The following is a 144,179-nucleotide window of genomic DNA, read 5'->3' as shown; positions in this document are numbered from 1 at the left end:
AACAGCTTTAGTAGAATAGGTATGATTTCTTCTTTAAACGTTTGATAGAATTCCCCTGAGAAGCCATCTGGCCCTCTACTCTTGTGTCTTGGGAGGTTTTTGATGACTGCTTCAATTTCCTCCCTGGTTATTGGCCTGTTCAGGTTTTCTATTTCTTCCTGTTCCAGTTTTGGTAGTTTGTGGCTTTCCAGGAATGCGTCCATTTCTTCTAGATTGCCTAATTTATTGGCGTAGAGCTGTTCATAATATGTTTTTAAAATCGTTTGTATTTCCTTGGTGTTGGTAGTGATCTCTCCTTTCTCATTCATGATTTTATTAATTTGAGTCTTCTCTCTCTTCTTTTTAATTAGGTTGGCTAATGGTTTATCTATCTTATTAATTCTTTCAAAGAACCAACTCTTGGTTCTATTGATCTGTTCCACAGTTCTGGTCTCAATTTCGTTGAGTTCTGCTCGAATTTTAATTAACTCTCTTCTTCTGCTGGGCGTCGGGTCGATTTGCTGCTTCTTCTCTAGCTCCTTTATGTGTAAGTTTAGCTTTTGTATTTGAGTTCTTTACAGGTTTTGAATGGATGCTTGTATTGCGATGTATTTCCCCCTCATGACTGCTTTTGCTGCATCCCAAAGATTTTGAACAGTTGTATCTTCATTCTCATTAGTTTCCATGAATCTTTTTAATTCTTCCTTAATTTCCTGGTTGACCCTTTAATCTTTTAGCAGGATGGTCCTTAACCTCCACGTGTTTGAGGTCCTTCCAAACTTCTTCTTGTGATTGAGTTCTAATTTCAAGGCGTTATGGTCTGAGAATATGCAGGGGACGATCCCAATCTTTTGGTATCGGTTCAGACCCGATTTGTGACCCAGTATGTGGTCTATTCTGGAGAAAGTTCCATGTGCACTTGAGAAGAATGTGTATTCAGTTGAGTTTGGATGTAAAGTTCTGTAGATATCTGTGAAATCTATCTGGTCCAGTGTATCATTCAAAGCTCTCGTTTCTTTGGAGATGTTGTGCTTAGAAGACCTATCGAGGGTAGAAAGAGCTAGATTGAAGTCACCAAGTATAAGTGTATTATTATCTAAGTATTTCTTCACTTTGGTTAATAATTCGTTTAAGTATTTGGCAGCTCCCACATTCGGGGCATATATTTTGAGGACTGTTAATTCCTCTTGCTGGATAGATCCTTTAAGTATGATATAGTGTCCCTCTTCGTCTCTCACTACAGTCTTCAGGGTAAATTTTAGTTTATCTGATATAAGGATGGCTACCCCTGCTTTCTTTTGAGAACCATTTGAATGGTAAATGGTTCTCCAACCTTTTATTTTCAGGTTGTAGGTGTCCTTCTGTCTAAAATGAGTCTCTTGTAGACAGCAAATAGATGGGTCCTGCTTTTTTATCCAGTCTGAAACCCTGCGCCTTTTGATGGGGTCATTAAGCCCGTTCACGTTCAGAGTTACTATTGACAGATATGAGTTTCGTGTCGTCATGATATCTATTTAGTCCTTGTTTTTGTGGATTGTTCCACTGAACTTCTTCTTAAAGGGGAATTTTAAGAGTCCCCCTTAAAATTTCCTGCAGAGCTGCTTTGGAGGTCACATATTCTTTCAGTTCCTGCCTGTCTTGGAAGCTCTTTATCTCTCCTTCCATTTTAAATGAGAGCCTTGCTGGATAAAGTATTCTTGGTTGCATGTTCTTCTCATTTAGGACCCTGAATATATCCTGCCATCCCTTTCTGGCCTGCCACGTCTCTGTGGAGAGGTCTGCCTTTACCCTAATATTCCTCCCCATGAAAGTCAGGGACTTCTTGTCTCTTGCTGCTTTAAGGATCTTCTCTTTATCTTTGGAATTTGCAAGCTTCACTATTAAATGTCGAGGTGTTGAACGGTTTTTATTGATTTTAGGGGGGGGATCTCTCTATTTCCTGGATCTGAATGCCTGTTTCCCTTCCCAGATTGGGAAAGTTTTCAGCTAGGATTTGTTCAAATACATATTCTGGCCCTCTGTCCCTTTCGGCGCCCTCGGGAACCCCAATTAAACGTAGGTTTTTCTTCCTTAGGCTGTCATTTATTTCCCTTAATCTGTCTTCATGGTCTTTTGTCTGTCTCTTTTTTCCTCAGTTTCCCTCTTTGCCATTAACTTGTCTTCAATGTCACTCACTCGTTCTTCCACCTCGTTGACCCTCGTCGTTAGGACTTCTAGTTTGGATTGCATCTCATTCAATTGATTTTTAATTTCTGCCTGATTGGATCTAAATTCTGCAGTCATGAAGTCTCGTGAGTCCTTAAATGCTTTTTTCTAGAGCCACCAGTAGCTGTATAATAGTGCTTCTGAATTGGCTTTCTGACATTGAATTGTAATCCAGATTTTGTAACTCTGTGGGAGAGAGGGCTGTTTCTGATTCTTTCTTTTGAGGTGAGGTTTTCCTTCTAGTCATTTTCCTCAGTGCAGAGTGGCCAAAAAGATGTTGTACTGGAAAAAGGAGAAAAAAGGGGAAAGGGGGGAACAGAAAACAAAAAGGGGGGGGAGTATCTTCAGATTCTTTTTTTTTAATTTTTTTTATTTATTTACGATAGTCACAGAGAGACAGAGAGAGAGAGAGAGAGAGGCAGAGACACAGGCAGAGGGAGAAGCAGGCTCCATGCACCAGGAGCCCGACGTGGGATTCGATCCTGGGTCTCCAGGATCGCGCCCGGGGCCAAAGGCAGGCGCTAAACCGCTGCGCCACCCAGGGATCCGTCTTCTGATTCTATATACTGGAAATCTCTCAACTTCCCCTGTAATTTTCCAGTGCTGCTTGGTCAATAACTTCTTTTTCCTTTGTCCTTCTAGCTGGTCTTCTGGGAGAGGTGCCTGCTGTGCTGATTCTCAGGTGTGTGCACCTGGGGGAGCTGCTCATCCCCCTGCCAGGTGCATGGCTCAGTGGGAGCTGTTTATCCTGCGAGGCCCCTGCTGAGTCTCAGGTACAAGGTGACACCAGGAGGAACAACAATGATGGTGGCCAGCTTTCCAACTCTGGAGTCAGCTTCCACAGTAACTACCGCAGCTCCCAGTCCACAGGGGCCTGGATGCTCCGGGGGATGGGGACGCCCATCTGCACAGCTTGGGGCTGCCAGGCGGCAGGAGCCTCCTTGCTGTCCTGTGTCCTCCCAGCCTCTGTCTGTCCTGGAGGGAGCGCCGGATGTTAGGCTTTGTCCCCCAGTGCCCTGGGCTCTGGGGCTGCACACCCCCCACCTCGTGGAGCCGCTGCCAGAGCCGCCACCTAAGGGGCTCACAGGGCTGCGCAGCCCCCCTCCCCCCCCGCCCAAGCTGCTCCCTGAGCTTCCCGAGCTGCTCTCCAGGCCCACCAAGCGAACGCTCCAGGCCTTTAGGGAGCTCTGCCCATGGTGTGTGGTGGGCTCTCCCCCGGGGCACAGTTCCTCTGTTAGTGCCCCTTGGAGCCTGAGGGCATCCCTGCCCCTCCTGGGATCCTGCCGGAGCTCCCTGCAAGCGCCTTTTTGGTCTGGGAAAATTGGTAAACCTCCTGCTTCTTGCCATGTAGCCTTAGCCCGGCTCCTCATGGGGGCTCCTTCCCCTTGGATGCTTTTTTATTTATTTTTTTTCCGTCTTCCTACCTTGATAGAAGCGCAAACTCTTCTCACTGTAGCATTCCATCTGTTCTCTCTTTAAATCTCAGACTGAATTCGTAGGTTTTCAGGATGATTTGAAAGTTATCTAGGATTTTGATGGAATCTTGCCTCACTTTTAGATCTTTCATCCATTTTGAGTTTATCTTTGTGTATAGTGAAAGGGAGTGGTCTAGTTTCATTCTTCTGCATGTGGATGTCCAATTTTCCCAGCACCATTTACTGAAGAGACTGTCTTTCTTCCAGTGGATAGTCTTTCCTCCTTTATAGAATATTAGTTGACCATAAAGTTGAGGGTCCATTTCTGGGTTCTCTGTTCTGTTCCATTGATCTATGTGTCTGTTTTTGTGCCAGTACCACACTGTCTTGATGACCACAGCTTTGTAGTACAACCTGAAATCTGGCATTGTGATGCCCCCAGCTATGGTTTTCTTTTTTTAAATTCCCCTGGCTATTCGGGGTCTTTTCTGATTCCACACAAATCTTAAAATAATTTGTTCTAAGTCTCTGAAGAAAGTCCATTGTATTTTTATAGGGATTACATTAACTCTGGGAAACTAGGGGTGGTGGAAGGGGAGGAGAGCGGGGGGTGGAGGTGATGGGTTGACGGGCACTGAGGGGGGCACTTAATGGGATGAGCACTGGGTGTTATTCTGTATTTGGCAAATTGAACACCAATAAAAAATAAATTTATTTTTAAAAAAATGAAAGTTATCTAGGTAAGTTGGTGGGGACAGGTGACTTAGGGACCCTACTCTTCCACCATTTTGCCCCGCCTCTGGCCACAGCAACTTCTTGCAAGATACATCCATGAAGGCAAGGGAAACAAAAGCAAAAATGAATCATTGAGATTTTATCAAGATAAAAAGCTTCTGCACAGCAAAAGAAACAGTCAACAAAACTAAAAGACAATCTATGGAATGGGAGAATATTTGCAAATGACCTATCAGATAAAGGGCTAGTATCCAAGAGCCGTAAAGAACTTATTTAACTCAACAGCAAAGAAACAAACAATCCAATCATGAAATGGGCAAAAGACATGAACAGAAATTTCACAGAGGAAGATATAGGCATGGCCAAGAAGCACATGAGAAAATGCTCCGCATCACTGGCCACCAGGGAAATACAAATTAAAATGACAATGAGATACCACCTCACATCAGTGAGAATGGGGAAAATTAACAAGACAGGAAACAACAAATGTTGGAGAGGATGTGGAGAAAGGGGACCCTCTTGCACTGTTGGTGGAAATGTGAACTGGTGCAGCCACTCTGGAAAACTGTGTGGAAGTTCCACAAAGAGTTAAAAATAGAACGGCCCTATGACCCAGCAATTGCACTGCTGGGGATTTACCCCAGAGATACAGATGCAGTGAAACGCTGGAACACCTGCACCCCAATGTTTATAGCAGGAATGTCCACAGCATCCAAACTGTGGAAGGAGCCCCGTGTCCATTGAAAGATGAATGGATAAAGAAGATGTGGTATATGTATACAATGGAATATTCCTCAGCCATTAGAAACAACAAATACCCACCATTTGCTTCGACGTGGATGGAACTGGAGGGTATTATGCTGAGTGAAATAAGTCAATCGGAGAAGGACAAACATTATATGGTCTCATTCATTTGGGGAATATAAAAATTAGTGAAAGGGAATAAAGGGAAAAGGAGAGAAAATGAGTGGAAATATCAGTGAGGGTGACAAAACATGAGAAACACCTAATTCTGGGAAATGAACAAGGTGTAGTGGAAAGGGAGGTAGGCAGAGGGTTGGGGTGACTGGGTGATGGGTACTGAGGGGGGGCACTTGATAGGATGAGCACTGGGTGTTATGTTATATGTTGGCATATTGAACTCCAATAAGAAAAAAGTAAGTATGCCTTGAAGCGCAGTTACAAGTATACTTTCTCCTATTGGTTTTACAGGGTAATAGCATTCTACAGTAGGAATTTCCATTGCAAAATCTGTATTGAACTCAGAGACACAAGTCTTCCAGGCCTGCAGCTTGCCGCTTGCCACTTGCCTCTCACACACCTTCTGACAAATATCTGTAAAGAGGGTGTTAGAAACAAAATCCAGAGGCCATGTGGAAGTGCGAGGGACAGCAATTCTGCTCAACCCTTAGAAGTAAGTACGTCTTGAAGCCAGCTCTCAACTATCGTCTCATTCATGGCAGTGAGTATATAGCTCCCTTCTAAGGGAGGATATTTCTAGGAAATCGCCGTATTGACTTTGGAGACACAAGACTTCTGGGCCTGCAAATTTCACTTGCCTCTCACACAACTACTCTCAGGCATCTAACATAAGGATGTTAGAAGCTAAGTCTACAGTGAGTCAGGATACAGGAGGAACAGGCCATGAGTTTAACTCTCAGAAGGAAGTATGCCTTGAAGTCAGCTTTCAAGTAGCCTCTCTCCTATAAGAATTGCAAAGAGCTCTACTCTAGGTGAGATCTTTCAATGGAAAGGGCTGTATTGAAGTAGGAAAAACAAGCCTTCCATTTCTACAACTTGCTCCTTGCCTCACACAACTTCCTACAGGCATGTAATATAAGAGAATTTGAAGCTAAGTACACATGCAGTGTAGAACCGCAATAGATAGGCACCTCTGTCAACACTCAGAAATAAGTATATCTTGAAGCCAGCTTTCAACTAGCCTCTCATTTGTGGGAGTTAGTATCTAACTCCATTCCAAGTGTGGCTATATCCAAGAAATTGATGAATTGATTTCAGAGACACAAGACTGCTTGGCCTGCAAATTTCACTTGCCTCTCACACAACTTCTCTCAGGCATCTAACATAAAGAAGTTAAAAGCTAAGTCTACAGGGAGCCTGGATACGGGAAGTACTGGCCATGAGCATAGATCTCAGAACTAAGTATGCCTTGAAGCCAGTTTTCAACTAGCCTCTCATTTAGGGGAGTTAGAATCTAGCTCCCTTCTAAGTGAGGATGTTCCTAGAAAGTCACAGTAGTCAACATGGAGACACAAGACTTCTTGGCCTGAAACTTTCACTTCCTCTCACACAACTTCTGTCAGTCATCAAATATATAGCTGTTAGAAACAAAGCATACAGGCGATCAGGATGTGGGAGGGACAGGCCATGAGCTCAACTCTCACAAGTAAGTATGCCTTGAAGCCAGCTTTCAACTAGCCTCTGATATATAGAACCCAACTCCATTCTAATTCAGGATGTTATTAGGATATCGCTGTATTGAACTCGGAGACACAAGCCTTCCAGGCCAGCAGCTTGCCACTTGCCTCTCATGAATCTTCTGACAAGCATCTAAAAGGATGTTGGAAACTAAATCTCCAGGCAGTGTGGAACTGCTAGGGCAGTAACTCTGCTAAACTCTCATTAGTAAGTACGTCTTGAAGCCGGCTTTCAACTAGAGTCTCATTTATGGGAGTTAGTATCCGTCTCTATTCTAAGTGAAGCTATTTAGAGGAAATTGCTTTAGTGATGTAAGAGACACAAGATTTCTAGGCCTGCTACCTTCACTTGTCTCTCACACAACTTCTGTCAGGCATCTAACATAAGAAGTGAAGTCTACAGTGAGACAGGATACGGGAAGGACAGGCCACGACCTTAACTCTCAGAAGTAAGTATGTCTTGAAGCCAGCATTCAAGTAGCCTCTCTCCTATAAGAATTACAAGGGATCTCTATTCTAGGTGAGAAATTTCAATGGAAAACTCTGTATTGAAGTAGAAAGAACAAGCCTTCCTTTTCTACAACTTGCCACTTGCCTCACACGCAACTACTGACAGGCATGTAACATAAGGGAATTGAAGCTAAGTACAAAAGCAGTGTGGAACTGCAAGGGATAGGCACTTTGTTCAACACTCAGAAATAAGTATGTATGTCTTGAAGCTAGCTTTCAACTAGCTTTATTCCTAATGGAGTTAGAACCTAGCATCTCTCTAGGTGAGGAGTTTCCATACAATGCATTGTACTGTACTCAGGGAAGCAAGCCTTCCAGGCCTACAGCTTGCCACTCACCTCATGCAGCTTCTGACAAGCCTCTAAAATGAGGATGTTTCAAACTAAATCCACAGGCAGTGTGGAACTGCGAGGGACAGCATCTGTGCTCAACTCTCAGAAGTACGCCTTAAAGCCAGCTTTCAACTAGTCTTATTTATGGGAGTTAGTATTTATTTCCATTTTAAGTGAGGCACTTCTAGGGAATCACTGTATTGACCCCGCAGACACAAGACTGCTGGACCTACAACTTTCCCTTGCCTCTCACACAATTTCTATCATGCATCTAATATAAGAATGTTAGAAGCTAAGTTTACCATGAGTCAGGATGCGGGAGGGATGGGCCATGAGATTAACTATTAGAAGCAAGTATGCCTTGAAGCCAGCTTTCAACTAGCCTTCATTTATGAGAGTTAGAATCTAGCTCCATTCTAAGTGAGGATGATCCTAGGGAACCACTCTATTGTACACAGACACAAGACTTCACTGCCTGAAACTTTTACTTGCCTCTGACACAACTTCTGTCAGGTATCGAACATAAAGATGATAGAATCTAAGTGTACAGGCAATTAGGATGCAGTAGGTACAAGCCATGAGCTCAGCTGTCAGAAATAAGTATGTCTTGAAGCCAGATTACAACTAGACTCATTCCTTTGGGAATTAGTATAACTCCATTCTATGCTAGGAGTTTCCAGGCAATAGCTGTATTGATCTCAGAGACCCAAGCCTTCCAGGCCTGTAGCTTGCCACTTGACTCTCACGAAAATTCTGACAAGCATAAAAATGAGAATGTTGGAAACTAAACCCCCAGGCAGTGTGTAACTGTGAGGGACAGCACCTGTGCTCAACAATCATAAGTAATTACGCCTTGAAGCCAGCTTTCAACTAGCATCTCATTTATGGGAGTTAGTATCTAGCTCCATTCTAAGTGAAGCTATTTCTAGGAAATCGATTTATTGACCTATGAATCACTTCTGGGCCTGCAACTTTCATTTGCCTCTAATACAACTTCTGCCAGGCATCTGACAAGGATGTTAGAAGTGAAGTCTACAGTGAGACAGGATATGGGAGGGACAGGCCATAAGCTTAATGCTTACAAGTAAGTATGACTTGAAGCGAGCCTTCAATTAGCCTCTCTCTTATAAGAATTACAATGTAGCTCTAATCTAGGTGAGCACTTTCAATGGAAAGGGCTATATTGAAGTAGGAAAAAACAAGCCTTCCTTTTCTACAACTTGCCACTTGCCTCTCACACAACTTCTGACAGGCATATACCATACGGGAGTTTGGAGCTAAGTACACATGCAGTGAGCAACCTCGTGGGATAGGCACTTTGCTCAACAGTCAGAAATGGGTACATCTTGAAGCCAGCTTTCAACTAGCCTCTCATTTATGGGAGTTAATATCTAGGTCCATTCTAAGTGAGACTATTTCTAGGAAATCACTGTTTTGACCTCGGAGACACAAGACTGCTGTGCCTGCAACTTTTACTTGCCTCTCGACAACTTCTCTCAGGCTCCTAAGATAAGGATGTTAAAAGCTAAGTCTACAGAAAGTCAGGATATGGGAAGGAACGGCCATGAGCTTAACTCTCAGAACTAAGTATGCCTTGAAGCCAGCATTCAACTAGCCTTTCATTTATGGGAGTTCAATTCCAACTCTATTCTAAGTGAGGATGTTCCTAGAAAGTCCCTGTAGTCAGCATGGAGACACAAGGCCTCTTGGCCTGAAAGTTTCACCTGCCTCTCACATAACTTCTATCAGTCATTGAACATAAAGTTGTTAGAAGCAAAGTATAAAGGCAATGAGGATGAAGGAGGGACAAACCATGAGCTCAACTCACAGAAGTAAGTGTGCCTTGAAGACAGCTTTCAACTAGCCTCTCATTTATGGGAGTTAGAACATAACTCCATTCTAATTGATGATGTTATTAGGAAATAGCTTTTTTGAACTTGGAGACACCAGACTTCTGCAAATTCCGCTTGTCTCCCACACCACTTCTACCAGCATCTAACATAAGGATGTTGGAAGCTAAGTCTACAGGCAAACAGAATGGGGAAGGGTCCTGCCAAAAACTCAATTCTCAGAATTAAATATGCCTTGTAGCCAGCTTTCAAATAGCCTTTCTCCTATAAGATTACAAAGTAATTCACCTACTCTAGGTGAGAACTTTCAATGGAAAGCATTGTATTGACTTTGGGAAAACAAGTTTTCCATTTCTACAACTTGCCACTTGCCTCTCACACACCTTCTGACAGACATGTAACATAAGGGAGTTTGAAGCTTAGTACACATGCAGTGTGGAACTATGAGGGATAGGTTTTTGCTCAACACTCAGAAATAAGTAGGTCTTGAAGCCAGCTTTCAGCTAGCTTCGTTCCTTTTGTAGCTAGAACCTGGCACCATTCTAGGTAAAGAAGTTCCATGCAAGGCATTCTACTGTACTCGGAGACACAAACCTTCAGGCCAGCATCTTGTACTTGTCTCTAACACAGCTTCTATCATTCATCCCACATAAGGTAGTTAAAAGCAAAGTGTACAGGCAGTAAGGATGCGGGAAGGACAGGCCATGAGCTCAACTCTCAGAAGTAACTATGCCTTAAAGCCAGGTTTCAACTAGCCTCTCATTTATGGGAGTTAGAACCTAACTTCATTCTAATTGAGGATGTTATTAGGAAATCGCTGTATTGAACTCAGAGACAAAAGACTTCTGGGCCTACAACTTCTAGTTGCACTCACACAACTTCTGCCATCATAATATAAGGATATTAGAATTAAGTCTACAGGCAAACAGGATACGGGAGGGTCCTACAAAGAGCTCAACTTTCAGAAGTAACTATGCCTTGAAGCCAAGCCAACTTTCAAGTAGTCTCTCTCCTATACCAATTACAAAGCAGCACTATTCTAGGTGACAAATTTCAATGGAAAGTGCTATATTGAAGTAGGAAAAACAAGCCTTCTTTTTCTACAACTTGCCACTTGCCTCTCACACAGCTTCTGACAGGCATGTAACATAAGGGAGTTTGAAGCTTAGTACACATGCAGTGTGGAACCGCTAGGGATAGGCATCTTGCTCAACACTCAAAATAAGTATGTCTTGAAGCCAGCTTACAACTAGACTTCCTCCTATGGGAGTTAGAGGCTATTTCCATTCTGCTCTAGGAGTTTCCATGGAAAAGCTGTATTGAACTCGGAGACACAACGTTCCAGGCCTGCAGCTTGCCACTTGCCTCTCACGAATCCTCTGTCAAGCATCTAAAATGAGGATGTTGGAAACTAAATCCCCAGGCAGTGTGGAACTGTGAGGGACAGCCCTGTGCTCAACACTCAGAAGTAAGTATCTGTTGAAGCCAGCTTACAAGTATACTTGCTCCAAATGGAGTTACAGGCTAAAAGCATTCTACAGTAGGAATTTCAATTGCAGGGCTGTATGGAACTCGGAGACTCAAGCCTTCCAAGCTTGAAGCTTGCCACTTGCTTCTCACGCAACTTCTGACAAGTATCTAAAATGATACTGTTAGGGCAGCCCCGGGTGGCTCAGTAGTTTAGCACCACCTTCGGCCCAGGGCCGGATCCTGGAGACTGAGGATTGAGTCCCACGTTGGGCTCCCTGCATAGAGCCTGCTTCTCCCTCTGCCTAGGTCTTTGCCTCTCTCTCTCTCCGAATAAATAAATAAAATGTTTTTTAAAAAATAAAATGATACTGTTAGAAACGAAATGCAGAGGCCATGTGGAGATGCGAAGGACAGCACCTGTGCTCAACTCTAAGAAGTAAGTATGACTTGAAGCCAGCTCTCAACTAGCTGCTCATTTATGGTAATTAGTATCTAGCTCCATTATAAGTGAAGCTAATTCTAGGAAATCACTGTATTGACCTTGGAGACACAAGACTTCTAAGTCTGCAACTTTCACTTGCCTCTCACACATCTTCTGACTGGCATGTAATTAAGGGAGTTTGAAGCTAAGTACACATGCAGTGTGGAACCAAGAGGGATAGGCACTTTGCTCAGCACTCAGAAATATGTATGTCTTGAAGTGAAGCTAATTCTAGGAAATTGCTGTATTGACCTCGGAGACATAAGACAGCTGGGCCTGCAAATTTCACTTGCCTCTCACACAACTTCTGTCAGGCATCTAACATAAGGATGTTAGAAGCTGAGTCTACAGTGAATCAGGATATGGGAGGGACAGGCCATGAGCTTAACTATCAGAAGTAAGTATGCCTTGAAGCCAGCTTTCCACTAGCCTGTCATTAATGGGAGTTAGACTCTAGCTTCATTCTGAGGATGATCCTCAGAAACCACTGTATTGAACTCAGAGACACAAGACTGCTGGGCCTGCAACTTTCACTTGCCTCTCACACAAGTTCTCTCAGCATCTAACATAAGTATGTTAGAAACTAAATCTATAGGGAGTCAGGATACAGGAAGGACCAGCCATGAGCTCATCTAAGAGGTAAGTATAACTTGAAACCAGCTTTCAACTAGCCTCTCATTTATGGGAGTTCAATTCCAGCTCTATTCTAAGTGAGGATGTTCTGAGAAAGTCCCTGTAGTCAACATGGAGACACAAGGCTTCTTGGCTTGAAACTTTCACTTGCCTCTCACACAAGTTCTGTCAGTCATCTAACAAGGTTGTTACAAGCAATGTGTACAGACAATCAGGATGCGGTTGGGATGGGCCATCAGCTCAACCCTTAGAATTAAGTATGACTTGAAGCCAGCTTTCAACTAGCCTCTCATTTATGGGAATTAGGATCTAGCCCCACTCCATATGAGGATGTTTCTAGACAGTCACTGGAGTCAACATGGAGACACAAGGCTTCTTGGCCTAAAACTTTCACTTGCCTCTCACACAAGTTCTGTCAGTCATTGAACATAAGGTTGTTAGATGCAAATTGTACAGGCAATCCAGATGCGGGTTTTACAGGCCATGAGCTCAACTCTCAGAAGTAAGTATGTCTTGAAGCCAGCTTTCAAATAGGCACTCATTTAGGGGAGTTAGAACCTAACTGCATTCTAATTGAGGATGTTAGTAGGAAATCACTGTATTGAACTCGGAGACTCAAGACTTCTGGGCCTGCAACTTCCACTTGCCTCTCACAAAACTTCTGCCAGCATTTAACATAAGGATGCTAGAACCTGAGTCTACATTCAGTCAGGAGGTGGAAGGATCCTGCAAAGAGCTCAACTCTCAGAAGTAAGTATGCCTGAAGCCAGCTTTCAAGTAGCCTCTTTCCTATAAGAATTACAAAGTAGCTCTACTCTAGGTGAGAACTTACAATAGAAAGTGCTGCATTGAACTAGGAAAAACAAGTTTTCCATTTCTACAACTTGCCACTTGCCTCTCACACAATTTCTGACAGGCATGTAACATAAGGGAGTTTGAAGATAAGTACACATGCACTGTTGAACTGCTTGGGATGGGCATTTTGCTCAACACTCAGAAATCAGTATGTCTTGTAGCCAGCGTTCAATGAGCTTCTTTTCTTTTGTAACTAGAACCTAGGACCATTCTAGGTGTGGAAGTTTCATGCAAAGTAATGTACTGTACTCGAAGACACAAACCTTCCAGGCCAGCAGCTTGCACTTGCCTCTCAGGCAGCTTCTGACAATCATCTAATAGAAGACGTTAGTAACTAAATCGATAGGCATTTTGGAACTGCCAAGGACAGCAACTGTGCTCAACTCTCAGAAGTATGCCTTTAAGCCACCTTATAACTATACCAGCTCCTCTGGGATTTACAGGCTAACATGATTCTACATAGGAATTTCCATTGGAAAAGCTGTATTGCAGTCGGAGACACAAGCCTTCCAGGCCTGCAGCTTGACACTTGCATCTAATACCACTTCTGGGGATCCCTGGGTGGCACAGCGGTTTAGTGCCTGCCTTTGGCCCAGGGCACGATCCTGGAGACTGGGGATCGAATCCCACGTCGGGGTCCCAGGGCTTGGAGCCTTCTTTTCCCTCTGCCTGTGTCTCTGCCTCTCTCTCTCTCTCTCTGTGACTATCATAAATAAATAAAAGTTAAAAAAATAATACTGCTTCTGAAAATCATCTGAAAGAGGATGTTAGAAACTAAATCCACAGACAGTGTTGAACTGCTCAACTCTCAGAAGTAAGTATGCTCTGAAGCCACTTTACAAGTATACTTGCTCCTATGGAAGTTACAGGCTAACACCATTCTAAGGTAGGAATTTCCATTGCAAAAACTGTGTTAAACTCAGAAACTCAAGCCTTCCATGCTGTAGCTTGCCACTTGCCTCTCACACAGTTTCTGACAAGCATCTAAAATGAGGATGTTAGAAACTAAATCCATAGGCAATGGGGAACTACAAGGGACAGCACCAGTGCTCAACTCTCAGAAGTAAGTATGCCTTGAAGCCAGCTTTTTTTGTTTTTTTTGAAGCCAGCTTTCAATTAGCCTATCATTTATGGGAGTTAGTATCTAGTCCTTTCTAAGTAAGGTTATTTCTAGGAAATCGCTGTATTGACCAGAGACAAAAGACTTATGGGCCTGAAACATTCAGTAGCCTCTCACACAACTTCTGTCAGGCATCTAACATAAGGATGTTAGAAGCTAAGACTACACGGTGTCAGGATACGAGAGAGACAGGCCATGAGCTTTACTTTCAGAATATAGTATGCCTTGAAGCCAGGTTTCGACTGGCCTCTCATTTATGGGAGTGAGAATCTAGCTCCATTCTACATGAGGATGTTCCTAAGAAATCCTTGTATTGAACATGGAGACACAAGACTTCTGGACCTGAAACTTTCACTTGCCTTTCACACAACTTCTGTCAGGCATTTAACATAAGGATGTTAGAAGCTAAGTCTACAGGCAAACAGGATGCGGGAGGGATAGGCCATGAGCTCAACTCTCAGAAGTAAATAAGGCTTGAAGCCAGCTTACAACTAGACTCGACCCTAAGTTAGAGGCTAACTCCATTCTACGGTAGAAGTTTCCATGGCAAAAGCTAAATTGAACTCAGTGAGGAACTGTGAGGGACAACACCTGTGCTCAACTCCCAGAAGTAATTATGCCTTGAAGCCAGATTTCAGCTAGCTGCTCATTTATGGGAGTTAGACCTAACTCCATTCTAATTGAGGATGTTACTAGGAAATCGCTGTATTGAACTCAGAGATGTAAAACTTCTGGGCCTGCAACTTCCACTTGCCTCTCACACAATTTCTGCCAGCATCTAACATAAGGATGTTAGAATCTATGTCTACAGTCAGGATGCGGGAAGTTCCTGCCATGAGCTCAACTCTCAGAAGTAAGATTGTCTTGAAGCCAGCTTTCAAGTAGCCTCTCTCCTATAAGAATTAAAAAGTATCTCCACTCTAGGTGAGAACTTTCAATGGAAAGTGCTGTATTGAAGTAGGAAAAACAAGCCTTCCATTTGAACAGTGGAAAACTTGCCTCTCACACAACTTCTGACAAGCAGGTAACATAAGGGAGTTTGAAACTAAGTACACATGCAGTGTGTAACTGTGAGGGATAGGCACTTTGCTCAATACTCAGAAATAAGTAGGACTTGAAGCCAGCTTTCAAATAGTTTTATTCTATTGGACTTAGAATCTAACACCATTCAAGGCGAGGAGACTCCAGCAATGCACTGTAGTGTAATCAGACACACAAGCCCTCCAGGCCTGCACCTTGCCATTTGCCTTTCACGCAGCTTCTGAAAATCAACTAAAAGAGGATATTAGTAACTAAATCTACAGGCAGTGTGGAATGTCCAGGGACAGCTCCTGTGCTCAACTCTTAGAAGTAAGTATGCCTTGAAGCCAGCTTACAACTATCCTTGCTCCTATGGTAACACCACTCTATGGTATGAATTTCTTTCTTTTTTTTTAATAAATTAATTTTTATTGGTGTTCAATTTACCAACATACAGAATAACACCCAGTGCTCATCCCGTCAAGTGTCCCCCTCAGTGCCCGTCACCCATTCACCCCCACCCCCCGCCCTCCTCCCCCTCCACCACCCCTAGTTCGTTTCCCAGAGTTAGAAGTCTTTATGTTCTGTCTCCCTTTCTGATATTTCCCACACATTTCTTCTCCCTTCCCTTATATTCCCTTTCACTATTATTCATATTCCCCAAATGAATGAGAACATACACTGTTTGTCCTTCTCCAATTGACTTACTTCACTCAGCATAATACCCTCCAGTTCCATCCACGTTGAAGCAAATGGTGGGTATTTGTCGTTTCTAATGGCTGAGTAATATTCCATTGTATACATAAACCACATCTTCTTTATCCATTCGTCTTTCGATGGACACCGAGGCTCCTTCCACAGTTTGGCTATTGTGGACATGGCTGCTAGAAACATCGGGGTGCAGGTGTCCCGGCGTTTCATTGCATCTGAATCTTTGGGGTAAATCCCTAACAGTGCAATTGCTGGGTCGTAGGGCAGGTCTATATTTAATTCTTTGAGGAACCTCCACACAGTTTTCCAGAGTGGCTGCACCAGTTCACATTCCCACCAACAGTGTAAGAGGGTTCCCTTTTCTCCACATCCTCTCCAACATTTGTTGTTTCCTGCCTCGTTAATTTTCCCCATTCTCACTGGTGTGAGGTGGTATCTCATTGTGGTTTTGATTTGTATTTCCCTGATGGCAAGTGATGCAGAGCATTTTCTCATGTGCATGTTGGCCATGTCTATGTCTTCCTCTGTGAGATTTCTCTTCATGTCCTTTGCCCATTTCATGATTGGATTGTTTGTTTCTTTGCTGTTGAGTTTAATAAGTTCTTTATAGATTTTGGAAACTAGCCCTTTATCTGACACGTCATTTGCAAATATCATCTCCCATTCTGTAGGTTGTCTTTGAGTTTTGTTGACTGTATCCTTTGCTGTGCAAAAGCTTCTTATCTTGATGAAGTCCCAATAGTTCATTTTTGCTTTTGTTTCTTTTGCTATATGGGTGTTATGCTATATGTTAGCAAATAGAACTCCAATAAAAATATACAAAAAATAAAAATTAAAAAAATTAAAATTAAATAAAATGAGGATGTTCAAAACTAAATCCACAGGCAGTGTGGAAAGCGAGGGTCAGAACCTTGGCTCAATGCTCAAAGGAAGTATGCCTTGAAGCCAGCTTTCTAGTTGAAAGCCTCTCATTTATGGGAATTAGTATCAAGATCCATTCTAAGTGGAGATGTTCCAAGGAAATTGCTATATTGAACATGAAGACACAAAATTTCTGGGCCTGCAACTTTCACATTCCTCTCACACAACTTCTGTCAGGCATCTAACATAAGGATGTTAGAAGCTAATTCTACAGGGAATCAGAATGCAGGAGAAACAGGCCATCAGCTCAACTGTCCAAAGAAAGTATGCCTTGAAGCCAGCTTTCAACCAGCCTCCAATTTTTAGGAGTTAGATCCTAGATCCATTCTAATTGAGGATGTTCCAAGGTAATTGCTGTATTGAACCCTGAGACACAAACCATCCAGGCCTGCAGCTTGCCACATGCCTCTAATGCATCTTCTGACAAGCATTTAAAATGAGGATGTTAGAAACTAAATCCCCAGGCAGTGTGGAACTGGTAGGGACTGCCCCTGTGCTCAACTCTCAGAAGTAAGTATGTTTAAAGCCAACTTACTTTTATACTTGCTTCTATGGAATTACAGACTAACACCGTTCTACGGTAGGAATTTCCATTGCAAAAGGTGTATTGAACTCGGAGACACAAGTCTTCCAGGCCTGCATCTTGCCACTTGCCTCTCATGCAGCATCTGACAAGCATCTAAAAATGAGGATGATAGAAAGGATATCCACGGGCAGTGCAGACTGCAGGGACCAAACCTGTACTTAACTCTGAGACGTAAGTGTGCCTTGAAGCCAGCTTTCAAGTAGCCTCTCTCCTATAAGAATTACAAAATGCTCTACACTAGGTGAGGTTTTTCCATGGATAGCGCTGTATTGAAGTAGGAGAAACAAGACTGTGTTCTACAACTTGCCACATACCTCTCAGACAGCTTCTGACAGGCATGTAACATAAGAGAGTTTGAAGGTGTGTACACATGCAGTGTGGAACCGCGAGGGATAGGCACTTTGCTCAACACTCAGAAATAAGTACATCTTGAATCCAGCTTTCAACTAGCTTCCTTCTTATTGGAGTTAGTACCTAGCAGGATTCTAGGTAAAGAGGTTCCATGCAAAGCTCTGTACTGTACTTGGAGACACAATCCTTCCTGTTCTGCAGGTTGCTACTTGCTTCTTACTCAACCTCTGTGAGGCATCTAAGTTAAAGGAGTTAGAAGCTATGTCTACAGGCCGTGTAGATCTGCGAGAGACAACAAGTTTGCTCAGAAGGAAGTACGCTTTGAAGCCAGCTTTCAAGTAACCTCTCTCCTACGGGAGTTAGAATCAAGCTCCATTCTAGGGGAGGAGTTTCCATGGAAACCGCAATATTGAACTCAGAGACACAAGCCTTCCATTCTGCACCTTGCCACTTGCCTCTCACACAGCTTGTGATAAGCATCTAACAGAAGAAATTTAGAAGCTAAGTCCACAGGAAGTGTGGAGCCATGACAGCGCCTGTGCTCAACTCTTAGAAGCAAGAGTGCTTGGAAGCCAGCTTTCAACTAGCCTCCCTCCTATAAGAATTACAAAGTAGCTAATCTCTAGGTGGAGTTTCCATGGAAAGCACTGTATTGAACTAGGAGAAACATGCCTTCCTTTTCTGTATCTTTCCACTTGCCTCACACAAATTCTGTCCAGCATCTAATATAACTGAGTTAGAAGCTAACTCTACAGGCAGTGTGGAATCGCAAGGTACAGACCCTTTCCTCAACTCTCAGAAATAAGTATGTCTTGAAATCAGCATTCCACTAGCTTGCTCTGATGGAAGTTAGAAACTAGCACCATTTTGGGTGAGAACGTTACATGAAAAACACTGTACAGTACTCAGAGACACAAGCCTTCCAGGGCTGCAGCTTGCCACTTGCTTCTTATGCAGCTTCTGACCAGGATCTAAAATGAAGTAGTTAGAAACTAAATCCACAGGCACTGTGGATCTGCGAGGGAAAGCACCTGTGCTCAACTCTCAGAAGTTAGTATGCTTAAAGCCAGCTTTCAACTAACATATCATATCTCCTATGAGTGTTAGATCCTAGCTCAACTCTAGGTGAGGAGTTTCCATGGAAAGCACTGTATTAAACCTGGAGACATAGGCCTTCCCCTCTGCATCTTGCAACTTGCTTCTCAATCAACTTCTGTCAGGCATCTAACTTAAAGGAGTTAGAAGCTACGTCCAGAAGCAGTGTGGAGCCGTGAGGGAAAACACCTGTGCTCATCTCTCAGAAGTATGCTATGAAGCCAGCTTGCAACTGGCCTCTCTCCAACGGGAGTTAGAACCTAGCTCCAGTCTAGTTGAGGAAGTTCCATGGAAGGTGATGTATTGAACTCAGAGACACAAGACTTCCTGTTCTGCAGTTTGCCACTTTCCTTTCACACAGCTTCTGAAAAACATCTAACATAAGGGAGCTAGAAGCTAAGTCCACAGGCCGTTGGTGCCCAAGGGATAGCACCATTGCTCAATTCTCAGAAGTAATTCTGCTTTGAAGTCAGCTTTCAACTAGCGTCTCTACTATGGGACTTAGAACTAATATCATTCTAAGTGAGGTGGTTCCATGGAAAGCGCAGTATTGAACTCAGAGACACAAGACTTCTGTTCCTGCATTTTTCCACTTACCTCTCACACAGCTTCTGAGAGGCATCTAATATAAGGGTGTTAGAAGCTAAATTCACTGGCAGTGTGGAGCCATGAGGGAAAGTGCCTGTGCTCAACTCTCAGAAGTAAGTAATGCTTTCAAGCTAGCTTTCTACTAGCTTAACTCCAATGAAAGTTAGAAACTAGTACCATTCTAGTTGAGGGGGTCCATGAAATGCCCTGTACAGTACAGAGACACAAGCCTTATGTTCTGCAGCTTGCCACTTTCCTCTCACACAGCTTCTGAAAGGCATCTAAAATGAGGTAGTTAGAAACTAAATCGACAGGCAGTGTGCAACTGCAAGGGATAACATGTTTCTAAGTGTTGAGCAAGGCACTGTCCCGAATATTTCCAAACTGCAGTGCTCATAGCTTCTAACTCCCAAATATTAGATGTCTGAAAGAAGCTGTGTGAGAGGCAAGTGACAAGCTGCAGAACAGGAAGTATTCTGACTTCGAATTCAATACATCACTCTCCATGGAACCCTCTCAACTAGAATGGAGCTACATTCTAACTCCCATAGGAGAGATGCCAGTTGAAAGCTTGCATCCGGACAGACTTATTTCTGAGAATTATGCAAAGGTGCTGTCCCTCAGGCCTCCACACTGATTGGGAACTTAGCTTCTAACTCCCTTATGTTAGATGCTTGTCAGAAGCTGTGGGAGACACAAGTGGCAAGTTGTGCGCCCAAAAGGGCTGTGTGTGTGAATTCAATACAGCGCTTTCCATGGCACCTCCACACCTAGAATGGACTTAGATTATAAATCCCATAGAAATATGGCTAGCTGAAAACTGGCTTCAAGGCATACTTACCTCTGAGAGTTGAGCAAAGTGACTGTCCCTCATGCCTCCACGCTGACTGTGGTCTTAGCTTCTAACACCCTTATGTTAGATGCTTGTCAGAAGCTGCCTGAGAGAAAAGTGGCGAACTGGAGATCCAGAAGGCTTGTGTCTCCATGCTCAATACAGCCCTTTTCATGGAACCACCGCACTTAGAATGGAGCTACATTTTAACTCCCATAGGAGACAGGGCTGGTTGAAAGCTGAGTTCAAGGCATTATTATTTCTGAGAGTTGAGCACACTTGCTGTCCCCAATGGCTTGACACTACCTGTGCTTCTAAGTCCCTTAGGTTAATTACATGTCAGAATTGTGTTAGAGGCAAGTAGCAAGCTGCAGACCAGGAAGGCTTGTGTCTCTGAGTTCAAAACAGAGTTTTCCATGGATCTTACTCATCTAGAATGGAGCTAGCTTCTAACTCCCACAGGATTAAGGCTGGTTGAAAGCTGGCTGCAAGACATACTTATATCCAAGAGTTGAGCAAATGGCCTGTCCTTTGCAGCTCCACACTGCCTATGGACTGTTTCTAACTCGCTTATGTTAGAAGACTGAGAGAAGCCGGGTGAGTGGCAAGTGGCAAGCTGCAAACCAGGAAGGATTTTGTCTCCCAGTTCAATACATCACTTTCCATGGAACCCTCACTTGTAGAGTGCAGTTAGTTTCTAATTCCCCTAGGCACGAGGCTACTTGAAAGCTCTGTTCAAGGCATACCTATTTGTAAGAGTTGAGCACAGGGGGTGTCCTTCACCGCTCCAAACTGCCTGGCTATTGGTTTCTAACTCCCTTATGTTAGGTGCCTGAGAGAAGCCACATGAGTGGCAAGTGGCAATCTGCCAACCAAGAAGAATTCTGTCTCCAAGCTCAAGACATCGCTTTCCATGGTACCTCGTCTCCTTGAATGGAGCTAGATCCTAGCTCCCATAGGAGGGACACTAATTGAAAGCTCTCATCAAGGCCTACTTATTTCTGAGAGTTGAGCAAAGGTGCTTTCTGCCATGCCTCCACACTGCCTGTGAACTTAGCTTCTATCTCCTTTATGTTAGATGTCTCTTAGAAGCTGTGTGAGGGGCAAGTGGCAGATCCAGAAGGCTTGCATGTCTGAATTCAATAGAGCGCTTTCCATGGAACCGTGACGTTACAAAGGAACTAGTTTCTAACTCCAATAGGAGCGAGGCTAGTTGAAAGCTGGGTTCAAGACATAATTATTTCTGAGAGGTGAGCTTACTTACAGTCCCTCACGGAGCCACACTGCCTGTGAAAGTAGCTTCTAACTCCCTTATATTTAGATGCTTGTGAGAAGCTGTGTGAGAGGCAAGTGGCAAGTAGCAAGCCTTGAATTATGTTCAATACAGCGCTTTCCATGGAATACTCCACTAGAATGGAGCTAGATTCTAACACCCATAGAAACATGGCTAGTGGAAAGCAGGCTTCAAGGCATACTTACATCAGAGATTTGAGCAAATGCCCTGTCCCACGTGGCTCCACACTCTCATTGTACTTAATTTTTAACACCCTTACATTTGATGTCTGATAGAAACTGTGTGAGAGGTAAGTGGCAAGCTGCAGACCAGGAAGACTTCTGTCTGCAACTTTAATACAGCACTTTCTATTGAAACTTCTAATCAAGAATGGAGCTCTGTTCTAACTCCTACAGGAGCAATGCTAGTTGGATGCTGTGTTTGAGGTCCACTTATTTCTTTTTTTTTTAAGTATTTATTTATTTATTTATTTAAGACAGAGAGAGAGTTGCAGAGACACAGGCAGAGAGAGAAGCAGGCTCCATGCAGGGAGCCTGATGTGGGACTCGATCTCGGGTCTCCAGGATCACTCCCCGGACCAAAGGCAGTGCTAAACCACTGAGCCACCCGGGCTGCCCATGGCCTACTTATTTCTGAGAGTTGACCAAAGGGCCTGACCCTGGCAGCTCCACATAGCCTGTGGGTTTAGCTTCTAACACCCTTATGTTAGATGCTTGTCATAAGCTGTTTGAGAGGCATTGTCAATGTGCAGGCACAGAAGGTTTGTGTGTCCGATTTCAATACTGCACTTTACATGGAAGCTACTCACCTAGAATGGAGCTACGTTCTAACTCCCATAGGAGTAATGCTAGTTGAATGCTGGGCTCAAGGCATACATATTTCTGAGTGTTGAGCACAGGTGCTGTCCTTCCCGGCTCCAAACTGAAGTGCTATAACTTCTAACTCCCTAATGTTACATATCTGAAAGAATCTGTGTGAGAGTCAAGTGACAAGCTGCAGAACAGGAAGTATTCCTTCTTTGAGTTCACTATATCACTCTCCATGGAAACTCCTCACCTAGAATCGAGCTACGTTCTAACTCCTGTAGGAGAGAGGCTAGTTGAAAGTTGGCATCAAGGTGGAATTATTTCTGAGAATTAGGTAAAGGTGCTGTCACTCAGGCCTCCACACTGTTTGTGGACTTAGTTTGTAACTCTGTTATGTTAGATGCATGTCAGAAGATCTTTGAGAGACAAGTGGTAACAAGACACGTAGGCCCAAAAGGCCTGTGTGTGTGAGCTCAATATAGCGCTTTCCATAGCACATCCACACCTAGAATGGACTTCAATTCTAACTCCCATAGGAGGGAGGCTAGTGGAAAGCTGGGTGCAAGATGTATTATTTCTGAGAGTTGAGCACCCTTGCTGTCCCTAACGGCTCCACACTGCCTGTGCACTTAGCTTCTAAGTCCCTTAAGTTAGATACTTGACAGAATCCGTGTGAGAGACAAGTGGCAAACTGCAGGCCTAGGAGGATTGCGTGTCTAAGATCAATACAGAGATTTCCATGGAACTCCCGCACTTAGAATGGAGCTACATTCTAACTCCGATGGGAGAGAGGGCTAGTTGAAAGCTGGACTCAGGCATAAATATTTCTGAGGGTTGAGCAAACTTGCTGTCCCTAACAGCTCCACATTGCCTGTGCTTCTAAATCCCTTATGTTACATGCATGTCAGAAGACGTAGAGGCAAGTGGCAAGCTGCAGACAAGGAAGGATTCTGTCTCCCAGCTTTGTCGTACAACCTGAAATCTGGCATTATGATGTCCCTGGCTCTGGTTTCTTTTTTAATATTCCCCTGGCAATTCGGGGTCTTTTCGACTCCACACAAATCTTAAGATGATTTGTTGCAACTCTCTGAAGAAAGTCCATGGTATTTTGAAAACGATTGCATGGAATGTGTAAACTGCCCTGGGTAGCATTGCCATTTTCACAATATTCATTCTTCCAATCCATGAGCATGGAATATTTTTCCATCTCTTTGTGTCTTCCTCAATTTCTTTCAGAAGTGTTCTGTTGTTTTTAGGGTATAGATCCTTTACCTCTTTGGTTAGGTTTACTCCTAGGTCTCTTATGCTTTTGGCTGCGATTGTAAATGGGATTGATTCCTTAATTTCTCTTTCTTCAGTCTCCTTGTTAGTGTATAGAAATGCCACTGATTTCTGGGCATTGATTTTGTATCCTGCCACATTGCCGAATTGCTGTATGAGTTCTAGCAATCTTGGGGTGGAGTCTTCTCAGGTTTCTAGGTACAGTATTATGTCATCTGGGAACAGGGAGTTTGACTTCTTCTTCACCAGTTTGAATGCCCTGTATTTCTTTTGTTGTCTGATTGCTGAGGCTAGGATTTCTAGGACTGTGTTGAATAGCGGTGGTGAGAGTGGACATCCCTGTCATGTTCTTGTTCTTAGGGTAAAGGCACTCAGTGGTTCCCCATTGGGTTAGACTTAATCTGCTTTGAGTTTTTTCCTAAAGCAAGCACTTACCTTTGATGGCATGCTTTATTTGTTCATCCATTTATTATTTTTTAAATATTTTATTTTTATGTCACATCTATACCTAATATGGAGTTCAAATTCACAATCCTGAGATCCACCGACCTAGCCAGACAGGCACCCTAGTGCCACGTTTTATATCTCTTTGCTTGCTTGCCTATCTCCTCATACCACTGGAACACTTGAGTTCATGATGGAGGAGCTTTAACTACCTCCAAATCTTAAAATGATGTTTGCCATTGAATAGCACTTTAAATAAATCGTCAGTAAAATGAATAGTGGTAAAGGAAATTGTCAACTTTTCACGTGTGTAGGCCCTGCTCCCTGGGCTCCCAGGGAAGCTATTATTTATTTAACATTGATCAAAGTCCAAATAACTCCACCAAACCTCAAAGTGTGGGCTCAGTTTCTGCCCTGACACATGCAGCATGTCTGGTTCAATTAAGACATATCAATCCATCAAAGAGAGCCTGGCCAATTCAGTGTGGTTGGTAAGAACATGGGACTCTTGATCTTGGAGTAGTGAATTCAAGCCCCATGTTGGGTGTAGAGATTACAGAAAAATAAAATCTTAAAAAAAATCACTCAATCAGTTGATCTGGGGGAGACACAGACATGGATCCTACAGGGGCAGGACCCAGCTTACAAGTCTATGCACAGTATTATAAGCAGCAGAGCACAAAATCAGAACTTTCAGAAGTCTGCTAGAGTGCAGGACACACCAGCCTTAACGGTGCTTAGGTGGAAATGTAAGGGGCAGCCCCTGGAGTGACAGGGTGGCCCTAGGATCCCCAGGGTCACCAGGATGGTGTCGCCAACTGTTCCCAGCACAGGAGCGGGAAACGCGCTGAAAGCAGCGAGTCTAGGGGCCAGCTGTCTGCCCTATGTGGCCATAAACTGCAAAGCCCTGTGCAGTCATGGGATCGCTTTCCTGGGACGGGCCAGCAAAGGCCAGAAGTGGAAGGAGACCCTTCCGGGCAGGAAGAGCACAGGTCTCTACCAGGGGAGTGTGGGACCCAGGAAATTTAACAAAAATCCCCTACCCTGGACAAGCAGATCAGGACTAATTCCATTTTGTGCTACACCCGCCACCTCCTGTATCACACCCACATGACCTGCTTATGGCTTAAGGTGCTGCCCCACCCTAGTCAAGCCGCTGGGCACACCCTAATCGGAAATCGGCTCATAACCATGTAACCCTGCCTTGTGCCCGCCAAAACTGCGCGCCGATTCTGACTGCAGTACTAGGCCAGCTCAAGTGGATACTAGAGGCTAAGGTGTAATTCAATCGGCCACCTGCGTGTGGACCGACATGACTGTGCAACTTTCTGCGTATCCCATGGGCCACTGGCCCCTATAAAGCTGCTACGCCTCGTAGTCTCGGGGTCCAAGTCCCTGCTCCACTGTGTCGGGTGCACTTGGACCCAAGCCCGAGCTTGTAAAGAAACCCTCGTGTGTTTGCATCGGGGTCGGCTCCTCGGCGGTTTCTCGGATTCGCAATCCTGGGCACAACAGGGAGTCCCTAAAATTTGGGGTTTTGGAACCGAGTCACTTGTCTGAGATAAAAACAAAACAAAACAAAACAAAACAAAACAAATAAAACTCAGACGCAGGCAGGGTGAACGCAGGGTTCTGACAGAAACTGTGGAGACAAGAGGGCTTGATAGCTCTTCTCTGAAGGCTCACTGCAGACTGGGGGGCTGAATGTTCGGCTCCAGGGCCAGACAACCCGGCGCCCCCACTCTCATCCAGCCCATCAGCACTGCTTTCAGGGAGCAGCACAGCGCCACCTGGTGAAGACCAGGGGCACTTACACCGAGCCCCGTGTCTGAGCCCTACAGGTGCATCTCCACTAAGGCAGGGGTGCACCTGATAATCAGGGCAACGGGCCCCTCCCCCAGAAGCCCTGCACAGACAAGTACACTCGCTCTCACCAAGTGTACTGATCACAGAGGGCTGCAAAGCTTCAGCTCTATGGGGAAAGTAGGATCTAGCTTCCTTTGTACTTTGTTCTTTATTATTTTTTCATTTTTCTTCAATTCTTTTTTATTAATTGCTGAATTTTTATGTATATACATATTTTTTGTTTACTTTCATTGTACTTCACTTTTTTTCTTTCTTATTTTGGTATTTAAATTCCTTTAACAACCAGGCCAAAACACACACACAGGATCTAGTTTTGGGGGGCAGAGGGTGATGTTGTTATTGTTTTTTTTCTTATATTTCTCTTTCTTTCTTTTGTATTTTCTGGAAAAAATGAGATGAAGAAATTCATCCCCCAAAAAGAACATGAGGTAGTACTAACAGCTAGGAAGTTAATCAATACAGATGTAAGTTAGATGTCACAACTAGAATTTATTTATTTTTTAATATTTTATTTATTTATTCATGAAAGTCACAGAGAGGCAGAGACAAAGGCAGAGGGAGAAGCAGGCTCCCCATGGGGACCCTGATGTGGGACTCAATCCCAGGACTCCAGGATCGCAACCTGAACCAAAGGCAGATGCTCAACCACTGAGCCACCCAGGTGTCCCCTGAACCAGAATTTAAAACAATGATTATAAGGATGGTAGCTGGACTATAAAAAGAGCACAGAAGAAAACTAGAGAATCCCTTGCTGTAAGGATAAAACAACTAAAATCTAGTCAGGCCAACATTAAAAATGCTATAACTGAGATGCAGTCCCACGTGGAAACCATAAAAACAAGAAAGGTAATGGATCACAGAGGCAGACTTAGGGAACTTAGCCATGTATTAAACAATAACACTCATATCATAGGAGACTCAGAGGATGAAGAGAGAGAAAAAGGGGCTGAAGTTTTATTTGAACAAATTATGTAAATTTCTCTAATCTGAGAAAGGGCACAGACACTGAAATCAAGAGTGCAGAGAACTCCCATTAAATTCAACAAAAGCTGACCATCGCCAAGGCACATCAGACTCAAATTCACAAAATACAGAGAAGGGAAGAATCCTGAAAGTGGCTGGTGGGGGTTGGGAGTCCTTATCCTACAAGGGAAGATGAACCAAGTTTGCAACAGATCTGTCCACACAAGCTTGGCAGGCCAGAAAGAAGTGGAAGGAAATATTCAATATACTGAACGGGAAAAGTATGCAGCCAAGAATTCTTTATCCAACTAGGCTGTCATTCAGGGTAGAAGGAGAGATAAAGAGTTTCCCAGACAGACAAAAAATAAAGGAGTTCATGACGACTAAACCAGTCTGGCAAGGAATTTTAAGGGGAACTCTTCTAGTGGGGGAAAATAAAGAGACCAAAAGCAACAAAGACTAAAAAGGACAAGAGAATATCACCAGAAACACCAGCTCTACTAGTAACACCAATGCACTAAATTCATATCTTTCAATAATCACTCTGAATTCAGATAGACTACTAAATGCTCCAATCAAAAGCTATAGGGTATCAGAATGGATTAAAAAACAAGATCCGGGATGCCTGGGTGGCTCAATGATTGTCTGCCTTCAGCTCGGGGCATGATCCTGGAGTCTGGCATCAAGTCCTACATTGGGCTCCTTGTGAGGAGCCTGCTTCTCCCTCTGCCTGTGTCTCTGCCTTTCTCTCTCTCTCTCTCATAAATAAATAAATAAATAAATCTTTAAAAAAAAGCCATCAAGATCCATCTATATGCTGCCTACAAGGTCCTGACTTTAGACATACAGACACCTACAGATTGGAAGTTAGAGGATGGAAAATCATCTATTACAATAATGGACATCAAAAGAATGCTGGAGAAGCCATACTTAGACAAACTAGATTTGAAACCAAAGACTGTAACAAGAGATGAAAAAGGACATTATTTAATAATTAAGGAGACTCTCCATCAAGAAGATGAAACAATTATAAATATTTATACCTCCAGATGGGAGTACCTAAATATATAAACCAATTAACAGCAAATATACAGGAACTCACTGATGATAATACAATGACAAGGGATTTTAACACCCACTTATGGCAATGGACCGATCATCTAAGCAGAAAATCAACAGGGGAACAATGGCTTTGACACACAGGACCAGAGGGACTCAACAGATATATTTAGAACATTTCATCCTAAAGAGCAGATTACACATTCCTTTCAAGTGCACATGGTACATTCTCCAGAACAGATCACATCGTGGGCCACAAATCAGCCCTCAACAGGTACAAGAAGATTGAGATCATACCATGTACATTTTCAGACCACAACACTAAGTCAACTGCAAGACAAAATTGTGAAAAGACCACGAATACATGGAGATTAAAGAACATCCTACCAGAGAATAAATGGGGCAACCAGGAAATTAAAGAAGAAATATTAAAAATATATGGGAACAAATGCAAATGAAAACATATTTGTCCAAACCTCTGGGATGCAGCAAAGGCAGTCCTAAGAGACAAGTACATAGCCATACAGGCCTACCCAAAGAAATAATAAAAGTCTCCAATACATAACCTAACCCTACACCTAAAGGAGCTAGAAAAGGAACATCAGGGATCCCTGGGTGGCGCAGCTGTTTGGCGCCTGCCTTTGGCCCAGGGCGCGATCCTGGAGACCCGGGATCGAATCCCACATCGGGCTCCCGGTGCATGGAGCCTGCTTCTCCCTCTGCCTATGTCTCTGCCTCTCTCTCACTCTCTCTCTCTCTCTCTCTCTCTCTCTCTCTCTCTCTGTGACTATCATAAAAAAAAAGTTTAGAAAAGGAACATCAAATAAAGCCTAAAGTCTGTAGAAGGGAAATAATAAAGATTAGAGCAGAAATAAATGATACAGAAACAACAACAAAACAGTAGAATGGAATAATTAAACTAAGAGTTGGTTCTTCAAAATAATTGATAAAACCCTAGCCAGACTTGTCAAAAAGAGAAAGGACCCAAATAAATAAAATCACAAATGAAAGAAGAGAGATCACATACAACACCACAGAAATAAAACAACTATAAGAGCACACTATGAAAAATTATATGCCAACAACCTGGGAGACCTGGAAGGAATGGACAAACCTCAAAAAAAAAAAAGTACAAACTACCAAAACTTAAACAGGAAGAAATAGAAAATGTGAACAGATCCATAACTAGCAAAGAAATTGAATCAGCAAGGCACCTGGGTGGCTCAGTGGTTGAGCATCTGCCTTCAGTTCAGGTCATGATCCTGGGGTCCTGGAATCGAGTCCTGCATCAGGCTTCCAGCAGAGAGTCTGCTTCTCCCTCTGCCTCTGCCTCTCCGTCTGTCTCTGCCTCTGTCTCTCATGAATAAATAAACAAAATCTAAAAAAATTTTTTTAAACTCTCCCAACAAATGGAAGTCCAGGGCTGGATGGCTTCCCGGGGCAATTCTGCCAGACATTTAAAGAAGAGTTAATACCTATTCTTCCCAAATGTTTCCAAAAAATAGAAATGGAAGGAAAACTTCCAAACTCGTTCTATGAGGCCAGCATTATCTTGATCCTTAAAACAGACAAAGACCCCATTAAAAAGAATTACAGACCAATAGCCCTAATGAACATGAATGCAAAAATTCTCAGTAAAATATCAGCAAATCAAAATCAGCAGTACATCAAAAGAATTATTCATCACAATCTAGTGGGATTTATTCCTGGGTTGCAAGGGTGGTTCAACATTCACAAATCAATCAACGTGATACACCACATTAATAAAAGAAAGGATAAGAACCATATGATCTGTCAATAGATGCAGAAAAAGCATTTGACAAAATACAGCATTATCCTTTTTTTTAAATTTTTATTTATTTATGATAGTCACACACACAGAGAGAGAGAGAGAGGCAGAGAGAAAAGCAGGCTCCATGCACCAGGAGCCTGACGTGGGATTCGATCCCTGGTCTCCAGGATTGCGCCCTGGGCCAAAGGCAGGCGCCAAACCTCTGTGCCACCCAGGGATCCCCTACAGCATTATTCTTGAAAAAAAAAAGCACAGCAAGGTAGGGATAGAAGGAACACACCTCAGCATGATAAAGACCATATACCAAAGATCCACAGCTAATATTATGCTCAGTGGGGAAAAACTGAGAGTCTTTCCCCTACACTCAGAAACAAGACAAAGATGTCCACTCTCACCATTCCTATTTAACATAGTCCTAGGAAGTCTTGGCCTCAGTAATCAGACAACAAAAAGAAATAAAAGGGATCCAAATTGGCAAGGAGGAAGTCAAACTTTCAATACTTTCAGAAAACATCATACTCTATGTAGAAAACCCAAAAGACTCCACCAAAAAAAATTGCTAGAAGTCAAACATGAATTTGTAAAAGTTGCAGGATATAAAATTAATGTGCAGAAATCTGTTGCATTTCTATGCACAATAATGAGGCAGAGAGAGAGAAATTGAGGGCTCAATCTCATTTATACTAGCACCAAAAACAATAAGATACGTAGGATTAAACCTAACCAAAGAGGTGAATGACCTGTACTGTAAATACTATAAAAACACTGATGAGAGTTGCCTGGGTGGCTCAGCGGTTGAGCATCTGCCTTCAGCTCAGGGGGTGATCCCAGGCTCTGGGATCGAGTCCCACATTGGGCTCCTTGCAGGAAGCCTGCTTCTCCCTCTCCCTGTGTCTCTGCCTCTCTCTGTGCCTCTCATAAATAAATAAATAAGTAAATAAATAAATAAGTCTTTTAAAAAATACACTGATGAAAGAAACTGAAGATAACACAAACAAAATAGAAAGGCGTTTCATGCTCAAGGATTGGAATAACAAATATTGTTAAGAAGGCTATACTACTCAAAGCAATCTACACATTTAATGCGATCCCTATCAGCATAGCAATAGCATTTTTCACATAGCTGGAACAAACGATACTAAAATTTGTATGGATTTACAAAGATTGAAAATAACCAAAGTGGTGTTGAAAAAGAAAACCAAAACTGGAGCATCACAATTTCAGACTTCAAGTTATTTTACAGAGCTCTAGTGATCAGAAGAGTATGGTGCGGGCACAAGAAGGAGACACATAAATCAATAGAACAGAATGGAAAACAGAAACAAGATACAAACCTGTAACTCTATGATCAATTAATTTTCAACAATCAGGAAAGAATATCCAATGGCAAAACTGCAGTCTCTTCAACAAACGGTGTTGGGAAAACTAGACAGACACATGCAGAAGAATGAAATTTGACCACTTTCTTACACCATACGTGAAAAATATTTATTTATTTATTTATTTATTTATTTATTTATTTATTTATTTATTTATGATAGACACAGAGAGAGAGAGGCAGAGACACAGGCAGAAGGAGAAGCAGGCTCCATGCTGGGAGCCCAATGCGGGACTCGATCCCGGGACTCCAGGATCACGCCTTGGGCCAAAGGCAGGCGCCAAACCACTGAGCCACCCAGGGATCCCCCTAAAAATAAATTCAAAATGGATTGAAGACCTAAATGTGAGACCTGAAACCATAAAAAGAAGAAAAGATAGGCAGCGATTTCTTTGACATTGGCCATTGGATCTTCTTTCTAAATATGCCTCTGAGGTAAGGGAAACAAAAGCAAAAATAACCCATTTGGACTTCATCAAGATAAAAAGGTTTCGCACAGTGAAGGAAACAGCCAAAGCTTAAAGGCAACATATGGGCAGCCCGGGTGGCTCAGCAGTTTAGTGCTGCCTTCAGTCCAGGGCCTGATCCTGGAGACCCGGGATGGAGTCCCACATCAGGCTCCCTACATATACCTGCTTCTCCCTCTGCCTGTATCTCTGCCTCTCTCTCTCTGTGTCTCATGAATAGGCAAATAAAATGTTAAAAAAAAAATAAAAGGCAACATACAAAATGAGAGATGATCTTTCTTAATGACAAATCCAATAAAGAGTATCCAAAATAGAAATCTCAACATCCAAACACAAATTATCCAATTGAAAATGGACAGAAGACATGAATGGACAATGTCTCTAACAAGATATCCAGATGGCCAACAGACACATGGAAAGACACTCAGCATCACCCATCATCAGGGAAATGCAAATTAAAACCACAATGAGATATCACCTGACACGGGTCATAATGGCTAAAATTAACAACACAAGAAACAACAGGCATTGGTGAGGATGGGGAGAAAGGGGAACCCTCTTATTCTGCTGGTGGGAATGCAAACAGGTGCAGCCACTGTGGAAAACAGTATGGAAGTTCCTCAAGAAGTTAAAAATAGAGCTACCCTACAATTCAGAAATGCACAACTAGGCATTTACCTAAAGGATACAAAAATACGAAAGGGTACATGCACCTTGATGTTTATAGCAGCATTATCTACAATAGTTAGTCAAACTATGGACAGAGCCCAAATGTCCATTGACAGATGAATGGGCAGAGAAGATGTGGCAAATATACACACTGGAATATCACTCAGTCATCAGAAAAGATGAAATGATGCCATTTACAACATGAAAGGAATTATGCTAACTGAAATAAGCCAGTCAGAGAAAGACTAATACCATACAATTGTATTCATATGTGGACTTTAAGAAACCAAACAAACTGGCAAAGGCGGGGAGGGGGCAGTTGCGGGGTGATGAGAAAAGCAAACCAAGAAGCACATTCTTAACTATAGATAATAAATTAATAAATTAATAAATACCAGAGGAAAGTGAGGGGGGGGATGGGGAAACGGGATGGGGATGACAGTGCCCTCTGCCTGTGATGAGAACCAAGCATTGTATCCAAGTGTTAAATCACTATGTTGTACACCTGAAACTAATATACTGTGCTAACAAACAGGAATTTAAATAAACTTTTAAAAATAACAATTGTTAGTATTCATGAAACAGGTGTGCACAGAGACAAAAAAGAGAAAATAAATTGAATATCCATACAAAGAGTATTTAGAGCCACAAATCCCCTCCTTATCTCAGCTTAAGAGGTGGCTGCCATAGCTATTCTCATCCCAGCAGATGCCTGAAGTTTCATTCTCTGGAGAGGCCTTGGACTTGGTGGAGCCAGGCCATCCTCGAACACAAAACCTAAATATAGTGCTTAAAACTAACCCACCAAAGATACTGGGAGCCCTAGATGCCAGGCACATGCCGAAACCCAAACTCTAACTGTACCCAGATAATAACAATAACTCTAAACTTAATCCTAACCTAAACCCAACCCAAACCCTAGACCTATCACTAACCGAAAACCAAACACAAATCCCAAGCCCCTAACACATACAACTGAACCCTAATGCCAACCCTAAGCCTAACCCTTAACCCCTAATCCTAACCCTAACCTTAACCCTAACTGGAACCCGAATCCAAACCCTAACCCGAACCAGAACCCCAACCCTAACCCAAACCGGAACCCAAACCCTAACCGAACCCTAACCCTAACCCGAACCTGAACCCTAACCCTATCCTAACCTTAACCTGAACCCAAACACTAACCCTACTCTAACCCTAATCCAAACCCAAACCTGAACCCTAACACAAATCTGAACCCTTACCCTACCCTAACCCAAACCCGAACCTGAACCTTCATCTTATCCCTGCTACCCTAGCTGTGGTCATTCATCTTGTCTCAGGACCAGCCATGTCTGCTTTGGACCTCTCTAGTCACTGACCTTCATCTGCCATGTTAGATCAGGGCAATCTGTGTCCTCATGTCTCTTCCTACCTCCCTTCTCACCCATCTCCAGACCTGTTGGACCCAGAGCACCAAAGACACCGACCATGCTTGCATTCAGGGGACCCAACGCTATCAGCTGCTCCCAACGTCTAGCCCTCTGTGTTCCCCCTATGCACAATTGGTGGTGATGGAGATGCAGCTGGATTCTGAGCTATACTGTTTGCTCATTTCACCTTCAAGAGAAGGAAAGAACTCTATTCATGAAACATATTTTGCATTTATGCTTCCTTAAAAAAATTTTCTTAGGGACTTTTATCCCAAAGTGTCTTCTATAATGCAAACGTTCAGTAATGAGATGTCTTTCAGCACATTTTCCTTTTACATGAGTCCTTATATGGGTCCTTAAAACAGATTGTGTATAAAATGAGGTGAATAGTTTGCCATTTCTCTGAGGCTCAAAGAGCAGAACACACCTGATATTTATTATTGCTGATTTTTCTCACCTTTGTATCTGGACCCAAGGACTGTGAACAAAAGCAAGATGAATGTGCACACTTTGAAATGTCTACGGAAATCTGTAAAACCAAGTTCCCACAGAAGGGAGCTGAGGTTTAGCACAGTTCAGGGATCTGGGTGACAAAAATGGGGGACATATAGCAAGTAATCAAAAGTAGGTGTCATAGTGTCTAAAATCTTCTCTACCTGCTGAGAATGAGCCCTGGCTGACAGAAGGGAGCCACACCTGAACCTGGTTCCTCTGTTTGTGCTGCCCTCAGGCTTAGCAGAAAGCTGAGCACATGGATGTGCTGGCCATGGATGTGCTGGTCATGGATGTGCTGGCCATGGATGTCCTGGCCATGGATGTGCTGGGCCCTGATGTGCTGGCCATGGATGTACTGGCTATGGACATGTTGGCTGTGATGTGTTGGCCATGGATGTCCTGGCCATGATGTACTGGCCATGGATGTACTGGCCATGATGTGCTGGCCATGGATGTACTGGCCATGATGTGCTGGCCATGGATGTGCTTGCCATGGATGTGCTGGTCATGGATGTGCTGGTCATGGATGTCCTGGCCACGGATGTGCTGGCCATGAATGTGCTGGTCATGGATGTCCTGGCCATGGATGTCCTGGCCACGGATGTGCTGGCCATGAATGTGCTGGTCATGGATGTCCTGGCCATGGATGCCCCCTATCCAGTACCAAGGGGACCAACTCCCAGCCCTTAACTGAGGTTTAACAATAATTATAATTACTTCTGTATTTATTATGACCTGTAACATGCTCAGTGCTTTGACTATATTCTCTATTTTAGTTTTTAAACCTCTTTATGGAGGTATGACTGACATAAAAAGCAGTATGTAGTTGATGTATGCAATTTGATCAGTTTGGAGATGGATTTATACCTGGGAAACCATCACCAAAATCTATACCATAAACATATCCATCACTTCTAAAAGCTTCTTCCTGCCCCATTTATTCACCATTATCATCACTGCCATCATCTCCATCATTTACATATGTGGTAAGAACACTTAACATGAAAACCATCCCCTTAGAAAATTTTAACTTTGCAACACAGCATCATTAACTATAGACAGCATGTGGTACCGATCTCTTGCATACCATGCATACTTGGCGACTTTGACTGGCCCCTCTCTGTTTCTGTGGGACTGGCGACAGAGGAGGGAATATTGCTTCACGTCCTTGCATCCAGGATGTAGCACACAGTGGGTGTCTTCCTGTGCAGACCTCCAGCCTGGCTGGTAGCCACTCTGCTCCTGGCCAAGTCCCCTTGATCACACACACTACATCTCAGCCTGTCTCCCAGGCCCACCGATGGGTTGCAGAAACCTTTATCCCGTGGACCTCCCTCTGTCTCCATTTGCTTAGTACCTTTCTTTCCCTTCTTCCAAAGCTGCTCCCTGCTTTCCACTGAAGAAAGAGCTGGTGGAGTCAGACTCTGGTGATAAGGACACAGACAGAGGTGCCTCCTGCTGCAAGGGGGGCTGCTTACTGCTCCACACTTCCAATCTTCATAACAACCACAGGTGGGCAAGTACCACTATTACCTTCATTCCACAGATGAGGACACTGAGGCAGAGCAGGGGAGTTAAGTATCCAGCCTCATACATGATGAGTGATCAGAGCTGGAAACAATCCAAATGTCCTTAACCTATGAGGAAGATTCTGGCTCCAGCCCCCCATGAAATGTAGCCACATCCCAACCCAGTTTCTAGGAGACCCTGCTGGATCCTTATTATAAATCCCCTCAAGACTCTTAAATAATCTGTGCTGCCAAGTTACTGCAACCTCAGGCTGCAAGTCTGGGAAACACTGAAGACAGATTGGGAGAGCCTAGGAAACAGAAGAGGAAGAAGGTGCTACCTAGTGTAAGAGCAAAAGGGCTTGGGGAGGGATGGGACACATGCGGCTGGGAAGGAAAAGTGTGTGGACCCTCTCACGGCCCCTTCCTCCACACAAGCTCAGACTCTTATCAACTCAAAAGCAGTATCAGGACTCTGCTCAACGAATGTCTGCAAAAGAAAACAAACAAAATGGCTAGTTGTTTTGAGTCACTGAGCCTGCGCCGTGAGAGGCAGACACCAGCATCACCTGCTCTTTCTGTAGCACATGTCTGTGCCCAGAGGCAGGTTCCCCAAGAAGTGTTCTGGACATTTGTCGACATTTTCTGCCCTTTTTTCTCCACAGAGGAGGAGGCTAAGAATCACAGAACTCAAATTCCTCAACCGGGATCACACCCAGTCTACAGAAGGAAGTCAGAGGACATCAGTGTTGCAGAAGGTCACCATTGCTGATGGGGCCATGGCTGAAGGGACTGGCCAAGAGCAAGACAGGACCCTTTTGCAAAGCTGCGGACCTGCACTGAGCTACCAGCTTGTTAGTCACTCATTACAGCAATGTGCGCTGATGGCAGGCTTTTCAAAATGCAAGTCACTGGAAATAATACACATTTCTTAGGACTCCACCCTAAGAAGTACCCACCACCAACCTACTGACAGGTCTCCTTCAGCCTCAGGCTGAGCTGCTCTGACCTAAAGCTTCCTCTGGAGTGGACATCATGCTACACATTGTCCCTGGACCTCCTGGTACATAGCTGGGCAACATGCTGAGAGCCTAAGGGAAGGTGTCTGTTGCTGGGAGAGCCTTCCGGGGATGTGGACTGGGAAAGGTTCTGGGCTTGGGGTGGGAGTGTGAGAATGTGTCTTCATCAGACCTCTGCTACTCAAGCAGTGCACAGAGCAGCCACAGCCTCACTGCCTATTGTCTCTTTCTAACCTAATACCACAGCCTATGTCACCAGTGAGTCTGGCACCAAACCTGCTAGCACTAAAGCCAGAAGCCACTAGATCGAGCTTTTTAGACTCCACCGCAGAGGAGGGAGGAATGAGGTGGGGGTGCTGGGGTGGTCACTCTGAGCCCATGACAGGCAGATAACTCTATTCCTGACTTCTAAGGATGGAGCATTGGATGACCCATCATCAGTGAACAACAGAAGATCCTTAAACTTCGCCAAGGTAGAGCAGAGGACCACCTATGGGGGAATGGAAGAGGTAGGTGCTGGGATCCTGAGCATCTTCTGGAGACTGGTATTACCACACTCCCATGTTTCTCACCTTTGGCACCACTGACATTCTGGGCAAGATTGTACCTTGCAATGGGGGCTGTCCTGTGCATTGCAGGGTGGTCAGCAGCACACTCTCCAGACATTGCCAAGTGGGAGAGAGGACAGGAGAGAGAGGACAGGAGTTCTGTTGAGGAACACCTGAACTTACCCTGCTGCACAGACTTGGGCTCTGGCCCACCCTGAGGCTGACCGTGCACGCAGGACCCCCTCCTAGCCAGGCACTCCAGGAGGTGGGAGAAGGTGCGGGGGTGAGGGGCAGGGTGTGGGGGTGGGGAGCAGCTGAGTCTGCTCCTTCACAGACTCTGCTCCATCCCACTTGGAATCAACAAGATGTGTTGACAGCTGATTCAGTGACACACATGAGGTTAACATTTCTCTTCCCTATGATCAGGATCCTAAAAACAATTTAACACTGTGTGTTTCATTATTAAATCCCTCTTCTTTCTGATGAAGAAACCTTAAGTCCTCATGTATTTATCAGTTCAAGATTTTTAACTCTACTGCTCCTTCCACTGTGGATACTGACAATGGTGAGGTCAAACCTAGGGCTTTGGGGGAACATAGTTTTCTGGACCTACAATATTTGAGGGGGACTTTTGAGGGCAGCTCGGTCACCAGTTTTGGATGGATTATTTGTGGAGGATTAGGCCCCTCTCTATTTTCTTTCTCAGCCCCTGTCTAAAACCAGATGCTCACCCTGTAACAGATGGTAAGGATGTATCTCTGTGACCAGGCCTCTGGCTCCTCCATGTCCACTCTCAGGGGAAGTGCACCCCAGGCTAGGCACTCCTCTGACCACTTGTTCTGGTAGAGTGTCTTGAGATTCCACCGTGGGGCCACATCCACTGTGTTTTTTCATTCCTGAATACTGCCAGCAAACAGGTGAGGGGAGGACCGAGGCACCCACTTCACAAATAAAGAAACATGAGGCTCACATAAGTAACACGCCAAAATTCACCTGATGCAGGTCCTTTGTGGGATGCTTGCAGAACACACAGTGCAAAGACAAAGCCAACCAAAATTTCCAACACCTTTGCTGTGAGTCTCCTCATTTAACCTCATCCCAATCTCTGAACATGTTGCTGAGGCAGCTAGCTCAGCAATAATGAACAGCATGGAAATTAGGATTGTGTGTCTGGCCTGTATGTGTGACTGGGGCATGGCACAAGCTGTTCAGAGCCTACCTGCCTACCAGAGAAAGCCAACAACAGAGCCTCCAAGGCTGTGTGCTCCTGTGGTTGTGTGTCAGGCCAGGACCTGAGGGAGTTCTTCAATCATGCTGCCAGACTATAAAGAAGCTTCTCCATCTGAAGACTCTGCCTGGTCACTTGGTTTTGTCTACACTCAACCCACACACAAGCTCGAAGCCCAGCTGAAGACTAGGGGCCCCCCCACATGCATTCCCTCCTGCCTACCATGCCAGTTAAGAACTGACAAAGCAATAGAAAAGTACAAAAAAAGTACATGCGGACCACCAGGGGATCTTGTTCAGGTGTTGATTCAGTGGGTCTGAGAGGGGTATTGATAATGGGTGCTAGGTAGGGCAAGCACTGATGGGCCTTGGACCCCATGGGGGCCACAGGCATGACAGGAGTTATCTCACTTCCATCAAGGACAGAATTTTGCAGCTTCCAGCCCTCCTTCCTCATCTCCAAGCCCTGACCAGTGGTGCCCAGCACCTGCCCCCATCACCTGGAATGCTGTCCATCTTCCTTCAGCCCCTAGTTCCAGCTTCTACAGAAATCTAGGTGGGAGCTCTCCCCTCAGCATGACCACTGTTGGCTGTCAGTGAGGCCCATTCTCTACAATCAGCAACCACAGACCTACATGCAGTTTAGGGGATTTCTCTTTGAAAGAAAGCACCTCCATGCATATTTTGCTCTCTCTGCCTAGAATTTATTAAAATTTGTATTAATAATAAACCATTATGTCAGGTCTTGTGTAGCTTCAAGACCAGTGCACATCCAAAACCTTTTGTCTGGAATGTTTTTTTACTGACTTTCTGTGGGAATTTCTTGGCATTTTTGCCTTAGTTTGAAATTTTTTTTTTAAGATTTTATTTATTCATGAGAGACACACACAGAGAAAGGCAGAGACACAGGCAGAGGGAGAAGCAGACTCCATGTGGGGAGCCTGTTGTAGGACTCGATCCTGGCACTCCGGGACCATGCCCTGAGCCAAAGGCACTCAACCACTGAGCCACGCAGGTGTCCCTAGTTTGGAATTCTGTCTATATGTCTGGACCCCTAACCAGACAGGTGTTTCTTTTACAGGCAGGACTCTTACTCTGTATCTCTGTGGTTGTAGCTGCTGGCACGTATATAAGAGGGTATTTAGTGAAATGAAGTAAAAATTAAATTCTGAGTGATACAGTTTGGCAATCTGTGTTAAAGGATATTGTACTCCATGGCATAGTAATTCTATTTTTTAGGAGTCAATTCTAATGACATAACCAGAAATAAGTGAGTTCAAGAAACACAGTATTTTGTAAAAGCTAAACATTGGAAACATCTTGAATATCCAATAATGGAATGATTAAAAGTGATGCGTATATTCATATATGCAGGTCTTAAAAACTGTATTTCTTAAGAACAGTGAATGAATATGTTCCTTAAATAACAGGTGAAAAAAGTAGGTTGCAAAACTGGTTTCACAGCATGATCACAATTTTGTAAAATATATGAATATATACACAGGAAAAAGAACAAGATAATATATACCAAAAAGTTAACAGAACTGGTTGGTGACTAGTATAATTTTGGATGACTGCAACTTTTGTCTTTTGATTCTTTGTATTCTCCAGATCTCTTTTACAATGAATGTATTGTAATTTTACAATTACATAATTATAAATTATTATTATTTATAGTATACTTTATAATAATCTTTAAACACCTATTTAGGAGAGCCCCAGTGGCTCAGCGGTTTAGCGCCGCCTTCAGCCCCGGGGCGTTTTCCTGGAGACCCGGGATTGAGTGAGTCCCATGCAGGTCCGACTCCCTGCATGGAGCCTGCTTTTCCCTCTGCTTGTGTCTCTGCCTCTCTCTCCTTCTGTGTCTCTCATGAATAAATAAATAAATAAAAATGAAAATAAAACACCTATTTATCCTGTCTTCTTAGCTTCTTCACAAATTCCTGAAGGGTGGGGATTTTATTTCAGCAGCTCCTCTTCCAGAGCCCTCTAGAAAAGAAGTGCTCAGTGAGGTTGCTAACTCCCTATTCCATCCACTTCCTTTTTTTTTTTTTGAGTTTTCCAAGATAAGTTTGGTTTTTTAAAAAAATTTTTATTGGAGTTCAGTTTGCCAACATATGGCATAACACCCAGTGCTCATCCCGCCAAGTGCCCCCCTCAATACCCATCACACAGTCACCCCAAACCCCTGCCCACCTCCCTTTCCACTACCCCTTGTCCCAGAGTTAGGAGTCTCTCATGTTCTGTCTCCCTTTCTGATATTTCCCACTCATTTTTTCTCCTTTCCCCTTTATTCCCTTTCACTATTTTTTATATTCCCCAAATGAATGAGACCATATAATGTTTGTCCGTCTCCGATTGACTTATTTCACTCAGCATCATACCCTCCAGTTCCATCCACGTCGAAGCAAATGGTGGGTATTTGTCGTTTCTAATGGCTGAGGAATATTCCATTGTATACATAAACCACATCTTCTTTATCCATTCATCTTTCGATGGGCACCGAGGCTCCTTCCACAGTTTGACTATTGTGGACATGGCTGCTAGAAACATCGGGGTGCAGGTGTCCCGGCGTTTCACTGCATCTGTATCTTTGGGGTAAATCCCCAACAGTGCAATTGCTGGGTCGTAGGGCAGATCTATTTTTAACTCTTTGAGGAACCTCCACACAGTTTTCCAGAGCAGCGACAGCAGTTCACATTCCCACCAACAGTGCAAGAGGGTTCCCCTTTCTCCGCATCCTCTCCAACATTTGTTGTTTCCTGTCTTGTTACTTTTCCCCATTCTCACTGGTGTGAGGTGGTATCTCGTTGTGGTTTTGATTTGTATTTCCCTGATGGCAAGTGATGTGGAGCATTTTCTCATGTGCTTCTTGGCCATGCCTATGTCTTCCTCTGTGCAATTTCTGTTCATGTCTTCTGCCCATTTCATGATTGGATTGTTCGTTTCTTTGCTGTTTAGTTTAATAGGTTCTTTATAGATCTTGGATACTAGCCCTTTATCTGATAGGTCATTTGCAAATATCTTCTCCCATTCTGTAGGTTGTCTTTTAGTTTTGTTGACTGTTTCTTTTGCTGTGCAGAGGCTTTTTATCTTGATGAAGCCCCAATGATTCATTTTTGCTTTTGTTTCTCTTGCTTTCATGGATGTATGTTGCAAGAAATTGCTATGGCCAAGTTCAAAAAGGGTGTTGCCTGTGTTCTCCTCTAGGATTTTGATGGAATCTTGTCTCACATTTAGATCTTTCATCCATTTTGAGTTTATCTTTGTGTCTGGTGCAAGAGAGTGGTCTAGTTTCATTCTTCTGCATGTGGATGACCAATTTTCCCAGCACCTTTTATTGAAGAGACTGTCTTTTTTTTTCCAGGGGAGAGTCTTTCCTGCTTTGTCAAATATTAGTTGACCATAGTGCTGAGGGTCCACTTCTGGATTCTCTATCCTGTTGCATTGATCTATGTGTCTGTTTTTGTGCCAGTACCACACTGTCTTGATGACCACAGCTTTGTAGTACAACCTGAAATCTGGCATTGTGATGCCCCCAGCTATGGTTTTCTTTTTCAATATTCCCCTGGCTACTCGAGGTCTTTTCTGATTCCACACAAATCTTAAAATGATTTGTTCCAACTCTCTGAAGAAAGTCCATGGTATTTTGATAGGGATTGTATTAAACGTGTAAATTGCCCTGGGTAACATTGACATTTTCACAATATTAATTCTGCCAATCCATGAGCATGGAATAGTTTTCCAATTTCTTTGTGTCTTTCTCAATTTCTTTCAGAAGTGTTCTGTAGTTTTTAGGGTATAGATCCTTTACCTCTTTGGTTAGGTTTATTCCATCCACCTCCTAAGATATTCCTTATTCCACCGTCCTTGCAGAAGACTTTCTTTTCCAGGTAGGCCTAGAGGTGCTGCCGACCCTCTACTTCTACCTGTGTTAAAGTACGCCTTAGGAGTTGGCCTCCCTGCAGAACCTGGCAGCTAGTACGGACAGCTGGAGCCAAGCCACTATTGGTTCCCGTATCGCCCAAGATAATGGCAAAAATCGGCCCAAATTAGAACCCTCCCCTGGTCATGTAGTGGAGGTAAACAGAATCACGGTGGGAGCGCGCATGACACAGAAGTTGCAGGTGCCCAGGTGGGAACGCTGCGCCCGGGGTCGCTGCAAGCTTCTCCCCGCTGCTCAGTATTGCGCGGACAGAGACGCACACCTCCCGGGGAGGCGGCGGCCTCGGGGCGGGGGCGGGGCCTGGGACGCGGGGCGGATCCTGGACTCGCGGGGCGCGTCCTCGGGGAATGGGGCGGGGATGGATGGGCGGGCGGATCCTCGGGGCGCGGGGCGGGGACTGTGGCCCGGGTCTTCAGGCGCGGGCGGGACGAGGGCGCTTGGAGCTTTGGAGGCGGGTCCTGGGGGGCGTGGGGTGGGGGTTGGCCGCGGGTCCCGGGGGCGCGGGGCGGGACGTGGGTCCTTGGGGCTCGTGGGGCAGGACTGGGGGCGGGTCCTCGGGGCGGCGCGCGCCGGCGTCCCCCCCACCCCGACCCGGCTCCTCCCGCGCGCGGCCCCTGGGTCCCGAGGCGCGCGGCCAGCCCAGCTCCGGCCGCCGCACTCCGAGCGGCTGGGGCGGCCGAGCGAGCGCGGGCCGGGCTGGGCCGGAGTCGGGGCCGGGGCGGGGGGCGGCGCCCCCACCGTCCTCCTGCGGCCCCTGGAGCGAGGAGCCAGGGCGAGGACGAGGCTGAGCGCGGCCGGAACCATGAATCGGAGTTTCCACAAGTCTCAGATTCTGCGCTTCTACGACTGCAGCGCGGTGGAAGTCAAGAGCAAGGTGAGCCGGGGCCGCGGTCTGCGCCCCCCTGCGAATGAATGAGCGGCCGGCGGGGGCGCGGGGCGCTGCGGGAGGGACCGCGGCTGGCGACAACTTGGGAGCGCGGCGCCTCGGCGGGGTCCACGGGGTCCCGCCGCCCTCCCCGCCCCCGCGCCGACACAAAGCCCGGCAGCCCGGGGGTGCAGCTGGAGCCCGGCGCCGAGAGGGCCGCGCGGGCTCGGGGTCCCCGCGGGCGCCGCTCTTTTGTTCCAGGAGCGGGAGGCGACCCGGCGCGCCGCACGGTGGAGGGGCGGCGTTTCCGGGGCGACCCGGGGACTTCTCAGAGTGGGGCGGTCGGGAGCCTGGGGGGCCCGGGCCGGGGGAGAGCCGGGCCGCGCCTCCTCCGTGGCTGCGGAGAAGCCTTAGAGCCGGCAGGGCGAGAGCGGCGGCCGGCCGGACCCCCAGCCCCGCGGGCGCGCCCCAGGCCCAGGCTGTCCCCGCGCGCCCGCCGGTGGCCCCTCCCGCTGCCCGCGCCCCGGCCCGAGCGAGCCCCAACTTGCGGGCTGCTGAGAGCGTTCGGGTAATTGGCTGATAGGATCTGGCGCTTCTGCCCTTTGCAGAGGCGGCTGCGAGGCTGACGCTTTTGTCTGCGAGGGTCTTGGTTGCAGTTTGTCCAGGGTCCCGGAGGAGGGGGCTCCCCGGGCTCTTCGCCGCCGCCGCCGCTGCTGCTGCTCGGGGGTCGGCCCTCTCGCCCTTTCTCTGTGCCTCCCGCCTCGGGTAAAGGGAGGCGGAGCGGCCTGAGGGGCTGGGCGGGAGCGGGGCTGCGACCCCCAGCCCCGCGCGGGGCGATTGTGCCTGAGGAGCCGAGTTCAGCCGGCTCCTGCCCAGGCCACCCCTGCCGGCCAAGGGCCGAGGGAGTCCTTGGGCAAAAGATTTACAGGGCATCTGCCGAGGATGGGGGGCGGCTTCTCTGCGATGAACCCTGAGTTGCAGGATTTCATTCTCATCTTGGGGAGACAGTTTCTTCGTGAACTCCTCACTTCTGTTAAGGTCGCAGCCTTCCCCCAACGCTAATTCCGTGATCTGTGCCCGGAACTCATCCCCTTTGGCCCAGGAGTGCCCCCACCCTCCCAGATCAAGTGTGCCCGCTGTGAGTTACTGAGGGAAGAAGCCGCAAGCCTGAGTGGGAGCTCCAGACGACTGCTGGTTTCTTCAACAGGCTTGGGAATGTGGCCGAGGAGAGCTTTGACCACTACCATAGGCACTGAGCACATGTGGTGGGTCTTTTTAAGTTTTTTTTTTTTTTTTTCTTTCTTTCTTTCTGAGATCATCATGGATTCACAGGCAGTTGTAGGAAGAATACAGAGACTCCCCTGACCTGCACGGTGGTCCTGTTACCAGCAAGCTCAGTGGAGATACAGAACCCTTCCATCAAGGGTACCTCCTGCTGCCCTCCCACTGGCTATTTGATTCTAAGTGTAAATTGACTAACAAAGAACACTTTTCCTGAGTCACACAAGCCACATTCCTGGTGCACCATAGCCACATGCACTTTGCGGTGGCTCTGAAGGATCAATCTAGAAGAACCCATCTGGAGGCAGTGCCCTTAATCCACAGTTCTGGACGGCTGGGATCATGCAGGCTGCTGGGAGGTAGAGAGGAAGCTCCTGTCTCTGTCTTCCCTCCAGAAGGGGAGTGGGGGCAGTGGATGCCCTGGCTGCCCAGCAGGCTGCCTCAGACTACCCCCTCTGGCTCCCTAGTCAAAAAAGGGGGCTTGGGTTCAGGTTCAGATGCAGTAAATGTTCCCCTGGAGGTGAGTGGCAGAGCTGGGGTTTTTGTTGAATTTGGGAGCATCCCTGGAAGGGCCAGACCAACATGCGTGGGCCCTGCTGGACAGGCTAGTTCAGCACACCCACCATTTTGGATGTTGGGGCTTGCCTTGCCGTTTGTCCAAAGTCTACCTGGCTCTTCCCTCTGTGTACACCCTCCCACTGACCCCCCTAAAAAATTAGTATTTGCTACCATGGAATCCATCTCTGCCGGGAGCATTTACTGCAGCTGCTGTTGTCAAAATACTGGACGCAAAACTTTGTGATGATGATGTCTTTATTCATGTTAAATGTAGTGCCCGAACACCTGGGTTTGCCTGTGGCAAAAGTGAGGCTGGGGGCTGAGTCCAGCCAGGTCTGTTGCTCTTGGGAGTTTTCAGGAAAGTCATTTGACCCTTCAGAGCCTCCATTATTTCATCTGTAAAATGGGCATTGTTCCCATTCTGCTTACCTCCCAAGACAAAATGAGTTGATGTGAAAGCACTTTGGAGGGCAGCCCAGGTGGCTCAGTGGTTTAGCGCTGCCCTCAGCCCAGGGCCTGATCCTGGAGACCCGGGATCGAGTCCCACGTCAGGCTCCTGTATGGAGCCTGCTTCTTCTCCCTCTGCCTGTGTCTCTGCCTCTCTCTCTCTGTGTCTCTCTCATGAATAAATAAATAACATCTTAAAAGAAAAGAAAGCACTTTGGAAGCTGCAGAGTGACTGCTATTCAGGATTCTATGACATTTCAGGACATTGGGTCTGAATTCACCTCTCGTCCTCTCAGAACTTTTGGCCATGTGCCACAGGTCATCAGCTTCCAAAGCCTTGGGGACACCATCTTTCCCTGGTGGCTCTCCCCCATCACATAGGCCCTTCCATTTCCCGACACCTCTGCTTTAGTACTTGTGACTCCTCTGCTCTTCCCCAAACCAGCAGGATGCACCTCAGACCCTCGGTCTGGTTTGAGACCCCCGCGTCCCACCTGTGGTTAGACCTGCTGTGTGAGGGGAGAGGCTGTGCGCAGGTGTGACCATGGGTGTCAGGGCCTGGGGAGCAGGAGGAGCAGTACGAGGGCTGCGTCTGCAAGGGGCAAAGCGATCACAGAGGACTCTAGCTGTGAGAAGGAGTACGGGACCCTCTGTCAGCCATGTGCCCCCTTGCAGCCCCTGCCTTCTAGTCGAGCCTCACTCCGCTCTCTTAGCCTGGTGGTCTGTTTGCCCTGGTGATGTGGCCCTCCCCCGCCTGAGAGCCACATCAGATTCTGAGAATCTGCCCTGTGCGCCTGCCCTCTCCTGCAGATCCGTCGAGATGTCACCTCCAGGCCGGACAGGCTCTCTCCGTCCTCTGATCCCTTCTGGTCTCCTCTTTAAGGGCCTGCCGTGAGCCCTGTGTGGGGGGAGATGTGATGTGAGGGCTTTCACTCCAGCATGTGCTCTTTGTTTAAATCATGTTGGGGGCTTTCCTGGATTCTAAATAAATACATTGTCGTTGCTGAATGTTTAGAACCCATATCAGGCACAAAATGGGCTCATTCTCCCATCCCAAACTGGCCACCCCTCAGTGCTGCTGCTTTCCTTGTGTTTTCTGTGCACATATGCGTGCCTACAACTCTTACAGAATCGGGATCACATTTTACAGGCATCTTATTCTATAGCTTGCTTCCCCCACTTCAGCTTAACACTGCAAGTGTTTTCTCATGGCATTAGTATTTTATAAAAAAAACATATTTTTAAAATTACGACCTAGTATTCTATCTTATGTGTAAACCATAATTAATTTAACCAGGATCCTATTTGGGTCATTTCCAGTTTTTTCTACAATAAGCAATGCTGTGAAAAACATCTTTGTGCTCAAACTTCTACGTAAACATTATATACAGAGTAAGTAGAGATATGTTACATGAAGGATATAAAGAGCTACTGGTTCTATTAAGTTGGTGCAGAACTCATTATTTCCTCAGGACAAACTCCTGGAAGTATAGTTACTATGTTAAAAGGATGCACATTTTGAAGACTTTAAATATATATTGCTAAATTTTCTTGCAGAAAAGCTCTTCTGCAGATTTATATACTGTTTGGTGCCTGTCCATTGCTCTCTCTCCTCTCCTTCCAGTATTGCATATTTTCTTACTCTTTCCTGTTAGATAAGTGGAACCTCCTCCCATTGTTTTAATCTGATCCTGAATTATTAGTGAATTGAACATTTTTATATTTGTGGCCTATTTATCTATTTTTAGGTATCTCTTTCTTTCCCACCTGTTTTTTTTTTTCTGTTAGTGTTATTATTTTTTGTTGAGTTATAGGAACTGCTTGACGATAGATTTTCCAGTCGGTGCTGAGGTTACAGGGTTTCAGCCACACATTTCCCCTGGTCCTCAGACCTTATCTCTGGCTTATGTGGCAGGTAAATGTCTGTCCATCTAAGGGGCTGGGGGCTGGGCCAGGCCCTCCCCATAGGCAACTGAGCACTTACCACCCATGGGCCAGCTGAGAACTGCCTAACACTGTTTGACTCACCCATGTATGTCAGCTACACCCTTTTAAGATTGCAGTTTTGTATGTGTGCATGTCTGTGCTCAGACAGGTTCGGTGACTTGATGTGGGAAGCTGCATCTGGAGGAGACTCTCACTAGGGACCCAGGTGGGCACCAGTGATGTTGATGTGGGTCTCTAGTAGGTAGTGAGCCCTATGACCTCTCCCAAGGGGACACCCCAGCTAGCCAGGGACTCAGAGCCTTTCCTAGGAACCATGGAATTTCAGATAGTTCTCCCAGTTTCAGGGAAGGGGTGTCAAGGATTAGAAGATGTAACCATTCAAGGTATCAGAAGCTCTAATGTTTGTGAATCGTGTCTAGAATCATCCTGACCCTTCCCATGAATGGGCCTCCAAATGGTCAGAGACAAGCAACCAGGGAGGTTGGAATGGCGGTTGCAGAAGCATCCATTACCACAGTGGTTAAAGGGAGCATCAGGGTTAGTGTCAGACTCGTTCAGCTGCCTGTGTACATGTTTACTGGCTGAGCACTTCCTCTTGGCAAATTACACTCTTCTGTGAACCTGGGGAGCCATGGGAGTGTTAGCCTCCCACTGGGGATATACAGAAGGTCCAGGCTGGACACTGCCGTCTGTGTGTTGGTTGTACTTAGAAGTGTTTAAGATGATAACCATCTGCCCCAATATATATGTGTGTATACATACCTGAATGTCTGAATACATTGCAACTGCAAATAATATTTCATTAGCCTCCATCACAACCCTGCCAGATGGGTTCTCTTATCACCACCATAATACAAGAGAGAACACTAAGGTCCAGGGAGTTACATGAAGCTGCCAAGGTCAGAGAGCAGTCTGGCTCCAGGGTGGATGTTGTTTGCCATGAATGTCTGTGGCCACTGGGGAAGGAGGCCTTCCTTTGACAGGCCCTGAATCCAGGTCCAGGTATTGATGAAGGGGTCCCTAGCTGGCCTTGTGTAGAATGAGACAGACCCCCAGGATGTCTGGATCTAGAGCTTATAGGGTAAGCTCTTGTGCTTTGGGGCAAGAGGTTCTGTGTTTCTTACTTAACTGCAGCAGGTTCTGTGGCTTGGTCTCAAGGGAAGTCCTCTGTATTCAGTACTGTCCTTAAAGGTCTGATTCTCCCATGTGTCAGTCCATTCATTTATTCGTTTATTCATTTACTGAGCAGCCACTGTGTGTCAGGCATGGGGCTTGTCCTGGGAACAAAGATAGTCAAGATAGACAGTATCTCCTCCGTAGGAACCTACCATCCAGTGAAAGTTTGGTCTGGCAAGTGAGAAGTGGGGGGCAGGGTCTTTCATTCTAATGTCCAAAGTGTCACCACTTCACATCTCCCTGAGCTCAGAGGTTTCCTCTGCCCGCCCAGCAAGACCTGTTGTGGTACTCAGGCTCCAGAACCAGTCCTGCCCATGTTCTACATTAGCGATGTCGAAGTCGGCTATGGTTGCTTTGAGATTAGTCAGAGCACCTTCTGCCCTCGTGCTTCCAGAAGCAGCTGGGCTCTGGCCTCCACTTTACCCCATCTGGGGGAGGCCAGTTCAGAAAGTTAGCTGCATTTCTGAGAAGGATGCTCCAAAGAAAAACTCAGCACCTAAAGTGTGGAGAACAGTGTTTTGCATAGAGGAGGGACCCCATAAATATTGGCTGGGTTGAATTCAGATAAGGAATAACACGATTTTCCCAATAGCTATCAGTTCAGAAGTTGTTAGGATACCTCAGAAAAGAACTACGTTTTGAGGTTGGCCAGCAAATCTTGACTCACCACTGGGATTATTCCTAGGGACCTCAGAGAGGGGTCAGCGGCCTGGTCCCTTCCTGCTCCCTGCCGTGGAGGAAAGAACAGACAAAAGCAGGGAGAAAATGAATTGCATAAAAAAAGAGAGAAACTTTGAAAGTAAAAAGGAAATTGATTTAAAAGTCCATGTTGCTATTCTGCACTGTTGGTGTCTGCTGACTTATTTGGTGTTTGATTACAGGCGAAGAGCTCTAGGGGCACAGTCTTCAGCCCCTCCTCAAAGCATCTCCAGGATCAGGGTTCATACCCCTTCCTTGTCGGACCATCAGCTCTATGTGCTTCCCCCTGCAGAGCCCCCTGGGCAACCCAGTGCTACCTATGGATAGGGCAGGAAGCACAGGATACTCACCGTCCTGGCTGTGACATCAGCAACCATCCATTCCTTTTGTGGTCTGTCCCCTAATTTCAGTTCTCGGGGTCCAGGGGTGTGTCTCCCACACCCCACTATCCATCTTTCTCTCTCTCTTCCCAATGCTGTGTTCCTTGCTGGGACTCTGAGCAGGTGCTTGCTGGACGGCTCCCCTCTGTATCCCCCACCGGAGCATCCGCTCTGTATTTTAGGATGTGTGTGTTGCATTTCACTTGGGGGGAGAAAAAAGCTTTTGCTGCTTACAGAGTTTGAAAACCGCCCTGGGCCTTGTGCATGGCTCAGCCCAGTTAAATCCTTGCTGTGTCTCCTGCCCATGCTCCACAGGCTGACCTTCTTACAACCCACCCCTGTCCTAGTCTTGCTCCACCTCAGGGCTGAAACAGCCTTTGCAGAGGCTGTTCCAGACCTCCTTAATGTGGTGGGACACACCCAGTGACCACTATGCCGATCAAAGTATGGAACATTCCAGTATCCAGGAAGATTCCACCCCCATTGTAAACACCATCAGGGTTTCTGTCACCAAAGATAAATGTGCTGGTTGATGGGCATGACGTAAGGTACATCCATGTTGTGTGCAACCGCCTGTGTAGATGGTGCTTACGCTGCACCCATGTCCTCTGGTGGTTGTGTACACAAGTGCCTCTTGGTCCTCGCACCCATGATTTTCACTAGCCTTTTGTGATGCTGCTATACTCCCATGCCAGGAGACATCGAGCAGGCCTGGGTGGCCTTGGTTAGTCTAACCCACATTCTGGGGTGGCTGTTTTCTACTCCAGCCCTGGAGTAGACTGTTTTTAGGTGGAGTGGCTGCTGTAGGAGGTCTGGCCATTTGGGAATCCCAAAGGCCTTGAACCATAATGTATTAAGTGTTTATTGATTAATAAAACAAATCAGGAAGAGATTCCTTGTCTTGCAGAATTTAAGGTTCCCACATGACTCCGTGGTTCCAGTTGCTGTTGTCATGCCTTTCCTGGCTTTCCTTTGGTCCACACCAAAGGCCCATGGGCCCATCTGGTGAGCCTGGTATTGTGGGAGAAGCTGAGACTCCAGATGAACAGTGATGGGCCTGGGTCCTCTTGATGGGTCCTCAGGCATCTCATGCTCAGGCTCTTCAATGAGGATGGGAAGTGTCCCTTTTAGAAAGTGTCTGAGCTTCACATGTAGAACAAAGACCCATGAGCAGCAGCTGGGTGGGCCGGGGATACCGGTGGACGTAAGAACTTTAAGCCTTCCCCCTGAGTGGTTGGCTATTGCCCCACAGCTCTGTACCCTCACACACCTGCAGATGTTGACAGTCATGGCGAAGCCACCAGTAGGGCTTTGTCTACTCCACCTAAAAGTTCTACCTAGACAGCAAGTATATTCTCCATTTTCTCACAGCGGCATACTTGCCAAAAGGCGGGTTAGGCACTGGTCAGTCAGTGGACCTCTCTCAGAGCCTCTGCTTCTGAGACAGGCTTGGGACAGACAAGGAGCCTCTGTTGGGGGATGTGTGCTTTGTGGAAGGACCCTGAGGTCCCCAGTAAGGGCTGTGGAAGAGAATTGTGAGGGCCATCAGGGCTGCCGTGCTGGAGGGCTTTGTAGACTAGAGTAATGTCAGTATCCTGTTTTCCATGGCGTGGGGTCTGAGCCACTGGCTCCCTACCCACAAGTCCTGACCTCACTTCCCTCACTGGTTTGGAACAACAACGAGGTGTTACTATGGAACAAAACAAACTTCTGTGCCTCTAGGATGGTCCCTCCTGTGGATGAGGTGGGGGCACCCAACCTCTGGTCCCCTCAGGCCCATTAGTGGCTGTGCAGGTGCAGGCATAAGGGGCACAGACTCCAACCTCACTGGGCCATGCCCCTGTTGACTGGAAGGTGGTATAGGGGCTCTGCATATCTGCACAGTGGCAGCAGACATGGGTGTTAGGAACCCCCCTCCATTCCTCAGGAGATGAGCTGCCCTGGAGTCTCTTCTCACCATGAGCTTGGAGTGGCCTGTACTATCTCCCCACCACCCAAGCTGGGAGCAACCTCCCAGGGCTGTGGTCCCGCTGCCTATTGAGCACTGGTGCCTCCTCTCTGCCCAACGGGCTGAGGACTGGTCACAGCACTGCTGAGGATCAGCATCTGGCCCTCTTGGAATGGCCAAGTGTTGTGCTGTGGGTGCTGCCCCTTGACTGTGTTTCTGGAAGGCACACAGTCTCTGGGCTCCCTCTCTGCACCGGGAGCCTCGGTGATTCTGGTGGGAGCAGCTGCCACCAGGGTCACATCACCTGGAGGAGAGTCTAGGTGGGTGGGACCTTCTGTGTTCCAGTGATATCTCATGGTTACAACTCCCTTTCCTGGAGCATCAGCTGTGCTCGGCCTTCTGCCAGCACTCCCGCCAGGTCTTTAGCACAGATGTTTTCCTTGAAGCTCATGACACCGTGTGCAAGGGTGGTGGAGAGGGGGACCCTGAGGTCTTGACCAGCCTGTTAGGTCACCTAACCAAGGTCCCAGCTAGAAGTGGCAAAAACAGGTCTTAAATCCTCAATTTCACATTATTCCCTGATTCTTCCTCCTGGAAAATAGACAACACCTACCTGCCTGAATGTGCTCTGAAGTCACATCCTCTATCCCTCCACCCCCTCCTGCACCACCTGGACACTGGCTCCAGGCTGTGCTACTTCCTCAGGATCCCTCATGCATCCTGTGAAAGCTCCTGTCCTAGGCAGTGCCCTGAGCTCCGGCCATCGTGCACCATGTATTTGCTGGGAGATGGTGGGTACAAGGAGAACCTGACCACCTCTCCCACTTCCTCCTCTTTGCAGCTGCAGCTGTGCACAGAGTAGTACTGGCAACGCCCTAGGCCCTGGCACAGCTGGATATGTCACTGAGCAGATGCCCTTTGAATTGCACGGCTGGGGGTGCACAGCTGGGTTCTGAGCCTCCACCTGGAGCTGCGGCATTTGGGTCGTGCCCATGAGCACAGCTTTTCTCTTACAGAATCATACAAAAGTTGTTTCATTTGGAAAAATGGACCTGAGACATAGCTGCCTGCCAGTGATGAAAGGGGCAGGGCTGAAAGAAGCGGTGGCTTCTCAGAGACTGCGAAGGTAGCTCCACTGAGGAAGGACCTGCTGCTATCTGTGGTCCTCAGTGTGCTTATGACATCCATGTGTGTGAAAGGACTTGCTTTACTGTGTTTGCAAGTTTCAGGCTTTTTTTTTTTAAAGATTTTATTTATTTATTTATTTATTTATTTATTTATTTATTTATTCATGAGAGAGAATGGCAGAGACACAGGCAGAGGGAGAAGCAGGCTCCCTGTGGGGAGCCTGATGTGGGACTTGATCCCAGGACCCCGGTCACACCCTGGGCTGAAGGCAGATGCTCAACTGCTGAGCCCCCTGGGCACCCCACAAGTTTCAGGCTTTGAGGATGACTCAGCCTGCGGCCCTGTGAGCACCTGTGCACCATGCAGGTTCTCCAGGCACTCTGCTGAACAGCGGCCCTTTGCTGGGGCCACACACTCTCAGGATGGCACATGTGTGTGAGTCTCACAAAAACCCTATGAAAAATATATTTTTATCCCTTTGCTTTTACAAAGGAGGAAATAAGCTCAGAGAAGTCTGAATTATCCAAAGTCACACAGCCAGTAAGATGAGTCAGGAACTTGCCATCTCACAGCCTTGTGTCCAATGACTCTGCCTTCCCATCAGTGTTGAGGAGACACCACTGGTCCAGACCCCTCCTGCCTCAGCCCAGCCCCATCCCTGGAAACTTCCTCCTTTTCATGCACGGTGAGTTCATCCTGGGATGTGACCTTGCTTCTCTAGAGGGCCAGGGTCCCAAGCTTCTCCTGGAGTGGATTTCTGCTTCTGATAAGTCCCATGAAGGCAGGGACAGACAAGAAACCTGGCCTGAGCAGTCACTCCAGTCCACCAGCTCCACCTCTCCTAGCAACCGGGTGTCCTGCCCCTGGACCTCTACTCCTAGAGCAGTCTACCTGCTGCACCTGCTGACAGCCCATCTTTGTCCACGCTGTCAGGGGTCCAGGCGCCCCTTCCTCCCTGGGGAGTCTACTCCCAATGGGGCATCCTGATGTTACATCCACAGGGTGTACTCACTCCACCACTGGAGCTCTTGCACTCTTTTCTGGTACTAGCGTCGGTTCCTCCATTTACTACCCTCGTGGTTGTGATCAGGGATCAGGTCCTTCCAGGTCTCAGTAGCCTGGCCGTTACAATGGGACCAGTGACACTTCCCAGTGGCTCTTACTATTAAAGAGGAGAGCTTTTGCACAAAGCGTGGCACTGACCCTATCTCCTCTGCCATGCTGGAAATCCCTGCCACACAGAAGCCACAGATTTGTCCCTAAGGCTCTACGTCCTCCACTCTCAGTGCTGCCCCAGCCCTGCATTAACCCGAGTCGGCGCCCCAGACACAGATCACACATACGGACTGGGGTGCGTGTCTGTGAGCAGAGGAACACACATGGGACCTATAGCATGCACACACTCACCAAGGTGATCCAGGTGTATTGGGTTCTCTGTCCTCAGCAGCCTCACAAAGGATGTGGTGCCCGTCTGAGCAGTTCTGTGGCTACTAGTGTCTGAGCCGTCATCACTCCAGATCAGGGTGGGTGGATGGGGCACAGGAAGGGGCTGGGCTCTGTGCTTGGCTCCACCCCATCTGACTCACAGGTCTGTGGCCTGATTTTAAACTGTCCCAACATGTCAGCCCAGGAAGTCGTCCCCTGGCGGGGTCCCACGCTCCAACAGATGCCACACGAGCATAACAGCCTGTGGTTCCCGATCATTCCCTAAGTGGGAGTCTTCCCACGGTTGTCTCTGGGCCTGCATGTGCACTCTTGCTCCCTGGCCCTGTCCCCAAACAGTCTGAGGTGCTTTCGTTACCACGCGGAAGTGTGCACCTGAGATCTTTCCTGTCTGCGGCTGTCTGGGCTCCTTTAGATTGTGCTGTGGGTGAGCTGCTCCTGTTCTCTCTACCTGGATAATTCTTTTCCTCATATACACAGTTTGAATTCGAGCCTGTGCTGCAGTTTCTATGTGTGCATTTCTTGGTTTGTAATTACACATTTGCATGTGTGATTACTGCCAGGCCTGGGCTCTCAGACACACTTCAGCCCCATGAAGATGCTCAGTACTGGCACCGGGTGCCACATGTGTCTGAAGTAAAATTTTGTTCGGTGAACAAATACTAAAACACACGCCCAAGCAGGGCCCAACAAGGGGCTCACTGGGATGTTTTCAGACTGATGTGCACATGACTCACTGGCAATGTAGTTGGGACAGAATTCTGACTCCCTAAGCCTGGGGTCTGAGGTCACTGTCTCCAGCAGGTCCCAGATGCCCATGATACTGCTGGTTCAGTGGACACACTTTGGGGAGGTTTTGAACCTGAGGTGCCTATGTGCAGCCCGAGAGTCCGGCTCCACTGGCTGCAGGTGGGGCAGGTATGCGCGGCTCCCTGGGCTCTTGGCCTCAAGGATCTCACTGTGTCTGGCTCTGCCTGTTTTCTCTCACTTCCCGTGTAGTAAGGGCCTCTGGGAGTCATTAAACCCTTTCCAATGAGGCATTTCTGATGGTGTAATTATACTCCATCCTAGGAATGGAGTTAACATTTTTTACTACTGTAAGTATTTTGGTGAAGGTTTTCCTTGAAAATCTGTCTCTGATGATTTCCCCTGATTTCCCCCACTCCCACCTGAGTGGCCTGGAGGCGGGGCCAGGCGGGCTCCGGGTCAGGTGCCCAGGTGAGGCAGCCCTGATGGGGGTGGGGCCTGAGCCGGAGGCCGGGCCTCACCCCAGCGCTTCAAGTGCCTTCTTTTGGGGGGGGAACCTGGATGCAGGGCCCCTAGGAGGGGTGGTGCCCTGCAGGGAGAGCTTGGAAAGCTGGATAATGGGGTAGATAACTAGGTGATGTGAGTGCATCATTTTAAGTCTGTGTTTGTTATGCGTTAAGGGACATAGTAACTCCCTTGATGCCCTTCAGGATATCTTTTATCCAAGATAACATTTTACACCAGAAAAGACCCTAGGAATCTGCATGCATCAGCCTCAGGCCTTAGTGGATGTCAGAATGAGGTTAGTGTCTAGGGTCCTCCCTTTCAGGATCACTGAGGAGTCTGGCCCTGAAGGATTTTTTTTTTTTTAAAGTAAAATAGTGTTCTGATAAGACTTGCATTGATACAATGATGAGTAGAGTGGCTGTGGCAGCTGGCCTCCTGCCCTGGTACTGGTCCTGGGGCTCCCAGCACCGCGTCCTGTGGCGGGCCAGGCTGAACACCAAAGCCCTCTAAACTCTGGGCTGCTTCCTGGGCTCCCAGCAGGATGGGGTGCCCATTGGCTCCTCAGTATATTCTGTCCTTTGTCCTGTGGCACTTACCAGCTTCTGACACACTGTATGGTTTACAGCGGTTCCTTGTTTGTACTGTTTGCCCCCTGTCTTCCCCTCTAGGATATAAGCTTCATGAGGACAGGCCTTTTCTGTTTTACTCACCTACCCAGTGTATAGGAGAGTACCTATTGTTTGGAGCCACTGCATACATATTTATTGGATGATAAGAGCAGGGGCCATGTACTGCACTAATTCAGTAAATGTATTTTTGTGCCTGCTACATACCAGGATCGGGAAAAGAGGGTGTGGATAAAATGGAGACCATATTTTTCTTTTACAACTGCAAGGCCAAATGCAAGAAAATATTTGTTTGATGAATAAATTCCCACTTGATAGTTTAGAGGAATGAGTTCACATACATGTTGCTTAATATGACACCTTCACAAGTGTCCTGCTGGTGTGCTAGTTCTGGGGGTTGCTGTCTGGTGAAAGGAAGCAGCAGCAAAAGCGAGTAATGCTTCTCAGACATTCTTCTCTTTAGAGTCAGTTCTACTCAGGGAAAGAATGTGAGCTAGGATGCAGGTAGGACATGGCCTCAGAGCCTCTTGGTGGATCCATCTGCCTGCAGCACATATATGGTGCCTACTGTGTGGTGCCTAGTGGAGGGCACAGCCTGGTGACACTGACCCAAGGGCTCCTGCCCGAGTTTATCCAAGCAGAAGGCATGTGGTCAGAGTAACTGACTGCCCTTCCTTCCTGGGGGACTAATTTGGAAAGAAGGCCTTTCTTCAAGAAACACCTTTAGACAGCCCCTGGGTGTGGTTGAGACTCCATGAGCCTTCGTATCTTTAAAACTGGCACTTAATGTTGAGCTGTCTGAAGTGTAGTCACAAACTGGTTACCAAAGAAATTGTTTTACGTGGTTAAAGACCCCTCCATGTCACCTGTATACTCACCTGTTTGCAAATAGTCATTGGAACATTGCCTCCTTGGTTTTGATGGTGAAAACATCATCTTTGTACTGACATCCAGGGTGGGGGGTGGTGCTGATGGCTTCAAATCTAATACATGGGACAGAGCTGGTGTGTGGCATGGGACCTGGTGTAGGACTTCATGCCCATATCTCCTCCCATGTTCCTGTTTTGAGACTGTCAGTCAATATCCATTTAATTAAAATTCTAGAATTTTATTTTAAAATAATAGAAGTTTAATTCATTAACTCAATGACAATTTGTGTGTAGGAACTATACTAGTCTAGAACAAGCAGACCCTGCTCTCATGGGCTTGTATTCCAGTGGTGAGCTGTGGCATTTTGCTGCCGTCACTCATACAGTAATTATCAATTTGTGGCTGCGTGGGGTTTGGGAGGTGTCTTAGAAGTGACTCAGTTACTAAGCAAATTCTAACTGGACTCTGCCTTAATGCCTGACTCCTGTGGCCTTGCCTGGTGAATCTGTCAATACCTTGTCATATCCCTGTGAGGACCTTACAAACCAGGGCCTAGTGACTTAACCTTTCTCACTTCAGGGCCATCTGAGAGTTAGAGATACCTCCTCCACTAGACCACAAACATCCAGAAAAAGAATGTTTTCAAAATATAGCAGATAAGCGAAAAAAAAGCACGGAGTTGACCAGTGTGGATAGTACACTATCATAAGTTTAGAAAAGAGGGAACATAGATAGAGTTCACACTGATTGCCATCACACACCTTTTGAAGGGCACATACAGCTACAGTCACTAGTTCCTGTAGAGAGGGGACTAGGGGGCTGGGAGACTTCTTACTGAGTACCTATGTGGTTCTATCCCTATTCAAACCATAAAGAAAAACATACCAAACAGCATGTGCTTTTAATTTTTTTTAACAGCATGTTAGAGAAGCCTCCAAGAGCATGTTCTCACACGGCACAGATGTCCCTATATAGGACCCTTGTGAACGAACCCAGGTATTGGACCAACCCCAGAACAGATGCACCCTCGTTCCAGATGGCACCTCAAAGCATCATTCCAGATGCTAGACCTTGATTTTCCTCCTCCTTTTTTCTTTTTCTTTTTTTTTAAATCTTGCATGGATCTTGCTGGTTTCCTCATAGTAGCTGTGTTCACAGGCATGTGTGGCCAGCTTTTCTGACTGTGTCATAGGCAAAGACTACCTTGGTTTATATGCATAAGACGAAAGAAGCCCTTTTTAAAAATAGAGTTTTTTAAGGGGAAGATGAAGGAGGATAGAAATTCAGAATTAGACACCTTTGCCCTTCGATTTCCGTTTTTATGAAAACCACCCTGAGAGGAGAGGTAAGCTGGGGTGGGGGCAGTTGCATCAGATACTGTAGCAGCAGAGACCATGAGCCAGTTATTTCACCCCCTGCGTTGGAGCTGCCCACCTTGTGAAGGGGATGAAGGGGTTCATGCATATCTCTCAAGTGGCTTGAGATGAAAAATGGTGTGCGTGTATTCCTGCCCCCATGAAATTGTTAGAAATACAAATATATGTGAGCCCTAATCCTCAAGTGATGGAAAAGTGAATAATTGGCCCTCCCTCTGCTCTTTGGGACATGCAGACACATCACATGGGGTTCAAGCCCGGATCACCCTCCCTGGCTGGAAAGACAGCAGCAGAAGGGGACTCAGTGAGAAGAAAGTGCTCCGTTAGATTGTCCTCTTCCCTTTGACTTTAGCCCTAACGGGAGGGATGACATTGGGCCAGAGCTGCTTGTTAGTCATCAGAAAACTGAGCCATTTTAGAGTTGTTTAAGAAAATAGCACCTGAGTAAGTTTAAGAGGAAATCTAGGGACCGTGTTTTCCATTGTAGGAAGAATGACTTTAAGGTTTGCTTGAAGTGGCAGCAGCTTAGTGCTGCAGACTTCGAATAGCATCAGAGGCAGGAAATAGGGTCTTATTTCCAGCCTGGAATCGAGGTGTTCTGTGGCTGTGGGCAGATATCTCACCCTCTCTGAGACCATCAGTATGGATGCTTGGGGGTGGGGGGGGGGCACTTCCAGGGGGAAGCTTAAAATTTAGTCATGGACAGAACACAGCTAACCCAAACAAGCCTTATGTGCTCTGCAGTGTTCTGCATGTAACAGATTTTTAAAAAATATACAGGAAAGTAGAGAGATCTCATTATGTATCAAGAAAATAAAAATTTTACATTTTTAATATTTTTAACCTGGAAAATAAGAATCATGATAGCAGTAATGGATAATCCTTGGAGTCACATGACATTGAGTAATGAAAATAGATTTGTATTGCCAGAGCCATGCAACTCTAGAAATATCATTCATATAAAGTTTGAGTTTCTGAATTGGAGAAGAGGGACTGAGGGCATTTTACAGTTTGGGGCCAGGGTGGAGATGGGTGTGAGAGAAGGCAAGTCCTACCCTGCTCTAAGAGCCTGCCCTCTGTCCTTAACCAGCTCAAACTGGAAGAGCTTGCCCTACCAGCTTGGACTAAGTCTGGCATCCTGTTTCTGCCCTGAAGACCCAGGAGTAATGGGGGGGCTTCCCTACCTTCTTAAGTCTTTATCTTCTAAATCCATTTGTGCTCACAAGATACACTTGGACACCTGGTCCCTTAGGGTTTCCTGTATGCCGGGAGCAAAAGCAGAGCCTGCATTGAACCTGTTCAGTGTCACTGTCTGGGGTTTCCATCAGCCTTCAATTGGCTACTTAAAAGAATTATTCTTTGAGGTGAAACTTTAAAAAAGCAGCAGCTCTATAAGCTATAATTCATGTGAAATGAAATTCAAAAGTTTAAAGTATAAATTCAGTAGTTTTTTAGTATATTTACAGAGTTGCAGAGTCATTACCACTATCTAATTTTAGAACATTTTAATATTCTAACCCCCAAATGTTAATGTTAAGCCCAAAAATAAACCTTCTCCCCATTGGCAGCCATTCTCAAACCCTTTCATACTGGTCCCTGGCAACCACTAGTCTGCTTTCTCTATGAATCTGCATGTTCTGTATATTTCATGTAAATAGACTCACACGGTTGCTGTGTTTTGTGTCTGGCACCTTTCACTTAGCATAATGTTTTCAAGGTTCATCTTTGTTGTAGGATCTATCAGTACTTCATTTTTTGGGGCAGAGTAGACCAGGATCCCCTCATGAGAGCCTGGCAGGATCCAGGGAAAGCCAGCGGCCCCACACCCAGTCTTGCTGTGGGGTCAGCGTGCCTCACCAAGTAGAGGCTCCCAGCAGCTACAAATGTCGGAGGTAGGAAAACAAGCTGCCTCTGGAGTTGTTTTTTAATCAGAATAAACAAGTTACAAGCAAGCCAGGTATACTTTTTAAAAATATTTTTATTTATTTATTCATGAGAGACAGAGAGAGGGAGAAAGCCAGGTACAGTTTGACTTTCACTTCTACATATATCTTTAGTTACATTTAATAATGCTCTTTATTTTACCATGGATTCAAGTTAATGTAGTGTCCTTTTATTTCAGCCTGAAAGATAGCTTTAATACTTCTTGTAAGGGAGGTCTGCTGGTGGCAGATTCTTCCAGTTTTTGTATGTTTCAGACTATCTCATTTCTTCTTTGTTTTTGAAGGATAGTTTTGCTGGATATAAAATTCACAGTTGACATTCTCCACCCACGACATTTTAGCCTCTGTGATTTCAGACAGGAAATCATTCATATTATTGAACGATCCTTTGAACATAACGAATTGTTTTCCTGCTTTTAAGATTCTCTCTTTGGCTTTGGGTCTTGACAGTTCGACTATGATACAGCTAGGTGTGGAACTCATTGAATTTATCTTAATTATAGTTGGACTTTTGGATATGTAGATTAAATTAATCAGATTTGTGAAGTTATGGACATCGTTTCTTCAAATATTCTTTCTGCCTTTTTCTCTCTAGTTAACCATCCAAAGTAAACATTTAAAAAACCTTTCACCGAGGAAGAAATGTTTAATGCTACAGGAGGCAAGTATAGCATCAGCTCCTTTGCTACTTCTTGCTGTGAATGTCAGCCCCGAGAAGCCATCTCACATCAGCAGGTAGATGGGACTGAGCACTCTGAAGGCATGCCACACCCCAGCTGCCTGACTCTCAACAGGTAATATGTTCCTGGGGATGTCTGGTAGCGTGCCACAGAGCTCTGAGGCTCTGTTCATTTCTCTTCATTCTTTTTTCTTTCTGCTTCTTAGATTGTACAGTCTCAATTTACCTGTCCTCATGTTGGCTGATTCTTTCTTCAGCCAGCCACCTCTGATTGACGTCCCCACTGTCTCCAGAATTCTTCCATCTTGTGAAACCAAAACTCTTATCAATTAAGCAGTAATTTTCCAGCTCCTTGCAACCACCGCCTGCTTTCCAATTCCATGATCAGATGGCTGTAGGAACATCCTACAAGTGGAATCACAGCACATTGATCCTTTCATGTCTGGCTTGCCTCACTTAGCATAGTATCCTCCAGTATCACCTCTGTCATTGCAGGTGCCACAGTGTCCCTCCTTCTTATGGCTGAATAATGTTCCACTGTATGAATAGATACCATGTTATACTTAGGAGTTCTCTATATATTCTGAATATTATCCCTTTTATAGGCTTTTATACTCTGTAAATAGTCTCTTCTTTTTTAAAAAGATTTTATTTATTTCTAATCCAATGATCTTGAGATCATGACCTGAGCCAAAACCAAAATTCAGATGCTTAACCAACTGAGCCACCCAGACGCCCCTCTGTGGCTAGTGTCATCTGATGCACAAAAGGTAGATTTCACTAAGACCAATGTCTGTTTCTTCTTCCTGTGCCTTTGGTGTTGTAGCCAAGAAATCATTGCCAGACCAGGTGTCCTGAAGCTTTTTCCTTAAGTTTTCATCTAAGAATTTTATAGTTCCATTTTGAGTGACTTTTGGTAATGGTGTTACATAAGAATCCAATTTCATTGTGATAAAAGCATTTTATTTACAAATATATGTTGGCATGGGCCACTAATCTTATATTTTTATCTCCCCATTACATTAGGTTACACAAGTTTTCTCTAAATGCAATAATTAGCAGGCAAAATTCATGGTCATATAATTCTTGGTGTACTTATCAGAAATTGAGAAAGTGAATTGTTCCAAGGATTGGGCAGGAAATCTTCCAAGTCCACTGGTTTCCAGTACTTTGCTTCCAACAGCATTGAAAGTTGCCCTAATCAAATTGTCAGCTAATAGATTATTAAAAATAATTTTAATGATAGACCACTTTATGATTATTTATTTTGGCATATTACCTGTTGAGAGTCAGGCAGCTGGCGTGTGTCATGCCTTCAGAGTGCTCAGTCCTATCTACCTGCTGACGTGAGACAGCTTCTCAGGGCTGACATTCGAGGCAAGAAGTAGCAAAAAAGACGATGCTGTGCTTGCGTCTTCTGGCATTAAACGCTTTTCATTCAGTGAAAGATGTTTTAAATGTTTATTTTGGATGTTTAATGATTATTTATGAAATCTTGTAACTGTTCTAATCATGATAAAATCATTGTTATGACTCAGGCTAGAATCTTTTTTACTGTAAGAAAATCTATGTTGTTTTTTTTTTGTTTGTTTGTTTGTTTTTACTTTATAGTTTTGGTAAAATACACATACGTTAGATTTACCATCTTAGCCAGTTTTTGAGCAGTTCAGCAGTTTTAATTTTTTTATTTTATTTTTTTAAGATTTATTTATTTATGATAGACATAGAGAGAGAGATAGAGGCAGAGACACAGGAGGAGGGAGAAGCAGGCTCCATGCCGGGAGCCCGATGTGGGACTCGATCTCGGGACTCCAGGATCGTGCCCTGGGCCAAAGGCAGGTGCTAAACCGCTGAGCCACCCAGGGATCCCAATTCAGCGGTTTTAGTTACATTCATATTGTTGTGTGTGTGATCCAGGACTCTTTCCATCTTGCAAAATTAAAACTTCATACCCACTGACAATGATGTAGAAATATTCTTCACAATGGCTATGTGAAAAAAAAAATGTTTAATTCAATTTATCTGTTTTTCTTGAATAGAAGAGTGATAGGGTACTCAAGCATAAATTATCATGATAAAATATTAGGATTAAAACCTCTTGGGGCAATATAATAGAAATAATAGACCAGGCAGAACTCTAAAGGAACCCTGTAGAATTTCTGATGGTTATAAAAGAGCTTGTTTTTCCTGTTTTAAAATGCATGATGGCAACATCAAATCACTCTGGTATTTAGATTTCATTGACCGTATTAAAAGATCATCTGATAAAATATTTATTTTTAAAAGAAATGTTTACAGTATGCTAGAAATTGTACCCTTTAAAAAACAAGATTTTATTAATTTATTCATGAGAGACACACAGAGAGAGGCAGAGACACAGGCAGAGAAGCAGGCTCCCTATGGGAAGCACGATGTGGGACCCGATCCCCAGACCCTGGGATCACAACCTGAGCCGAAGGCAGATGTTCAACCACTGAGCCACCAGGCATCTCTAGAAATTATATCCTATTTACTTTGAAATATTTTTTTTACTTTGAAATATTTTATTATATTTTATTATGAAAAATGTAGATGCTAGCTTAAAAATATCCTTTTTATAGTGGTAGTTTTCAAAATTCTTTAGGAGGCATGTGGCATTTGAAGACGAGTGCGTTTGTGTAGAGGGATGCCTAGGACAATGCCTGAGCCAGGATCAGAGTTGGCTGGAGACCAGCCTGAAAGGTCGGAGACCCCCGCAGGCGTTTGGTCCCCAGGGAAGGTGGCAAGTGATGAGCGCATGTCACTTGCAGGCTGTCCCACGTTTGTCCCTGTCAAACCAGCAGGATTCCACAGTGGGGGCTACTCTGGGGAGACCCAACCCCTCACTCCAAACCAGTTACCACTTCAAAGCTCAGTACTCACTGAGGAGAGTTTTGAGAAAAGCTCTAGGTCAGCGGGCAAGTGAGAGACCATCCACTTCCTTCTCCTTGCACCCCAACCACAGCCATCACATTTCCCTCAGAAGGACTAAGATCCAAAGAGTAGAGCAACCAGCAGGCCAGACACAGTGTTTCAAATCATATGTCTGATGAGGGAAACAAGCCCGTCACAAAAAGACAAAACTATAGGATTGCAGTTGTTTGAAGGAGTTGGAGGTGTCATGGTCCTAGAGCCATGGCAGGAGACGGGGCTGGGGATGGTGCTGAGGACAGGGCTAGGGACAGGGCCCGGCATCCATTTCTGACGGGACAGACTCAGCTTCACAGGAGGAAACGGCACGTGGACGGTGCGCATGTTCGCACAACGCTGTGAATGTGTTGCTGCCACTGAACTGTACACTTAAGAATGGTTAATACAGTAAATGTTATGTTTTGTGTATTTTGCCACAATAAAAAATAGGGAAAATGCAACATCCCCTTTCCTATCTCTTTTTGCTAACTTTGGGTTCCATTCAGCATAGGAACCGTGTTTGCCGTCCTTCTGATTAACAAGGTCAGCCTCATCAGCACCACTCAGACTTGCCTCCTGTCAGGAAGAAGTCTGGGTTCATTTTCACTTCAGATCAACACATTAAGACATATTTTGAAGAAAACAACTAGAAGCAGTGAGAAGAAAGGAGAGGTTGTTAGACCAAAGACAGGGCAGAAGCTGTGCAGAACAGGCTGGCTTATGCAACACTTACTCGCCACTTGCCAGGATGTGGCCTGAGTCCTGCAGGGATGGGGGCAGCCGGCATCCCTTCATGGGGGCGCACTAGGGGGCTGTCAGCTGGAATCACTTCCCACCAATGACCTGGGAAAAGAGAGACACTGTCTTGTTTCACTGAACACAGTCCAACTTCCAACTCTCTTTATGTATTTAATGAAAAGAACATGGACACGAGTAAAAACTAATTGCTCCGGAAGTTAGTTTGCATTAGATAGAGATGGCAGAGATGATGGCTTTTGTTCAAATAGATATTCATGATGTGATGACATAACCAAATCTGAACAAAACCACTTTAAATCTTGTAGGTGTGAACTCTTGAATCTTGAAAGGTTTGCTCACCCTGGGCCAGGAGGTGATGGTGCTCGGGATAAACACTAAGAAGATAATGCAGGAGGGATTTTGGGGTTGCTGTGCCGTGTTCACAGGCCCCGGCTTAGAGGGCGCCTCCTGCTGCGGCAGGATGAGCAGAGCCTTGGTGAGCTCAGGGCCTTCCTCCCCTTACCCAGTGTGTGGGAGGCCCTGGGGCTTCTGCTTACTCATCCAAGGTGGCTTTTCTCAAACCAGTATTTTGGAACGTTTCACTGTTGTGCGCCTTTAAGTATTTTATCCCTGGGGCAATGCAGGATGGCTGAGGACTTGGTTTTCTTCTGCTTTTTGAAAAGGGAAACGGATCGGGAAACTGGTTCTCAGGGATCTGCAGACTTGGAGATTTGGAGATTGCCTTAAAATCAGAGGTTTCATGTGTTTGGTTCTCAGCCCAGCAGCACCAGCTTCTTCTGGGAACTTGTTGAAAATGCAGATTCTCGGGCTGGTCTCCAGGTCAGCCAAGTCCAGACCTCTGGGGCCTCCAGGTAGCTCTTATGCCCACCCAATTGGTGAGCCACACAGACCCATATGGTCTGAGTTGATTTGCCCTTGACTAATTGACATAACATCTAGATGATGTAATGACTCTTTTAGTATAAACATCAGACGTTTCATTTTTGTGTATTTTGGAACCCCTGTAATTAGTTTTCAGATATATTGAAGAGCACTGCATTTGTCCTGCCTGAGGAATAAAGGTCTCTTTTGCCAAGTGAGGAACAGCAAAAATCCAGAAAGCCTTAGGCCAGGCAGGCCGTGTGCCAGGGTCCCAGGATACTTCGGCCTGTGGGAGGTGACCCAGGGTCCTGTCCCAGCAGATAACTCTCGGCCCCGAGCCAGGGACTGTCAGGAAAGATGGGCCTGGGCATTCCCCAGAGCAGACAGAGCGAATACCAGCTTTTTAGGGAGAGAGACCTGCTCTGTGTTTTTGGCCAGCACCCAGGTGTCCCGAGATTTCTGAGGCCTCCTTCTCACCACTTTCCTTACTTCCTTCACTTCTGCTTCCACTTCCCATCCTTTGGAAGGACAGCCCTTTGGTCTTTTTGAAATGCAAATCATATCAAATCAGTTAATCTCATCCACCATCCTTGTAATTAATTTCTTTTTTTTTAAAGATTTTATTTATTTATTCATGATAGAGAGAGAGAGAGGCAGAGACACAGGCAGAAGGAGAAGCAGGCTCCATGCCGGGAGCCCGACACGGGACTCGATCCCGGGACTCCAGGATCGCGCCCTGGGCCAAAGGCAGGCACCAAACCGCCGAGCCACTCAGGGATCCCCATTATAATTAATTTCAACAAGGCTTTTCTTCGACAGCCTGAGCTCCAGCACCCGTCCTGTCCTCAGGATGTGGGTCAGAGGTGATAGAAACAATCTTGCACACTTTGACTTTGCACAAGCTCCCCCCGCTGGTCCCTGGCCCTCACGGAGGATGGCACACACCTGTCATTAAGTGAACAACCTACTCATTTACACCTTGTCTCTTGTGTTTTAGTTTGGGGCTGAGTTCCGAAGGTTCTCCTTGGACCGGCACAAGCCTGGGAAGTTTGAAGACTTCTACAAGCTGGTCGTGCACACGCACCACATCGCCAACACAGACGTGACCATCGGCTATGCAGATGTGCACGGGGACCTGCTGCCCATCAACAACGATGACAACTTTTGCAAGGCGGTCTCAAGCGCAAACCCTCTGCTCCGGGTCTTCATCCAGAAGCGAGGTACCGGGGCGTGGGGAGCTGCTTGTCAGTGCCATCACACACAGGCCACATCCAGGGATGTCGGGCAGCACAGCACCATATGGTTCTTTTTTGTAGCCTGTGCTGGTAGATTAAAGAAAGTCATGTTGGTTTGGTCAACATTAATTTATTAGAAGGGCTTAAAAATTTTAATGCATTTTCCATCTTAAATAGTGTTGACTTCTGATTTTTAAATACTGAGGAAAAAATAATATTGATACTTTCATATTTTAACTGGAAGCAAGGGGGTCACTGACAGAAGGGCATTAGCCAGTAACCCAAGAATGAAACTTGTGGTTTCCTGTGTGTGCTTCCCACTGTCTTTTTAGGATTGGAAAATGATGCTGGCTTTAAATTATAACTTTGGTTAACTTTTCGCTCTGAGGACCTAGCTTTGCTGTAACAGTATCACTTTATGGGAAACAAGCTGTAAGTTAATGGTTGAGAGGGACGGTTGGGTCAAGGGGTCCTTGTGCTGCTCGCTTCTCAGCTGTGTTTTACATATGCTTTCTCATCTCTAAACTTGGAAGAATCTTCACATTTCAAAATAACACACTGAAGGAAGGTACTGCCTGCAGGAGAGGGTTGATGTTGGGCAAATGGTATTTCCTGGTTGACTTGGTCATGCCTGGACCTTCTGTGCCGTAGTGAGCACACTGGCTACCCATGGGGGCAGAGCACCCTGGGGGCCCTTGCAGGGTGACTCTGGGGCTCACTGTGTTTGCTGTGGGGGACTCACTGACCAGTCAGGGAGCTGCATGGACACAGTGAGTAGCAGCTGCAACATTTGGGGGACAAGGAGGCCTGGCTCGGGGCCGTGGTGTAGGGCCCGGCGCCTGGTCCTAAAGGCAGGCAGGTGCCACAGTCCCCACTGGGCGTGAGGCCTGATTGAGCACACGGTCCCCACGCCATCCTGAGGAAGTAGGCAGGCCGTGCTGTGAGTGCCCGCTGTTGTGGTGATAGAAGGGGACACGTGGAAAGTAAACTGCAGGAGATCCCTTTCTGACCCGTCCTCTGGCACGAGATCACACAGCTCAGCATCTGCAGGCTGTGCTGAGCCGGGACGTCCTGCTGACGGTACCGAGAAGCCAGCACAGCTGTCACTTCCTCACGGGGACTTCGCCTCCCTGCTGGCCCCGGGGCGTGGCCCTGCCTGTCGACCAGTGGTTGCTCCACACCACTCTTCTCCATGAGGCCTGATCTCAGGCCACTGCACCTCGTGACCTCGCGTCCCCTCCACCCAGCTTGTATCCTGTCATTCCACGTCTCTGTGCCATGTGTGTCACCATCCTCAGGGCTGTCCTGGCGTCTGGCCACACTCCACCATCCATTGCTCTGCCCCAGCCATCTGAGGCTGTGCTGTTCACTCACCTTTCACAGAAAGGCCTCACGGTGGATGTGTGAGCCTCCACTCCTGTCCCCAGGAAGTGAGGGCTGCCTGAGGCTCGGAGCTGGGGTGGAGGCACTGCCGAGGGCACTGTTCCCTGAAGCGCCAGTGATCGTGACGCCCCGTGCTGCTGACTCCCCGAAGCTGCGGTGGTGCCGGGAGCTCCAGGGTTCGTGTGCCTGCAAGGAGGACCCGCTGACTTCTCCAGGGCGGCTCACACGCCACTGGCTGGGCCCTGCCTCCTGTTTCGTTATTTACTATGCTCGGTTTTCCTGGCTGGCCAGGGTCAAGGTGTCCGCTGACCCCGCCCTTCTGTAATGTGACTGAGGAGCTGGGGGACCTCCATTCCGTCACTGCCTCCACGCCTTCTCGCTGGCTCTGTGGCCAGCAGGTCTGTCATGACCTGCTCTATATGACAACAGAGCCTCTGCCTCGGGCCCCCATCGCTGGGGAAACTAAGGCTGTAGTCTCACTATCCCCAAGGGACCCTCACTGTACTCACTGTGTGTGGTTAGAGGCAGGACAGCTGTGTCTCTGTGGGTGGGGCAAAGCAGGAGCCCCTTGACGGGCTCCATGTTCAGGACAGACCACTCGCTGTGAGGAAGACAGTGTCCCCGTGGGCAGGCTGCTGCTGGGGCCTCCCTGGGAGGCAACACTGAAGTCCCATGTCCTTTCCCACAGCAAGGGTTCTGAGACATCAGTCACGTAATGCTGTATTCATGGATTCACTATGGCTGCAGCCACTTGTCCTTCACTTAATAACTTCATGAGCCTTGCTGTGGACTTTCAGAGAAAGCTGCCCTCTCCCCCAAAGCCACACAAATGTCACAAGTAAACTTCAAACCAACATCCCTGATGGATAGGGACGTGGAAACTCTTCCCCAAAGCACCAGGATGTGGAGTCCCGTTCTCACAGCGGACCTTGTGTGGAAGGCCACAGACCAGGGGTGGGTGCCCTAGATGTGCCGTGGGACAGCTGAAGGGACAGACGCACACACGGGCACCTTGGGGAGGGCGTGAGGTGGGAACCACCGGGAGTGCAGACTGCCGGAGGGCCCCCCTTCACAGAATGTCCTCTGACATGCAGAGTCTGTGTCTGTGAAGTGGCTCAAATGTGTTTGTTGCCCAGAATTGATACTCAGGACCCTTGGTGGCCATTCACAGACATGCTGGCGGCAGAGATACCAGTGAGATTGGAAAGGGCACCGCTCCACCTTCCCGCCTCTGCTCTTATGCCGGAAACTTGTGTCCTATCCACAGGCTGTGTAGTGTCATATTTGTCATTTTCTTGCGTGCATTCTTTTTTTAAATTGAGGTAAAATCCATATAACATAAAATTTGCCATTGTGCAGTTCAGTAGCATGAACACAATCTCAAGGATGGACGACCGTTCCTCTGTAACACTGAGCACTCTGTCCCATAGACACTAACACCTCACGCTGCCCTCCCTGCAGCCCTGCCACCCGCCACCCTGCTCTGTATCTGTATGGTTGTGACCCTTCTAAGAAGCTCACATAAGTGGAATCCCACAGTATTTGTCTTTTTGTGACTGGCTTGTTTCACTGAACACAGCGTTCTCAAGGTTCATCCACATTGTATCATATTGCACAATTTCCTTCCTTTTTAAGATTGAATAATACTCTTTTGTGTGGACAGAGCACATTTTGTTCATCATCCATTCATTAGTTAACTTAGGGGTTTCTTCCACATTGTAGCTATTGTGAATGATGCTGCTGTGAGCGTGAGACAGATATCTCTTTGAGACCTTCCTTTCAATTCTTTTGGGTATAGACCCTGTGGTATATATATTTTTGCTTCACGTGGTAGTTCAATTTTTAATTTTTTGAGGAACTATCATACTGCCTTCCACAGTGGCTGCATGGGGGTCCAGTTTCTCCACCTCCTCACCAATACCTATTGTTTTCTGAATTTTTTAATCTTTTTTTTTTTCTTCAACACAGGGCTTGAACTCACAACTCTGAGATCAAGACCTGAGCTGAGATCAAGAGTTGGACACCTAAGTGACTGAACCACCCAGGTGCCCCTCTGATTTTCAATAGTAGCCATCACAGTGGGTATGAGGTGGGATCTCGTACTTTTGATTCCTAAGTCCCTAATATTTAGCGATGTTGAGTGTATTTTTAGCGCCTAATGGCCACTTGTACAACTTATACATCTTCTCTGGAGAGACATGTGTTCAAGTCCTTTGCCCATTTTTGCACCAGATTCTCTTTGGTTGGTGAGCTTCAGGAGTTCTTTATATTCTGGGTGTTAATCCCTTGTCAGATATATGACTTGCAAGTATTTTCTCTCATTCAGTGGGTTGCTTTTTTTCTTCTGTAGGTTATGTCTTTTGATGTATTTGTAATTTTGTACAAAGTTAAATTTATAAATTTTGTTGTTGTTAACTGTGCCTTTGCTGTCATATCCAAGAACTCACTGCCAAATCCAGTGTCCTGAGGCCTTTGTCTTAAATATTCTTCCAAGGGTTTTATACTTTTAGGTCTTACATTTAGGTTTTTAGCTTTTATAATTGGCTGTGTTAGTCTTCACTGAGATTTTATTTCTCCCACAGCTTGAAGTTACTGTCTCCTGTCCTCTCCTTACACCTGTTGGACTCCTGGGAGCAGCTCTTGCAGGAAAGGTCCAGTGATCACCAACTTCCACAGCTTTTGTTTGTCTGGGAATGTCTTGCTTTCTCCCTCACCTTGCAGCACAGTTTAACTGGATGTAGGATTCTCGGTTGGCAGGTTTTTCTTCTTACAGCACTTTGATCGTATTGGTGTGCTTTGTCTCAGATCCAAAGTTTTTAATGAGAAACCCACAGATAACCTTACTGAAGATCCTTTGGATGTTCTCGTGCTGCTTTCATGCTTCTCTCTTTGTTTTTTGAAAGTCTGGTTATAACACATCTCCAAGTGGATCTCTGACTTTATCTGACTTGGAATTTGCCGAGCATCTTGAATTTTATATTCATGTCTTTCTAACAGTTAGGAAAGTTTTCAAAACATTCTTCAAATATTCTCTCTGAACCCTACTCCTTCTCATGTGTATGCTGGTTCTCTTGATGGTGTCCCACAGATCCCTTAGGCCTGTTTGTTCTTCTCATGTACTTTCTTTTCCATAGTGTTGATCATTTCCAGTATCCTGTCTTCAAGTTCTTTGGTATTTCTTCTCTCTACTCAAATCTGTTTTGAATCCCTCTAGTGAATTTTTCATATCAGTCACTGTACTTTCAGCTCTAGAACGTCTTTTGGATTTCTTTTCTGGTTTTCTACTTTTTTATTGATATTTCCATTTTGTTCATACTTTTTTCATGATTTTACCCACATTTTCTAATTCTTTGAGCATCTTTTATTTAAGATTTTACTTTATTTATTTATTTGGAAGGGAGAGAGAGAGAGAGAGAGAGAGAGAGAGAGAGAGAGAATGAGAATGAGTGGTGGAGAGGGGGAGAGGCAGAGAAAGAAGCAGACCCCCCTGGAGCAGAGAGCCTCACCTGGGATTCGATCCCAGGACCCTGAGATCATGACCTGAGCTGAAGGCAGACGCTTCACTGACAGAGCCCCCCAGGTGCCCTTCTTAGAGCATCTCTAAGACCGTGGGTTTAATGTCTGACCAGTAGATTTGACATCAGGTCTTTTTTAGGGACAGATTCTGTAGAATTCCCTTTTTCCTTTCAACGGGCCAAACTCTCCTGTGCCTTGTGATTTTTTGGCTGAACACAGCACATTCGAATCTCCTGATGCGGTGACTCTGGAAATCAGACTCCCCCACTTCCCCAGACTTTGCTGTTTTGTTGTCATCATTCTTTGGATGGTGGCAGGCTGTCTCTGTCCCGAGGATCAGCCCAAGGTGAAAACTCAGTGTCTTCTGGGGTCTTCTCTGAGCCTTCTCTTGGGTAGGCACCATCCTTCCTAATTTCCCACATGTGCAGCTGTTTCTGAATGTCCTAATATGTGGCTCCCAAAGGGGAAAAGTGAGAAACCACAGGGGCATCAGGGGGCACCCGCCCTCTCAGTACCATTGCAGTCACGTGAGCTGAAGCCGGAGGGGCGATAGCAGTGGCTGCAGCCTCTGTATCTGCACCTGTGTGGTCAGAGCAGAGACTCTGCTCTTGGAAGGACAGGGTCCTTTCTGCCAACCTGGCATCAGCAGGCAGCTCCTGAAACACATGCACAGCTGCCTGCTGCAGGGCTAGGTAGCTGCCCCTGTGCTCCAAGCTAGAATAGACCAGAACTGGCTCCTTCTGCTGGACAGTTGCAAGCCTTCAGCAGACTCCACTATCCCAAAATAGTCCTGTCAGCCAGATTCTGCCCCTGCAGTGGTCGCTGGGGTGGGGAGAAAGTCCTGGTGCTCCCTGCACTGCCCTCGTCCCAAAATCCCCCTGTGCTTTTCTTATGATGTGACTGTTGGAAATGACCCCAAGCATAGTGCAGGAGTGCTGTTGAGTTTTCATGAGTGCCAGAAGGATGTGATGTTCTTTATGTAGAAAATGCTCAGGATGCCTGGGTGGCTCAGCGGTTTAGCACCTGCCTTTGGCCCAGGGCGTGATCCTGGAGACCCAGGATCGAGTCCCGCATTGGGCTCCCTGCATGAAGCCTGCTTCTCCCACTGCCTGTGTCTCTGCCTTTCTCTCTCTCTCTCTCTGTGTCTCTCATGAATGAATAAATAAAATCTTTGAAAAAAAGAAAAAGAAAATGCTCTTTGGTGGTGAGTTCAAAATTATGAATTGGTAATATATACTAAACACATGTCTTTAAATAGAAACACATAGAGCACAAGGGTTCATATTTGCTCAGTGGATGAAAACATGATTGAAAGGCTTACAGGAACCTAACCCTATACTCTCCCTGGAGCCATGGCTCAGTGTTCAAGGAGACTTTATAGATCATAACCACCAAGAATAATGATAATCAACTCTGTATGAGAAGTCCAGAATGGGCAAATCCATAGAGACAGAACAGATCGTGGTTGCTAGAGGGAGAGGGTATTGGTAGGTTGGAGCTTCTTTACTGGACAATGGAAATATTCTGGAATTCAATAGTGGTGTTTATTACAGGGCTTTGTAAATATACTCATAACCATTGAATTATACTCTTTTTTTTATTTTTTTTTATTTATTTATGATAGTCACAGAGAGAGAGAGAGAGGCAGAGGCACAGGCAGAGGGAGAAGCAGGCTCCATGCACCGGGAGCCCGATGTGGGATTCGATCCCTGGTCTCCAGGATCGCGCCCTGGGCCAAAGGCAGGCGCCAAACCACTGCGCCACCCAGGGATCCCGAATTATACTCTTTAAGTGAAAGGATGTTATGGTATTTAAATTATTTTTAATGAATAAATTATATCTTAATACCTCTGATAAATTTTAAAATAGGAGATTTAAATCAGACTCTCCTGTTTCTGAACCTCGATCCTAGATGATATGTAGGGCTCATCTTTGGCCTTTATTTCCAAAATTCAGCCATTTTCAATAGGTGTGAATACTTACATTTTTTAATTAATTTCTTTGGCATCACAACTGAAGACAGTGCTAAGGACCCCCCAATTGGCTCCTGAGGAGTTCTGTTTTGAGTCCATTGATGTGGACTCTGAGGCCTCCTTGTGTGTATATAACACATCACTAGCCTTTTACTTTAACGTTTTGCCCATCAAATAAGTTACAGAATCAAGAATTCACAGTGGGAGACTCTGGACTTGGACCTGGGTCGCACACACTGCCCGTGTTGAGGAACTACTTTCTCTGTCCCCTGTGTGCTCCTGTAGTCCTCCCTAAAGACTCAGGAATGTTTGGAAAGTTGGCCCAAACCAGCAGAGACACTCAGAGTATGTCTATTTTTAGCAGAATAAACAGGAAGTGCAAACACTAACTTTTCACCACTTATCCATCAAATAAACCCCTCAAACACCAGCACTCCCACCCAGCCCTCTTGTTATTTAAGAGATGGGCCTTTCTGCCCCACACCCACCCCCCGCCGGCCCCAGCCCAGATCTCAAAATGGAATGCTAGCTGACTTTTAGTGGCTGTTTTGTGGCTCGGATGATTAGCATCTCAGGATGTCACAGGAGGCTTGTGAGGACTTAATTGTGCCACAGGATTTTCAGCACAATTAAAATGTTCTGAAATATTTACCTTTACAGTAAACATAAATACTGCTTATTTCCGTGTGTCTGCTAACTGTGTGATTAATCAGAGGTTGCATGATCGGGGATGGCAGGGAGGTATTTGCTTATGATTTCACTTAAGGATGTTGCTAGAAAAAGTAATTGCAGAATGTTCTTCAAGGTAAACTGTATGTAATCATTGAGAATTTGGTTATACACACTGGTAGAATCTTAAAATATTAGGTATATAAATTCTGCTTATAATCGCTTTTCTCAGATTCTTCATTAAGTACCAAGAGGTGCATTTGTTTTAGGTTGGGGACTCACTGTGCAGCAGGAGACACTCAGTGTCTCTGTCTTTCTCCAGACTTTGCCCAGGGTTTGAGGCTGTATGTGTTGAGGCAGCGGAATGTATAGTTTTGCTGAATTAACCTTGTCTATGTCCTTGTGCTTGTAGGAGCAGAAGTAACACACACACACACACACACACACACACATACCCGGCTCTTCTGACACATTTGCCTCTTTAATTGCCACTGATTCCTGAAAGTTTGCATGTTTGGAGAATTCCTTTTTTTTTTTTTTAATAATTGAAAGAAAGGGCAAACAGTCTCCCACTGCTCCATCGTGGGAACATGCAGAAAACAAAATGCCTGAAGCTCACATTCACCCCTGGAGTGGGAGTGGATGGGGGGAGAGAATGTGCTGATGTAGTTCATTAAAAAGAAAACAAAGCCAGAACCACCCACCATCCAGAAGAATCCAGGGGCTGGTCCTGGAAAGGCTGGCCATCTGTGCAGATGGTCGGAAGCCACGAGGTCATCGGCGTCTTCCGGCCAGCATGGCACACCTGTGCACCCGCTCTGCCCCTGCCCTCAGCTGACCTGTGTGAGGGAGGGAGGAACCCCCATCCCAGCAAACACCTTGTACAGGAATGGTGAGATGGAATTGGATTCTACTCTTTTCTTGTTTTCTAGTGTTATTTACTTTTACATATTCAAGCCCATGGTATGTTTATGATTTGGACTCATGCTTTTTAAAACCCCAATATATCATAAGCATATCCTGTCATTAAACTCTTTGTAAGACTTTATTTAAAAAGTCGTTTCTGCCTGTAACATATTTGTAAAAGAAAATTCAAACAATGTGGAAATAAACAACTCCATCACCCCAAGGTAACCACATTAGCATTTTGGTGAGCCCTTTCCAGACGGCTTGGTATAGGTAAATTAGTTGGACATAGTTTTATAGTAATAGGGTCATAATACACATACTTTTAAATTAATTTTTAGACATTGTTTTAAGCTAGCATTGTATTTTTTACTTTTTGTAGATGTATGTAGATACACACCATCCTTTTAACAGGAGATATCAGTTATAAATATAAAAAATGTAACCAACCTCTTATTTTCTATTTCAACTGTTCCAACTTTTTATTCGTAGAAACTGTGTGGTACATTTTTACATATGTGTCAGGTTATCTTTGGGGTAAGTTAGCAGAGATGTCTTGTTAGGTGTGTACTTTGAACTAAGATACATACTTCCAGTGGTCTTCTTTTTAGCAGGGCATTTGAATGATATTTGGATGGAATCATTCTGAACACATCGTTGAAGATTGTCCTTGTGTGGCATGAACACTCATCTACCCTCTTGAAGGCCAGTGAGGGTCTGGCCAGAAGTGTAGGCTGTGGGCTGCCCACCTGTTAAGACAGCACCCAGCTTGGGACTCTGCAAGTCTGGGCCCTCAGCTAGGACCCTCTGGGGCTGTTATCCTACTATACCTGGTATCAGATGTCCTGCAATTTAGGGAGCTCCTCTTAGCCTGGCCTTCCTGGTGGGAGCTGCAAACCGTGGCTGGTACGCAGGCCCACTGTTCCTGCTGAAGCCTCTGTGGAGACCAGAGTGGTTTGTCTGGAGGTGACCATCCCACTTGTTTCCTTTCCATCATGTCATAGTGGCTGGTCATTGGATAATTAAGATGTTTATTTAAGCCAGTTGTCAGAGAGGAGGAGCTCAAGGATGACCCGTTTGAAGGGGAAAGGCCAAGCATGGAGGCACAGCGTGGGGCTTTCTTTTCATGTTCAAGCTGACGATCCTGAGCCAACTGACTGGTTATCAAGCTGTCTGTGTTAGCAGGATTTCTCTTTGAAAAAAGTCTTTTTAAACAAAAAGAGCATACTCCTCAGATACTGTAACAGGGCTGTGTTTCTGCTACCAGGGTGTGTTAGGGTTCTGTGCCTTCACTTATTTTTAGAAGAAAGGTATTCTTTGGCCCTTCCGATGGCCTGCCTGGTAAGCTCTATGCCCTGCACTCACAGCCTCCTCCGTGTGCCTGTCTGGAAGCTGCCAGAGCTGGGCACTCAGGCACCTCCCATGGGAGGTGGAGGCCTGGAGCCCAGCCAATCACACAAGCCTGCACACTGGTCATCCCTCCCTGGGTTTACTAGATCTCGCACTTTCCTCAAGCAGCGTGGGAGCAAACTGGATACTCTTCCCACCATCTGAGTGCAGGTGTCTACTACGGGCGCAAGGGTTGTTTGGTATTGGAGAGCCATGGGAAAGGTCAGCAGGGCCTCCGTGGGACCCGACAGACATGTTGCTGCAGGTGGCAGGTTATGGGAAGCCTGCCGAGCTGCCTTCTCTGAAACCTGGTGATAAGTACACACGCCTGAATGTCCTGGACCACATGCTCTGTGAAGCAGAAGTGTCTTTGGAAGTATCTCTCATGGACAGGACACTGGGTTCAGTTAGGACCTAGTTGTCTGGGTTGAATGGAGTTGAAACCTGATGTACTATTGAATTAAACTCTGCAAGAACGAGGAATGCAAGCCCCTTGGGCCTTTGTAAGCAAGGGGTTAACTTTGAACAATTCTGGCCATTTCTGGGGATGGGCAGCCACAGGTGTGAGCACAGAAATTTTGGAGGGATGATATGGCCTTGCGTACCTTCTGAAAGTCAGGTCCTTGCCATTCCCCTTTGACCTGGGTGATGGTCCGAGGGCGGTCAACCACCACTGACTGCACCATACATTGTAGGGCCCTCCACTGCAGATTCAGCTTCTCCGATGTCACTCGTGATGGTGACAGAATTACCAGCTCTTGGCTAATTTCTTCGTTTAGCTCAAATGCTATACTAATAGGCTCATCCCAGTTTGTGAGGCTGTGCCACTGCTCCTCCAGTTAGCAGTCCTGTAAGCACCCAGCACTTAGACAGTCACAGGTCACTTAGGAGCTTCTGCCCTCAGGGCTCTGCAACCCACATCCTGCCCAGGAGCACAGTGACCACCCCAGTGAGTGTGCTGTGGGAGCCCCAGGATGGGGAATGGAAAGCCTGGCTTCTTCAGGATGTGGAGCCAGGCCAACTGAAGAGTGTGTGAAGTCACGGGAGATCACGAGGTTTTGGGGGGCTCAGTCCAGGAGAGCCAGGCTGAAGCAAGCACTGGGGAGATGGTGAGATGGCACCAACGAGCTCCGCAGAGCGGAACTCCCTGGTGCCTGTGTCCCTGCCTGCACACAGTAGATGTGCACTGCGGAGCTGGGGACCAGATGCTGGCAGACGACACCGCTGGCCAAGAGATCACACAGGACGGGCGGACAGGAAGACAGGACACGTAGGAGAAGCAACCAAAGGATCGTACGGGCTCTGTGGCCACTTGAATGTCTCATGGGTGTCTGTATGCAGATTACCCTGAGTTGAGATGTTTCTTGGCCTGTTTATGAAGCAGCTGGCTGAAACATCTGTGTAAGTGAGAACTAGTCGGTGGGTATTAACGTCACGGTGTTTTCTCTGAAGCATTCTGCATTTGAAGCATCTTTGCTAGACAGAGGCACCAGCATGCTGGACCTGGTGAGGCTCTTCCCTAAGCCCGAGGCCCCCAAATCTACATCTGAGTCGTGCTCTTAGGGTAATTAGGCTGAGTATGCTACTTACGGTATGATTACTGGTCATTTTGAACCTGATCAGATGCCATTCTATTTGGAGAAACATCTTTTTAGGAAGGAATGAGGTTGCTGGAGAGAACGTGCAGTTACCGACGGCCCTGGAGGGCCCATGAGGAAGAGGGTGGACCCTGGGTGCAGCTCCCATGGAGCACACCAGCTGGACAGGCTCCACCCACTCTGGGAACCTTTCTAAAAGGTGTTCTCACTCCAGAGGGCAGCTGTGCAGGCCAGCAGGCAGTGTCGGGGGCCCCCACTCCAGCCAAGACCTGGCCTTGGCAGGATTCACCAGGAAGACTGCCAGCAGCCAGGCAGGACAGGGGATGCTCTGCTGTAGAAATGATCTTCAGAGCCCTGAACAAAGTCGTGGTGGTGCCCCCACCATCCTAGGCCCCTGGACTCACAGGCCTGGAGAGGGTCACTTGCTCGTCTGTCGCTTCCTTCCTTCCTAAGCACAGGCCTGTTGCCCACCGGCAGCACTGTTGTGCCAGCGCTGCCCACTTCCACGTGTCTCTGTGACTCCCCTGGACAGGCTATACTGGGCGGGACACACACACACACACACACACACGAATGATTTACCTGCGCTTATGTGGAGTCCAGAGATATAAAAATTTCCACTGTGAACTTTTCTCTCCCAGAAGCATAAGCAAGACTTGGATTTCCTCCTGCACAGTGGTTTGTCTTCCTGTTTTTGCCCGGTATCTCTACTTTCCACCCTGTCCTGTGGGAAAATGATTTAGCACAGAGGCCAGCAGCCACACCACGTCCCTGGCACCCCAGGTCTCCAAGCCCTGGGCCATTCTGAGGCATTCAACACGTGCAGACAGATCAGGGACGAGGCAGATGGTGGGCCGAGGAGCAGGTACAGGATGGGCCCCCTTGGGCTGCCCAGCCCGCGCCTGCCTCCTGCCTCCCGCCAGCTGGGGAGTGCTGTGCATTGGAAAGGGCGGTGTTACCACAGTGTGTACTGAACAACAATAAAGGCTAATCTAATTTTTTTTATTGTGGAAAAACATCCATAACACAAAATTCATCATTTTAACCACATTTGAGTGTACAGCTCGGTGAAGTGAAGGACGTTCAAGGTATTGTGCGGTCAGCACCCATCTCCCGAACTTTCCATCCTCCCGAGGGAAACACTACCTGTTGAACCTTGTGTTTGTGTGTCGGGTGAGTCCAGACGGAGCTCTGCTTGCACATGTTCCTGTTGCACATCGTGTGTGTCTCACATACATCTATCATCTTGTTAAATATTTCAGATCCGAGGGTGAGGAAGCGTACTTGTGCAGAAGCTGATGGGGTCCCCACATCCCCGCAGAGGACTGGGCCTTCCCAGGGGGCAGTGACCATGGCTGGCCCTGCTCCCTCTGGTTCCTCACGCCTGGGGCCCCACACTGACCACAGCAGCACCCAGGGCTGGCATCCCAGACCTTAGATTGCAGGTCGTGAGTCTCCAGCTGAGTCACCCCAGGAAAGAGCGCCTCCCAGACCCTCTGGACATATCAGGGCATCAGCGATGACTCAGAACAGTGGGTCACCACACCCTTGTCCTCTACCTGCCTGGGGCCTTATGTGCTGTAAAGAGCCTGGGTTGGGAAGTGAGTTGTGTTGTGATGGCAGCCTCTGTGCTACCTTTCTATGCTGGGGCAGGAGGCCCCGAGGGCTCCAGGGCTCCACCAACAGTGCGGCAGATGTGCTTCCCTCTGGACATTTCTCCTTCCACCTCCCAGATGCGAGTAGGCATCGTGACAGCCCTGCTCCTCAGCTCCCTCCCTGTGGCTGTGCTGACTGAGGTTCAGGGCCAGTAGCCATCCTTGCCTGCATCCTGCCTGCATCCCTGGACATCACTGAGCTGCTGCACGGGGCCCATGGCACAGCACACCTTTCAGTGTGTCAGAAGGGTCTGCCCTGCCCTCAGCCTTGACCCACCCTGCACTTCCCTGTGTGACCCCAGCAGAGAGGTCATGCTGCTGGCCTGTGCTCCCTGCCCTGGTGTGTTACATGCGGAGTGCCCTCTCGCCGTTGACCCGAGCACCTCCCAGGACGTTCCAGCTTCCCCCAGTGATGGGTCAGGGGTTCCTTGTCCTGAAGCGGGCATTTCGCTGGCAGGGCAGAGTCAGAGAGCTTTGACCAACGTTAGGAATCGGGGTTCATTAGCTTGAAGAGGCAGATGGCTCCTGCAGGTCCCCCCACCATTGCCACGTGTGCAGACACGGGGATTCAGCCGACACCGATAGAGCCACCTGCCCCTCAGAGTTACAGGAGTGAACTTGCTGCAAATGTAGGGTTGTGAGCTCCTGCCCCAAGGTGAGGACACAGACCTCACGTGCAGAGCCAATTCCGCAAAAAGAACTTATGAGGCAGGGAGCATGGTTCCTGGGGATTGCCACACACTTCTGGGTAGAATGTGCATCCTCCTTACCGTTTGCTGCTTTCAACTTTTGTGCACCTGGTGCTGGAGAGCCAGGTAGCACTCAGGTACCACTGTGCTGCGCACGCTCCACCAGGCCATGGGGTGACTGCTAGGCACTCCCAGGACCATAAGTGGGGCTACAGAACTGCTGGGCAGGTTGCAGGCCTCAGACGGTTGCTGGGTGAGGCTTACAGCCACGCACACACGAGCCCTGTTTCCTGCCCGTTGTGTGGGTGGCAGGGGCCAGTGAAGGTGTGCAGCTATCATGGGCAAGTTGGGGTGTCCTGGCCCGCAGACCCCACAGCACCCCTGCCCCACCCCTGCACCAGCCTGTGGGGGTCAGGGTGGACTGTCCGTTTCACAGAGGATAAACCTGAGCCAAGAGAGCCAAGGGGTCCAGCCTGTGCCTGGGACGGCCTCCACAGTCCTTGCTCTCATGTTTCTTCCCGCGGCTTAAGTTGTGAAGGAGGCAGAGCCCTCGGCTTGTGAACTGAATGGCACACAGGTTGGGAAGGGGAAACGTCAGGAAGTGGCCCAGGACAGCAGATTCCTGTGGACACTGACATCTGTATGGCAGGCGGACACACATTGTGTTTCCTAGCCTGCAGCACGCTGCCCACTGTGATGCCCAGATGCCCAGATGGCTGCTACTGTGCTGGGTAGCCTCTTAGAGATGCTGGAAGGTGACATGTTTAGTTCTTAAAATCCAGGGTCTCCAGGACGTATTAAGTGGAAAACACAGGAACAGAACGAGAGGGCGTGATCTGTGTTCACATTGCTTGTATTTGCATAAATGATCTATAGGTTAATACACTAAATGAACTTGCAGAAATCACAGCCTTCGAAATGTTCTGGAATCAGGCAGGAGTGGGTGCTGGTCACGCAGCTCTGGGAATGCACAACAAGCATAGGTTTGCGCGGGGCACACAGTGCGTTGCGGTAGATAAATCACACACCGTGTCACGTCTCCATCCAGCCACTTCAGTCTTCTTGAGGCGGCATTGCATTTGGCTCGGGGCCTCTGTACAGTCATTTGACACTGTTGAATTCTTGGCGCTTTGCCCCTTCCCTCCAGGAGGAAATGGGGTGAGGGGGACCCCGGGACGGAGGGCCCCCCGTGAAGCCGTGTTTGTCCAGGAAAGGGTGAGCACAGGGGTCGTGCCCTGAGCAGGGCGGGGAAGGAGTGCTATGTGGCTGCAGTGTAGCTCTCGCCGGTGCTTGTGCAGGGCTGGAAGACAGCAGAAACTGGGGGTCTCCAGTGGGCTCGTGGGAGCAGAGCCGTTTGCCCAGTGGCCCTGTGCTCTGCAAGGGCTGCTCCCTGTGGCTGGGCCCTGGCAGAGTCAGCAGGGGCTTCACCACAGGCCTCTCTGGAGCCTCTGCCGTCCTCCTGGAAAGGAAGAGGGGTCTGGCGCCGCAGCCAGGCCTGGGCCACGGAATGCGGCCATGAGAACCAGGAGGAGGTCTGCTCTAAGTATGGGCTTCCCTGCCAGCAGTTATTTTCGGCGTTTTGATTACAGTTGTCTTCTCTGGTGACTGCCACGGTGTCCTGCAAACACAGGCCGAGGCACAGCTGGGGCTGGGAGGGCAGACACGTGGACGGTGATCCCAAGAGCTCGAAGCAACATCTCAAAAGGCAGGGCTGGTGGCCATGGCCTATGGTCTGTGACTTGGCACCGCCTGCCCAGTGCCCCAGCCCCTGTGGCTGCAGGTGTGTGGCGGCAGTGCCTGCCCATGGCCCTGACCCTCGGGGTGGCCCCCAGGCCTGCACGTGTGTTGGACAAGCTGCTTTCTGGCCTGGCGATCCCGGCACCAAGTGACTGGCATAGACACCCTGTTGCTGAGACACTGTGGGAAGTCAGTCGGTCCTGCCATTTGGGGGGGAATCAGGGTTCTCTCTCCTTCCTGTTTTCCCACTTCTTTTTTTTTTTTAAGATTTTATTTATTCATGAGTGACACAGAGAGGCAGAGACATAGGCAGAGGGAGAAGCAGGCTCCTCACAGGAATCCCGATGTGGGACTCGATCCCGGGACCCCAGGATCACGACCTGAGCCAAAGGCAGACACTCAACCACTGGACCACCCAGGCATCCCCTGTTTTCCCACCTCTTACACCACAAACGAGATTTCAATGTGAGGGGGGAGCACAGGGCATTCGTTCCGATGGGGCGCGCGATGTGGGCCACTCGGCCACCAGCACAGCGAGGTGGGCCCGCTGAAGCCAGACCCTGTTCTTGGTTGTTGTTCACCGCAGGGAGCGCCACAGGCAGAGCACAGGCGCTGCATGGTGGGAACGGAGCTCGGGAGGGCGGCAGAGCAGGTGCACGGACCAGCCAGGCCGGGGGGTGCCAGGTCCCTGTCCCTGTGCCCCCCTGTCCTCCCGGCCCCTATGCCCCCCTGGGTCCCCGACCCTGTGCTCCCTCCCCCACGGTCTGGGCTGGTGATCACTAGGCCCTTGGTGCTGTGGAAGCAGCACCCCACCCACTTCTCAGTGGCTCCTGAATGTGGGTCAGGACCCAGGATGAAATGGCACAGACCTGGGACTGCAGGAGCCCCCTGGACCAGGAGGGACCAACTGTGCCCGCAACATCCAGCCAGTGCTGGATCTGAGTACATCCTTTGAAGTCTGCTGCATGAGATCAGCTCCCGGAACTGGAGGTTTTCTGAGTCTCACTCCTTGGGAATCACCGCTGTCCTCCACTTCCTAGGTCAGCCATGGTCCTCGGAGGGGCCACCTGGAATGTGGGGCCCTGCCCCTGGCTCAGCAGCCACATGGGCCCAAGTGGGTCTCTTCGCCCATCTTGGACTTGGCGTCCTCACCCATCAGACCTGTCAGAACGGCACCTGGCACATCAGGTGCATTGAGCATAGCTGCGGCAATCCTGCCTCCCTGTCCTACCCCTGGAGGCATTGGAAGGGGCTGTGGTACAGGAGGCAGGCACACAGGACGTCCCCAAGCGCGCCACACACCTGCTGCTCCTGGTCCGGGCCCCTCACGTGGCCCATCACGTGTGTCCTGCTTGTGGAACGAGGTTCCTTCCACGCTGAGCCCTCACCAGGAGGCGTGTGGTGTGCAAAGCCTGGGGCTGTCCCATGTGTGTGCACAGCGCCATAAGAACCACTCTTGACGATTCCTCCTCCATGTCTGACGTTGATTCTGAAGACCAAAAAAGAAGAGAGGACATTGATCATGAAGCAGATTTTAGGGATTGGGGGTGAAACTTTATGCTACTTTTTCTTTAAGATTTCTTAATTTATTTTAGAGAGAGAGAGCATGCACCCAAGTGGGTAGAGGGGAAGAGGGTTCAGGTTAGCCTGGAGCCTGACACAGGGCTCAACCCCACAACTCTGAGATGGTGACCTGAGCTGAAACTGAGAGTGGGACACTTTACAGGCTGAGCCACCAGGTACCCCACTTTATTTTACTTTTAAAACCATGGAAGAAGCAGCAGCTGCAGTGAAATCACTGTTAGCGCCCCTCACAGATGTGGCCACACCACTGCCCGGGGTCAGGGTGCGTGACACATGTTGTGGCCAGGTCTTTACACGTGTCGGGCCTGATTCTGCTTCAGGTCACATTCGGGTCGCTAGTCCGACTGTAGTGAAGTTTAGAAAGGACAAAGTCAATCTACTTTCTCTAATATTAGTTTCTAAGTCACTGCTTTCTAGTATGTTAGTAGTTAAAGCCCCTTCTGAAGATGTAATTCAAGATGGATCTGTAAGTAGAGATGCTGGCTTTGCCACCTGTGGGCTAGAGGGAATTGATCACTCGTGCCAGGAATGCAAAGCAGCCCTCTGAGGATGTGTACCCATGAGGGTACATTACTGGAACCATGAGGCCGCGCACCTGCCGCCTGCAGGACCTGCCAGGTCATTGCAGACGGAATGATCTAGTAACTTATCAGAAAGCATAGTGTCCCCTGAGCCCAGAGCAGAGCCTGGGAGGGTAATAAGGTGGCCTGGTGGAGACACCTCAGCCTTATGTCAGACTCTGGGTGTCTGCAGTGCCCTCGAGGCCCTGGAGGCCGTGACCCCAGAGCGTGGCGCAGATGACAGGAAGTCGGCCAGCCCAAGCCCAGCCATGCTGTCTGGGTTCATCTTCCCTGCCCCATTGGATGGCCCATCTGTGAGATCTTGGCCGAATGTTTGCCCAGTCAGAGGGCTGGACCTTGTTCCAAACTAGGGGAGCGAGGATGCTGCTGCTGCTGGGTGTGGTGAGGGGCACCGGGTATCACTCAAGCCTCAGCTTCAGAGCTAATGAGGCAACTCGTCCCCTGTCTTCTAATCGTAGTTCTGGACTCGCATTGACGTTCACCCTGGCACCATCGTCTCTGTCTCATACACAGTGGAGATCGTGTTGCGTCTCGCTTGTCTGGAAACTGTGCTACCAGAGTTAATGAAACAATGTCAGCGAGGTCTGGTGTGTGCGACATGCCCCTGAGGCCACTCCCACCTCCCCATGGGGATCACCCTGGAAAGACAACGCCCAGTCTGCACACACTGCCACCCTCCCTGTGGCACCTCTGAGACTGGCACAGAGGCAGGGATGGAACGGCCTGGAACAAGCGCCAAGCTCCTATGGATGAAGTAGGAGGAAAGGAGCCTTGGTCACTGCGTTCAGAGACGCACTGGAGAGCACATCAGCCAGAGCTTCATGGCTGCAGCCCCATCCCTGCTCATCCCGGGGACAGGAAGCATGTGAGGAAATGAGACACTAACACATGCACCCAGGACACGGCAAGGCATGCACTGCGTGGTGTGGACTGATCCAGTGCCCGTGGCTTTGGTGCACTTGGGAAGGAGCAAAGACAGAGAGTCAGGGTAGCGCTGGGGTCACCGGCCCATGTCTCATCCTGCAGAAGGTCCTGAGGTGCAGCCATGGGAAAGCACACTGTGTTAGGCTGCTGGGACCTATTCCTTCCCCCAAAGCTGGAAAGGACCAGTTTATTTTTCAATAAAGTGTTTTGAGTAAAGACTTTTTTTGAGATGTAGTTTACATCTACACGTAATTACACGTAATTCACCCATTTCTTTTTTTTAAGATTTTATTTATTCATGAGACACACAGAGAGAGGCAAAGACATAGGCTTTTTCTTTTTTCTTTTTTTTATGATTCACCCATTTCAAATGTGCGATTCAGCAGCCTTTAGGTGGTTCACAGAATTGTGCACCACGAACAAAGCTTCGGTGTTTCTTGTCACCCCAGAAAGGAGCTGTGTACCCGCTAAGTCGTCCCCAGTGCCCACAAATCTGCCGCGTGTGTCTGTGAACACGTCATGGAGCTAGAGTTGGACAATGCGTGGGCTTGGATGGCCACATGGGTCACTGAGCCTGCGCTCCTCGCAGGTAGCCGCACTGCAGTGTCAGTGCTGTGTCCCTTTCTGGGCCCGGTACTGCTCCGCATCCGGATGGCCATAGTCCATCCAGTTCCTGTGAGGACACGTGGCTGCCTTCATTTCGGCGGTTCCTCAAGAGGGTGAACATACTTCCCACGCGGCCCCGCAGTTCCACTCGGGGGTCATGTTTACATCTCGTGTTCCCACCTGGATGCATCTTCTGTCTGTTTCTTGGCTCGCTGTTTTGCTGGAACATCCAAGGCAGTGTCCTTGTCCTGCTCCAACCTGGAGCATCCACAGTTAAGTGTGAGGTGTGCTGTGGGTTCGTAGGGTTAAAGACCTCCCTGTTGCTTTCTTACTCAGGGGTCAAATGCATCTGGGGACAGGTTCTTAAATTCATCTTGTTTGAATATAAAAAGGACCCAGGAAGACAGACCTATAAGCACCAAAATATTTAGCAATTTTTTTAAATCCTATTTTTTAATTTTATTTATTTATTCATGACAGAGAGAGAGGCAAAGACACAGGCAGAGGGAGAAGCAGGCTCCATGCAGGGAACCCAACGTGGGACTCGATCCCGGGTCTCCAGGATCACACCCCGGACTAAAGGCAGCACCAAACCGCTGGGCCACGGGGGCTGCCCCAACATATTTAGCAATTAAAGCTGTTTCTGCAGCAGTGACATTCGAGGACACACGTCCCTAGAGTCTGTCCTAGTCTGTGTGTGCTTTCCTCATCTGTGGGCTCAGCTCACACGACAACATGTCAGTTCATTTCCTGATTTGGAGAATTTTAACTTTATTCCACAGCTTGATTTACAGATTTTTGTCTCTTTTTTGTATTTTCCATTCTTTTTTACTTACAAGTTGTGTAAGAAGTCATCGAAGCTGGTTTTGATCTAGAAAAAGCACTGTGACTGGTTTACTAAATTCAGCTTTTGCGGCGTGGGAACTGGCAGGGAGCTGAAGCCAGAAGGATGCGGGTTCCTCCATGCTGTTCGTTGGGCAGGGATGGAGACGAAGGATCCAGGGTCGCCCTCAGCCTGGTCCTCGGGGCCATGGAGGATTGTCTAACAGATGCTGCCGCTCGTGTTCTTGGGTCACTTTAGTCGTAGTTTCTACAGGAGCCATGGGCAGGCCAGCAAATCTTTCTGCACCAGGCTCCTTTGTGGCCAGCTTCCCGCAGACACCGAGGCTCTGAGTCCTACCTGCCCCCGGCCCCACCATGGCTCTCCCGTCTGCCTCATTTTCCTGTAGATGCCACCTTCTAACAGTGACCATGCAGGAGGGCACAGGGGACAGGCCCATCCCTCTGGAGGACTTGGTGCATCCCCTCCATGCTCCCCCTGCACAGGCGGTAGCCCTGTGCACCCACACGCTGGGGAGGGGTTTCTGCAGCCGTCATGTTGCTTCACTTCTGGCTAATGCGGATAGAGCAAGGCTGCCTACACCTCTGGGTGACGTCCAGGTGATGCAGAGTCAGAGGGTACCCACCTTGCCCGGTGGAAGCTGTCCTTGCCCAGTTTGTACGTGTCATCAGAACATATTGGCCAAAAACATTATTACCTTAAAGTGTGAATTAACTTTAATGCATATTTTCAGATATTGACAGAAATAAGTTTAAAGCTAAGGTGCGTACATGTGTCCAGGTCCTTCTCAGCCATTAACAAATATGGGGATGCTGGGTGGCCAGGCTGCGAAGTGTCGGCTCAGGTCCTGACCCCGTGGTCCTGGGTCGAGCCCTGTGTGGGGCTCCTGCGTGGCAGGGCGTCTGCCTCTCCCTCTGCCCCTCCCTCTGCTTGTGCTCACTCACTCTCTTTCTCAAATAAATACATAAAGTCTTTTAAAGAAGACAAATAAATGTGTCTGTGATCAGCGGAAGCTAACAGTTCCCTAAGCGCAGCCAAGAGCCAAGAGTCAGACACAGCCCCATCACCACTTACTTGGTGTGAGTGCAAAAGCAGGGCTGCCATTTCTGAGCCCCTGGCAGAGGCTTCCCTAGTGGCCCAGCCATGTTGGGACAGGGACACCACGGTGCAGGGTCATATGCTGGATGCAGAGGGGCCCGGAGTGCATTGGGTGATCAGCCCAGCAGCTGCAGACCCTGGCCTCGGTTTCCGTGGCGGGGAGGACAGGGGAGGTGGGCACAGGTGTGAAGGCTCTGGCCTCCACGAAGCTGCCCACCCCCCTGCCATGTGCATGCCCAGGGTCTTGTGGGAGCACGGGTCCATTGGCTGGCCCAGCTCGCTTCCCCGGGGCCTGCTTTCCACATTTGCTCTGCAGATGGCAGGGTGAGACCAGACCCTGGCAGAAGGGCCAGCAGCAGAAGGGGCCCCACTAGGACCGGGGGAATGGCCTAGCTTCCTGCCCCAGCCCCCTGGGCCAGGACCCTGGTCAGACCCCCAAGGAGGATGCAGGATGAGAGGGGAGGAACCTCCACAGGAGGCTCAGCATGCACCCCAGGTCCCCCAGCAGAGCCCAGCCGCTGGGGCTGCATCCTCACAGGGGCCCAGGCCAAAGGGTGTCCCAATGCCCATGCATGCTGCCCTGTGCAGCAGGTTCCCCGAGTCCCGGCCAGAGCGGAGGACAGCCACACGCATCATCTGCCAGAGCCAGTTCATCCTCTGCAGACCGCGTCCAGGTCCACCAGAACCCGGCTCTACCCACAGGTCAGCCGTGTGATGGTGGCCCCAGCCCAGGCTCCCCCATCCAGGGACATCCTGCCTGGGATGAGGACAGTCAAGTGGAACAGGCCACCAGCCAGCCCCAGGCACCTGCCCCCCCCCCCCCGGCTCCCAGCCTGTGACCTGGGCCTGTTCCCTGTATGGCCCACAGCCCCTTCCAAGCCTGACAAGGCCCCCAAACACCAGCCTCTATGTTGTGGGGCACCCATTGTCACCGCATGTCCCTGGGGTTGGGAACCTCTGAGGTGCGTTACAGTGGCTCCCTGCGGGTTTTCTGTGCTGTGACGAGAAAGGAGTGGGCTTGCAGGCTGAGGGTCCTGCTTCCCCAGGAAAGGCCAGAGCTAGACCAGTCTTGCTTCTCGTGGAGATCAAGAGTCCCCATTGTGCAGCGTGATAGAGACAAGTTGGTTTGAGAATGAAGTGGTCCTTCTGGAAACTTCCAGGGGCAGATGTGGGCCCCAGCCCCTGGGGTGCTTCTCAGCTTCACTGTAGGTCGACGTCCCAGGGAGTGTGAGGGGAGTCAGGGCCTGAGTGCTGGCCCTCCAGAGCCTGGCCCCAGCAGGGCCTGACGTCCATGTTTCCATGTGCACAGCCCCACCAGGGCGGCCGGGGCACAGCCTGAGGTGCGGGGTCCCTGCCTCTGTGCCCTCCCAGGGAACCCAGGGCAGCAAGGACCCCACCCCTGCAGGCAGAGTGCTGAGCATGGCACTGTCACCTGCTGCCGTGTCCACTGCCTGCCAGGAGCTGCCTGCCCGGAGCCATAAGCCCGTGGGTCTCCTGGTGCTGAGCAACTTCAGAGCCCAGAGGCGGGGCCACCAGGCGGGGCCTTCGTGTCCCTCACGCTGGACACGTGACTCTCCCTTCTCTCGGCACTTCTGTCCCTGGCGGAGTTGGGGCAGGCACCCTGCTCGATCTCTGCTCTGTCCATGGGCAGAGGGCCAGCCAGGCCCCACCCGTCACTGCTGCTGTTCCTGTCCCAGGTTGTGAGCCCGGGGCAGGGCATCCACTGCAGCCTCTCGGTGTCGGACCAGGACACCTGCGTTCCTGACCCCAAGTGACCGAGCATCTGCAGGAGTGCTGTGGAACCACACTCTGATGGGAAGCGTCTGGGCCAGGCAGACTCCTCCCCGGGGACTTCTCGTGGTGGCCACACCGGGCTTTGGGGGCAGCCGTTCAATGCTTGAACTGACCCCTGGCTTTGCTCTTTTCCCTGAGCTCGCTGATCCAGGGGCCAGTGCAGCCTTAGGGGCCAAGGGGCTGGGGCAGTGGCTGAACCCGAAGCTCCTGGGGTGTCTGCACTCATCTGCCGCCATCCCACCGCCCATGCCACCTCCACTCGCGCCACCAGCAGGCTCTTCCCCCTCGGCCGTAGGCGCTGCTGGGAGGACTCAGGCACAGAGGCCGGGTACACTGCAGAGCGAGCGCGGCCTCTGCGGGTGGTGGGGACGGGCTGGGGGGCACGTAGCAGCATTGGGGGCCCTGGGGGCTCTGACCTGCTGATGGTAGGACCCGGCCCTGGCAAGGAACAGCATCTTGCCCTGCGCTGGGTGGGCGGGCAGGGGCATGTGGCTGCAGCTCGGGGCTTGTGCAGGTGAGGTCATCCTGCCCGCCAGCTGCTCCGCCGACACACACCTGAGTGATGTCAGCTCCCAGGCTCGGCCTGGTGCAGTTACGGCGCGTCTGCTATCATCTTTCCAGGCCCTCCCTTGTGGAGGCTCGGGCCGGGTGCCTCGAGGTTCGGTGAGAAAGTCTCCTACATGCGCTTGAGGCAGGAATGGCACCTTCCAGTTGGGGCTTTGTGACCAGACCCCCCTGTGGCTTCTGCAAGAACGTAGGAAAGCAGGCGGTTGTTTCCCTCGACTCTGCACGTTCTTAAGGCACAGTCGGGCAGTGTGGGTTCTTCCTTCTCCTCCTGGCTCTTCACTGCTTCCCAGCAGGAGGGGCCGCTGCTACAAATCCCAAAGGCCACTGAGGACTCAGGAGTGGAGGGGACCAAGGACAGGAGAGCCAACGCTGCCCAGAGTCAGTGGTTATAGGCTCGGCTCTGGGGAGGTGTCGAAGGCCCAGGAAACAGGCCCCTCCCCTTGTGTCCCTGTTGAGCCGTGTGGGACGCCGGCCACCGTGTCTCCCCACAGACCCCTCTGCAGGAGTGACTGCTCTCTGCCGCCGGTGTCCTGTGGACAAAGACCTCTGGTCTTCCAGAAGGGCGTGACCAGATGGTGGTGCGGAAGCCACGGGTGCCCACCATCCCAGAGTGGAGCTGATGCGGAGCCGGGAGGAGAGCTGGGCCACAGGCTAATGGGGGGGGGGGGCAGACAAAGAGTCAGCAGGCAGGCTCAGGGGCTCCCCAGGGAAAGGAGGCCCAGAGATGTCTTCCCACCTGAGTATAGCCCGAAGTGCCACAGAAACCCCAGAGCCCCGAGGGAGGGGCACCAGCACCCTGACCGGGCGGCCCCTGAGCTCGGGGCTGGGCTTTGCCCGCAGGGACAGCAGCTGTCAGAGCACACAGAGCCCCAGAAGCCTGGCTGTCGCCTCCTCACTCACACCTGCCCCATGTCGCTCACACACTGTTCTGGGTGCTTGTGCAGTTTTTAATGGCAAATTTCAGCATTTTCTGGGAAAACCAGACACAAAGTCACCATTGAGCATCTGTGGCGAGACACGCCATTTCCCTGGGCCGGGATCTACCCTAAGCCTGTTTCCTGCGAAAGTTTCCAGGGCTGGGGCGGCCTGCTGACAGAATGTCCCGCCCGCAGCCTGCATCTGACACCTGTCAACACTCGTTCCCGCCGCGTGGAGCTGCTCTGGGCCTCGCTGCCAGAGGCAGCGGCAGGAGAAGGTGGATGCTGGCCTGTGCTCTTACTTCTTCCCGTGTTTCCTGCCGCCCCAGCCACGGATCTGGCCCTTGTCCCCAGCCGAGTTACAGGCAGTGAAAGCTGCTTCTGTGGTTCAGGACTTTGGGGCATGTTTGGTTTAGGTTTTGATGGGAGTAGGAAATAGGCTTCATAAGGAGGACAACTGGTTCTGGGAGCTTCTCCCATTTTCTGTATTCAGACAGCACACCGGGTGTGCGGCTTCGGGAGTGTTGGATTTTCCAGCCACAGACGTTAGGGAGAACGTGGAGTATTCATGCAGACTGCTTGTCTGCTGGGTGCTTGCCCTGCATCCTGCTCCTCCTGTGTCTGCAGCCACTCCTCCCTCCTGGTGCCCATACTTCTCTCGGCTATGACTTTTTCCAGGTTAGACGTGACTCCATCAGTGTTAAGAAGGGACCCCTAGGCCCCACATCCCTCCTGACCTCCCCCAACCTCTTGTCTTCATCATGGCTATGGCTCCTCATGTCCTCTCCACATCCTTGGCTGTTCCTCCCCATAGACCATCAGTGTAGATCCCAAACCAACCCTTCCAAAGCACCTCCTCCAGGAAGCCTGTTGGGATTACCTGTCCTCTGACCAGAACAACAACACAGCAGGTCATTAGTGCTGGCGGGCAGTGGGGTCACGGGAGTCAGCTGGACAGTGGCTAACAGCTGTGCTGGCTGTGATGCTTAGCATCCCCTTCCAGGTACACACTGGGGTTTTGGTGTCAAACGGTGAAATGGAGGCACGTCCCTTCCCTCAGGGTGCCTCAGGGTGCCCTCGAAGCCTTAGTTAGGAGGGGTCTGTCCTGGGCAGACTGGGAGGGCAGGTCCACGGACCCTGGGGGGAGGACAGAACCACAGACTGTGGGGAGGCAAGATGACAGGGCATTTTCCTTCTTCTTAACCCCATATCCGTCCTGCTCCCAACACTGGGGTTGCCCTTCTTTCTGCCTGCTGTTTAAATGAATGACCATATGGGGACAAGCACAGGGTTTGCAGGGCCGTCTTGACCTTAGCAGAGGAGCAGTGCCGTGAGGTCTTCCTCCGCGTGCTGTCCGGGGTGCTGCTGGCTCTGGGTCAGTGTCGTCCCCACCCACCCCACCTCACCCCCATGGAGGAGGCCCTCAAGGTGGGCAGGACCCAGGAGGAAAAGGCTGGGAAGCTCATCCGGGCCCAGCTCCAGCAAGCAGCATTCTCATCCCGCGTGGCCTGGTGTGGCCTCAGGAAGGTCCCCGGAAGTGCCTGGCTGGCCCGCAAGCCTGCTTCTCATGTGCCAGGCTCAAGGGCTGGGCCCTGGCACCAAGCAAGCAGCCACAGGGGGTCTGAGGACAGTTGAGGCAGCAAATGTCATCAGACATGTGTTTGCAGCCCCTTGGTTCATGCTCAGGACCCCTGATGACGTGAGCAGTGGCTTTGGAAGGGCAGAAGGCCACCCTCAGCTGGCAGGGCTGTACCGCAGCCTGGCTTCTCCCTCCGTCTTCAAGCCACATGACAGAGAACAGTAGGCTCAGTGTTGCATGTGTCACCAACCTCAGTGGTTGCATCAGTAAGCGGAACCCTGAAACTGGCAGAGAGAGTCAAGGGCTGCCCAGGACAGGAGCCCCCGCTCCCCTCCCTACAGGCTGTGAACATCCAAGAGCCCCCAAAACTTAGACATGGTAAAGCACATTAGAGCTGACTTTGAGATGGTTTCCAGAAAGATCTGTTATTTGAGGAAACTTTTAGCAGGAAAAAAAACATTGGTTTTTACTTTATTTTTAAAGAATTTATTTATTTGCTTGCTTGTTTGTTTATTTATTTATTTATTTATTTATTTGAGAGAGAGAGAGAGAGCAAGAGCAGGGAGAGGGGCAGAGGGAGAAGCAGGCTCCCTGCTGAGCAGGGAGACCCATGTGGGACTCGATCCCCAGACCCCAGGATCACGACCTGAGCCGAAGGCAGACACTCTATTGACCGAGCCACCAGGCACCCCGCTGTCTCTCCCTTTGCTGGGGGCTGTCTGCCAGGGTGGGGTCACTTTCCAGGCAGGGACCATTGCCGTTGTCTGGTCTGTGTCCTGAATTCTCCTCCATGGTCGACTTTTCCAGCATTCCAGAGCAGTGCATTTCCTGGCATATATCACACCCACGTGAGTCTGGAAACTGATAGCCGACCTCAGTGGTTCTTAATTCCTTCAATTAGGACTTTACACAGGGCACAGTTGGTTTGTTCATTCTCACATGATGTTGGTTCTAGACAACTTCTGTAAACGCCTGGGATCTGGGGTTGGACTTCGTCTCTGGGACAAGCAGAAAGAGCTCAGAAGGCCAGACCCCAAGCAAGGGGTGTTATTCGCGGTCCTGTTCATTTTGAACCGGGGCCATAGCTGCTTTGCTTAGAAATGACCTGGGACATGACCTTGGATTAGGTAGGTGATGGTTTCCTAAATATGACACCATCAATGACAAAAGAAAATATAGGTAAAATAGGATTTCATCAGAATTTAAAACTTTGTGTCAAAAGATACTATCAACAAAATGAAAACAACCTGCAGAATAGAGGAAGCTATCTCCAGTTTATACGTAAGAGACTTATATCTAGAGTATGTAAAGAACACTCACGTCAGTAGGAAGGCAGCCCAAGTGACAACGGGCAAAGGATCTGGATAGGCATTTCTCCAAAGAGGACATACAAATGGCCTGTGAGCACAGAGAAGGGTGAAAGACCAGTGAGCAAACGTGGAGAAATCCTCAATCAATGCTGCAGCATTGTGGGCTTGTGTGACCAGTGACCTCACTCCTAGGGAACACGCACGCACACAGAACCAGGTGTACTGGTGTCCAAGCGGCGTTGCCCACAGCAGCCAAATGGTGAGAACAACCCAACCCGCCAGCGACACATGGATGGAACAGGGTGGCCATCCACACAGCAGGAGGGATCATTCAGCCAGTAGAGCAGTGACCCCACTACAGTGTGGCTGAACATTGGGGGCATCATGCCAAGTGAAAGAAGTCAGACACAAACGGCCACATACTGGATGAGTCCACGTATACAGAGTATTCAGAGTTGGCAGATCTATGGAGACATGGAGTGAGACCCGGAGTAGATCAGTATTTGCCCAAGGATGGAGGGAGGAGGACATCGTAACGTGAGCTGCTTTTGGGGATGATAGAAGTATTTTGGAATGAGATCATTGTGATGATCCCACAACATTGTTAACATACTAAAAACCACATGGTGCCTGGGTGGGCCAGTCAGTGGAACGTCTGACTCTTGATTTGGGCTCAGGTAGTGATTTTCCTGGGGTCGAGCCCTGTGTCGGGCTCTGAACTCAGCGGGCTCTGCTTGCAGTTCTCTCTCTGCCCCTCCCAGCTCCATGCATGTGTGTTCTCTTTCTCTCTCTCTCTCTCTCCAAAAATGACTTAAATATATATAGGGAGAGTAAAAACCACTGAATTGTACACCTAGGATAGTGTAAATGGTGAAGTTATGTTACATGAACTTATCTCATACGCACACAGGCTGCGTGATGTGAGGGGCCGGCAGGTGCCTGTGTCCCTGATGCTCGCTCCCCTGTGCTGACCTCCCACCACCCAGCTGTGGTGAGGATGGGCCATGTGTCCTGCCACAGAGGTCATCCTGGGGAGGGTGGACACACATGTTGACCGGCAGGGGGGCTAGGACAGGGGACCGAGAAGCACACAGGGCAGGGGTATTGCATGATCTTCCCCAGGGGCTCCCAGTTATGAGCAGAGGTACTGAAAGGCTAATGGGTTGCAGCCTTTGGGTTCCTTTATTTTTGCTGCCACAATTTCCATAGTAAATATGGATCTCTTGAGTTGATTTTTTTATTAAAGGGAAATGATAGAGAATCAGAACCAAACAAGATGCTTCTTACATGCCCCCAGCAAATGTTTAAACTCTATTATGCTGCTTCCTTCCCTGCATCTCCTTGCTCTGGGCCTGGGAGCGGGAGAACATTCCAGAAATGGGCCCCTAAGTCAGTCAAGAACTTCAAGTCCTGGGCTTCCCTTCTTGTCATAGTAGAAATAAAATGCTCTTTTAGAAGAAACTTTTTTTTTTAATTATTTATTTATTTATTTATGATAGTCACACAGAATGAGAGAGGGAGGCAGAGACATAGGCAGAGGGAGAAGCAGGCTCCATGCACTGGGAGCCCGACGTGGGATTCGATCCCGGGTCTCCAGGATCGCGCCCTGGGCCAAAGGCAGGCGCCAAACCGCTGCGCCACCCAGGGATCCCTAAAATGTTCTTTAAAGTCACATAAAACACTACTGAGGTAAAAACTGGTATTTCCGTGGGTGTTGTGTTTTGTCAAAAAGGAAGCTTGTTAGCTCCCAGCCACTCTGAAATCTCACATGAAGAGAGTTGATTTTGAAAGAATATGTTTCAGAGTGAGTGGGAAGGAGGGCTCCAGGACTGGTGGTCTCCACAGTGGGTGTGGACTTGGGGACATGGGGTCAGCTCTGCGTCCCCTTCTGAGGGCCCAAGGAGCACAGGCCCAGGTGCCTTCGGCTGCCTGGGCAGACAGGTGCATCTCAGCCCACCTGCTAACCGCCCCAACCTGAGTACCACCTGGCATCCCACGGCGCCCCCGCCACACTAGACAGGGCCCAGTGCCTTAGTACCGCTCATAATGAAGAACTTGAGACTGTCGTGATGCGGTTCACACAGAGGGAGGATCCACAGACATGATCAGAAGCTGTTACCTGCTCTCAGCTGCCTTCTGGGAGGGGGTCCCAGCTGCCCTGAAGACACTGGCCGTCGCTGCCCGGACCGGGGGCACAGATGCTGCTGCGCTGACGTAGTCCCTGGCCCAGCCCCTGTAGTGCTGCTCCCTCCCAGGCTGCCTGCCGAGTGGGCCCTCGCAGAATGAGGGGATAGCTCAGGACCTGGCCCTGCATTCTCAGCTGCCGGCATTTCCTACATCCTTTGGGCTGCTGGGTGCCAGAGTCCACATGGATCCACCTTCCTCTAACTGCACAGCCACTTCTAGTCCTTCTGTAAAAACGCTTATTAAACTTACTTGGAACCTGGGACCCGCCCTGATGAAGCAACCACGACACCAGGTCAGATGTTGAGCAGAGGAGGCATGTCGGGGAGCGCGTGTACCCAGCACCTCGGCAGCATGGGGTGGGGTGTGCCACAGGGAAGAAGACCCCGCGGGGCAGGGGCGCTGCCCAAGGCCCCCGAGTGCAGCGCCTGCTGGGGGACACGAAGGCGGAGGGGGCCCGGAGCCTCAGGACAGCGCCTGGGGGAGGACGCTGCTGGAGTCGTGTTTTTCCTCGGTCAAGTGTGGCGCATCTTGTTTTGCAGCTTAGGTGTCAGACTTAGAATGGTAACATTTCCAGCATCTCTCAGAATAAAATCTTGTGCTGACTTGTGTTTGATCGGGTGCATGGTTCTTCCAGGGTATTTTCTATGGCGTCTGCATGTTTGTCTAATTATGGAAAGAGGAGGGTTTGGTCTTCGCTGCCCTGGACAAGCTGAGACGCGAAAGGCATTTTCACCCCTGCCGGTGCTTACAGTCACCTCTGCGTGCTGTGTCCTGTCCCCACCCAGAGTGAAAACATGCTGCCCTCACCCTCTTGCCCTCCAACCTCTCCTTCCCTCCCCTCCACCCTCCCATCATCCTCCCCCTCCCTCCCCTTCTCCCTCTCCCTCCCTCTCCTCCTCCCTCCCTCCTTTTATTCTTTATTTCTAGAATTCCTTTCCCCTGAAGCCAGCAGCCCCTGGCCAGCACCCCTTCCCGAAAGGCTTTGCCCCCAGGTGACCCCCCTGGATGAGCAAGGTGGGGAGAACTTGACAGGGGCTCATCTTGTCATCCTTGGACCACATTGGGCTGATGGGTGAGCTCTTGTCTTCACGAGGCCTTCAAGTCGAGGGAGGGAGAGCCTCCGCTGGTTTATGAGAAGTGAGGCCTGGGGGGCCGGCAGTTTCCACCTCTGTCGGAGCATGTGGCAGGAGCAACGCGTGGATCCAACCCCAGCCCTGGCCCCAGTCAGCCTGTGTGTGTGCCCGCGGCTTCTATCATTCCTCTGCATGAGGCCTGCATGGCAGTATGACGACTGCTGCTTGGCAGAGCAGGACAAGCATGTGCACAAGGCCACCCCCAAACGGCAGGTTATGGCCACCACAGACGGCGTCTCCTCATGTGTCTGTGTCCGTGTTGTCACCATGACACCCAGTGGGGGGGTGTGCGACCACAGGCACGTCTGCAGGCCAGAGGAGCAGCCCGGGCCCTCTGCCCACACCTGGCAGCATGACCCCCGGGACGTGCTCACCATCCGACCTGGGGTGGAGGTGTGCACAGCCCCCTCGCTGCCGACTGCCAGCTGTCCGACAGTCCGACTGCGACGGCTGGGTTGGACAAACGCAGGCGAGTCCATGTGTCGGAATCTTGTTCATCCCTCAGAGTCTCTCAAAGCAACACATATACTGAGCGAGTGTTTCTGTGCCATGGCACGGATGAGAGGAGCATTGCCACCCACACTGCGACCCTCTCCCCGCATACACGCGGGCAACGGCAGGTCAGAGAAGTCCCCTCAAGCGGTAGAGCTGGGTATTGTGTTGTTAGGTCTGCACGCAGCTTAGAATCCCCTGAGCGTGTCCTGTTCCAGGAACCAGGAGGAGGCAGCGTTCCTGAATGCGTATCCACCACCAGAGAAGAGCAGCAGCGGGCAAGTAGCCCTTTGTGACCAGGAAGGCCTCATGTGTGCGGGTGCGGGGCCTCCCGGGCCTCGGGCCATGGGGGCAGAGCCTGGACGGGCGTATGAGCCCCATGCCAGCTCTCTGGCATCAGGGCCAGCCCTGCCATCCTCACTGTTGACACCCTGGCCCCACTTTGGCCACCATGTCATCCTGACAGGTGGGTTCTCTGGGCTGTGCGTCCCTCCTCGGTGAGCAGGGATGGCAGAGGTGCCTCCCACCACCGCGTCATGGGCACGAAGCTCCTCCTCCTCAAGCTCAGCCCAAGGCCACTGAACAAAATCCCCCTTCCCCGTTTCCTGGGTAGAGGCTGTGGATGTTCCCGCATCCTGGACATGCACAAAGTCGCCAAGGCCGAGAGGGACACGTGTGCTGCTTATGTGGAGCTTTGCTTTATGTTGGCCAGGTGACCAGCGAGACTGGGAACACTCCCCTCCACTCCTTCCCACTGCCTGGTCCCGATGACTCCTGCCCCTGACACCTGAGGGCCAATTGTGTCTCCAGGGCGGATGAACACGGTTTATGGACCTGCCACCTGCTGGGGGCACCTGTGGTTGCTGCCGGGTTTTGATGATGAGGAACGAAGCCACTGTGAACATCCCAGTGCAGCTTCTGTGTGGACCTGAGTTTATTTGGGTGAAACCAGGGACTCGTTTGCTGGATCGTGTGATGAAAGTAGGTCCAGTTTCATCAGAAACCGGCCGGCCATCCTCCACTGTGATTCCCTGCACTGCTCTGGGTCCTTCGACCTTCCTCCTCTGGTCTCGTGGCTCCAGGGACCCTGCCCCACGTGTCCCTCCCCCTCCATCCCTGCCCCATGTCTGTAGATGAGCCCGAGCCCCACCTGTACCCTCCCTGCTGTGTTACAGGGGTCCATGGGGTGGAGGAGCCACAGCACACGGTGTACCTCAGCCGTTGATGCAGCTGAGCAGGCAGGGCTGCTACCTCTGGTTACTTTTGTCATGATCTTTTTGTCATGCTTGCAGTTACAGCAAGAACATTCCTAAGGTTGTCACCAAAATTCTCAGACAGGTCCATGAACCTGGAGGCAGACACTGCACATGTCCCGGAGGTCAGCCCCGAGGTCAGCCATTAGGCCAGTGGCTCCCACCCAGGTCCCAGGTGCAGCGTCAGGGTCCTGGTGGGCTTGGGTTTCTGTGACCCCGCTGGGCTCAGCTGCTCAGTGTGTGTGCCCAGAAAGGGTCCCTGGTGGAGAGGCCCTATGAGCACAGCACATCCATGCCCATCAGCCGCCTGCACTCAAGCCAGGCCCTGCAACACTGTTATGTCACACATTTCCAATTAAAGATGACTCTCAGAAGCTCCTGTCACAAAGGTGTCCCCGTGTCTCCCATATGTGTGTCGCGGGTTCAAATAGTTCCTTCTGTGCTGTGAGCAGGGGAGCTGGGCAGCTGGTGAAGACCTGCCTCCTCCAAGGGGTTGGTGCTGTCCCCCCCCATCAGAACCCTTCTGGCTGAACCCGGGCACAGGGAGAGCCAGCACCTGTGCCCACCTGCGCACTCGGGCTTGCTTGGGGGAAAGTGGGACCAGTGTCTCTCTCTCTTCCTGTCAAAGACATCTGGAAATAGAAGTAGAGAAAAAAATATGATTGGAGTGAAAATGTGACACGGCGGGGGAGGGGCGAGTGGGCATTTGGCTGCATCTGCAAATCTCCCTCAACTGTTCGCTTCATAGAAAACATGAGATTTAACATATCACTTGGCATAAAGAGGCTGACGGTTTTGCTCTTATAAAAACTATTTTAATGTTGGAATGTTAAGAATGGGCTATTCTTTGTAATGAATTTTGTTTTTAAGCAGCTGGGCATTCTTGACTAAGGAAGTTCATATGTGACGGTTTCTGTGTAAACGCGTGGGGAAGCTACACGTGCTGGACGCAGCAGAAGCCGTGTGCCTTCACGCCTTGGCCATGGTTCACTGGACGGAGGAAGGACAGGCTTCTTGGGTGCGAGGAGATGCCAGGCCGGCCCACCACCTGGGGACCCCACGCCCACACTCCCTCTTCCTGAGAGGCCGTCTGCACGGTTCTGCCTCCCACCGATGCCCGGAGACCGTCCTAACAGCTGCCACGTGTGCTGAGGTTGTCTTCCCTCCTCAGTTCCTTGATGTCAGAGTCAGACAAAGAACCAAGGGCATCACTCAGGCTGAAGTCAGACTCGCGCAACCCAGGGTCTGTGGAAAACACCGCATGGCCCTGTTTACAAGGCAGGCCCTGCACACACTCATCCTAGGCCGCCTTCTGGAACTCGGCAGCAGCAGCTCCAAGGCCCAGAGCAGCAGGCAGGAGCCCTGGAGCCTAGGGAGCTGCGGGATAGGCAACCAGCCTCACATAATATATTTCTGGGTGTGTCCCCCGAGTGTTTCTGGAAGCAAGCAAAGCAGACCACCCCCTCCAGTGTGGAGGGGGCACATCCAGTCCCCAATCCACTGGACCTGAATGGAGCAGGAGGATGGAGGAGGGGCGAATTCTCTGTTGGCTTGAGCTGGGACAGGCCCCAGGTCATTGTCGATGCCCTGGGTAATCGTTGGTGCCCCGGGTGGTTGTCAGTGCCCTGGGTCATTGTCGGTGCCCTGGGATGTCATCATCAGGGCCCCAGGTCATCGTCAAGGCCCCGGGTCGTCATCAGAGCCCTGGGTCATGGTCAGTGCCCCGGGTCATCGTCGGTGCCCCAGGTTGTCATCGGTGCCCCAGGTTGTCAGTGCCCTGGGTTGTCGTCGGTGCCCTGGGACGTCATCAGTACCCTTGGCCATTGTCAGTGCCCTGGGTCGTCTTCAGTACCCTGCGTTGTTGTCAGTGCCCCAGGATGTCATCGTCAGTGCCCCAGGTCATCGTCAGGGCCCTGGGACATCAGTGCCCTGGTTCTTGGGCTGTGGGGCTTGGTGCACCGTGGGCTCTCCGGGGTCCCCAGCTTACAGATGCAGATTGTGGGACCTCTGTGAGTGCCACTGTGTGATAAACCTGTGTGTCCACACACCCCCACCCTGTGCGCACGTGTCCCATCAGTCTGTTCCCCTGGAGGGCTCTGACCAACACAAACATGTTTCAGGGGCCTGAGATGCCTCCCTCCTGGAGAGGGGTGCAAGGTGGGCAACGATGGCAAGGCTGCATCGCAGGACCCTCTGTGGTGTCCCCACCCTGTCCAGTGTGTCTACAGCCACAGCCCATTGTGGAGGCCCTTCTTGGGACCCCATCCACCCCTCTGAGGAGCCCCGCTCAGGTCTCTGCACCTGTGCTTGCTGCCCACCTTATGCTTACATGTGTTTTCCAGTGGGATGAGGCGCTCCCAGGATAGAAACTGTAGCAGAGAACCTGCTACTGCAGTGTTCATTTCTTTCTTTTTTTTTTTTTTGCAGTGTTCATTTCTAATGACCTGTTTGTACCAAAAAGTAATAAGCATCCAATGTGTTGACATTTTGGGTCACCTTTACATTTGCTCAAACTTTCCTGGAGGTGCTGATGAATAAACCAGGGCAGCTAGACATGCAGGGTTAAGGGTCAGGGCTGGATGCTGAGTCCTGCCAGCATGATAAAGGTCAGATGTTACAGGTGTTGTAGGGTCCTTAAATAAAGGAGGCTGCTGTGGCATCAGGAAAGGACCCACATCACCCAGGGCATGCTCAGGGCCCTCTGGCTGTGGGTTTTCAAGCCCTGAACCCCCTGCTGGGCCTGCACTTGTGCATGGCACTGCTCCCCCAAAGGTCACTGAGAACAGATGCACATGCTGGGTGGCTATAAGAAGCAGGGATGGGTTGAAATGAGCCACAGTCTTCCCCACTCCTGTGATAATCTCTGCTGAGGACATTTAACTAAAATTGAAAACATTAGTTTGTTTTTAAATACTAAGCTGGCATTGAGCAGTTGTGTGCTTTCTTATCTAGCAACTAATTACACCTCACAATAGAAGGGGCAGGCCCAAGGTCACCTCCTCGACACAGAGGTTGTAATTAACTGCCTACCATATGAACTTGTTGGTCTTTAGATTCAAATGGAGGGGGAAGTATGTGTAAGTGCATATGTGTAATTGGATAATTAATACCAACATTCAGTTTAAGTATTTATCTGGTAGGGCTAGCGTGTTTCATCAATGAGAACAGGTTAACAATCTTAGTGTTGAAACCCTGGTGTACATGTTGTTCAAGGAAGCGTCAAAACCAAAATTGTGCATGAGAAAGGATTAAGGAACTCCGAGACTGCCAACTTCATGCTGATATGCTTTTTGCATGGAATTAATAGTGTCTTGAACAAAAAATTTGTAGTGTATTATTGGAAGTACAAGCCGGCTTTTGTTACAGTAATTTTCTCATAGTCAGGTAAAAAAGGAAAGTAGTTGGTATTTCTGTACATGAATTGCTAGAAAGAACAGCCTTTGACTAAGAACATCAGCACAGCTCAAAACCCTGAAAACACTAATAATTCATCTATGCTGAGATGACACAGCTCCCTGGCCTTCCTGCCTACCGTCTGCCCATCTCAAAAAAACCTAATTCCAGAACTTCCCACCAGGATGAGGAGTCCTCCTGGTGCCCTCGGGCTGTGGACATGGGTGGGTCAGCAGCACCTGCCAGACACAGATGCCCCCAGACGGTCCTGCCTCGCTGGCAGAGTGAGGTGGGCTTTCCCAGACATGGGGCTGGGACTGCCGGGCGTATGTCATTTGAGGTAGATGCAGCTGAGAGCAGGAACACAGTAGTTAATGACTGGTGCCAACCTGACATATGGCCTCAGTCAGCACTGTTAGCAGGCCTGCCTTCATTTCAGAGGAGAAACACACCAGAAGATTCAGCATTTGTTTACAAGTCCAGATGGTGACAAAGTGGTAGCTTTGTCACTCAGGAAATAAGTGGAAATGATAAATGATAGCATTTTCTGGCAGCTTCCTAGAGGTTAGTGATTCAACACCATTTTTAAAAAAGCACTTATTAAAATGTGAAGTTGGATGGGATTATACTTTATATTGTTGTCAGGTGGGTCCTTCACACCCAGTCCTCTGTTAGTGTCCAAGAAGGCCCAGGACCTAGCACTCACAGTGTTAATGAACAACAATATGGACCCTACAAAAAATACTCAAATATGAAAGTCTTAGAAGCTCTTTAGACAAGAAGAGAAAATATCCTGGAGGGGATGCCCCTTTAAGTTCAACGGATTCCAACTCTAAGGTGGAAAGAACACGTTAGCAGTCGTGCTAACATGCCTTGGCATGGCAAGGAGTTTGGATGGCCTCATGAGCTCATACGGCAGATGGGGAGGAGAGGCCGTGGTGGAGCTGGAAGACACGCTTAGCAGGCTAAGTACTGGAGGAACAGAAGTGATGAATGAGCCCTAGAGGACCTGGAGCACAGATGGGGGCACCAGTGGCCCAGGACCCAGGGGAAGAGCCAAGGACCTGACAGAGGAGGACGGGGAGCCAACGGAGAAGAACAGGGGAGCTGACGAAGGAGGATGGGAGACCCAGGGAGAAGGACCAAGGACTCAGGGGGAAGGGCCACAGGATGACTCTGCCCCCATGACACTGTGACAGGATGACCCGGCTCTTAATGTCATTGATTTTTCTCTGTTGTTTCACCTTCATGGAATCCCTTCCTGTCTGTAATTTTCTTCCCTTGCCTCTCCTAGGCTCATTTTGTGTGCTCTCTCTGGGCTTAGGAGGTGTGGGGCCCCAGTGCCGGCACCTGCTGCATCACGCCCCCCTGAGCAGTGTCCTGCACACTCTCCTGTGCTGTTTCATTTTCACCCTGGTCACTGTTGGTTTTTTCCCTTGGAGATCATGCAGAAGGGTGTTATTTTCTGAGTGTTCAGAGATTTTCCTGTGGTCTCTCTTACTTATATCTGGGGTGAGCTCATGAATCAGAAACATGGTCAGCAAACACATGGCGGTTTCCACCTTTCAGCATGTGTTGAAGCATGAAGTGGCTGGGAGTCGGTCTGTCCTCATGGCTGTCCCCTAGGCGGGTGAAAGCAGTGTGTGCTCCGCCTTGGTTGGCTGCTCTGGAAACGCCTGCCGGGCCGGTGGTTGATGGCATGTTGTGGACGTGTGACGTCAGCCACAGACAGAAGGTTCTGGACTCCCCTTTCAGCTCCTGCAGGGTTTGCCAGCTTGTTGGTTCTCCTCTGTGTGCTGCACGCAGCCAGGCAGTTGCAGGATAGCAGCCCCTCCTGCTTGCAGGTGACTAACGTGCATGTGGTCTCACCTTTTATTTGGATTCTGCCTGTGCCATTATATCCATGCCCAGGTGGGGCTGAAGACACCCAGCCAGAAGGGGGAGCCCGGCTGATCCCTGGGACTGTCTACTGCGCCCCCTGCCCCGGGCACGGGGTAGACACCCAGGCCCCCTCGTGGCCTCCACTGACCCGACTGGGCTCCTCTCTCGGCGTCTGCTGTCTCCTGTGGTGGTGGATGGGGTAGGGCACCAGGGTCTGAATGTGTCTTTCCACGCTGCCCCCTCTGGCCTCTGGAGAGCAGGGTCTTGGCTTTCATCTGTGGCAGTTGCGGTATAAACAGAGCAGCCGGGGCTCGGGCCCCATGTGCGCCTTGCCCCACGGCGTGTCCTCACGTGGTGTCACATGTAGAGATACACACCCACTTCTGGGAGCAGAGGGCCACACGTGTCTTTTGCTGTTTGGAGGCCTTGTCTGCCTAGGTGGGGAGCCCCGTTTTACCATGTCCTCCGTGCCCCAACTTGCAGGCTGGTGCTGGGTGCACAGGTGAGGTGTCCCCGGAGCCCCAGTTGAGTCAGCTGTGCATCACATGCAGAGTGCCCACTGCCGGTGGGCCCAACCCTGGTGCCACAGGGACTGAGCAAGCCACACCCAGGCTTGCCGGAGGGAACGTGCCCGAGGGAGTCAGGTGAACTGGGGCTTGGATGAGCCAGCTTTAGGAGGGGACGGGTGCTGGTGCAGCCCCAGATTGGATCTGGGAGACAGGGGTGTGGACAGGGCCTCAGGCAGCACCTCGGTCATCTTGGCTCAGCCCCTGCCGCCCCCCACTATCCCTGAGTTCGTGCTTGAATCCTTCGCACACGGAGGTGCCTGGCGGTTGTCTTTCCTGGTCCAGGGCTAGCCTCGTCTCCCACCAACCTCAGGCCACCCAGCGTCTGCTCTAGGGCTTGGCCTCTGGAGCTCTGAGCTCCTGAGCAGTGCGTGGCCTGCTGCAGCTCCCGGAACACGAGCCTCAGGCACGGCCCCACCCGCAGGAAGGGCTGTGGGTGGGCTGGTGGCCACATGCGGTGCTCAGCTGCTGGAGGAGCTTGTGAGGACTGCTGTCCTTTAGGGAGCTGTTCCCATGTTATCCATGGACACATCTCCAAGTTCCCTGGCCACAGGAGCTGCCATTTCTGATGTGGGTTCCACCCAGGGTCAGCCTGCTTGGGAGGGCGAGCTGGTCATGGAGGCAAGTGCCTCTGCTGAGGCTCAGTTTTTAGTCTGGGGGAGCCCACTCTGTCCCAGGCCCTGAGCCACATCCCGGCAACAGCTTCGGACCACCGTCCTCCCAGCTGCGTGCTCACCTCTCCACCTGCCTCCCTGGAGGATGTGCCAGCCTTTGCTGGTCCTGTGAGGTCCAGTGTGGGGTCCTGTTGAGGCTCCTCCCGGACAGCGTTATCTGGAGTCACGTCTCGCTGTCTGCTTTCCTGGTTTCTTCAGGTCAGGGACTCCCGACACTGGGGGTCAATGAGCAAGGGCTGAGCACATAAGGTTCCCAGAGGCCAGTGTGGGCCATCAGCAGCAGCCAAAACCCTTCCACAGATGAAGGGGCACAAGCAGCTGCTGGGCGGAGTGCAGAGCAAGATCCATTCCTGTAAAATGACAGAGGCGCAGATAGCGCACGTGTGCGTGTGTGACAGGTACCCCAGCCATCAGGGATCACAGCTGTGGACAAGAGCAGGACACACTCATATATTACAAATGCAATTTTAAAATCATGTTTTCTAAAAAAAGCGAGGCCCTTGCTACGTTGATGTGGATAAGAAATGACAGTAACTCAGTGGTGCAATCGACCAACCGATGGACTTGGCCATTACATTGCAGGCTGGCGCCCAGCCCTGGTCCTGGCCCTGAGGACCCGGTCCTCTCCCTTCGTGGTTCTGTGCCTGCAGCCCATCCTAGAGACTGAGCTACACATTTCCGGGGGATGAAACGGGGAGAAATTGTTTGATAGGCACTGATGGGTGCTCTGTGGTGGCTCCCACAGGTGCTGTGGACCCCTCTGCTCCTCCCTCTTTCTCCCACCCAGCTGTTCTGCTCAGGCTTCTTGGCTGATTTCCTTCCAATCGGTCCATCTTTTGTTTCGCATCCAGGTAAACGAGGAAAGGCCGGGGTTGACATGCAGATGGTTTCGTGGGTGCCCGTGAGGGTTCTGCCCACTGCGTGGGGAGGGGTGAGGGGATGTCAGGGGAGCAGCAGACTTGGGCCCAGGCAGACAGGGCAGGCTGTCAGGTGCAGCAGATGCCCTGGGTCGGGGGCCAAACATGGACACAGCTGTGGGACCCCCCCCCCCAGCTGTGCCGGGAGCCACGTCCATTGGGTCCCAGAGTATTTTTCCTGTGCAGCCACAAGGCAGAAATGACATGAAACAAGATGTGTTTCCGACATGAGGAAATGCTTTCTTCAGGGCATCCCAGTGTCACCTGCCTGGTTCCTTCCTGTTCTTTTGATTTTTAAAAATTTTGCTTTACAGTCGCCCTGGTTGGTTCATGAGTTCACTTGGTGTTTGTTCCATCCTGCACAAGCAGGTGGGTGCTCCAGGTGGCTCCTGGGGTCTCATGACACCTGCAGCCCCCGATGCCCAGGAGGGTCTGAGCTGGGCATGTGGGCAGGACGCTTCCTTGGCCACCACCAACATCTGAGTGACTATCAGGAGGAGCAACTGTTTTCTGCTCCACCCCTTTGTTGCCCTGTCACTTACTAACCAAAACTAAGTAAGAGTGATTCACTTTCCCTCCCGAGTCTTCAGTTAGGTTGCACTGCTAGCTCGCACTTTGGTTCTTGGGTGCTTATGTCTGCTAACCTAGAAAAAGAATGAGTGACCTGTGGGTGAGAGACAGGACCTACAGAGAACAGAGGCAGTGGGGTAAGTGGAGGGACCCTGGAGGCCAGTGTCCTGTCCCCGTGCAAGCTCCTGGGGCCTGGAGCCCTCTTCTGCAGGAGTGGTGGGGACACACAGGCATGAATGTGGCCCCGTCAGAGAGCACCCCGCCCTGGACTTCCTGTAAGTACTCCAGGAAGCTGCAGTGCACCCCGCTCTCAGTGGCCCCAGGGCTTCCCGTTCCCCGCACAGATTGTTTGCTCACATGTACACAATATACATATTTCCCTGGTCAGGTGGCATAAGTTCTGAAAATCCATACTGCTGAAGACAAAGGAGGTGGTGGTCACGGGCTGCCCCCTCCCTGAGCCCACCCACATGACGCAAGGTGACCAGGCTGGAATACTTCCTCAGAAGGGGACATGGAATGCTGTCACCCAGGAGAATGTTTTGGATTGTTAAGGTTTTTGTATTGAGATAAAATGCCCATAACATTGATCATCTTAGTGACTTTTTAGTATAGGATTCAGTAGAATTAAACATACTCGTGCCACCCTCACTGCCACCCCATCAGTTCTTTCCATCTTGCAAAACTCTGTCCCCTTGAAACATGAACCCCTGCCCTGGTGTCACCCCCCCCCCCCCCGCCTTCCATCCATGGGACTGTGACTCCTCTGAGTACTTCGTATTCATGGGACCTGCGGTGCTTGTCTTTCTGGCTCATCTCACTGAGCACAGTGTCCTTCAGGGTCACTCACGTCATAGCAGGCATCAGGAGCACCCTCCTTTTAGAGGCAGAATAACATTCCATTGTGTGGTTACAACCACATTTGGGGTTGCTTCTAGTTTTTGGCGATTAGGAATAAGGATGCTGTGGACATTTCCCTAATTACCAGTGATGATGTTGAGCATCTTTGAATGTTTCGTGGTGATTTGTGTATCTTGTTTGGACAAGATGTTTCTAAATCTTTTGCCTTTTTTTAAAGATTTTTTATTATTTATTTATTCATGAGAGACACAGACTGACAGAGAGAGGCAGAGACACGGGCAGAGGGAGAAGCAGGCTCCTCGCAGGGAGCCCAGTGTGGGACTAGATCCCAGATCCCGTGATCACAACCTGAACGGAAGGCAGGTGCCCAACCACTTAGCCACCCAGGCATCCCTCTTTTGCCTTTTTATGTTATTGTTTTGCCATAACCATAACTGTGTTTTCAATTGAGAAATGGTGGACATACATTATATTAGTTCAGGTATACAGTTAGTGTATAATATGTGTATACCGGGTTTACAGGAGTTATTTGATATTTGCATATATTGCAAACTGCCCATTTCTGAATTGGGATCCTGTTATTGAGTTTGGGGCATTTTCTGTATTCTGGATATAGATCCTGATCAAATATGCGAATTGCAAACGTTGTCTCCCATTCAGCCCATTACCTTTTCACTCTTGATCACATTTGTGATGCACATTTTTAAAATTTTCAGAGTTCAGTTTGTCTTTTTATTCTTGTCGCCTCTGCCTTTGGTGTCACATCCAAGAAATCATTGCTAAATCCAGTGTCCTGAGGCTTTTCTCCTGTATCTTCTCCTAAGTTTTATAGTTTTAGGTCCTACATTTAAGTTTCTGATCCATTTAGAGTTAATTGTCGTGTGTGGCATTAAGTCGGCGTCCAACTTCATTCTTCTTCTGTGGATGTCCAGTTTTCCTAGCACCATTTGTTGAAAAGACGCTTTTTACCCCACACACCACATCCATGGGGGCTTGCCCACGGGCTCTCCATCTGCCCCAGGGGTGGCTCTGCCTTTATCCCGGTGCTGTACTGTGTTTGACTAATAGAGCTTTGGGGTTAGTTTTAAAATCAGGAAGTGTAAGTCCTCCAGCTTTGTTCCTTGTTTTCAGGATTATTTTGGCTGTTGGGATTTTTTTAAGACTCAGTATGAATTTCAGGATGAGTAGTACTATTTCTACAAAAAAAGCCATCGGATTTTGATAAGGATTCCACTGAATCTGGAGAGCATTTAGGGTAGTACTGACATTTAACAACATTAAGTCTTCCAGTCCATGGTCATGGGGTATGTTTCCATTTGTTTATGTCTTCATTTCTTTTGGCAGCATTTTGTAGTTTTCATTGTACAAGTCTTCACCTCCTTGGTCAAGTTAATTCCTAAATCTTTTATTCTTTTTGATGATATTTTAAGTGGAATTATTTTTGTAATACTCTTTTTAGATCATTCATTGCTTGTGTAGGAAAACTGCTTTTTGTGTACTGTATTTGTGCCCTGCCTCTTTGCAGAATTCATTTATTGGCTCTAATAGCTTTTTTATGGAGTCTTCAGCATTTTCTACATGTAAAATCATATCATCTGCAAACAGACTTAATTTTATTTTTTTCGTTTCCAATTTGGATTCATCTTGTAGCTTTTTCTTGCCATTTGCTCTGGCTAGAAATTCTAGTGCTATTTTGAATAGAAGTCGGAGAAGGAGTCAATATTGTCTTCCTGCTCTTAGAGGAAAAGCTTTTTTCCCCACCATTGAGTATTCTATTTGCTATGAATTTTTCATATGTAAATTTTTATGCAGAGATAGTTTCCTTCTATTCCAGTTTTGTTGAATATTTTTCTAATGAAAGGGTGTTGTATTTTGTCATAAGCTTTTTTGCATTTTTTATAAATTTATTTTAAATAAAAAAGCTTTCGCATCAGTTGAGATGGTCATGTGTTTTTCCCTTCATTATGTTGATGTGGTAAATCATGTTGACTTTTGCGTGTTGAACTGTCCTCACAGTTCAGTTGAACTGTCCTCACAGTTTCCAGGGGGAAATCCACTTGGTCATGGTGTATAATCTTCTTAAAATACCTCCTAAATTCTGTTTGCAAATATTTTGTTGAGTACTTTTGCATCAGTGATCATAAGGAATATTGGTCTGTGTCTTTGTCGGGCTTTGGTATCAGGGTGATGCTGGCCTTAGAATTAATTAGGAGATATTCTCTCTTTTCTGAATTTTTTGAGAAGTTTGAGAAGGATTGGTATTATTTCTTTTTTAGATGTTTGGCAGAATTAACCAGCGAATAAGTCAATGACCATCTCAACTGATGCAAAAGCTTTTTTATTTAAAATAAATTTATAAAAAAATTTTAAAAAATTAACCAGCGAAACGGTCAGGTCCAGGACTGTACTTTTTCCCCCCCAAGGAAATACAAAAGATTTTATTTATTTTAATTTGTTTTTTATTGGTGTTCAATTTGCCATATAGAATAACACCCAGTGCTCATCCCATCAAGTGCCCCCCTCAGTGCCCGTCACCCGGTCACCCCCACCCCCCGCCCACCTCCCTACCACCCCTTGTTTGTTTCCCAAAGTTAGGAGTTTCTCATGTTCTGTCTCCCTTTCTGATATTTCCCACTCATTTTTTCTCCTTTTCCCTTTATTCCCTTTCACTATTTTTTATATTCCCCAAATAAATGAGAACATATGTTTGTCCTTCTCCGACTGACTTACTTCACTCAGCATAATACCCTCCAGTTCCATCCACGTCGAAGCAAATGGTGGGTATTTGTCATTTCTAGTGGCTGAGGAATATTCCATTGTATACATAAACCACATCTTCTTTATCCATTCATCTTTCGATGGGCACCGAGGCTCCTTCCACAGTTTGGCTATTGTGGACATTGCTGCTAGAAACATCGGGGTGCAGGTGTCTCGGCGTGTCACTGCATCTGTATCTTTGGGGTAAATCCCCAGCAGTGCAATTGCTGGGTCGTAGGGCAGGTCTATTTTTAACTCTTTGAGGAACCTCCACACAGTTTTCCAGAGTGGCTGCACCAGTTCACATTCCCACCACCAGTGCAAGAGGGTTCCCCTTTCTCCACATCCTCTCCAACATTTGTTGTTTCCTGCCTTGTTAATTTTCCCCATTCTCACTGGTGTGAGGTGGTATCTCATGGTGGTTTTGATTTGTATTTCCCTGATGGCAAGTGATGCGGAGCATTTTCTCATGTGCTTGTTGGCCATGTCTATGTCTTCCTCTGTGAGATTTCTCTTCATGTCTTTTGCCCATTTCATGATTGGATTGTTTGTTTCCTGGGTGTTGACTTTGATAAGTTCTTTATAGATCTTGGAAACTAGCCCTTTATCTGATAGGTTATTTGCAAATATCATCTCCCATTCTGTAGGTTGTCTTTGAGTTTTGTTGACTGTATCCTTTGCTTTGCAAAAGCTTCTTATCTTGAAGTCCCAATAGTTCATTTTTGCTTTTGTTTCTCTTGCCTTCATGGATGTATCTTGCAAGAAGTTGCTGTGGCCAAGTTCAAAAAGGGTGTTGCCTGTGTTCTCCTCTAGGATTTTGATGGAATCTTGTCTCACATTTAGATCTTTCATCCATTTTGAGTTTATCTTTGTTGAGAGATTATTGATCACTGATTCAATCACCTTACTAGTTATAGATCTATTCAGGTTTTTTTATTTCTTCATGATTTGGTCTTGGTAGGTTTTGTGTTTCTAGAAATTTGTCCATTTCACGTAGACTATCCAATTTATTGGCATGCAATTACACATAGTACTTTCTTAAAATCCATTTTATTTCTATAGAAATGGTAGTAATGTCCCCACTTTTATTTCTGATTTTAGTAATTTGAGTCTTTTTCCTTAGTCCATTTAGTTAAAGGTTTATCAATATTGTTGATCTTTTTGAAGAACCAATTTTTTTGTTTCACTGATTTCCTCTATTGTTTTTCTGTTCTGTACTTTGTATATCTCTGCTCTAATCTCTATTATTCTCTTTCTTCTGGTAGCTTTGAACTTAGTTTGTTCTTATTCTTCTAGCTCCTTAAGTTGTAAAGTTGGGTTGCTAATGTGAGATGTTTCTTGGTTTTCATGCAAGCATTTATAGCTATAAATTTCCTTCTTAGCACTGCTCTTGCTGCATCCCATAAGTTTTGGTATGTTGTGTTTTGTTTTCATTCATATCTAAGTTTTTATCTAACTTCCCTGTGATTTCTTCTTTGATCCATTCGTTGTTATAAAGTGGTGTTTAGTTTTCACATTTCTGTGAATTTTCCAGTTCTCTGTTACTGATTTTTACTTTGTCATGTTGTGGTCAGAGAAGACACCATGCATACAAGATATCTTTTAACATCTATTGAGGCTTAATCTGTAGCCTGACATTTGGTCTGTTTTGGAAAGTGTCACATGTGCACTTGAGAAAATCGAGTATGCTCTTCTTGCTGGGTGGAGGGTTCTACATGTATGTATTAAATCCACTTGGCTTATTGCATTAAGTCCTCTATTTGCCTACTTCTCTCATCTGGTTTTTGTATCCATTATTATGAGAGGAGCACTGAAGTCTCCAGTTGTTACTCTGTAACTGTTTCTGCCTTCAGTTCTGTTGGGATTTGCCTCATATATTTTGATGGTCTGTCGCTAGGTGTGTAAATGTTTGTAATTATTATTATCTTGCTCCACTGAGCCCTTTATTAGTATATAATGTCCTTTGTCTTGAGTAACTTTTTTATTTGGAGTCTTTTTGTCTGACATTAGTAGAGCCATTCCAAAGGTTACTATTTTCATGGAACCTCTTTTTCCATTTGTTCACTTTCTGTTTGTGTCATTGGGTCAAAAGTGAGTCTCTTGTTGACAGCATATTGTTGGATCATGTGTTTTTATTATTATCCCAATCCGTTCTTTGATTTAAGAGCTTAATTCATTTACATATAAAGTGCTGGTAAGAAGGGACTTACTTCTGTCCTTGTGCTGTTTGTTTTCTATACACCCGATAGCTCTTTCCTCCCTCATTGCCTGTATTCCTCTCTTTTCAGTTAAATTTTTTGTAGTGAAATACTTAAATCACTTCTTAAGTTCCTTTGTGTCTATTCTGTAGCTGTTTTCTTGGTGGTTACCATGGAGATTACATCGAACTTCTTATGGATATAACATTCTAAACTTAACTTATAGCAACAGAATTTAAGTAACAAAGCATAACAGTTCTACAACCCCCATCTCTTGTAGTTGTTGTCAGTTACATTTTTATACATTGCGTGACCAGAAACATAAACTGATAATTCTTGTAAATGTATTAGTCTTTTATGTTATGTAAAAAACAAGATTTGAAATTACAAACCAAAGTTACAATAATACCAGCTTTTAGACAAATAATGTTTATCCTTTAAATATATTAGTCTAAACCATGTGGTAACAGCAGCTACAGGCTGTTGTTACAATAATAGCTTTTGTAATAGCCCATGGACTTACCTTGATTTTCTCACATGGCTTCAAGTTACTGTCTAGTTGCCTTTCATTTCACCTGCAGGACTCCCTTGAGCATTTCTTGCCCAACAGGTCTAGTGATACAGACTCTCTCAGCTTTCATTTATCTGGGAATGTGTGAATTTCTCCTTCACTTTGCAAAAACAGTGTGCTGGATACATGATTCTTGGTTGACAGGTTTTCCCTTTTAGTTCTTTGAGTATATTAGCCCACTGCCTCCAGGCCACCAGTTTCTGATGAGAAATGTTAATGAGAGATTAATGATCATCTGATGAGGCTCCTCATATATGGTGACTCCCCTCTCGCTGCTTTCAAGAGTCTTTGTAAAGTTTGATTGTAATTGTCTAGGTGTGGATCTGAGTTCATCTTAGAGTTGGCTGAGTTTGTTGGATGTTTATATTCATGCATTTCATCAAATTTGGGAAGTTTTCAGGCATTATTTCTTTATTTTATTTTATTTTTTTATTTATTTATGATAGTCACACACACACACAGAGAGAGAGAGAGAGAGAGAGAGAGAGAGAGAGGCAGAGACACAGGCAGAGGAAGAAGCAGGCTCCATGCAGGGGGCCCGATGTGGGACTCGATCCTGGAACTCGAGGATCATGCCCTGGGTCGAAGGCAGGCGCTAAACCGCTGAGGCACCCAGGGACCCCCTCATTGATCTTTTCTATTATCTTTTTGGTCTCTACTTCATTTATTTTCACCCTGATCTTTTATTACTTCCTTTGCTAACTTTGGGCTTTAGGTTTTTTAATAGTCTTTTTTAGGTGTAAGGTTAGATTGTCTGAGACTTTTCTTGTTTCTTGAGGTAGGCGTATCTATAAACTTCCCTCTTAGAACTGCTTGTGCTGTATCCTAAAGAATTTCAATTACTGTGTTTCCATTTTCATTTGTCTCCAGGAACTTTTCTTTCGTTTGATTTCTTTGTTGATCCTTTGTAGCATGTTACTTAGCCTTGACATGTGTGTGGCTTCTTCCATTTTCTTGCATTTGATTTCTAGTAATACCATTGTGGTCACAAAAGGTGCTTGATATGATTTCAATTTTCTTAAATTTACTGAGACTTGTTTTGTGACCAAATATGATCTGTCCTGGAGCATGCACCACATGTGGTTGATAAGAATGTATATTCTTTTGCTTTGGGATGGAATGTTCTACATATATCTGTTAGGTCCATCTGGTCTAATGTGTCATTTACAGCCACTGTTTCTTTATTGATTTTCTGTCTGGAATATCTATCCATTGATGCAAGTGAAGTGCTAAAGTCTCCTACTATTATTAGTTTATCCCTTTAGAATGTTGGTAGTTGCTTTATGTATTTAGTTGCTTCAGGTTGCATGCATGTTTGTGATTGTTATATCCTCTTGTTGGACTGGTCCTTTTATCATTATGCGATGCCCTTCTTTGTCTCGTTATAGTCTTTTTTTTTTTTATGATAGTCACAGAGAGAGACAGAGAGAGGCAGAGACACAGGCAGAGGGAGAAGCAGGCTCCATGCACCGGGAGCCCGACGTGGGATTCGATCCCGGATCTCCAGGATCGCGCCCTGGGCCAAAGGCAGGCGCCAAACCGCTGCGCCACCCAGGGATCCCTCGTTATAGTCTTTATTTCAAAGTCTAGTCTGTTCAATATAAGTATTGCTATCCCAGTTGCTTTTTTTTTTTTTGCTTCATTAGCATGGAATATCTTTTTCCATCCCTTCTCTTTTTATCTGTGTGTGTCTTTAGATCTAAGGTGAGTCTCTTACAGACAATATATAGATGGATCTTGTTTATTAATCCATTTACCCCATGTCTTTTGATTGGAGCATTAAATTATCAATAGGTTATGTAATTATTGCCATTTTGTTCACTGTTTTCTGATATAATTCTGTTCCTCTCTTCTTCTCTTGTTCTCTTCCCTTGTGATTTGATGACTTTCTTCAGTGTTATACTTGGATTCCTCTCTATTTTTTGTGTATCTATTTATTGGTTTTTGGCTTGTGGTTATGATGAGATTCATGATATATGTATAGCATATATACAGCAATCTATATTAAGTCAAAAGCACTCTAAAAAATAATTTATGGATATGATGTATTTCACTTTATTTTGTGTATCCCTAAGTTTTATAGATATAATTTATTTTACCACCTTTGCTTGTTAATATTCATACTAGTTTTGTAACTCATTAATATACTATATTTACTATGTTTTTGCTTTTTATCTGTGAAATTTTTCCCTTTCATAATTTTTGTACTTCTAGTTATGGCCTTCTTTTTTTTTTCTTTTTTTTTCTTTTTTTTTTAATATATTAATTTTTATTGGTGTTCAATTTACCAACATACAGAATAACACCCAGTGCTCATCCCATCAAGTGTCCCCCTCCGTGCCCGTCACCCATTCACCCCCACCCCCCGCCCTCCTCCCCTTCCACCACCCCTAGTTCATTTCCCAGAGTTAGAAGTCTTTATGTTCTGTCTCCCTTTCTGATATTTCCCACACATTTCTTCTCCCTTCCCTTATATTCCCCTTCACTATTATTCATATTCCCCAAATGAATGAGAACATACACTGTTTGTCCTTCTCCGATTGACTTACTTCACTCAGCATAATACCCTCCAGTTCCATCCACGTTGAAGCAAATGGTGGGTATTTGTCATTTCTAGTGGCTGAGTAATATTCCATTGTATACATAAACCACATCTTCTTTATCCATTCATCTTTCGATGGGCACCAAGGCTCCTTCCACAGTTTGGCTATTGTGGACATGGCTGCTAGAAACATCGGGGTGCAGGTGTCCCGGCGTTTCATTACATCTGAATCTTTGGGGTAAATCCCTAACAGTGCAATTGCTGGGTCGTAGGGCAGGTCTATTTTTAATTCTTTGAGGAACCTCCACACAGTTTTCCAGAGTGGCTGCACCAGTTCACATTCCCACCAACAGTGTAAGAGGGTTCCCTTTTCTCCGTATCCTCTCCAACATTTGTTGTTTCCTGCCTTGTTAATTTTCCCCATTCTCACTGGTGTGAGGTGGGATCTCATTGTGGTTTTGATTTGTATTTCCCTGATGGCAAGTGATGCAGAGCATTTTCTCATGTGCTTGTTGGCCATGTTTATGTCTTCCTCTGTGAGATTTCTCTTCGTGTCTTTTGCCCATTTCATGATTGGATTGTTTGTTTCTTTGCTGTTGAGTTTAATAAGTTCTTTATAGATTTTGGAAACTAGCCCTTTATCTGATATGTTATTTGCAAATATCTTCTCCCATTCTGTAGGCTGCCTTTTAGTTTTGTTGACTGTATCCTTTGCTGTGCAAAAGCTTCTTATCTTGATGAAGTCCCAATAGTTCATTTTTGCTTTTGTTTCTCTTGCTTTCATGGATGTATCTTGCAAGAAGTTACTGTGGCCGAGTTCAAAAAGGGTGTTGCCTGTGTTCTCCTCTAGGATTTTGATGGAATCTTGTCTCACATTTAGATCTTTCATCCATTTTGAGTTTATCTTTGTGTATGGTGCAAGAGAGTGGTCTAGTTTCATTCTCCTGCATGTGGATGTCCAATTTTCCCAGCACCATTTATTGAAGAGACTGTCTTTCTTCCAGTGGCTCATCTTTCCTCCTTTATCGAATATTAGTTGACCATAAAGTTCAGGGTCCACTTCTGGGTTCTCTATTCTGTTCCATTGATCTATGTGTCTGTTTTTGTGCCAGTACCACACTGTCTTGATGACCACAGCTTTGTAGTACAACCTGAAAGCTGGCATTGTGATGCCCCCAGCTATGGTTTTCTTTTTTAAAATTCCCTTGGCTATTCGGGGTCTTTTCTGATTCCACACAGATCTTAAAATAATTTGTTCTAACTCTCTGAAGAAAGTCCATGGTATTTTGATAGGGATTGTATTAAACGTGTAAATTGCCATGGGTAACATTGACATCTTCACAATATTAATTCTTCCAATCCATGAGCATGGAATATTTTTCCATCTCTTTGTGTCTTCCTCAATTTCTTTCAGAAGTGTTCTATAGTTTTTAAGGTATAGATCCTTTACCTCTTTGGTTAGGTTTATTCCTAGGTATCTTATGCTTTTGGGCGCAATTGTAAATGGGATTGACTCCTTAATTTCTCTTTCTTCAGTCTCATTGTTAGTGTATAGGAATGCCATTGATTTCTGGGCATTGATTTTGTATCCTGCCACGCTACCAAATTGCTGTATGAGTTCTAGCAATCTTGGGGTGGAGGCTTTTGGGTTTTCTATGTAGAGTATCATGTCATCGGCGAAGAGGGAGAGTTTGACTTCTTTGCCAATTTGAATGCCTTTAATGTCTTTTTGTTGTCTGATTAGTTATGGCCTTCTCTTTTCCACTTATAGAAGTCCCTTTAATGTTTCTTATAAGGCCAGCTTAGTAGTTAGGAATTCTTAATTTTTGTTTGTCAGGGAAACTCCATCTCTCCTTCAGTACTGAATGATAGCCGTGCTGGATAGTGTTCTTCTTGTAGGGTTTTTTCCTTTTAGCACTTTGACTATAGCCTATTACTCCTCCCTGCAAAGTTTCTGCTGAAATAGCAACTGACAGTCTAATAGGCTTTCCTTTTTACGTAGCTAGTAGCTTTTCTCTTGCTTGCTTTTAAAATTCTCTGTTTAACATTGACATTCTAATTATCATATGTCTTGGTATGTAACTCCTTGGGTTCATCTTTTTGGGGATCTCTCTGCTTCCTGGACCTAGATGCCTTTCCTTCTTCAGGTTAGGGAAGTTTTCAGTTATTATTTCTTCAAATAGGTTTTCTATCCCTTTCTCTATCTCCTCTCCCTCTAAGACCCCTGTCCCATGAATTTTAAACACTTAGCCCTTAACCTGTCTCATCATTTAATTTTTTCCTTTTGTTGTTGTTCAGCATGGGTGCTTTCCATGACTGTCTTCCAGATCATTGATTGATCCATTCTGCATCCTCAAATCTGCTATTTGTTTTATCTGATATAATTTTCATTATACTTATTGGATTCAACTTTTTTAATACTCACATTACTAAAGTTCTCAGAGTTCATCTACTCTTTTTTTCAAGTCCGGTGGGTATCTTTATGACCATTACTTTGAATTCTTTATCAAGTAGGAAGGTGGTTTATCTTCATTTCCTTAGGTCCTTTTCGGAGGTTTTGTCTGATTCTGTGTTTATTTCTATGTATTAGATCCATCAGCTATGTCTCCTGGTCTTGAAGTGATAGACTCACACAAAAGATGTCTTTTGGGGCCATAGTCCCCTCTGGTCACCAGAAGCATGTGCTTCAGGGTTGTCCCCTGGGTGGGCTGCTGGGAGTATGTTGGTAGGGGGAGCTGTCCCCCATCCTGGGGCCAGGAGTCCCTGTGCAGCAGTGTCCGTCCCAGCTGGGGCTACCCCCTGGGTGTGGCAGGTGGAGGAGTGCCTGCCAAGGCCAGGCAAGCAGGACCAGCAGGTTAGATGGAGAGTGCCAGTAGTGGTGCCTGGCCAGCTAGGCTGAAAGAGGGCAAGAACAGTAGTGTCCATCAGCACTTCCATTCCCAAAGAAAGCACCTGCAGATTCCTGCCCCTGCAACACATGCCCTAAAATCTGTCAGTAAGTCTCCCTTACATACACTCCAGGCACTTCTCAGACTGCTGCCTCTGTACTGGCTCTGAAGCCAAGTGATACAGTACACTAGCCTTCCAAAAGCAGCCCTGCTCTCCTGGAGTTAGGCTCCACTGGTTTTCAAAGCTCCCGGGGTTGAGCCTTGCTGATTTTCAAAGCTAGACATCAGGAGGGCTCGTCTTCCTCCTACAGGGTCACCCTGGGGGCTTGATGCCATCAGTCCTCAGGGAGGACCTCTGCAACTGTGATAGCCGTCCCACATGTGGGTCATGTGCCAGGAATTTGTTTCCTGACTCAGTCTTTGCCCCTCCTGCCCTTCTTGGTGTGGCTTTTTCTTTCTGTCCTTGGCTGTGGAAGAGTTGTCCTGCTAGCCTCAGGTTCTTGGGCTGAGTTGCCTTCTGTGTGGTGGATGCCTTGTGTGTCCGTGGGAGGAGGTGAGCTCAGACTCCTCTACTCTCAGCCCCACGGTCTCAGGGCATTCATGTTAACATCTGACCAGTAGATCTGACATCAGGTCTTTTTTAGGGACAGATTCTGTAGAATTCCCTTTTTCCTCTCAATGGGCCAAACTCCCTGTGCCTTGTGATTTTTTGGCTGAACACGGCACATTTGAATCTCCTGATGTGGTGACTCTGGAAATCATACTCCCCTTCCCCACCCCCCTTTCCCAGGCTTTGCTATTTTGTTGTCATCATTCTTTGGATGGTGGCAGGCTGTCTCTGTCCCGAGGATCAGCCCAAGGTGCAAACCCAGTGTCTTCTGGGGTCTTCTCTGAGCCTTCCCTTGGGCAGGCACCATCCGTCCTAATTTCCCACGTGTGCAGCTGTTTCTGAATGTCCTAATGTATGGCTCCCAAAGGGGAAAAGTGAGAAACCACAGGGGCATCAGGGGGCACCCGCCCTCTCAGTGCCATTGCAGTCACGCGAGCTGGAGCCAGAGGGGCGACAGCAGTGGCCGCAGCCTCTGTATCTGCACCTGTGTGGTCAGAGCAGAGACTCTGCTCTTGGAAGAGCATCAGCAGGCGTCAGCAGGCGGCTCCTGAAACACATGCACAGCTGCCTGCCGCAGGGCTGAGTAGCTGCCCCTGTGCTCCAAGCTAGAATAGACCAGAACTGGCTCCTTCTGCTGGACAGTTGCAAGCCTTCAGCAGACTCCACTATCCCAAAATAGTCCTGTCAGCCAGATTCTGCCCCTGCAGTGGTCGCTGGGGTGGGGGAGAGTCCTGGTGCTCCCTGAGCTGCCCTCGTCCCAAAGTCCAATCAGGCATTTAAACTTTCCATCTATTGCAGTTTCTTGTTTCTTCCTCTCCACCTTTCATTCATTTTGTCGACTGCCTGTGGGTGGTTCTGGAGAGTTGCAGAGAGCTAACTTTAGGGATCGGACTTGAACTCTTGGGCCAGCTCAAGTGATGCAGGATCACTGCGGACTCAGTGAAACAACTCAGGAAGTCTCTCCATAGCATCCTGGAGGCTGAGACCTGCTAGGCATGTGGGTGAGAGTCCTGGGAGTCCACGGAAGCCAGAGGTAACTGTGGTGCTCAGTGCCTGGGAGTTTGGCAGCCCGGGGCCCAGCCAACAGGTGGGCAGCAGAGTGGCGGGCCCAGGGCCCCCACCCTCCACTACTGTGCCCCACCCTGATCGTCCCCTCTGCTGTTTCAGAGGAGGCCGAGCATGGCAGCTTCGGGGCCGGCTCGCTGTCCCGCCGGAGGAAGGCACTGGCCCTGCGTGAGGACGGCCCCCGCCGGCGGCCGCACCTGCACATCGGCCTGCCGCACGACTTCCGCCCGGTGTCCTCCATCATCGACGTAGACATCTTGCCCGAGACGCACCGCCGCGTGAGGCTGTACAGGCACGGTTGCCAGAAGCCGCTGGGTTTCTACATCCGCGATGGCACGAGCGTGCGCGTGGCCCCGCAGGGCCTGGAGAAGGTGCCTGGCATCTTCATCTCGCGCATGGTGCCCGGTGGCCTGGCCGAGAGCACCGGGCTGCTGGCCGTGGATGACGAGGTCCTGGAGGTGAATGGCATCGAGGTGGCGGGGAAGACGCTGGACCAGGTCACGGACATGATGATCGCCAACAGCCACAACCTCATCGTCACGGTCAAGCCGGCCAACCAGAGGAACAACGTGGTGCGCGGCGGCCGCGTGGCAGGCGGCTCGGGCCGCTCCTCGGACAGCGGGGCCAGCCGCCACAGCCTGCCCGCAGCCCCCGCGCTGCTGCGCCTGCAGCCCGACGACGTGGACAGCGACGACGAGCCCGACGTGGTGCTGGAGGGCGTGCTGGGGCCGCGGCCGGTGCCCAGGCTGCCCCCGCCGCCCCCGCCGCCCCCGCCGGGCAGCCAGGCGCGGGTCAACGGCGCAGGCCCCGGGCTGGGCAGGGAGGGCCCGGCGCACCGGCTGCTCAGCTCACTGCGCGCAGACCCGCGCCACAGCCTGGCCCTGCCGCTGCCCCCAGGGGCGGTGGAGGAGCACGGCCCCGCGGTCACGCTGTAGGCCCGGGGCCGCCCGGCAGACAGCCCCCGGGCTCTTCGTCCATCCCGCCTCCTGGCCCACACCCCAGGCTTGCTTTATTCAAACCTGCCGATGGAAGATACAAATGCTATTTTTACAGAATTTTTGCGTAGAACATCACACGCACTCATTTGCAGTCTGCGTCCTGCCGAGGTAGGTGCCAGCACTTTCCCGAAATGGCAGAAAGGATCTGACTGCGTGCAGAAAAGATTTCATTTAGAAATTTTTAAAAATACTTTTATAAATGAAGCTTTAAAATTACTTTTTAAATATAGTCAAATTTGTGTTTTTAACGTGACTTGTGCAAAAACAACCTGTCGGGTCAGCACTGTTTTTTTACTGCGCACCGGCTGACTTGCAGAGACTGGTTTCTAACAATACATACCAAACCTTTAACAGGTAGGACTATAAACAATGAATCTCAAATTTTCACATTATTTACAGCTCTATTTCAGATAGCCCAGTGGGTGTTGAACCCTCAGACATCCCTGGAAAAAAGACCTGGTGTGAAACAGTCCGGCAGTGCCTGCAGGTGGTCAGAGGCGGCTCGTCTGCAGCCTCTGAGGGCAAACGCCACCTCTGCTGGATGGCACTGTATGCTCAGCAATACTTCTCTGACCAAAAGCCAATATAGATAAAAACTAGTCTTGTAGACTGATTGAGGGCAATTTTTGAAATATTGTCAGCAGAAAGGATGGATCCACCTACCACAAACCCCAGATATGCCTTTGAAAGCTCAGTCATTTGGTTGTATAGTTTCTATTATCTCTGTTTTTAAATTACAAGTCACATGAAAATTAATTATTTTTAACACATTAAATTCACTGTCACTTCCTTTTGATCTTCCAGAAATATTTTATATATTCAGTAATTTTAAAGATTTATTCATGTTTGACCCAGTTTTACATGAAGTGTATTTTGTTTGAGTCCACTGTCGAGGAGAAAATATTACACTTATACTTCGAGAACTTTGACCAAACAAAGCTTTCATATAAATACAGGTAAAAATATTTTTCTAGGATGCCTTTCTGGGAGATTAGGCAGTGCTTCTTCTGTGGCACAGCAACCCCTGCTGGTCGGTGGCAGAACTGTCCTGCTGCTAACAAACGGAAAACCCTATGTCAACATCTCCATTTTTCCTGAATTCGTTAAGTGTAAAAGCAAATTATTTTTCTTTTGGAAACTATTTATTGGGTAGAAATAGCTTTTACTGAGTAGTTGTGGTCTCCTGCACCTATGTTTGATGTTATTATTTGTATACCGGGATCACTGTTGGTTTTATTCCTAAGCAAAGGGAGGACCAGAGATGCTCTCCCTTTGAGGTCTAGGCAGAGAGTCCAAATGCACCCAAACTTACGGGCTCCAGTGAACTGTATGAGCATCTTTTTTTGGCATCTAAGCAGTCAGAAGTGGGTTTTTTCTTACTACAATAAGTATAGAATCAAAACTCTAGTGCTACTTACTATCAGAAATGAAATGTTCTTTTACTAAGTTATTGCTGGTTATTGAATATCTTGTTGAGTAACTGGATCTGTTACCAAGAAGGAACATTATATTTCTTACCATGTTTTAAATTAAGTAAATGTGAATAATTTTTTAAAGAAAAAAAAAAAGAAGCCTCCTCAGACTTGTATGCTGTTGTTCATAATTTTAGGAATTCTGAATTTCTTGGAACAGCTGCTTCAGTGTATTTTTGTACCATATCTTCTGCCATTTTCTTTTTAAAATAAAACAAAACAAAAAAACTATGTTGTATTACACATTAAAGTTTTCTTGGTTTTATATATCAAAGAATAAAAACTTTTCTTTGCATTTAATATTTTTCACTTGTGTTCTAAATGTTGGAGAGGTTAGCGGTGTTGATGATGAGCAGAAACTCAGCCCTCAGAATGGAATGCTATTTAGCAAGAGCCTATCCTGTGCCATATGTTTCCACTTAATCATCACACGTAGCCAATAGCATTATCCCCATTTTGCAGAGAGAAAATGGACTCAAACCCAAGCATGTGTAGGTCATTTCAAATAATGAAATTATAGTTGTATTAGATGGGAGATGGATGCATCTTAGATCTAGAAACTTCTTTTTAAGTCCTTTTGAAAAAGGTTTTCCAAATACTTCCTACACATCTCTCCCTAAATATGCCCAGGTTTGCAAATTTGCCATTCATCCTTTCTCACCCTGACATTACTAAACATACGTACGATGCATAGCAGCATGAGTTCCCCATTCAGTCATTACAGACATTCTGGTGACATCAGCAACCACCAATAACTCCTGGAAGAAATGTGCTTTGTACAGGCATTCATCAACTTAACCCTGTCAGTGACTTTACAGTTTACAGCTGGGGACACTCAAACAACTGGAGTGTCCCTCCACAGTCTGAAGAGATGGCACTGAGCTGGTGATGGCAGAGATATAGATCTCCCTGACCTGGTAATCCACATTGTCAACCCCAGGGCCTATGCTGCCCTTCAGAGGAGCCAGCCTGTCAGCTAGGCAATGAGGCTAGCCATGAATCACAAGTTACATAGCATCTTGCAGTATTAGACAAAGTGATCATATGTGGGCAGTGGGTCTCATGGCAAGTTGCAAAGATACCTTAAAAATGCTGATTGTTATTCTACCAAACATTTAAAGAAGAAATAATACTTATTCCACTATGGCTATTTCAAAAGATATAAATGGAAGGAATACTTCCAAATTCATTCTATGAGGCCAGCATTACCTTGATCCCCAAGCCAGACAAAGACCCCACCAAAAAGGAGAATTACAGATTAATATACCTGATGAACATGGATGTTAAAATTCTAAAATTCCAGCCAATAGGATCCAACAGTACATAAAGAGCATTATTCACCACGACCAAGTGGGATTTATTCCTGGGCTGCAAGGGTGGTTGAACACTCGTAGAACTATTGACATGCGAGATCACATCAGTAAAAGAAAAGACACGAACCACATGATCCTCTCAATAGATACAAAGCATGTGACAAAATACAGCATCCATTCCTGATCAAAACTATTCAAAGTGTAGGAATAAAGGAAACATTTCTCAATATCATAAAAGCCCTTTATGAAAAGTCCACAGAGAATATCATTCTCAATGGGGAAAAACTGAGAGCCTTTCCCCTAAGACCAGGAACACGACAGGTATGCCCACTCTCACCACTGTTGGTCAACATAGTTCTAGACGTCCCAGTCTCACCAATCAGACAAATAGAAATAAAAGGCATTCAAACTGGCCAAGAAGAAGTCAAACTCTCCCTCTTTGCAGATGACATGATACTGTACATAGAAAACCCAAACAACTCTGCCCCAAGATTGCTAGAACTCATACAGCAATTCAGCAGTGTGGCAGGATACAAAATCAATGCACAGAAATCAATGGCATTTCTAAACACTAACAATGAGACTGAAGAAAGAGAAATTAAGGAGTCAATCCCATTTACCCAAAAACATAAGATACCTAGAATAAACCTAACCAAAGAGGTAAAGGATCTATACCCTAAAAACTACAGAACTCTTCTGAAAGAAACTGAGGAAAAATATTGATGCTCATGGATTGGAAGAATAAATATTGTGAAAATGTCTATGCTACCCAGGGCAATGTACACATTCAATGCAATCCCTATCAAAATACCATGGACTTTCTTCACAGAGTTGGAACAAATAATCTTAAGATTTGTGTGGAACCAGGGATGCCTGGGTGGCTCAGTGGTTGAGCGAGCATCTGCCTTCAGCTCAGGGCGTGATCCTGGGGTCCTGGGATCGAGTCCCACATCAGGCTCCCTGTGCAGAGCCCGCTTCTTCTTCTGCCTGTATCTCTGCCTCTTTCTCTGTCTCTCTCATGAATAAATAAATAAAATCTTAAAAAAAAAAAAAAGATTTCTGTGGAACCAGAAAAGACCTTGAGTAACCAGGGGCATCACAATGCCAAATTTCAAGTTGTACTACAACTTCTGATCATCAAGACAGTGTGGTACTGGCACAAAAATAGACACATAGATCAATGAAACAGAATAGAGAACCCAGAAATGAGCCCTGAACTCTATGGTCAACTAATATTTGGGAAAAGAGGAAAGAATGTCCACTGGAAAGACAGTCTCTTCAATAAATGGTGCTGAGAAAATTGGACAGCCATGTCCAGAAGAATGAAACTAGACCACTCTCTTACACCATACACAAAGATAAACTCAAAAATGGATGAAAGATCTAAATGTGAGACAAGATTCCATCAAAATCCTAGAGGAGAGCACAGGCAACACCCTTTTTGAACTTGGCCACAGCAACTTCTTGCAAGATACATCCATGAAGGCAAGAGAAACAAAATAAAAAATGAACTCTTGGGACTTCATCAAGATAAAAAGCTTCTGCACAGCAAAAGAAACAATCAACAAATCTAAAAGACAACCTACAGAATGGGAGAAGATATTTGGAAATGACATATCACATAAAGGGCTAGTATCCAAGATCTATAAAGAACTTATCAAAGTCAACACCCAAGAAACAAACAATCCAATCATGAAATGGGCAAAAGACATGAACAGAAATTTCATCAAAGAAGACATAGACATGGCCAACAAGCACATGAGAAAATGCTCCGCATCACTGGCCATCAGGGAAATACAAATCAAAACCACCATGAGATACCACCTCATACCAGTGAGAATGGGGAAAATTAACAAGGCAGGAAACAACAAATGTTGGAGAGGATGTGGAGAAAGGGGAGCCCTCTTGCACTGTTGGTGGGAATGTGAACTGGTGCAGCCACTCTGGAAAACTGTGTGGAGGTTCCTCAAAGAGTTAAAAATAGACCTGCCCTACGACCCAGCAATTGCACTGCTGGGGATTTACCCCAAAGATACAGATGCAGTGAAAAGCCAAGACACCTGCACCTCAATGTTTATAGGAGCAATGTCCACAGTAGTCAAACTGTGGAAGGAGCCTCGATGTTCTTTGACAGATGAATGGATAAAGAAGATGTGGTATATATAGATACAATGGAATATTCCTCAGCCATCAGAGAGGATGAATACTCACCATTTGCTTCAATGTGGATGAAACTGGAGGGTATTATGCTGAGTGAAGTAAGTCAATCGGAGAAGGACAACCATTATATGGTCTCACTCATATGGGGAATATAAAAAATAGTGAAAGGGATTATAAGGGAAAGAGGGAAACTAAGTGGGAAAAATAGAGAGGGAGACAAACCATGAGAGACTCCTGACTCTGGGAAACACACAAAGGGTTGTGGAAGGGGAAGTGGGGGGGTGATGGGGTAAGTGGGTGATGGGCACTGAGGAGGGCATGTGATGGGATGAGCACTAGGGGTTATACTATGTTAGCAAATTGAATTTAAATATTTTTTAAATGCTGATTGTTTAAAAATCCAGTTTAGCAAAAATCTGAGACAAGTGTTCCCAAAGAAGGCCATAAAGTTATTTTCACATCTCCATCAAATGTTTCTTAAGAACTCTGATGCACTTCTGGGGTCCTTGATTCCAAGATGACCAGGAAAAAAAGGAAGAGTGATCATGCCCGGGAGGGCCAGGGCTGTGCAAGCCTATCCGCCACACCAGCTGCGCCCAGTGGGCCCAGAGACACAGCCATTACTGAGCTGGTTATTCAACACACAGTGGAGGCTACCACCATCATGACATTTCCGAAGCCAGTGTCTTGGACGCCTATGTTCCCGAGCTCTATGTGAACCTACATTACTGTGTGAGCCAGGCCATTCGCAGCAAGGTGGTCAGGCTCCGCTCCATGGAAGCACAGGACTGAGCACCCCACCCCGAATTAGACCCATGGCTGCTGCCCCACGACCTCCCCCAATGCCCAGGTAAGGAGCAAAGTCCTTAAGGACTAAAGAACACCTGTTCTCTAGAAACAAGTGAAATGGGGATTATACTTTATAATGAAGGAATGAAAGCTCTGATGCAAGAATGAGCCAAATATGGGGGAAAGGCCCCCTTTTAGTCCTTGTGTGAAAAAAAATAGCTGCTAGACTAGGTGGTAGCAGGTTGTCCTGTTGGAGAAAACTTATTCATAGCAGGAATTAGTGTGCTGTGGTTTTTGTAGCAGCTCTAAACATCAGTCACAGTGGTCTGAAAGTTCAACTTAAAATTTACAGAAAAAGGCTGAACTAGTGGCCAGTCCCTAAAGGCACAAAAATATTTCATATGAATCACTAAATTCTACACCTGAATCTAATGGAACACTATTTGTGAACTGGAATAAAAACTTGGAAAAATATTCAATATACATTGTTTCTATTGAAAGTATAAACCTGCTTAGCTGATTCCTAATTTCTAGGAAGAAAAGATACTCAGTAGATACTTCAAGACTTCCCACTAAAACAGCCTGGAGGGTGCTCCCACACCCTGAGCCCAGAGTGTGGCATCCATGTCAGAATCAACCAAAGTACTTGGCTTACCTGCCCCCAGAGGCTCAAACGCAGATCTGTGGGTAGGGCTTGAAAGTTTTCATTTGTAACAAGTTCCTAGATGATGTGGAACCTGCCAGTCCAAGAATTACACCTTGAGAACCACTGGCTAATCCCCAAAACAATTGTTGCCTAGAGAGTTACAGGATTTGCCTTGGAGCAAATGACCATAATGACCAAGAGCCCATCCAACAAGCATCTGGGATTTTCCTCTCATCTGTTACACACTGGCATTGAGACTGTAACGTGACCCCCAGTGACCTGAACACAGACTTCCCAGCATGCAGGAACACTCTCTGCCCTACCTGTATACCCACCTTCCCTCCAGGACTTCAGTATTTCTCCGCCGGGAAGACTCCCCAGGTCAATATACAAACTCTTTTTCCCTTTTATCTTTCCTCATTTTGCTTTTCTTCTCTTTTATCTTCATAAAAAGAGAACTTTCAGGAATTGAGAACTTTTCATTACTGAACCATGTTTCCCAAGGAATGGAATAACCCCTATTATGTTAATAAAAAGCAAACAAAATGATTCAACATTGGTCTCTCCAGCCCAGGAAACAAGTGCCATCTTCCCAATTCCCTTCCCCAGGGAGCTATAAAAATGAACACCTGATTTTTTTCTTGACCTGAACCATCTTGGCCTCAAGCTAATCATCCAGAGGAGGGAGGGTTACATGGAGCCAGCACTGCTGGAGGGAGAAAACGACTTTCGTCCCAGGACAGAGACCTTTGGTTTCAAGCTGCAGTTGCTTTTTCCTCTACAGATGCTTACTTTTTATTCATAATGATGTGCACTGCCAAAAGCCCTTAGGTCACAACGTGACCCCACCCGGACGCCCTAACACCCCCAAAGAAGGTGGGAACATGGCCTCACGGCCATGCTGAACCAGTCACTCAGTCATATGTGGGTGAGACAAAGGCAAGCTTTACTGACTCAGAGTTCACATTCCTGCACTGCCCAGACCTGGTGCAGACTTGGTCTCCCCTGCACCTGAGCTCCCTCAGGCCTCTAGGTGTTCAGGCAGGAACCTGGGAATGCCATGAGAAATGTGAGGCTTGTACAGAAGTTCACACCAGGTGTCTTCACATACCAAACCACAATTTTGACTCTCAGAGCCTTTTCCTGCCCCCTTGTCTCCAAATGCACCAACCCAAACTACCCACAAAGTGCTGCAGAAAGTGTGAATCTCAGGCACACAACCCCTGAGGAAAGAGCAGCACAGACATCCACACAGGTCAACACCAAAACAGAATGTAAGGCATGAACATGAAAACCAGTTATCTGGGAATGAGGTTTTCAGAAAAATGCAAGTAATCCATTCTGAAGTCAGAAAAAATACAGAATCTCTCACTTAAAAAGAAGGAAAGTAAAGTAAACAGAGCAAATGACAGTAACAGAGAAGCCCTAGGACTGCCATGTGCTTACAGGACTTCAAGTGCCCAGACTCCTTTGAAGCCTCTGAAAGGTTCCTGGGAGACAGTGGGATTATGTCTGTTTTTTAACTTTTTTCTTTTCATTAAAAAAATTACATATGCTCTCATTCTGGAAAATCTGAAATATAGCATGTGCATAAAGAAGAAAACCACCCACAGTAACCCCAGCAGACAATCATGTTGATGTTCAGGGGCTTCCTTGGAAGTCATCAGACATATAACTCAAGAGATGCTATATATGTAATGGAGAGACTACCCAGCAAGATGCATCTTACTTTCTCATGTAATATAGTACAAGAATTTTCCTGAAGCAATAAAAATTGTTCCAAAACAGTATTTAAATAGCTACAGGGACACCTGGGTGGCTCCGTGGTTGAGCGTCTGCCTTTGGCTCAGGTCGTGACCCCGGAGTCCTAGAATCGAGTCCCACATCAGGTTCCCTTCAGGGAACCTGCTTCTCCCTCTGCCTATGTCTCTGTCTCTCTCTCTCTCTTTGTGTCTCCTGTGAATAAATAAATATTTTTAATTAATTAATTAATTAGCTGCAAAATAGGAACTGTACCTGGGTTAAGTTGCCATTTTCCAGATAGATATTGGGTTATTTACAAAAAGTGTGTAAGCTTTGTACCTAAATCTTAGTTTGGGTTTCTGATTATTTGCTTAGGTCAGATTGCTAGAAATGAAATGAACAGAGTATGAACAGGGGCACCTGGGTGGCTCAGGTCATGATCTCAGGGTCTTGGGATCAAGTTCTGCATCCAGCTCCCTGCTCAGTGGGGGAGTCTGCTTCTCACTCTCCCTCTACCCCTCCCTCTGCTTATGTGCTCGCTCTCTCTCCCTCTCTCTTGCTTTCTCTCTCTCTCTGTCAAATGAAATATTAAAAAAAGAAAAGGTATGAAACACTTTGGAAGTTCAAAAAAAAATCTCACAGAAAAGTTACAAATACAGCAAAAGGCTGAAGAGTGAGTAGCCAAACCCATGCCTTAGAACTGTTAGTTACAACTTCCTACCAAGAGGATGTTCTCCTGCGGAGCCCCAGGACAGCCACTGAAACCCATGGATGAGCCAAATCTACCATCACACATAAAACAAGTGCCTCTGAAGTGAGTGGAGCATCTACTCATTTTCCTCACATCTGCAAACAAGAGCCACGCCACCAGGCAGGAGAGGCTAAGTCTTGATTTCACCAGAATCACTACCCCCAGTGCAATGACCCACAATCGGGAGGGAACTCACAAACCCAGACCTTCTCCCTGATGAGCAAAGTGTTCTGCCCCGCATCAGCACCCCAATGTCTAAGAGCTGCACTGGAGGAACAAAGCCTCAAAACGTGGTTTTGAGAAACAATGGGGCAGGTGACCACGAGACCCAGAGTGCTAGAGAACCGGAGAAATGCTTCCTCAGGGGTTGCATCCACTCAGCACCCTGGGCCAGGGCGAAGCAGCAGTGTGAAAAGTGCCTTCGAACCATTTGCTAATCTTACAGCATTGGCCTGAGGGGCCAGGGCCTGGCCTGTTCTCTGGGGACAGAGGCATGGCAGGCACCGTGTTTATGCTCCCCTTCTGCCACACTCCACAATAATAGTATTTCCCAGAGAGGAGCTTTTACGCATACCCGGTGCCCTGGTTCTTGCAGCTACAGCCAAGGAACACCCGTCAAGTCTGGCTGTCGAAGCCAGAGGGCTTGGGGGCCCATAGGACTGTAAAAATCAGAGACAGCTGTTGGCAAAATACCTCCCCAAGGTCACTGAACAGACAGCAGTCTGAAACCTACTTCCATCTCTCCAAGAAAGAGGCAGGCTCCAGTTCCGCACACATCTGGGGGCTACGGAGGTGCTCTCGGGGAGCAGAGGCCAGTATATACTCTCCTCTGCCTCACTGCAGCTCACTGGGATCACCCAGGTGGGAGCTTATACCTTTCTGGCATCCCAGCTTCTACAGCTGCTGCCAGGGACCACCTCTACATCACCTGGCTCCATGGGGCTTTATGCTCATGGGTCCCCTAGGCCTGTAACCAATGGAGAACAAGCTCCCAAACAGCTACCACCCCAGGTCAGAGTAAGAGGCAACAGAGCCCAGAGTTCAGTCTTTTGGAGAAAGAGGCCTATAAGCTATTCAGTGCCACAGCCAGAGGAACAGGCTTCTAATCAAACATACATCTAAGGGTTGACCATGAACTCTCCTAGAGACCTTGGAAGGTGGATTCTACCTTCATGTTCTCCCTCTGCCGTGCTCCAGCTGGTGCATCTAGTGTCCTAATTTTTGTGGAGGCCACCCTGGACACCCCCTTGAATGACTGGCTCTGGTGGCCAAGGGGCTTACACTCCTGGGTCTCCCCTGGAGCTGCAACAGAGGCTGTTCTTGGTAGCCTACCACCCCCAGGGCGCTGCAGACAGCAGATTGGAACATATCCTGAGTTTCTCTGTAAAAATGGCCTATTTGCTTGTCCTGGGGCTTTAGCCTCAGGGGCATGCTTCAGATTTGGCACACATCTAGAAGCTCCAGTGCTGCTCTCAGGGAACAGAGGCCAGGGGACCTCCAGATCATATGTTCTAGTGGCCAACAGGGCTTATGCTTGTGATCCCACAGGACTGTACATATTTGCATACAAGCTGCTGCCTGAGTGGCTGGCTTCCATTCAGCCTGAATCTAGATGCTGACAGAGATATCACCCACTGGAACACTGACAGGCCCTGGTGCACCGTCAACAACTGGGAGCTGTTAAAATAGGCTGCTTGGACAATCACAAAGGTTCTAGAGACAACAAAGAGCTAGGGCAAGTTTGAACAAGAAGGGTCATCTCCCACAGAAGGCCATTCCTTTAGAATGGAGAAAAATGGCTGTTTCACCTAATACAAAAAAACACACAGAGAGGGGCGCCTGGGTGGCTCAGTCAGTTAAACATCTGCCTTCAACTCAGGTCATGATCCCAGAATCCCAGGATCAAGCCCCTCATTGGGCTCCCTGATCATCGGGGAGCCTGCTTCTCTCTGCTCCTCCCCCTGCCTATGCCCTTGCTCTCTCTCACTCTCTCTCTCAAATAAATATTTTTTTTAAAAAAAGGAAAGAAATGCACCAAAGAATAAAGTAAACTGAAGAAACAGAGGAATACATTCTAAACAAAAGAACAAGATAAACCTTCAGAAAATAACCTTAATGAAATGGAGATAGTTTACATGATGAAGAAGTCAAAGTAGTGTTCACAAAGATGCTTACCAAACTTGAGAGAAGCATGGATCAACACAGTGAAAACTTCAACAAAGAGGGAGGAAATATAAGAAAGTACCAACTAGAAGTCACAGGCTGAAGAGTACAATAACTGAATTTAAAAAATACATTGAAAGGGTTCAACAGCAGACTATATGAATCAGAAGAAAGAAATCAATGAACTCAAGCACAGAGCAGTAAAAAGAAAAAAGGATGAAAAAAGTGAAGACATCTTATGGGACTTAAGGACTTTGAAGGACAAACAGTCCTATGATAGGGCTCCCAGAAGAAGAGAGAGTAAGGGGCAGGAAATTACTTGAAGGAATAGTGGCTGAAAACTTCCCTAAACTGGGGAAGGAAACACATCCAGATCCAGGAGAGCCTAGAGAGCTCCAAATAAGACAAACACAAAGAGACCCACACTGAGACATATTACAATCAAAATATCAAAAGTTAAAGACAGAATCTTCAAAACAGCAAGAGAAAAACAACTTGTTATGTATAAGTTGCAGCAGAAACTTGGCAGCTCAAAAGGAAGTGACACAATATATACAAAATGCTGGAAAAAACTTCCAATCAAGATTACTCTACCCAGCAAAATTATCATTCAGAATTGATGAAAAGACAGAGTTTTCCAGACACTAACCACTTAGTAGATACAGAGAAGACAAAGGAAAAGGAATCTAAACATACTATAGAAAAAAATAATCAAACCACAAAGAAAGAAAGAGAAGAAGAAACAGAGGAACAGCAAAATAGCCAAAAGTAATTAACAAAATGGTAGTAACTACATGGCCATGGATAATTACTTTAAATGTATAGGGACTGAATTCTCTAATCAAAAGACACAGTGGTTGGATTTTTTAAAAAAATCACTTGACAGAAATGTGGGCCCAAGCACAATACAAGTTGTGTACAAGAATGTTTGTAGCAGCAAATGCTAAAGGCCAAAACCAAAAGCACAAAATGCCCACCAATAGTAGAATGGACAAATAAATAATAATATGTTACTATAGTGGAATATTTACGGGAAAACAAATCACAGCTATGTACTGCAACACAGATGAATTTCCAACCATAATGTTGAACAAAAAAAAAGCTAAACACAAACATATTGAATCATTTCATTTATATGAAAGTCAGCAAACACTATGTGATGGTGTTGGGAGGCAGGACAGTAATAATCACTCAGGAGCAGAGCAGAGAGGGGGCCTGGGAGATAGTATGAGGACTTTGGGGGTCTGATCACATTCTTTTTCTTGTCCTTGGTGTATTCATTTTGTAAAAAAAAAAAAATCACTGAGCTGTGCATTTGTGGTTTGTACTTTTCTGTATTTTTTATACTTCAATAAACAGATAAAAACTTATTTTAATGGTTTTACCAAGACCCATTTATATGCTGCCTACAAGAGACTCACATCAGATGTAAGGATACCCACAGACTGAAAATGAAGGAATGGAATAATGCAAAAGGAAACCAAAAGAAAGCTGAAGTACTATACCCATATCAGAAAAAATAGACTTTAGGGGCACCCAGGTGGCTCACTAGGTTAAGTGTCTGCCTTCAGCTCAGGTCATGGTCCTGGGGTCCTGGGATCAAGCCCCACATGGGGCTCCCTGCTCAGCGGGAAGTCTGCTACTCCCTTTCCTTCTCCCCTCAGCTTATGCGCTCTCTCTCTCTCCCTCTCTTGCTCTCTCTCTCATAAATAAATATGTTTAAAAAAAGAAAACATAGACTTTACAAGACAAAGAATAACATTACATAATGATAAGGGGGAATCTAATAAAAGATAGAATGTTTGTAAATATGTATGCACCCAACCCAACATAAAAGCTTCTAAATATATAACACAAATATTAACACACTTAAAAGGAGAAATAGCAATACAATAATAGTAGAGAGATTTAATACCAAACTTTAATCAATGAATAGATCAAAACAGAAAATCAAATGAGGAAACATCAGTCTTAGATGACACATTAGACCAGAAGGACTTAACAGATTTACACAGAACATTCCATCTGAAAGCAGCAAAATACACATTCTTCTCAAGTGCACATGGAACATTCTCCAGGATACCCCATAGGTTAGACCAACAGGCAGGTCTTCTTATCTTTAAGAAGATATCATATCAAACATCTTTTCTGACCACAATGATATAAAACTAGTAATCAATCACAAAAGGAAACTAGAAAATTCTCAAATGCTACTGAATAATGGTTAGTCAATGAAGAAATCAACAACTTGAAACAAATGAAAATGGAAATACAACCTACCAAAATTTATAGAATGCAGCAAGAGCAGTTCTAAGAGGGAAGTTCATAGCAATACATGACTATCTCAAGAAACAAGAAAAATCTCAAATAAACAATCTTTTACACCTCAAAGAACTAGAAAAAGAACAAAGCCTGAAAGTAGTAGAAAGAAGGAAATTATAAATATCAGTGCAGAAATAAATAGACTAAAAAGACAATAGAAAAGATCAATGAAACTGAGAACTAGGGCAGCCCTGGTGGCTCAAGGGTTTAGCGCCACCTTCAGCCCAGGGTGTGATCCTGGAGGCCCAGGATCGAGTCCCACATCAGGCTCCCTGCATGGAGCCTGCTTCTCCCTCTGCCTGTGTCTCTGCCTCTCTCTCTCTCTCTCTCTCTCTCTCTCTCTCTCTGTCTCTCATGAATAAATAAATAAAATCTTTAAAAAAAATGAAACTGAGAACTAGATAATTGAAAAGATAAAACTGACAAACCTTTAGCTAGATTCCCCCAGGAAAAAGAGAGGGATCAAGTATATGAAATCAGAAATAAACAGGAGGAGGAGTTAAGATGGCTGAGGATTAGGGGAACCTAAGCTTATCTTGTCTCTCAAACACTAGTTATCAAACCATTCTGAACCCCTGAGAAATCACTCTGAAAGAACAAAACCTGCAAGTCTACAAATAGAGCAGCAACCACCTTTTGGAAGGTAGGCGGTACAGAGTTAAAATGGGGAAGACATATCTTTTTTTTATTATTTTTATTTATTTATGATAGTCACACACACACACAGAGAGAGAGAGAGAGAGAGGCAGAGACACAGGGACAGGGAGAAGCAGGCTCCATGCACCGGGAGCCCGACGTGGGATTCGATCCCGGGTCTCCAGGATCGCGCCCTGGGCCAAAGGCAGGCACTAAACCGCTGCGCCACCCAGGGATCCCCAAGACATATCTGTGGATGTAGACGCAGGGAGGGAGCTTGCTTATGAAGGCTACTGCTAAGTATTATAAGCAACAAAGCATAAATTCAGAACTTTCAGAAGTCTGCTGCAGTGGGGGGACATGCGTGGCTTAAGGTGCTCAGGTGGTGAAATCCCAGGTGTGACTGCATGGTCTCAGGAGCCCCAGGTCGCAAGAAGAACAGGTGGTGCCCAAGTGCCCAAGCGCAGGTGCAGGGAAGCGGGCTGAGAGCAGCAGGTGTCGGCTTTCTGCTCTGTTTTGCCATAAACTTCATAAACTGCAGTTAGGTGACCACTTTCCTGGGATTGCCTGGCAAGTGGCAAAAGCACGGCAAGACCCTCTCCAGGAGGAATAGCAAGGATCCTCACCAGGAGAGTCCCTAAAATTTGGAGTTTTGAAACTCAGTTGTGTTCTCAGATGATGTAGGGTGAATGCAGGATTCTGGTGGAAACTGAGGACACAGAGTGATTAATTGCTCTTCTGTGAGGGCTCAGGAAGAGTGGGAGACTAGAGAGCTGGGCACAGCCCTATTCATCCTGCCCATCAGTGCTGAGAGCCTTCAGGGAGCAAAACAGTGCCACCAGCAGAGTCAGGAGCCCTGTTCACCAAGCCCCACCTCCTTGTGCCCTGGAGGCATGTTTCCACCAGGGTGAATCCACCTGAGAATCCACGCAACAGGCTCCTCCCACAGAAATCCAGCACAACTTGTTTGCACCAAGTTTACTGATCAGAGTGCTCCAAAGCATCAGCTCCAGACAAAATAGGATCTAGCTTCCTTTTTACTTTTATTCTTTATTATTTTTTATCTATTTTCTTATTCATTCCTTTATTAATCTTATTTTTATATATACTTTATTTTTTGTTTACTTTCATTTTTTTAAGATTTTATTTATTTATTTATAGTTTATTTATGATAAACACAGAGAGATGGGGATCCCTGGGTGGCGCAGCGGTTTGGCGCCTGCCTTTGGCCCAGGGCACGATCCTGGAGACCCAGGATCGAACCCCACGTCGGGCTCCCGGTGCATGGAGCCTGCTTCTCCCTCTGCCTGTGTCTCTGCCTCTCTCTCTCTCTCTCTCTCTCTATCATAAATAAATAAAAATTAAAAAAAAAAAAAACACAGAGAGAGAGGCAGAGCCATAGGTTGAGGGAGAAGCAGGCTCCCTGTGGGGAACCTGATCTGGGACTCAATCCCAGGACCCTGGGATCACGACCTGAGCTGAAGGCAGATGCTCAACCACTGAGCCACCCAGGTGCCCTTCTTTTATTTTTTTTTTATTTTGGGATTTAGATTCTTTAATATTTTATTTATTTTAGAGAGAGAGAGAACATACAAGCAGGGGGGAGGGGCAGAGAGAGACTTTCAACCAGACTCTGCTGAGCATGGAGCCTGATGCAGGGCTCAATCCCACAACTCTAAGATCATGACCTCAACTGAAATCAAGAGTTAGACACTTAACAACTGAGCCACCCAGGTACCCCTGGGATCTAGATTCTTTTAACAAGCAGACCAAAACACATCCAGGATCCAGTTTTTTTTTGTGTGTGTGTGTGTGTGTGTGGTTCGGGGGTTTTTTCTTTTTCTTCTTTTCTTTTCTGGACAAAATGAAATGACAGAGAAATTCATCCCCCTCCAAAAAAAGAACAGGAAGTAGAACTCATGGCCAGGGATTAAATCAATATAGATATCACTAAGATGTCTGAACTAGAATTTAAAACAATTATAAGGATACTAACTGGGCTTGAAATAAGCATAGAAGACACTAGAGAATCCCTTACTGCAGAGATAAAAGAACTAAAATCTAGTCAGGCTGAAATTAAAAATGCTGTAACCAAGATGTAATCCCAAGTGTAAGCCATGAAAACAAGGATGGATGGAGCAGAGGAGCAAGTCAGTGATATAGAAGATAAAATTATGAAAAATGATGAAGCTGAAAAAAAGGAGGGAAAGGAGGGTAATGGATCATGAAGATATAATTAGGGAAGTCAGCGACTTATTAAAACATAATAATATCCATGTCATAGTTCCAGAAAATGAAGAGAGAGAAAAAGGGGTAGAAGGTTTACTCAGATGAATTATAGCTGAAACCTTCCCTAATCTGGGGAAGGACACAGAAATAAAAATCCAGGGATCCCTGGGTGGCTCAGCGGTCTGGTGCCTGCCTTCAGCCCAGGGCATGATCCTGGAGTCCCAGGATCGAGTCCCGCATCAGGCTCCCTGCATGGAGCCTGCTTCTCCCTCTGCCTGTGTCTCTGTCTCTGTCTCTCTCTCTGTGTGTCTCTCATGAATACATAAAATCTTTAAAGAAAAAAAAATCCAATAAGCACAGAGAACTGCCATTAAATTCAACAAAAGCTGACCATTGCCAAGGCATGGCATAATCAAATTCACAAAATACACAGACAAGGAAAGAATCCTGAAAGCAGCAAGGGAAAAAAAATCCTTAACCTACAAGAGAAGACAGATCAGGTTTGCAGCAGATCTGTCCATAGAGACTAGACAAGCCAGAAAGAAGTGGCATGATATATTCAACATGTTGAGTGGGAAAAACATGCAGCCAAGAATTCTTTATCCAGCAATGCAGTCATTCAGAATAAAAGGAAAGATAAAGAGTTTCCCAGATAAAAACCAAAGGAGTTCATGAACACTAAACTATCCCTGTAAAAAATTTTAACGGGGACTCTTCTAGTGGAGAAATAAAAAGACAAATCAACAAAGACTACAAGGGACCAGAGAACATCACCAGACACCAACTCTACAGGTAACACAGTGGCAATAAATTCATATTGTTCAATAATCACTCTGAATGTAAATGGACTAAATACTCCAATTGAAAGGCAGTATCAGAATGGATACAAAAAACAAGATCAATCTATATGCTGCCTACAAGAGACTCATTTTAGACCTAGAGATATCTGCAGATTCAAAGTGAGGGGATGGAAAAACATCCATCATGTTAATGGATGTCAAAAGAAAGCCAGAGTAGCCATACTTCTATCAGATAAACTAGATTTATTGGTATTTACTTACCTGTTTTTTAGAGAGAAAGCACACAAAGGGAGAAGGACAGGGGGAGAGGGGAAGAGAAAACCCCAAAAAGACTCCCAGTGTGGAGCCCAACCCTGGCATCAGGACCCGAGCCAAAGGCAGACACTTAACTGACTGAGCCACCCAGGCTCCCCCAGACAAACTAGATTTTGAAACAAAGACTGTAACAAGAGATGAAGAAGGTCATTATACCATAATTAAGGGGTCCACCCATCATGAAGATCTAACAATTGTAATATTTTTGCACCCAATTAGGACCACCCAAATATATAAATCAACTAATAAACATAAAGAAACTCATTGATAATAAAATAATAGGAGTGCCTGGGTGGGTCAGTTGGTGAAGCATCCTGTCTTCAGCTCAGGTCATGATCCCAGGACCCTGGGATCAAGCTCCCTGCTTAACGGGAGTCTGCTTCTCCCCCTGTCCCTCCCCTAGCTTGTGCTCTCTCTCACATGCTTTCTCTCTCTCAAATAAATAAAATCTTTAAAATAACAATAAAATGGTAGGGGACTTTTTAACACCCCACTTACAGCAATGGACAGATCACCTAAGCAGAAAATCAACAAGAAAACAGTGATATTGAATGACACATTGGACAAGATTGGCTTAACAATATATTATAAAACTTCATACTAAAGAGCAGATTACACATTCCTTTCAAGTGAACATGGTACATTCTCCAAAACAGATCACATACTAGGTCACAAATCAGCCCTCAACAAGTACAAAAAGACTGACACCATACCAGGCATATTTTCAGGCCACAACGCTATGGAACTTGAAGTCAACCACAAGAAAAAATTTGAAAAGACCACAAATACATGGATTAAAGAACATCCTACTAAAGAATGAATAGGGATAACCAGGAAATTAAAGAAGAAAATTTTTTAAATACATGGAAACAAATAAAAATAAAACACGTATGTCCAAACCTTTGGGATAAAGCAAAGGCATTCTTAAGAAGGAAGTATATAGCAATACAGGCCTACCTTAAGAAGCAAGAAAAGCTTTGAACACACAACCTAACCCTACACCTAACGGAGCTAGAAAAGGAACAGCAAACCAAGCCTAAAACCAGCAGAAGAAGGATAATAATGAAGATTGGAGCATAAATAATTGGTATCGAAACAAAAAACACAGTAGAACAGATTAAGAACTGGTTCTTTGAAAGAATTAATAAAATTGATAAGCCCCTAAGCAGATTTATCAAAAAGAAAATAGAAAGGACCCAAATAGATGAAATCATGAATGAAAGAGGAGAGATCACAACCAACACCACAGAAATACAATTATAAGGGAATATTATGAAAAATAATATGCCAACAAACTGGGCAATCTGGAAGAAATGGACAAATTCCTAGAAACCCACAAACTACTGAAGTGAAACAGAAAGAAATAGAAAATTGGATCATGCCCATAACCAGCAAAGAAATGGAATCAGGAATCCAAAATCTTCTAACAGAAATCCAGGGCTGGATGGATGCCCAGGGGAATACTACCAGACATTTAAAGACGAGTTAATACCTATTCTCCTCAAACTGTTCCCAAAAAATAGAAATGGAAGGAAAATCTCTAAACTCATTCTATAAGGCCAGAATTACCTTGATTCCAAAATCAGACAAAGACCCCACAAAAAGGAGAATTACAGACCAATAACCCTGGTGAACACAGATGCAAAAATTCTTCATAAAATACTAGCAAATCGAATTCAACAGTACATTAAAAGAATCATTCACCATGATCAAGTGGGATTTATTCCTGGGCTGCAAGGGTGGTTCCATATTCACAAATTAGTCAAGGTGATACACCATGTTAATAAAAGAATGAACCATATGATGCTGTCAATGGATGCAGAAAAAGCATTTGACAAAATATAGCATCATCTCTTGATAAACACCCTGAACAAAGTAGCGATAGAGGGAAGATACCTCAATGTCATGAAGGCCATATATGAAAAACCCACAGCTAATATTATCCTCAATGGGGAGAAAGAGAGCTTTTCCTCTATAGTCAAGAAACAAGACAAGGACTAGGACTCCCACTCTCTCCATTACTATGTAACATAGTCCTGGAAGTCTCAGCCTCAGCAATGAGACAACAAAAAGAAATAAAAGGCCTCAGAATCACAAGGAAGAAGTCAGACTTCCACTATTTGCAGACAACATGATACTCTATGTAGAAAACCTGAAAGACCATCAAAAACTTGCTAGGAACAAAGCATGAATTCAGCAAAGTTGCAGTACATAAAATCAATGTACAGAAACCTGTTGCATTTTTATAAACTAATGATAAGAAATTAAGGAATTGATCCCATTTACAAATGCACCCAAACCATAAGATACTTAGGAATAAACCTAACCAAAGGAGTAAAGGATCTATATTCTGATAACTACAGAACGCTTATGAAAGAAATTGAAGATGACACAAAGAAATGGAAAAGTATTCCATGTTCATGGATTGGAAGAACAAATATTGTTAAACGTCTGTACTACCCAAAGCAATCTACACATTTAATGCAATCCCTATCAAAATACCACCAGCATTTTTCACAGAGCTAAAACAAGCAATCCTAAGATTTGTATGGAACCAAAATAGACCCTGATAGCCAAAGTAAGTCTGAAAAAGAAAAGCAATTCTGGAGGTATCACAATGCCTGACTTCAAGCTTTATTACAAAGCTGTGATCATCAAGACTGTATAATCCTGGCACAAAATCAGACACAGAGATCAATGAACAGAATAGAGAACCCAGAAATGGGCCCTCGACTCTATGGTCACAAAGCAGGAAACAATACACAATGGAAGAAGGACAGTGTCTTCAACAAATGGTGCTGGGAAAACTGGACAGCCACGTGCAGAAGAATGAAACTAGACCATTCTCTTATGCCAGACTCAAAGATACACTCAAAATGGTTCAAAGATCTAAATGTGAAACAAGAATCCATCAAAATCCTAGAGAAGAACACAGGTAGCAACCTCTTCGACCTTGGTCACAGCAACTTCTTGCAAGACACATCTATGAAGACAAAGGAAACAGCAGCAAAAATGAACTCTTGGGACTTCATCAAGATAAAAAGCTTCTGCACAGCAAAGCAAACAGTCAACAAAATTAAAAGACAACCTACAGAATGGGAGAAGATACTTGCAAATGACATATCAGAAAAAGGGCTAGTACCCAAGGTCTATAAAGACCTTACTAAACTTAACACCTAAGAAACAAACAACCCAGTTAAAAAACAAGCAGGAGACATGGACAGATGTTTTTCTCAAAGAGGACATGTAGGGGGCCAACAGGCTCGTGAAAAGATGCTCAATATCAGTCATCATCAGGGAAATACAAATTAAAACTATGATAAGATACCACCTCACACCTGTCAGGATGTCTAAAGTTAAAAACATAAGAAACAGGTGTTGGTGAGGATGCAGAGAAAGGGGAGCCCTATTCCACTGCTCGTAGGAATGCAAGCTGGTGCAGCCACTCTGGAAAATAGGATGGAGACCCCTCAAAAAGGTGAAAATATGCTACCCTACAATCCAGCAATTGCAGTACTAGGTATTTACCCAAAGAGGACAAGAATGCACAATAGAAGGGGGCACTCATGCCACAGTGTTCACAGCAGCCATGTCCACAGGAGCCAAACTGTGGAAGGAGCCTCGATGTCCTTTGACAGATGAATGGATAAAGGAGATGTCGTCTGTATTCACAATGGAATATTCCTCACCCATCAGGAAGTATGAAATCTTGCCATTTGAAGGATATGGATGGAGCTAGAGGGTATGAGGCTATAGGAAATAGGTCAGTCAGAGAAGGACAAACACCATATAATCTCACTCATGTGTGGAATATGGAATATAAGAAACAAAATAGATGAACATGGGAGAAATGAAAGAAAGAAGCAAACACAGAACAGACTCCTAATGACAGAGAACCCAGGGCTGATGGAGTGGAAATGGGCCAGCAGGTGTCGAGCATTAAGGTGTGGCGAGTGCCACATATTAGGTGTTAAGTGATGAATCACTAAATCCTACTCCTTCCTGAAACTAACAGCACACTGTATGTTAACTGGAATTTAAAACTCGAAATTTAAAAAGCAAAGGAGTACGAATTTCCAGCTGCACACTCTGTAGAAATACACTTTGGATCTGTGACTGCTGCCTCCTGGAAACTACTTCCTCCTCTGTAGGGTGCCCGCGGACTCCGCTCTTCTGCACAAACCTGTCCTGTTTCCTGTGGCCTGTGTGAGTGTTCTCAAACACTCTAGGACCAAGACTACACGGAGCAGCGAATCACCGCAGCCCGTGTGAAAAGCCCGGACGGTTGGTTGACCATCCCCCAGTTACGCTGATCTCTGGCAGGCAGGTACTGGGCTAGTCTGCAGCTGCAAGAAACAAAGCATGATCGCGGACGGGAGCACAGCTGGGAGTGTCTCCCCTCCCGCGGGAACAGGGAGGTGGGGAAGAGGGAAACGGCGTGAGGTCGGGTGCGGTAACCTGAATCCCGTGCAGGAACTTGCAAACCCACAGGAGCAGCACAGATTGCCCGCCGACACAGAACCCCTGCACCATTCACACGCCAAGGGTCCCGAAGAGCGAACACTTGCGCGGCTGCCCGGCATCATTGCTCCGCCCGCAGAATCGGCGCCCACCCTGGGGGCCCCACCGAGGCTCTCCTCACCCCCGCCAAAGGGGAGGCGCGGACGCTGTAAGGGCTCAGCCGGAGCTTTTTCTGGACCTGTGAAGCCGGCAGCTCCTCACACACGACTCGGTCAGACCTGGGAGCCTTCGCTTAGGCGGCGGACCTTCCCCAGCACGACCTGAGCAGCCCTCAACACGGGGAGCCACCCGCTGGGAACCGGCGGCAGGGGTATAGGCAGCGATGCTGCAGTCACGTTTGCAACAGCTTTTGGCAACTTGTAATTTGTTTGCACTTCCACAAGGATCTTTCTCTCCTTATCTTTCTGTTTTTTTTTTTTTTTTAATCTTTCTGTTCTTTCTGTGACTTTCTCTTCTGTAGTGTTTTCTGGCCTCCCCCGTTGCAAACGCTTTTAGGGAGCCTAAAGCCAAGCCCAGGTTGATGAAGGCCCAGCTTCCCTTGCTGGCACAATCACAGGGATGTGAAGCGGAAGGCTGGCGTTAGGCCAGCTTGAGAGCAGCGTTCAGGAGCCATCGCACCCCTCCTCACCCTCCTTCCTGCTGGACCGTCAGCTCATGGAGGTCATCACATACTTTAAACATTGTTTTTCTAAAGACCTGTGTTGGGGCACCTGTGTGGTTCAGTCGGTGAAGCATCTGACTCT

At 47.2% G+C, this 144,179-nt stretch overlaps 1 protein-coding gene across 1 annotated transcript; it reads left to right on the top strand.

Moving 5' to 3' along the window:
• The first annotated feature begins 42,875 nt into the window (after window positions 1-42,875).
• Window positions 42,876-123,348, top strand: PARD6G (par-6 family cell polarity regulator gamma). Its single transcript, XM_055302912.1, has 3 exons — window positions 42,876-43,175; window positions 66,467-66,689; window positions 120,681-123,348. Exons 1-3 carry the CDS (start codon window positions 43,104-43,106, stop codon window positions 121,511-121,513), a joined length of 1,128 nt encoding a protein of 375 aa, XP_055158887.1. The 5' UTR covers window positions 42,876-43,103; the 3' UTR covers window positions 121,514-123,348.
• The last annotated feature ends 20,831 nt before the right edge of the window (window positions 123,349-144,179 follow it).

Source organism: Nyctereutes procyonoides, unplaced genomic scaffold (assembly GCF_905146905.1).
Source record: "Nyctereutes procyonoides isolate TBG_1078 unplaced genomic scaffold, NYPRO_anot_genome, whole genome shotgun sequence".
In the NCBI taxonomy this organism is placed as follows: domain Eukaryota; kingdom Metazoa; phylum Chordata; class Mammalia; order Carnivora; family Canidae; genus Nyctereutes; species Nyctereutes procyonoides.
The sequence above is the reverse complement of the archived record's forward strand: the minus strand, read 5'-3'. Positions and strand labels throughout refer to the sequence as shown.

Bases quoted from the DNA above. Each gene is read 5' to 3' on its own strand.
- PARD6G (XM_055302912.1), top strand. From the start codon at position 43,104: ATGAATCGGAGTTTCCACAAGTCTCAGATTCTGCGCTTCTACGACTGC. The intron at 43,176-66,466 runs GTGAGCCGGGGC...CTTGTGTTTTAG, and splicing joins CGGTGGAAGTCAAGAGCAAG to TTTGGGGCTGAGTTCCGAAG. The intron at 66,690-120,680 runs GTACCGGGGCGT...CTGCTGTTTCAG, and splicing joins GGTCTTCATCCAGAAGCGAG to AGGAGGCCGAGCATGGCAGC.